Genomic DNA, 140,563 nt, shown 5'->3' with positions numbered 1-140,563 from the left:
AGGACAGGTAAGAAGAAGAAGTAGAGCTTATTGAGGAAGTTACTTTTCTAAAAGAAAAAAAAAACTCAACATCTTTCAACACTGATTTAACTGATTTTTTTATTCTATTCTATTCATTGAATGACAGAGAAGAAGAGGAGTGGAGCACGGACCGAAAGTAATCAGAGATGCGGGGCTCATCGAGAGGCTCTCCGGGTTTGGTAGGTAACGGAAGACGGGCTGATAAATGGGGCAGCCGGTGCTGCTGGTGCTGTGTTATGTAACAGTGGCGGGGTGTGAACTGAAGGCTCTGTTCGAGACTGATTTAATTCCCAGTCTTCAGCAGCCAGCCTGTTACATCACCAGGAAGACAGTAAATATAAACACCGGACACGTCGTCTTCGGAGAGGTTTTCTTTTTTTCTCTCTCCGGCGCGCAGTCTGTAGGAACAAAGTGATCTTACAGTCAGCCTCCAAACATCCTTTCAGACATTTTCTTTAAAACAGCTATAAAATATATATATATATATATATATATATATATATATATATATATATATATATATATATATATATATATATATATCCAGTAAGGGAGTAAAATCAAAAAACAGTTTAATTATGTGAGTGAGATGCGTGGAAATAATGGCGACTGGCGGAGACAGCTATCTAATCCGTGCAAGGGCGAGATCAGCCGCCCTTTACGCGCCACGGGGCAACAATGCGGGGCGACACATTTGTGGACACTGTGTAACTCTGCACCCAGGCAAGGTGCTTTTCTTTTCTTCTCCACTCGGGTTACAGAGACCACATGTCTGGGTTAGTCATCCTCGTCCTCCAGCAGCACATGCTCGGAAGGGCGCAGGAAGGAAACGGATGGCTCATTTTTTATTTCCACTGTGTCGTCACTGCAGCAGACTGACTCAGCCCACTGTAAAAACTCTGTCTCCCTCTCTCTCTCTTTTTTATGCGCTTTGTTCGCCTTCCTGTGGCGCAGGAGGGGTGTGTGGGAGGCTGGATGAAAAGGGACACCTCAGGCGGAAGGAATCCTGTCTTTATTTCAGAGCTCAGGTCAATGGGGGTGGCACTGAGATTGAGATCCACGCCTGCATGACAAAGGAGTCTTACCCAAGTGGTTACATAATAGAGGGATTGATCCACTGCTACAGTGACGACAGGGGTGTAAAGATAGACTCAAGTAGCAGATTAAAAGTGTGATGAGGTGGTTCTGAATCCAGTAAGTGGTCCAAACATAGAGCAGTCTGTACTGAGTAACATGGAGCCGCAGCAGACAGCCTCTAAAATACCCTTTGGTACAATGAAGTCGGCTTAGAATGATTATTTTGGTTACAATTTACTGTAATCAGTAACTAAGTACAAAGCCTACCTTTACATAAGAACTGTATTTAAAGGGGCAATACAGAGCCAAAGCCATGGGACCTTATATCAAAAAAAAACTTTGTATGCGAGTGAATCATAAAGAAGTTTAATTTCAGTTTAAAAGAGAAAGCGAAGAAAGTCACAGTTTGTCATAAACTAATAAAAAATATGTGACTACGCCACCAACAGTTGCGTTAGTGACATCATCTCCCCGAACGCTCGTAAAAACGCTCATAAAAAACGGCTCCTTTGTGTTAGCAGCTCGCAGAAGTGACAAACTCTTCTTTGACATGACCGCTGTTGCAATATGAGAAGATTTATTGTGATTGTCGTCTTTTTCTGGGCCGAGTTGGCGGCCATGTTGGTGCGACGTGGTGACGAATGTGGCTTCGAATAAAAACCGATGATATTTCTCTTTATTCACAACAAGTTGCGACTTCGCTGACTTTTTTTCGTCCTGTGTGTGATTCGCGGCACAACTCAGATGAGATAAAAAAATATATATTTCTCTCCGGATTGAAACAAGATCCCACGAGGGGAAACCAGAGGGGCGTGGCTTCAGCTCTCTGGATCACTGTGACGTTGCGCTAACACAGTTAGCTTTCAGGTAGAAACATGGCCGTTGCTTTTCACCAGGCAGATATGTGAAAGTGGGAACCATTTACAGATGTATAGTAAAACACAGTGTTCGGGTCTCTGACGTCCACTCAGCAGCACATGTCAGTCTAACTGCTAGTTTGGGTTTCGCCTAAGCTGTCATTTGCTGCAGTCTGCCGCCTCAGCTCCAGCCTAACATTAGTGAGAGTTTTGGTTATTAATAATCCATGACAGCATCGAAAAAATGCATTGGATGTTAAGTTGATGTATACACATTGAAACAGCATCATTAAAAAAAGACACATACATTGTATGTAAGCTAATGGGTGATGCAGGGGGCTAAAAATGATCAACAGATTGTGAATAAATAACAGTTTTGACATCATGATGTATAGTATGTGTAAGTACTTGCCATTGGTAGTTGAGTATGTTTATTTTCTGCTACTTTATATTTCAGCTCAACTTCATTTTTGTAATAAGTTAAGTTACTAGTTACTTTGTGGATCATGTCCTGCATCAGCGCATTTTTAAATTAATTAATTGGTTCACAGAATCATAAAAATGCTAAATATTGGACCTGACAATCGGTTGACACATAGTATACAGGATCTACATACATGTAAATATATGTATAGTTTACTTTAACTTGTACTTTTGGGGTTTAATTTGACTCAAGTATAACTTTTGGGTGCAAAATTCATAATAATCTTTTAATAAATAATCTGTAATATTTGATTGCGATAGCCCAAAGTGATGTCAGAGCAAAATAAACTGTCATTTTACAACCAGTCCTCTAATGTAATATGGATTATCCTAGAAAATCGGTGTAATTACATAATAAACAAATAAAATAAACCATAATCTATGCAGAGGTCTGGATGACTCAGCTTTAGTCTGTTGACTCCACAGATAATTAAACTTTGCCGATTTCTGATAAGATTACTATGAATACACTCACTGGAGTATACCACAGAGACTAAATATAAATCTACTAATAATATACCACAGTTGACAGCAATACAAGGTGACTATAAACTTCCTGCTGAGTACCGTGCTTACATAACAGTATGACTGTGGTTGACGGTGTGTGTTTGACAGTTAAGGGTGATAAAACCTGTCCTTGTGTCCTCACCAATCCAACTGATCCAGACAGTTCCTGCATTTGCAAGGTTAAGTCGTCCCTTCAGTGTCTAATAATACGTTCTAATAAAAAAAGGACCTTCATGTTAAAAATCCCAAGTATGAGTAATGTCCTACGTCCGTTGAAGTTGAGGGCGGTGACTTGGCGAGGACTTGTCTTGCTGGTTGCCTGATGTCAACTTGGCAGCTGTGAAAGAGATAAAGCTGCCGTGTCACCAGCCGAGCCAGACGCATGAAACCAAACCCCGAGCTGAACTACATGCCGTGTCATCTTCAAATCGTTGACGTTCTCAGTGTCGGTGTCACTTTGTATAATCTGTCTCACAAAAGAAAGATCAAACGTATAATCAAAGCAGTTATCTTTAGGTTTTAAACCACAGCAAACTGTGCAATTAAAGTAGCAGCTATAATCTTGCACTTCGCAGTAAACAGAAGCAGAACTCGCAGCTTGCTGCCGCTAAAACAGAGCTTTTCAATTCTCTTGCAATAGATGTTCACGATTGCACCAAGACAAGGGCTATTCCTGTCTTGTCTACGAATGGTAATGAGCCCCATTGGTCCCCCTCGGATCAGCAGAGTAACACTACACTGCCATCAAGGCTCACATTGCCAGATGAACCCCTTATATGGGCGATCGCATCGCTTGTTTACTTCGCAGTTGACGTTCCTAAACTAGACGGAAATTTTTCGGTCTTTACATCTGCAGCCACCTAGCACCGGGTGAACTGCAGCGGCTGAAACCGGAGCTGATGGGGCAAACAGGGCAAGTGGAAAGTGCTCCGTCACCACTTTTCCACTGGCAATGGATGACTCAGTCTCCTCAGACTGCAAGGTAGACAGGTGCACATTAGACGGTCGCCGCTACAGATTATAAAGGCTTTTCAAGCTGAGTGCCGCACCTGGAGTCTCCAAAGCACAAATGTTCCTTTAAAACCAGACAACAGAACGATTAGAGAGATCGTCCGCGTCTCTCTCAGTCTGTCCACCCAAAAGTGTGACTCGGCTAAACGCCTTTAAAGCATCAAGCGCTTTTATTCATGGCGGCTTTTTGTCCTTTTTGTCCTCCAGACTACTCTGTGCACGACTTTGGTGACCTCGACTTCCACCACTTTGAGAAGGATGAACCCTACATGGATGTAAAGTCCCCCCGCAATGTGGGTGCAGCCAATAAGATGCTGAGTGGCGCAGTGAGCAGAGCTGTCGGCGCTGGGCACACACTCGTCATGCTGGGAGGCGATCACAGGTAACTAGCACCGCATACTGAGGCTCCTGTACATCAATTTACCAGTGTGTTAAAGTTAATGCTTGGACTCCTGTGCGAGGACGCGTCCCAGCCCATGAATTTGGCTGATATAATCACCAGATATTAATAAGGCTGACCTCCTTACACAGCCTTGCCATTGGATCGGTTGGAGGCCACGCTCAGCAGAGTCCTGACTTATGTCTCATCTGGGTCGATGCTCATGCAGACATAAATACGCCCATGACCTCTCCATCAGGGAACCTCCACGGCCTGCCTGTGGCGTTCATGCTCAAAGAGCTGCAAGACAAGGTGAGGAGAAACATCAGGCTTCGCTAAGTGTCTTTGAAAAGATCATTGAACTTGCAGTTACTTGTGGATGCGCCTGCATTGCTTGATCGCAGCGTGGTGTTAGTACCCTCTGTTTCCCTGCCACTGCCCTCAAATTAGAAGCCGGATAAATGTGTTTGCCATCTAGGATGAGATGTGGATCACAGACAAAAAAACACACACTAGGTTTGTCAATAACTCCAGTGGCTGGAGCCAAAGACGGGTCGAACAGGTTGTTGGTCAGAACGCACTGATCTGTTTGCAAGCAGCAACCACATTTTATCATTTAACAAACGCGTGTTAATTCATATTTAACTAAGTCAAATGAGAGGTTCAGGAACATCCTGTCTGTCAGTTTAGAAGCACATTTAAGTCATCTTTTCGTAGCTCCGCCAAGTAGGTTACGTTTACTGTTGGGCTGTTTGGTTTTATTTGTTGGTTGTGCGTTTGTCAGCCGGTTTACTGGCTAACTACCGGCCCATGATACTCGGTGGATAGGGCAGATACACAAATTATTTTTCACCCATGTAAATATTGCGAGACAAGACATTCAGCCCCCACGAAAACAATGCCATACATATAATAAAACCCAGTTGGTGGTAGTAATGTTCAGTAGGGACAAAACAACTATATCACAGTTCACAATCACAGGTAATAGTAATCCTCTCACATAGCTTCTCGAACCAAACAGCAGTCGTTATGACCTCGGGGTGCATGCAACTACTGATAGCTTTGTGTAACCTGTGTAAATGGTCAGATATGACCCCAGTGGTGGATGTTTTTCCTGTCCAGGCATACAGGAAGGTATATGTTCCATATTACATTATCCTTATCTATCCACCACAGATGCCAGATATCCCAGGGTTCTCCTGGATGAAGCCATTCCTGTCCTCAAGGGACCTGGTGTACATTGGACTGCGGGATGTCGACCCCGGAGAGTAGTAAGTACATACTGTCTGTGAAAAGGCCTTTATGATACGCGGCTGATGTGGACTTATGAAACAGTCGCAGATTGGCTGTTGCTGTGTGGTTATTGAAGTTACATTTAAGTTGCATTACCGCTATACAATGAAGTGATAAAACGGGAAATTAGTCTTAAAACTGTGTTGTCATTCTTTCAAAACAAAGTCAGGCGCTGTGAGGCAGTACCACTTCTGTCCACAGGGGCCGCCAGAATCAATAAAGAATGAAAGTTCCTTGTAGCAGCTTAAATTTCCCAGCATGTGAGAACTATTAAAAAAAAAGGTTTTGATTTTCTTTACAACAGCCACATCCTGAAGAACTTGGGCATCCAGTACTTCACCATGAGGGATATCGACAGACTAGGCATCCAAAGGGTCATGGAGGTCACTTTCGACCACCTTCTGGCGAGGTATCTTTAACAGATTTGACTCAATATAAATATTGTAACATGGCTTTAATGTTATTTTAAGGTTCAACTACATTTTGGTTTAGTACTCGATCAAACCAAATGACTGCCAATGTCCCTCACACTTTCTCATCTTCTCAAACAGAAAACAGCGACCAATTCACTTGAGCTTTGACATCGACGCATTCGACCCGTCTCTGGCTCCGGCCACTGGAACGCCAGTCAACGGAGGTCTGACCTACAGGGAGGGAATCTACATCACAGAGGAAATCCATAACACAGGTACCAATGACTACAAATATGGTCACAAAATCCTTTATCCACCCATTTTGTCTGTTCTTCTGTCCTTTTAAAGAGCTTTTACTGTCAGGTGTTTGCGTCTAACTTGTGAATATGTTGATGTGCAGGTCTGCTGTCGGCCATGGACCTGGTAGAGGTAAACCCCATGCTGGGGGCCAGCCGTGAAGCCGTGGAGGCCACCGCCTCTCTAGCGGTGGACGTCATCGCGTCGTCTCTTGGACAGACGAGAGAAGGAGCTCACCCGTCCATTGATGTAAATTCTGCTGTGAAGGACGACACAGAGCAGCTCCGCCTCTAGGCCCGAAGCAAACCTGTGAACTTTATCAACATCAACCCTAAGCATTCCACAAAGACTCAATATCATAGCTACAATTTTGAAGATTTTTGCTCCCATCTGTCTGCTGTTAAGTGTTTTGTTGAATGATGAAAACAAAATTACATCCGGAATCTTAAAGCTATAAAAAAAGGGCTTTACAGATCTGATGTTCACATTGATAATGCTGAGACGAGAGGCCTTTGCCACATTTGAGAAACCACTACACCTGATGGGAATACTCGTCTTTTCAGTAATCATAACTTATTTTTGCTCCCGTATGTAATAAGTTAAGTGTTAGAGGACACAATCGCCACATATTTATTGTGTGTTTGGTTTACAAGAGAATGACCTGCCTCAGAGGTATGATAAACCAAGTTTGACTTAGTTTGAAGTCCACAGTGTAACGTGGACTGTAAAGTGTTATGTGGCTGTGCCAGTTTTACTAACAATTAGTAAAAAGATGTGTTTGCACTTTTGGACCAGCTGTGGTTACTGTATCTTCTTTAGAGTTGACTTTTATTTTTTCACAAGGAACCTACCAGTAGGTGTACTAGAATTACAGTGTGTATACTAACAATGTCAGTATAAATTGGCTTGAAATCTAATATCCAGCCCTGATCCAAATGCTGGCGATTTTATTTCTTTGTTTTTTTAGCTTGAACTGATCTAATGCTTGGTCCATGTTTGACTTGATGTGGAAACTAAATGACGGATGTCCTTGTCACAAAGAGTTTATATTTTGGTCTTCCATAAATGTGATTACATTTTTCGCTCACGTGTAAAGGTGTCTTATTTCCTCCTCAGTGTGCTGCATGTCATCCTAAATGTACATAACTGAACTGTTCCAGTTTCACATGAGATTTCTACCATTTTAACAAGAAATCAGGGGTTACAGCACTGCGAGTGGCTCCAGGTGGCTGTATAGTTTACAACATAAGCAACCTGTAATGGTAACCATGTTAATTTAGAGTGTTAGCGTGCTAACATTTGCTCACAGGCACTAAACACAAAGTACCATCAACTGGACTAAAAGTTAATGGAGCCTATTCTGGGCAGGGACCCATACTCCATCCAAGTTTTGTTGAAATCCGTTCTGTAGTTTTTGTGCAACTCTGCTGATAAACCAACCAACCAGCAAACAAATGGACACAGCCGAAAACACAATTAATAATGATAATGAATCTATAAGGTTCAACATTGTCCAACATTTTTTTTAAATCATATTCTTCAATAGCCCAAATTGTTTTAGAAAATGCAGCCAAAATGTGTGGCCCTTTCCTCTGTGAACATTGTGAACATTACACATTATTATTACATAAGAGTGGTTGGCAGCTGCTTAACATCTTACACTCAACAGTTAACAGAGACTCATCTTTATATAGCAACATTTGACAAGGAAGACATGCTATTTCAATGAAAATGATATATATATTTGATAAATGATATCCTTAGTACCATTAATTGTACCTTTGGATACAAGGAAACAGAATATAGAAACAGAAATAATGATGAACTGTTGCAACAGACGCAATATTTCAGATAAAGGCAAAACAGTCAAATATTTTCTTCTGGCCCAACTCCCCACCTGATCCACACAGGTAGGTCAAGAAACATGTTTTTGTACATCACACCAGGAAGGCATGATATCTATGTGGAAGGAAAATACTGTGGCAGATGTGCCACTTCAAGAACACACCATTAAAAGCAACCTTATCACCCATCATTTGAGAATTTATTCCATAGTAACAGATGCTGTTTGCACAGCACTAACCTGGCCTGGTCATGGGCTTCAGCCAAGAACAAATCCTGGCGACGTCATCGCAGCAGCGGATGTTTTTCGTTTTTTAACTCCTGGCCTGTTTGGCTGCCGTCCTCGGAAATATCAGATAGAATCCAAACTGAGGTTAAAGATTAACTTTAATGATGTGTTGACTGTCGATAAAGGAATATGGAACCTATTTCTGACAGTGATTTTGTATTATACAGTGATTAGACATTAATAACTGTTAAGAACATTGCATGTTTGAAGAGTTTTCACCCATTTTTTCACATTTACACTTCGGACTAATACATTTAAACTCAGGTTTTAGTACTCTCCTTTCCAGTCTTTTCAGAGAATGTTCTCTGGGTCGGTAGCAGCCCACACAAGTCCAAAAAAATCATCCTGCAGGGCATCATTGGCATTAACAGTCTGATAAAACTGTGCAAATCTCCGCAAGTTTGTCCAAGGAGCCTCTGTAGGTTTGGTCCATTCACGGGTTCAAAATCAAATCACCTTCACATGGACAGAATCCCCTCTTGGTGAAGGTTCATATTAAGACCGAGTCTTATCGTTCGTATGTGCACTTACAGAAACAGTTGGCTGAAAACAGCAAAAAAAAATTATTGCTACTGGATTGTCAGTGGAGACAGATGCTGAGAGTCTGAGTTTGTCCTGGATCCAGAGCGTTGACTCCGCTCAGACAGGTATAGTTTCATTTTGTGAAGAACTTCACGTAAATCACCCCACCCAGAATGGCCAACTCCATTAAAATGATGACACCTAACAGCAACTTGTTCGTCACCAGCCTACAGGACAAAAAAAAGAAAGAAAGAGTCCACAATAAGAGGAAGCTCTGGTCTTTGTTCCCAACAAGCATTTACAACCATTTTATTTTACTGTTTATTTTCTGTTTTTTTCTTTACATCTACATTTAGCATGCAATTGATAAAAAACACACTTACCGCCGTGACATGGCACGAAGTATTTTCCTACTTCGACTGAGGTTTTCTCCAGTATTCACCAACTACAGAGTGAACAAGACAATACAGATTTAACAAAATCATGATCTGACAACTATAAGATGAGTTTTTGCTTCTCCAAATGATGAAGTCATAGAAAAATCTAATTACTTTGAATTATAGTGACCCAAACCTGAGTACTAGATGTTTATCCTACACACTAGTGTCACTGCTGATGACTCATTTTTACAAAATTTGGTAACAAACTATATAAAGGGACTAAAACATAATATAAAATACAATATCCACTCTAAATGGATTCGATCTATGGCAGCATCACAATCTTCTCCCATACGTTAACAAAATAACAATTCACAGCTCACTCTGTTTCTGGTGCGGTCCAGCTGTTCCCTCTGCTCTCCCAGCTCCTCGATGATATCTGTGCCGATCTGCTCTGTCTCGTTGGCGATGCGCTGGCTTCGTTCAATACTCTGGCTGGCGCTGTTCAGAGAATCTGTGCCCTGGAGCAGCAATGCCCTCTGGGACTGCGCGTGTGTCTGCAAAGAAAACCACAGTAAATGACAGGAGGTGTGGCAGAACAGGAAGAAAGAAGAGGAAATGAAATGAGACGCCACCGCGAACAGCACTTTTAAGATATCAAAGTCCTCAGTCCGACACTCACACTCTGTTGGTTTTGTGATGAATAAATGCCATGATGGCTTCCCTCCACTGACAGGCCAGAGGAACCAAAGGCAGGAGCAGAGTTCTTCATGTCCCTCTGCAGCTTTCCCAGATCCCGGCGGTACATGCGCAACTTTGTACTCATAACGTTGCGGTGGGTGGAAGGCGCATCACGCAGCTCTGCTTCCATTCCTTCTAACTAGAGACATCAGAAAATTGTAACATATAATTCCAGAAACGCATAACCATGCTGAGTACAGTTAGGGGACTGGAAGAGGTAAAATGTCATTCAAAAGGTTTTTATGCTTCTCTACACTTCTACTCCACCACATTTCAAGGGAAACGTGACGTGTATTTAACTTTACGACAAGTGTTATGGCTATTGTTTTCTATTTACTTTGCTGAATGATATTTAACACAAAACATATATTATAAGACAAGATAAGGTGTTCCTTTATTGATCCCCCATGGCAGAAATTCACAGGTAACACAGCAGTACAGAGGGGGAATGAGTAGCAAAGAATAAATTAACAATTTAATAAAAATATAATAAAAAAAACTCTTGGAATGAAAACAGGCATAATGTATACTGTATAAAATAACTGTCCTTGTGTGTACATGATGTGTGCTATATATAATAAATGTGAAAACAGATGTGACTATGCAAATGTGCAATGTGCAGAGTTATCTAGTTTATAAACACTGTTATAAATGTGACTACAAGGTGCCTAAAATTACCAGATTACCACAATTTAGCTTTTGACTGTTACAAACATGTGTATTAAGCTGAATCAATGATTTATTATGTCTTTGACTGCATTAGGTATTCAGGTATCAGGTAGTGCTACTTCTCCCACTGTTATAACAAAGATGTTTATTTAAAAGACAATATTGGAAAGAAATATACAGAGGGATTTTAGTGAGCTCAAAATAAGAGGAAGCAGGCGTCAACATCTTGAACCAGTGATGTTTTACTGTTTATAAGATGGACAAAGGTAGTCCACCTTCTGTTTAAAAGGTGTTTGTCTTATTAATGGTTGTACAAATAGCTTTAAATGAGCTGTTGTGACTTCCAAAGCTCATAACCAAGAGAGCAGCTCACCACTTCCTCAGCCTCCCCCTGCCTTTCATCGAAGGTCCTCACCAGCCTCTTCCTCTCCTCTGTGAATACAACACAGAGTTCACGTTCAACAGCACAGAAAACATCTCCTGGAGTGATTGTTGGTTTGGTTACACAGTCAGCTAACGTCGACATTAGCCGTTAAACTACAGGTAAAGCGACAATATGGATTGTTTACCTCCGTGGCAACTCAGAGCTCTGTCTGGCATTAGCTTGAGCTCGTCATACAGCGATCTGTAGATCTCGTGTAACTTCTCAAATTCCTCCGACGACATTATGTTTTAACTGTAGCTTGTGCTGCCTCTTCTTGACAAACCTCTTCTTTGTGTTTCAGTGGTAAAATAAAACACTATTTACACTCACTCACAACTATAAGTTAGCCAGTTTTGTTTAGACGATAATCAGATCCCCGGGACTTTTCCGCATGATGGTCCTCGTGATCGACTGCCTAAAAGTCCAGACCAAAAATCAAAAACAATCACGTAGGTATTCATTTTTTAATCAATATATAAATAAGGCGAAACTTCATAATCCTTTTATGAATACAACGCACGAAAATAACGCTAAATCCTCGTGAAAACAGATAAAAAGGCACCCGGATGCTAATTTTATTCAGGCCCTACGCAGACAGCTGTCCCAGCGCCTTCTGGGAAATGAAGTTTTGAGCTCTTTTATCATTACCGGTACTTTAAAACAATCAAGGCAACAGAAATAGATTCCAGTTTTTTTTTTTTTTATCAATTTATTTTTTTATATATTTTAAGTATATACACATATAACACTTGATTTTTTAAAACTTCCGTGTAAACTTATATTGTTAATTTGTTTTTACCCGTTTATTAATTAATTTATGTATTATATTTTAGATTTTGTTCACAGTTATTGTAGCCTAGCCTTTTCTTCTTTTTACTCTTGCATGTTGGTGTGAGTATGGAGGGTTTTGTTAGTTCTAATATCAGCAATAATATTAAGATGGTAAAAAAAAATTGTGAAAGGTTATTGGAGAAAGAAATATGTTATTAGAAACATGAAATTTGATTGTGCTAATCATCTTAAAACAACTAAAATTGTTTCTATCCGGTTTGCCTGAAATAACTGTTTTTTTCTTACCCTATTAAATATATTATAAATATAAATAGATTAAAATTGAAGGCTCATCATTTTGATAAATAATAAAGATGTCAGTTCCTGTCTGGCTTGGCTGTAAAAAACTACAATCCCATGATTCCCTTCGCGCTGGCTCTTTTCCCCTCACTACGCTCTGCACCCCTTTATGCTTTGACATCAGCTGTTCTGCCTACAGAGCAGAGGCATCCGGCTGGAAGACACAGGCGCCTGAATCCGCTTTATTATGCTGCTTTTATTAATAGTCGCGGGCCTCGGAGTGGTGTCGCTACTGGTGATCCTATTTGCACCGCATATAAGGTAAGCAGCAATTAAAACACACCCGTTCATCCCCACAGAAAAGGAAAAGCAGGGTCGGGATAGGTGGTTACTTGCTTGACAGGACATTAATTACACTGCTCTGATGCAGTTATCGCGATCAGGCTCGTTTGCAGTGACACTCTCTGCACATTGGACCCAGCTGATCGTCTTTTTAGGGGTTTTATTCTCAGAGAGGTCATGATTTCACTCGACGCTGGCTTGGTGTTTTTTTTTTTTTTTTTTTTATCTGAGCAGGGAAATCAATGGAACAGAATGATGGAGCTGTGGGAGTTTTAGCACAGTGATGAACCGGGAGCGCTCATCACAGCCGCGCGGGCCTATCAGGAGGCTGCGCGTGGGAGGAGTTATATATGTACGCATTACTCCAGCAGAGCCATTGGTTGCGCGGAGGCTCTGCACGGTGGTGTGGCTCGTATGACTGAGGGAAAACTGTTCATGCTCCAAGTTTTCTCTATGAATAATTAAGCCCAGGCTGTCCATGTGGTCCAACCCCCCACCCCCCCTTCTAATGAGGACACAACTTCTGTCACAGTCCTCCAAACAGATCTCAGGTCAGTGTCTTCCAAGTTATTCACCAAGTGGCTGTTGTGTTTTTTGATAGGAAATACGCAGCAGGAGGAGTGTGTCAGTCCTCAGCTGATCTGCATGGGAAGACAGTCCTCATCACTGGAGCCAACACAGGGATCGGGAAGGAGACGGCCATGGACCTGGCGATAAGAGGTGACTCCCTGGTGTTATGTTGGAATACACCGTGCTCCTGTTCACCCACAACCTGCCCTAGCTGTAGTGTCCTCTATAGGGCTGTAACAGTGAAAATCACAAAGTTTTATAACCCAAATAAGACTATATATTTATATATGTAGCACCCACAACAGCACCCAGTAGTTGTCCCACACAGCATGTATATAACAGGACATATGTTGCGCACAGATTGCTATAAAATCCCTATTAATCTTATTTATTTGAGTATATTTATATCTATTGTAGTGTCCTACCTCACGCTGCTACTTTGTGTGATTGTTTACACCCTAGTCGTCCCCTTGTGCTGCTGTGTTTCTCCCACTATTACAAATTAAGATGTCTGCTGTCCTTGCTGTCGGTGACCTACTGTAGGACCTCATCCTGGTTTAGACCACTCGCTAATATAAAGTGTAATTTCAGTTTTTCAGCTTTTATGACATGTTAGGTTTAAAGCATATTCAAAACAGCTCCAGTGCGTTTCCCAGAGGCTGTGGTCACGTCACTACATGTACAACTATCTTCTTTTTTTTAAATGTGGTGTTTGCTCAGTGTCAATCAAGACAGCGGCATACATGGAATTTCAATCCCAAATGCAAACCAACTATCCTAACTCTCAGTATAATCTTTGTATTCTATGATCCTTGGTTGACCTTGATATGTTGTAATAACAGTAGTGCTTTACTTTAAGAACAAAATAAGATGTGGGTCAGTTTTACAAACACTATCCAACATCACTGAGCAACAAACCTGTACCAGAGACTGCCTTTATGCACAGAAAGCCAGCAGCAGCCTCCTCCATCCTCTCTTCTGTGCATTAATATGGTTTCTGTTTTGTTCATAGTTTAGCCGCTGCTTATCTTTCACGACAGGGGCTCGGGTGATCATGGCATGCCGAGACATCGACAAAGGAGAGGAGGCAGCGGACAGTATACGAGCTGCGAATCCCAAAGCACAAGTGGAGGTTCGGGAGCTGGACCTCGCAGACACCTGCTCGATACGAGCCTTCGCACAGAAATTCCTCAGAGGTGAGCGCGCATCTGTTTGATCCCATCATCTGCCTACAGAGTACAGCTGCCATGTTTGATGTGTTCCATGTGTTTCTTTCTGCAGAGGTCAACCACCTTCATATCCTCATCAACAACGCTGGCGTGATGATGTGCCCCTACACAAAAACAATCGACGGCTTTGAGATGCACATCGGAGTCAATCACTTGGGTAAGACTGCGCTCGGATCCATTAACAAATCAGAGCTTAAAAGGTCCAATGTGGAGGATTTGAGGGGATTTAGGGTCAGAAATGGGACAAATATTCATTATTATTTTCTCGGCTGAAACTAAGAATGTTTGTCCTTCACGTTGCACTTTATTTTCCTACAGTGGCCCAGATAGGACAAACTAAACGCTGACTCTGGGGGGGACTTTGCTCAGTTTCTCCACTGTCAAAGTGTTTCCCAAAGGTTACGCCCTCAAATGTCTTGTTCTGTCCACAACATAATCAGTTGTGTTGCAACATTTAACTGATTAATTGTCAACTATGAAATGAACTGTTGTGAAAGAATGTCAGTTTTGAACCGTCTCAGGTCGCGGTGGTTAGAGGAACCACTTATCAGCAAGGGAACAGACTTTGACACAACACCGCCGCTCTCCACCGAGTGAATGCCCGCCTGTTCACTCTTGTCTCACTTCAGTTTCTACAAACCAGTAACAACCAGACAGGAAGTCATCACTATTTACATATACCTAATATTCATGTAATAGCTTCTACATGTTGTTTTCAGTCACATTTGTCTCAACCTTCTTTCTGTAACCAAGCATTTATACAGAGTCTGCAAAATTACGATTTAACTATTAAATTAGAACTAAAATAAATTGACGTGCACTTAATTCACCTGAAAAATATTATAGTGAATGAATGCAAATGGTCAACAGACTTGTTTTACAGTCAGGTTAACAGAACCACAGGCTGAACTGACTGTCTGCGTGTCTCACTTCTGGCAGGCCACTTCCTGTTGACGTCCCTCCTGATCGGGCAGCTGAAGCGCAGTGCGCCGGCCCGGATCGTGGTCGTCTCATCCCTGGCACACAACTTCGGCTGGATCCGTTTCCACGACCTTCACAGCCAGGGGAGCTACAACAGTGGATTAGCATACTGCCAGAGCAAACTGGCAAACGTGCTGTTTGCCAGAGAGCTGGCACGCAGACTCAAAGGTACAGGAAACACACACAGAACCTGGGAGAACGGACAGATGAGCTGCTCTGAATACTAACAGAGAGAGGGATTAGGGATGCTTTGTCTCGAGGGTGGACCGACAACGACTTCATAAACAGACTTCTGTTGAAAATATTGGTGTTTCAAGACCATGTAGTGCACGTCTAACGTTTATATTCATATAAAGTAAAGTGTGACACCCATTCTGTGCTCAGTATTTTACAGAAACACAGATAATTAATCGTCTACTCTCAGCATTTTCGAAGTGAAAGACTTTAAAGACAGGAGGGAGGAAATAGTAAATTCCACAGAATGATAAATATTTTACCTAAAATGCCAGGTAATTAAATATTAATATAAAATTCTCATCTAGAAATGTAAAAGGGAGGATAAAGGGACCTAAAAATTAAGTTAAATTCTAGGCGGTTTGATGATAATGCTGATTGGATGGAGGGTAAATGTCTCCCATAGTGACGACAGTACTTTGCCCTCACAGGTACCAATGTGACAGTGAACTCAGTCCACCCGGGGACGGTGAACTCTGACCTGACCAGACACTCGACTCTCATGACGATATTCTTCACCGTCTTCTCCGTGTTCCTAAAAACGCCACGGGAAGGAGCACAGACCAGCATCTACTGTGCCGTGGCAGACGAGCTGCACTCAATCTCTGGGAAACACTTTAGGTAGGTGACAGCGACGGCGTGCGGAATTGTTTTTTTCTTTCGATGCCCCATCTGCTTGAGGAACTTTCATTATTTATCATTAATTATTATTTTAACAGCTTGAAGGGAAAATGTGCCGCGAGGTAACAAACACGATGCTGTTGAGGCCATTTGGCAACTTGGTCTCCACTTTTTTTTAAATTAAATATTACAATCCCAGTTTCTGGGAAACTAGGCTGCCGGCTTTAAAACTTTGGACGCGACAAAGGGAGGCACATTTGTCTACATCAATGACTCGAACATGGTTTTTCCATTAGAGGGTTTTTTTATTAGTATTTTATTGTGTGTGAATGCTATTAGTCTTGAGGGGAAGGCAGAGGGATGTCAGTCTCACTGCTGAGATGAGACAGACTGATGTGTCTACAGACAGCAGTTCAGACGTCTGGAGTCGAGGTACAGAGCAGATACTTCTCCTAAATATTCCTTTAATTCCTAATTAGTTGCTTGTGATATAATCTATCCAGGAGATTAAGATGGATTGGAATTTGTTACCTACATACTGGAAATGAAAATGTACGGCTAACAAGAGTAAGAGTCTGAAGTTTAGCTAAATGCTAACTCTAGCATTGCAACATGCTCGCAATCACATGCTATTTTTCGGCAACTGTAATGTTTACCAAATTAGCTGTTAGCAAGCTAATGGAAGTAAACACAAAGTCAAGCTGAGGCTGACGGGAACGCCATTAGAATTGCAGGTATTTATACATTTTGATCTGTTTCGGCCTGATAAAAAAAACATGGGATCGCCAAAGTTTTTACAATTCAACGAGAGGAAAACACAAATGTTTCTACAAAATTTCGTGGCAGTTAATCGTGTTCAGACGGTTCGGTCTCAATCGTGCATGTCTACTTTGTGGTGACACTAGAGGAAAAGTCCTGGGATCACCGCCTTAGCCACCAGGTTTATCTATGTATCAATTGTCCTGCAATCCCTAAAGAATTCTATATTTATGGATTAATCTGTAGTGACACACCACCTGCATGATAAGATGTTTATATCTCTCTGAATGATTTCATGAAATTACCTGCTGGATTTCAGAATCGTTGAAAACAGGCCGCCATGTTTCAAATCTTTTTTTGTGTCGTGCTATTGCCTTCTTCCATTCCTTATACTTAGTTTCATGTAATTGTATCTAGAATGTACATATTGTTGCATGTTGGGCTGCAACAAACAAATTCATAATTTCCCAGAGCTCACAGTGACGTCTTCAAATTGCTCCCTCTGTCCAACTGACAGTCCAAAACCCAAACGCAGCTGGAACCAGCAAATATGTGACATTTATCCTTGAAAAATTAGGGAAACAATTAATCAATTTACTAAAATAGGTGGCAATTAATTCTCTTTTGATCAACTGATTAATAAACTGATCGTTGAAGCTCCAACTGCAAGCCGCCGCGGATGAAGGTCATGATTCAGTACGTCTAACGTCTAATTCACCGGAAACGTAACCACGTAGAAGCAGCTCCTCTGTTTCTGCCTGTTCTGTCCACGCTTCCCAAACTGACAACAGACAAAATAGATCACGATACTAACATTATTATCAAGCACAAGGTCAAACAGAAACAAGATCACTGCAGGCGGAGGGGGGGGATGACTCACACCATTATTAGCTCTTATATAACAATCATTCTCCCTCCTTTCATTTCAGTGACTGCGCCCCTGCCTTTGTAGCCCCTCAGGGAAGAAGCGAGGAGACAGCGAGGAGACTGTGGGACGTCAGCTGCGAGCTTCTTGGCATCGAGTGGGACTGATTCAACTTTTAACCCCCTCCTCCTCCTCCCCTCTCCTCCTCCTCCTCCTCCTCCTCCTCCCATCTATCTCAGTTCTCAAAGGAATCCTTCTTCTTTAAGTTACCATTCATTTCATTATGGTTTTGATGTTATGTACTTTGAACATCTATCTCTTACCTATTAAGCAGTCAGGTTATACTCTAAGAGGTAACTATAATGTGAAGTTGCTTTTTTGTGAAATAATGCAGTATTACATTATAATAACTTGAGTGCTTTTGGTGTCCCTCAACAGCTCTTTAAAACCAAAGCCACTCAATTGTATTATCATGTAACCACAAGTAACTTTTTTGACTCTATATGTTTGTGACACAGTGTGAATACAGTGTAGGCAAAAAAGCAACTTGATGTATCGTAACGCTGTAGGATACTGTGAAGGGTCAAGCCAGGGTAAACGACCAGCATCTTTATCAAGGGTTTTTTCTTCATCCCTCCAGAATTTGCAGCTAAACTGCTTGACTTTTTGTGCCAGCGTTTCTAAACAACTGCAGGGGTTCTTACAGTGTTTCCAGGTTGAATTAAAAATTAGTAAAACTATCGAAGATCAGCGCCTGTCTGAGCCATGATTACCGCTTGAATTGCATAGATGTATTTTGTGATAACTGTACTCAACGTAGATTATAAGAGGGTTCTTTTCTATTATAACCAAATCAGAGCTAGAATTACGTCATTGCAATATTTGCAAAGATTTTTTTCCATCTGCATTTCCAAATCTGCACATTCCTGCGACAAATACAGTTTTACATTAATACAGATCTCCCTACTCACTTTTCCATCTCAGCATTTACATGCAAGGTTGCCAAGAGTTTACATTTCTGTGTTTTATACAAGTTAAACATGCCTTTTACTAAACTTACATTCATGTTACGAGTTGAATGTTTACAACTGATGTAAATAAACAGGAATATTACTATAAGGGTGCTTGTTTTCTTTGTTATATGGCAAAAGAACAAACAGAAATTGCTCATCTGAAGACATGAAATGTATCATTGCACAGAAAAAAATCTGACATTACAACAGTGTACGAATATTGATACCACTATCAGGTCTGTATGCTAATATGAAGCTAAGGCTAGCAACTGGCTATCTGCACTTCACAGGCTAGCAAGCTAAGATGGCAGCAACGTCATATTTCAGTGTAAAGACATGCAAGTGATGACTGCAGATGTTGTTACCTTTGGACAGCATCAGGCTAACTGTCCCTGTTTCCAGTCTTTATGCTAAGCTAAGTTAGCCAATTGGTGACAGTTGCTACATATTTCGAAGACAGTGTCAAGTTATATCAGTTTTTCTCAACTGGCAAGGTGACTGAAACGTCTGTTTCATGTTTTCATTTTCATTTGAAGAAACTAGGCAGAAATAACCTCAATATACTCCGTATTTTGTATATTACATCTTCTTTTATTATGTTATTTTCATTTTATTTTACACAGGATGGAGAAATCACAGTTCAAAAGCATCAGTCCCTGCGTCGTCAATGCAGTATCTATTTCATATTTTACAATTTTCACCAAAAGAAGTGTAATTTTTTTGTTAAACTTACTTAAAGTATAAAGTGCGGCAGTGATGAGACAACAGTCGAAGTTAAGGAGGATTAGAGTGCAAGAATGTCGTGTGTGTGCCTCTCGAAAGTCTTCTTCTCATCTCATCGGCAGATCAACACTTTTTTGCCGTCAGTCCCGGTTTTCAGAACAGTTCAGCAGACGTAAGCACGACAAAGGATAAACACAGTATCTCTAAATAAAGATTTTAGCAATGTAATCAGAGCTGCTCTGAAATACACATTCTAATATCCTTGAAAAGGCAGCTTCAGCAACACAGGTGATTGTCAGGTGAGTGAACGAAAAACATGTTTTATGGTGACAATACAATTATGTTGTTATTTTGTTTTGGCGAAGGTTCGTGTCAAAAATCGGCAAAAACAAAACTACACATAAAAAAAAAACTATATGGCAGTCCCTTTTTTAAAAAAAAAACAACAACATTTGAATGGTTATCTGTGTGAATTAATTTGTACAGATTTATATTTTTCAAACAGAAACAGGTCAAGTATTCTATGAGAACTAAGTGAAAAGCATAATTTAAAATTAGCAACAGTCTGAGTGATTATTACAGAAGAGGAGACTAAAAGTGGCCACCCAGCGACCAAATTGATGACTTAGAGAGTTATTTTTTTTCCAGATAATAGATTTAAGTTCATCTGTAACAGGATTTGTCAGTGGGTCCCTTTCTGTATCCAACCTAAAACTTTTAGATTTCTTGTACAATTCTCAACATCTTCAATGCCCTTAAATACTTCAGATTCTGCATGATATTCATTTCCCTTACCTAAAGGGAACATTCCCTGAAAGCTGGCGGTAAAATGTGCTGTACAGCTTCAGGTAAAACAGGTTAAACGGCTTCATCAGGATTACAAAAACAAGATTCACTTTCATGAACATGTACCGTCTTCCCGCAGAACACTTCATTACATCTAAATAAAACGAGAAAAGAGGACTTTGAAGCAACACGTCTGCAGAGGCCTTCCAGTCAGTTGTTGTTTTCCCTTTTGGCTGAGGTAGGATATTAATCTTAGTCCAATACTGAGTAACAGAATCTGTTTGCAATTTTTCTTCTGTAATAGTTGTCACTCCGGTGACATTGTTCCCTCTCAGCTACAGATGGGCGATAACAGCTATTTGTTTCGGGTTATGGATATAAAGCACGGTGGTGATTCATTAGTGTAAAACGGGAAGGCTGCACAAACACAAAGAGGAAGTGATCAACAGGGTTTCTAGCCTCTACCGAACTGGTAAGTTATATAACTTATCTGTAACTAATCTGCAGCCGGGGAGCACACGACATGTAATGTGTGCAACAACTGCTAATCTAATCATTCATCTCCCCACACAGTCTCCAGAAACCCTGGATCCTCTGATTTGCGCTTCATTTACGGCTCGACTGTTTTTAAGCGCTGTAAGTGAAATCCCTTGTTAGGCCGACAGTGCCTTTACCTGGCGTTGGTTCGGCCCTGGCTCTGCTGAGAAGACTTGTTTTGGTGTTCGGCCAGCCACTGGTGACAGATGTTCTTCATCACCGAGTCATGTGCTCCCTCAGCGGCCTGAAGGACGTCCTGGACCAACGGGCTGGCCCGGCTCGGCTCCAGCTTCACCGCCTGCAGGTACGCCGGCCGCAGTTTACTGCACAGCAGGTAGGCTTTGATCTGCAGACAGAGGGGTCACTGAGTTTGCTTTTCTATACCTTTCTGAGGATGTAAATATTGATTTCAGATGTGAAGAGGATGATCCTTTTTGGTCAGAAAGAATACCTAACAGGGTCATTTCAATTTCTGTATTTTTTTTCTAAAAGGCCTCAGGTATGAACAGATGTTATAGAGACATATAGAGAACAATATGATGGTAAGCAGTCAGTTTACAGTACCTTGCTCTCTGTGTGCTTGGTCTCCAAAATGAGACTTTCCAGCTCTTTGGCCTAAATCAGATAAAGGACAACAAGGAAGAACAACCCAATGAAGCCAAGACATAATCAAGATTTGTTAGATTAGTACACTCCAAAGGTTTCTGTCACTCACATCAGCTGGTCCCTTATCTGCGATGGAGACGCAGCTCAGGATGAGGGCGTCGCAGTCGTTTTTGGTGGCGGTGCCCGATTCACCCACACATTTAAGCAGCTGCCGTACGGCTCCGTACTGCCTCTGACGGACAAGCCGCTGTCCTGCCCGCACGTAGACCGCCTGGGCCTCCAGCTGGAAGTCCTGAGGCAGAAGGAGAGCGAGGAAACAACATTTTTAACCTTTAACCCAAAACCAGTAAACAGTAAACTAACATTGTTAGGCCACTGAGACAAAGCAAATCAAATTAATTCTACCGCGCATATTCAGTGTGTCGGCTTGCTGTTGTTGCTGTATTGCATGTTTCTGTATAAGGAGTTACTCAGTTAATGACAGCTTTATCTTACTGTGTTTGCTTGTCTAAATCAAGATCACAAAATTGACTAAATTATTTCAGGAGGACACGTTTAGATATAAGGTCACACATGTAATATCACAACATACCTGTATGACTCTATATGCAATGCCAAAACCTTCTTCTATGTTTTTTCCTCCGAGCATCACCTGTAAAAAAAAACGGGAGCAAGACGAGTAAGATCAGCAGTAAGGTAGACGGCCATCTTAACAAACTGTATCTATGTTAAGCGGATCATAGGGAGTACTGGGATGATTCCAACTAGAACCTCACCTTGCAGGCAACCTCAACTTTCATGGGGCTTCCTCCGAACAGTGTAGGTGGTGAGTTGGATCCAGAGGACTTGAGGGAAGGTGTGCTGGTCTGAGGAGCCTTGGAGGAGGCTGTGGTCTCACAGCGGTGGAGGAAACGGGTCACCTCGAGCTGAAGCTCAATTGTGTTCATGTGCCTAATGAAAATAAAAAGAGGTCAAATAGATAAATAGGCCAAAGTGTAGATTGATTTCCATCCCGCTTCAATGAAATAAGGATATATCAAATAACCTGGACACGTCACTTGATGACATCATCTTCCTGAATGAGTTGACCTGAGACTTTCTCTTCCCACCACCCCGACCCTGTTGCTCCTGCAGGTACGTCCTCAGGTGCTCTTTGGCTCTGACCAACCAGCGCTGGACAAGGTCAATGACATGGTCAAAATCCTCAAATGAGCAAGGAAACTTTTCTTTTTTGTTTTGAAAAGCAAAGAGATATACCTGCTGTTCTCCCAGCTGTAGGTACGAACTGGCTCCGTGTGTGAAGAATCGGATACAGGTCATGGCCGCGCGCACATGATCCTGTCCAGGAAAACACAAGTTAACATATTACTTACATGAATTATTTTTATTTGACTGTGTTACAAAATCAGAAAATCATCAAGATGTTCCTTCATCCTTGCCTTTTCTCAAAGGATCAGTTGGCTAAGGCACAGACCATGTTCCTTTGATTTCCAGTATTTCAACCAAGCTCACATCTTATTTGTTTTATTTTGAAAAATTATTATCAAAATCTAAAATAAGTTTAAAGACTCTGACCATCATGAACTGCTGGATCTGGTACAGAGTGTGGAAGTATCCTCGCCGCTGCAGGAACTGGCAGGAGGCGATGAGGTAGCGGCTGCATGATTCCAGGCCGGGGTCAAGTTTTTCCATTATCCCCTGCAGCGAGCCAAGACGCCCCCGCTCGAGACTGGGCTGCAACACACCCTCGAGAAACACCTCATCTGGGCACTCCTGAGTCACGTAGACAATAAAAAAAAACTCGTGTCATACAAAACATGTCGTGGCACGTGCGGCAGTGGCTCGATTTCTGTACTTGTGATACCCTGGATTCACTGCTGCTCGTTCAGCCTTTTTAAGGGACTGATCAAGCTACAGCTGGTAGCGCTAGATCTTTGGTGTGCTTTGTTGTCACATTGAAAAGGGGACCAAGTCTAAACCAAAGTCGCACAGACCTTGTGTATTGGATAGCGTTTTGTAGCATGAACGATCTTGGCAACAGAGGGGTGATAAATCACATTGTTGGGTCAGATGATCCTCTGACTCCTGACAAACTACACCACAAAAGAAGCTTGAAATTTCTATTTTCAGACAGACATCCGATGCCAGTTGATGTCCAATTAAATGAAACTAAATGATTAAAACATACTGGGAAACTGAAGTAATGCTTCCAAACATGCCTGAAACTGAATGTCTTTATTTTGATTCTAAAAAAATCACCTTGTTAAGCAGGTATGTCAGAGCTTCTGTCATGCAGTCGCGTCGCATGTAGAAACTGATCAGAGCCAGGTGAGTGCCGTATGTGTTCAGGTAGTACAGACACTCCTGGTGGAAGCTGCTGTTTGGAGTCTGACCCTCTGGTCGATCCACAGGACCGGCCTCGTTCAGGGCGTCCTCCAGCTCCCGTAAGGACGCCAAGATGTCCTCCCCAGAAGACTGACACAGGCACAGAAACACAAGGACAACACAAACATCACACAGAGAATGTGTATGTGCACATTATGTAATACATTCCAATTGACTTAATATAACATATCTTATTGCAGTGGTGCTTTTATCCCAAGTTAGATAAGGTCAAGTTGCGCAAGAATACAGGCCAACACAGACATAACAACGCCTCCTCACTGGCAACTCCCATGTAATCCTGTCCAATAGAAACCACAAGCTGGTGCAAGTGCCACACATTCCTCTCCAAGTGACAGAGCGTACACCCGGTGGCATCAAACAATACGTGGGACATTCCCAAGGTGTCGTGTACCAGAGCAGGGGGGCGAAGCAGTCCTGCACATACTGTACAGTTTGAATGTGACAGTGTGTACAAAACATACCGTTTTCTGCAGAAAGATTTAAAAATGGTCGGTTAAATAATTTCTATTGTGTTTGGCAAGTTTCCAAGTGCTGTCTGCACAGAATTCCAGTCAGAACAGGTTCATGGCTGCACAAAGACATCAGACTTTTGTTAAAATGCTAATTTGGTTATGTAAAAGCATTCAGGAATGATGGTGAGGCTGATGCAGGTTGAGAAATGTCTAACTTGTTTACATGCAAGATATATTACAGAAATAACAAAGCCCAGCACGTATTATCTGCTTCAATATAGGCTATAATCGATGTCTCAGCAAGTAAGGGCAAGCTGCCACTATACAGTGTCTTCCTACCGTGGCCAGAGTGGGATGTACGTCGGTCTCCAGGTGCTGGATGACCTCCTGCAGCAGTAAGGGTCCCAGGTTGAGCTGGTTGCGGTCCACTGGAGCCTTCAGGCAGCGGGTAAACTTCTCCCTCGCTACTGAAAGGTTCCCTGCCTTGAGGGATGCCATCCCCCACGCCTGCCACACGCCGCCAGGGTCCAGACCACTCTTGGTGGACACCTAAATTACCAGTGACAGAAAAACAAAAGAAAGTCCCCCGAAAAATTTGGAGTCAGCATTCAACTTCAAGTAAAACGAGTAGTACTTGCCTTCAGAGTTTCTTATCACATAACATTGGATGTACATCAGGAACCAGACTGCATTCATTAACAGTATTTTTAATATGCTACTGCTAATACTTAAATGCAAATAATGAAATAAAAAAAGAATAATAAACCACAAAATGCTTCACCTCCACTGCTAGCTGGTAGTGCTCCGCTTCCAACAGCTGGTTACGGAGACGCGCGACAGCTGAAGTCTCCAAAATGTCGTCCAGAGAGGGGACATATTTGTAATTGGCCGACACGAGGATTTTTAGCACGTCTACTTTGCTGATGTAACTGCAGAAACAAAAAAAAGTTAAAGAAAAGTGTGAAATATCAAGTAAAAAGGAATGTTACAAGCTGTCGACATCTCACCGACCGAGGGTTACATCTTACCTGTCACATAAGGCAAGATCCTGACTGCGGCCCACCTTGACGAACATCAGTTTGGCACTGAACAGCAGCCGCCGCATGATATCAGTGAGGAGGCAGGCGTCCACCTCTGGATTGGTCAGCTTACGTGACAGAGAGCGGCAGTGGCTGATGAGCTGGTGGCCACAGGCGGTCTGGTCACTGTGCAGAGACAAGACCGCCACGCAGAGATACGCACTGGGAGCCTTGGGGTTTTAGCAAAAGTGTGTGATTAGTCTTACGAGCTCCAATGCAATGACCTGGTAATGACTGATCCTGTGTGATCATAAAAGTCAGACCTGTTCGTAGTAGAACTCGCTCCTCAGCAGCTGGTTCTCTGCAGGGTTTGTGCTGAGATGGATCTGTTGTTGGACCACTTCAGGCAGATGCAACATCCCATCTAGAGCTTCTTCTGTGATAACCGGGCTTCCAGCCACTGAGAGAGAGAGTGAGAGCTCAACATCACAGCCGATCTAAGACTGTCTGCATTTTAGACGCTCCAGGTGGCAAGTTTGCTCATTCAGAATGCATCAATGTCACTGTGATATATCAAAGAGGAAAGAGTTTAAGATTTACCTTCAGCTGGTTCCAGCTCGTCGTCAGAACTGCGAATGTAAAAAAGCAGCAAAATTAATTGCTGTGAATATTGTGAGTGCAGCGCCTGTGTTGTTAAAAAAATAAGGCTTTCTTTGACAAGTGAGGTCTTACTCTGGGTGGAAGTAGGCGTAACACTGGTCACAGACTCTGACTTCCTCTCCTGGGCAGCCCTCTACAGGCATCTTGTGCTCTGAACACGCGTGACAAACCAGACGGCCGCATCTCCGACAGTGATGTCGTCTGTTGAACTAAAAGCAGAGAAAAAAGCACAACGACCATTTGTAACTGAGGGAACATAAATATTGTTAAACTGTCATGTTATTCTCACATTAGTTTCCTTCCTCATTGTCCTGACATAATAAAATTCATTTTAATTTAAGGAGATTTAAGGTCAGATCAGGAAGGACCTTCTTTATTTGTCTCAGTTGGGAAACTGCTACAGAATTTTACATAGAGAACATATTTCATACATCAGCAAGAACTTCTTATTAGTTCAACGCAGGTGAGTCTCACCATAGTGAATCTCTCCCGCTGGCAGACCATGCACACGAGCTGTTTGGTGTCAGGGACCCAGTCTTTGCGGGCTGGGGGCTGGTCCGGAGGCTGGAATTTGGCAGAAGAGCGGCGTTTCCTCCCCGCTGAAGTTCGATCTTTCTCCCGGTCTGTGTTGTTTGAGGCAGGTGTGTGCGTAGGGGTGCTGCCTGTATGTCAAACACAATAAAGAAAAACAAATCAAAGATGTTTCAAAGCAGGAACTTCATCTTAAATTTACAACAGAGACACCGACCAAAAAATAACTTCATTCACATTTCTTTAAATCAAATATCGTAGAAAGGGGGATTTCCATTTCTTCTTTTATGATTTAGGCGCTGTTTAAATACCAACCAAGGAAGGAATGTACACCTCATATCCTTACTGTGAAACATGCTCACCTGTGGAGGATGTTGGAGATTCAATTCTGGATGACTGGGAGCAGTTGTCTTGAGCAGGACACTGCATCAGCCCATCCTGGAGGCTGATTACAGAGTCTGGAAAAAAAGCATGGTGTTATCTACGGTCACTGGCTGCGCTAAAACACGACCTTGATTTTGCTACAACACAGTATATCTGGGTGCACAAGAACATTTTGTTTGCTTCACTTTGATCCCACGAATCTATTAAAGAAAAGTGGGTATTTTGAAGTTGGTATAAATTTGTGTCAGTTATTTGAGAGCATATGTTCAAGACCAAGCTTTCAGTGCCAGCTTTCAGTGCTTATACTGATACTTATAATCTTTTACATGCGTCTGTGACTGTCGCCATACAATGTGCACTGAACACTGACCAGATCGAGACCGCTCTCTGGGAGCGCAGGAGAAGTCAAGGGCCTTGCCGGCGTAGTCTGCCAGAAGCTTATCGATGTCCTCGGGGCCGAAGCCAGCCTCCTGACCAATTAGGAGGCTCCGCAGGGTTCGCACCGCCACATCTGCCCAGTCCACCTTCAGGTTCATCAACAGTTGCTCGAGCATCAGCAGGGGCTCCGACAGCAGGGGGAAATAGTCCTGCCTGGCAGCAGGAGGCAGAGTGAGCAACACCTGGAGGAGAAAACAAATCCACTGAACAACCTGGATACAGTAGATGGAGCAACTCATGCAGAATTGTGCTTTAATAGTGTTAAACCAACATCTTTGACCACCAGATGATCACTTGATTATATTACAGATCATGTCTCTATCTCAATGTATCTCCAAGTAAAATAAAGTCTGACTGAACATAAATGTCTACACCACTTTATTAATACATGTGTTTAAACTTGACCACATCACTGCTGCAGAAGATAATACACCCAAAACAAAACATTTCCCAGCATGTGAAATAGAAAAGGCACAATTTCCTGTACAAAGATAAACATTTTAAGAATTACGAAATTGCAAAACCTTTTTCGATAATCCAGGGTTTCTAGAATGATGCAAAATTGGGGGTGGGACTGAGTTGCAAGACATGACTTAGGTAACCGTGAAAGGAAAACACACAAGGTGTTGAGAAATAACAATTCCAGGAAGGGAATAAACTGTGCGTGAACTTCTGCTGATAAAGTGCTACTTGGAGTTAAACAAAAAGAAAAATCCCCTCAACAAATTAATCAGATAATTATCTCTAAAATATGAACAGTGGTAGACTCAGATCCTTTACTTAAGAAAAATTACAAGTACTACACACATACAGTACCCACAATGTTGGAGTTACTCAACATGGAGCCTATTTTGTAAATAGCTGTTTCATAAGTTTGTCGACATTCACAAACCTTTGAGCCCAGATGGAGGGCGTGGATGTGTCGTCGACGCGCCGGAGACACCTGCCTCTGGAAATGCAGGGTGAGGTAGTCAGCCAGGAAATGACAGGCAGCCAACCCAGGGCGACAGTCCAGAGCGCGCTCACAAACGTCCAGGCCAACCACGAAATCTGAGAGGCCCTCGAGTAACTAAAATGTAATAAATAAATAAGTAAGTGACTAAGGAAATTCACACAAAGAGAGAGAAACTGAAAAGGTTCAACACTTGTTTTTTCCCCCCCATGGCAAAAAAATAGAGTGTATTATGTGCATCTGCCTGTTACGTTAATTAGAATCAGTTAATAATAGTTAATAAATCTCATTTGAGTTTTCTGGAACATAAATGCACAGAAATCCAGTAGTTTTGCACAGAGGAATGCCAGTAGTATCAATGTCATCTCAGGAATCGACTGAGTCATCCCTGACAAATTACTGACACATTAACCCACGTTTTAATAAACTGATTTCAGCCTAAAGTCAACCAGAAGTTTAGTGGTTTGGACCTGGAAAGCCTCGTCTGTCTGTCCCTGCTCCAGCAGGTGAAGCAGATGCTCAGTCTTCAGCTGCAGTCTCAGCTGGTCAGACACGGGATAGAGCTCAACCCACTGTGTACAAAGAGCAAACTCCTGCAGAGAATGAAGAGATTGTGAATATTATGTCATGTAGATAAACAAAGATTTGAGATTACTGGGTGGCAAAATGTACTTTTTATTTGACATCTGATTTACAATGTGCGACTGTTTGCTCAGTAAACTGTTGCAGGTGTGTTGTACGCACTTTGGCCTCCAGCATCATTGATATCATGGACTCGGAGTTTGTTTTAGACTCAGTCCTCAGCTCCTGCCAAGTAGCCCAGGGCAGCGGGGGATGCAAATTCAACATCTTTGAGAAGAAACGAAACACACTTGTCAGCATGGAAAGTCAAATGATGTTAACATAGTTTAAAATGATGCCAACCAAACAGGTGTGAGAAGACCTAAGAATTACCCAGTGATAGATGTCCAGTTCTTTCTTCTTGAGCTCCAAGTCCGTTCTCAGTGACGTCTCTGTGCTCGGGTCATTGAGGCAGAACTCCAGCAGCTCCAGGCACGCTGACAGAGGCCAGCGCTCCAGAGCCTGGAGGGCCACACGGGCTCGCAGGTTAGCATCCTGCACGCGGAACAGCTCACCTATGGCTTCAACTCCATCTGGACAAAGAAAATCAGATAAACAGCAAAACACTTTGGTTGGCTGATAGTCTTGTTTGCTTAATGTATGTAGGTCATGTAGAGGGATCAGTATTTAATTGAGAATGTTTTATGACCAAGTAAAAGCTCTTTGTAGTACATTTAAGAAAGCTTCAACGCATAGTAACCTCAGTATGTACTAGGTTGGATCGAATAATAGAGCCACATGAGAGCCTCCACGGATTGTCTTTGTTTAAATGCATTTACCTTCCAGTGCGGCACAGGCAAGCAGACGGTCTCTCAGCGCCCCCTCCTGGCTGCAGCCCTGCCCATACAGCTCCAGCAGACTGAGGGCTCGGCCGAGGTTCCTGGAGGAAAGGGCCTTCTGGAAGGCCTCAGCAGCCACAGCCTGGGCAACTTCTTCTTGAGGCCCGGACAGCAGGAGGCTGACCAAGGGTTTCCCACAGACAACAGCCCCCAGTCCAGCAGAACCTTCCTCGCTATCGTCCAGTAGAGTACCCAGCACTGGTTCGGCCATGCTGTGCAGGTAAGCCCGGAGAATGGGGAATTCCTTCAGGAGGTTGTCTGCTTCACGAGAAATTTGCTCTCCATCTAACACGACTTCTTTACGGCCGCTGCGGAAATAGCCAGACCATCCAGAGGGTTGTGTCCTGGTGGTTTCTCCTTTGCAGGCGCTTAAACATGCCATTGTGGCAAGCAAAGGTGAGCGAGACTTAAGGAAGGACAAGGCCGACGGTGTGAGGAGGAAAGAGGTCGATGTAGGGGATGAATGAGATGATGACGACGTGGGTGAGGTGGAGAGGGTGCTGGTTGTAGCTGATATGTCTTCCACTGAGGCCTCAGACTCAGAGCTCACATCAGACTGGGGCTCTGTGAGGCCCAGAGTTGACAGGTGCTCCTGAGCGTGCTGTTGGAGCAGGACAGACAAGCTGGCAACACCGAATACGTCATCTTTCTTGGCCTGGCTGGAGTCTCTTTCATCAGCTGGACAGGTGATCCAGACAGGCAGAGTGTCGCAGCATCGCTGGACGATCACCTGCTGGACGCTCAGTCGCAGACCTTCCTGCTGCAGCAAGGAGAGCACTCTGCGGACAAAAGTTAGGTAAGCCGTTTAAAGTTTATTATCTAAATTTCTCATACATTTACGCTTTCACACTAAAATGAATAGAAGATTTAATATCTATAGCCTGACATGCCCAATACGTATTTTGATTTCAGTGTTTTATTGCACACTGTAAGACTATTTCTATATTGACGCACACACCTGCAACAGGGTGATAACATAGCACGCAACCTACAGGTTTACTTGTTGACACTGATGGGGCTTAACCAGTGTACCTACCTGTCAGGGGACACCTGTCTGTCAAACAGCAGGTGGGAGAGAAGCTGAAATGGGGCTTGAAGCAAAACCAGCAGTGGATTCCCGAGCTTGACTTCACTGTTCTGGTCTAAAAGAAACAGCGAGAGAAGGAAATGAGAACAAAAACGGGCTTAAGAAGAAGAAAAGTCACTGAAGAAGCAGAATTTGTAATCAAAGAGGACAATGCACTTAAAGAGAAGTTCTGAAAGAAGTGCCAAATACAGAAGGCGACACTTTCTCAAAAGGAACCCAAAGAGCTCATCATCCCTCCTCAACAACAAACGATTTTACCTTCAGAACCAAGGCTGCGCACTAACACAGATGCCAGTGTGTTGACGTAGTCAAGGAAACTGCGCACATAATCTGGTCTGGCAAGATCTCCGTCTGGCTCGAAAGGGCAAAGCTCGTCCAGAGAGCGAAGCAGCTGCTTCATGCTGGACCGCACGGGATGAGCGTCCAGCTCCGACTGCTTCAGATTGGCCTGTTCAACCAATTCTGCCAGAAGAGCACTGCCCACACTGCCATCTGTTAAATGAGAGGAAACTTAAATAATGTTCAGACTTTCTCACTGAATGCTTAAAACATTCAACGTGGTTGGAAACTTCAGAAATATTCGCCATGTAACCCTCTGAAAAGCCACGGTTACTGTGCCGACCTGTGCCGTCTGTAGCACTGCTCAGAATGTGCAGGGTTGTCTCCAGACGTTGAGCCCGACTGAGCGAAGCAGCGATCCTCTCTTCTCTCAGTGATGGGTGGCAACACAGCAGCACTTCCTGAATGCAGCATCCAAATGGGCTGGAATACACCGGGTCGTCCCCGACAGCTTCTATGAACAAGAGTGGATCAGTAACAGAGAAACTACTCCGTCCATCCAGCTCATTATTTATGTTCAGTCCCTTATTTCGCATCTATTTGTGAAATGTTTGAGCTCTTTTACTCACCAGTTTTGACAGAGCCCTTATTTGTGGCAGAATGATTCAGGATCTTGCTGATCTGTTGTAACACCATGGGTAATCCACAGATACCCTCAGAATGGGGAACTTTAAGGTCAACTCTGACTCCTGGGGAGACAGAAAGGGATTTAAAATGAAAACCAAAATGATTACCTGTGTAAAGCTGCTAATAAACACATTCAATTGCAGTTGGTCTTGTTCCAGTCTCCACTATAGAATACATTTGTTTTATAGCCCTTAAATTCAGGTTATATACCTCGAGCCTCCAGGCTGCTGTTGAGCCTTCGCTCCGCCGTGTCCAGCAGCTGTCGGGACGTCTTCCAGAGCTGACAGTGGCAGCAGGCCAGGTCAAAGGCAGCCATGGCTGCTGGGCTGAGCTCCTCCAAGAGTGTATAAAGGAGGCCAGAGGGGTCTGAAGAGCAGCGGCTCAGCCAGTAGCCTTCCTCCAGTGTGGGCATCGGGTGAGCAGGGGTGCTGAGGAGCCGATCTGCAATGTCTGAGATGGAGTAGAAAGCTACACCTGCCGGGAAAACACACACAGAAGTCAGATCCTGAGTAATACATGATACAGGGTGTATCACAACTTCAACAAATGGTTCAACATGTTCTTTTCATTTTGCAAAACAAGGCTAAAAATGAAGAAAAAAAAATATCAGACCTGCAGCAGCAGCACTTCCGATGGCCTGCAGGGTCATTCTGCCACTGCTGCCCAGCCGACTCCTCCCGGTGCCTGACGCAGCTGCTGTCCCCAAACCCTCTGAAGAGGATGAGGATGAAGACATCGACTGGCTCTCCATCTTCTGCTCCACCCGTCCCAACTCTACCAGGACTTCTTTGTAGTGCTCCATGAACACCAGCTCACCGCAACAGGCAGACGCCTCCAGATCAAACACCAGGGACACCTGCAGAGAGGCAGAGAAACACACAAGACTGAGCTAATAAATGTACGTCTAAGACATTAACATAATTATTGTAAGAGTGCTGCTGGATCAGATGGTAAGACATATGTTTACATTAACATGACATTTTAGGCTGGTAAAAACGTTTTTTTTTGTGTCCAGCTTGCCACACAGACCTGATGTGCCTCCATAAAGTTCCCTCGGCGGATGCAGGACATGAGCAGAGACTCAGGAGGGGACAACATGGCGGGGACCAGCCAGCTGTGAGAACCTCCGCATGGACAAACCTCCAGTTCCACACAACCTCCCACTGTCCCGCCTCCACCATCTGACAAAGAACAAAGAAACTTAATCGTTTCTCAAGGAGGATGAAAGAAAACAAAAACACAGAAACAATGCACGTACATATCTAAACGACAGGCTGTAATTTTTGTTTTACCTGATGCACTCGTGCTAACTTCTCCATTGTGTTTCTCCACGGAGGTTTGTCTCCCTGGTCTCTTCCTTCTCCTCAGGCTCGAGCTCTTGCTGCGACCCAGAGGAGTGATGGGAGAGGTGACCGCTGACATCTGGAGAGGACTCTCTGAACCTGTAAGAGAATTTACCATCAAGACTCAAAGAATGAACGCCAAATTTCTAAGTCTCTCGTCACGTGTCAGTGAATTTTAGTTGTACTTGATTGTCATTTGCGTTGTCTTGCACGCAAAGGTCAACCAATAAACTAAAAGTAAAAGCTAAGCCTTCGCCCATCTCACCGTTTCCACTGCCCTGATTGCTGCTGATGATCTGCAGCCTCCACTGAGCCTCTGCAGTGCGTTTGGATAACCTCTGCAGGCGCGTCCCGAATGTGTCAGCCGTCACCGAGCAGCCGAGGCTCTCCACTGCTTCAGCCTCTCTAGGCAGCGCTCTTCCTGCCTCTTGTCCCTCCTGCTGGCCCACCACACACATGCCCTCCAACCCTTCTTTCAGCAGCTTCATAAAACCCTCCATGGCTGCCACATCAACCAGAAAACCCCTGCAGCCCTGGATGAGGTGCCCCAGGTCCAGGTGAGTACGGTGGGCTGCTGTTGGTGAACTTGAACGCTGCTGTTGATTCTCCGTCTTGCTGTATTCAGTCTCATCTGTCTTTGCTTTGTTTCCCAAGCCTACATTTGTGTTTCTTGCGTCAGATGAACAGTCTGACTGAGCGGCGTTGCCTGTGTTCAGACTTGAGTTTGTGTCTTTTTGGATCTGCTGGGAAAAGTCCGCCTTGGACAGAAAAAGAAGGGAGAAGATGTTCTCTAGGAGCTCCAGGCGGAACATGGCAGGTACGGCCTCCAGATAGAGCTGACACTCCGACAGGTAGTGCTGGAACGACAAATGGCAACCTGGAAAGCCCAACAAACAGAGCAGAACAAGGACAGTCAGCGCTACATCCCTGATTCCAAAAAAAGCTGGGACGCTGTGGTTCTTTTCATGTTGTCGGCATCAAATTCATAATGAGTGTACATTTAAAAAAATAAAGTTTAATGTAGAGATGCCTTTAAGTCACTGTGAAACACTACAAATTCTAACTACGCACACACTGACATGTATGTATATTTAATCCATTTTACCCATGACACTTCTACACTTCTTTTTGCAAGTGAGATGATAACCAGCCAAAATTAGCAGACAGGAAGCTTCATCTGTCATCTGTCATCAAATTAAAGCTTCAGTGCAGCAGGGGAGGACGTACAAGAAGAGAACTGAAAAAGACTACAGTCTGGATTTGTGATGTTTGTATTACTAATATTATACGGCTATGCAGGCAGCGAAAACATTTGCAAACATTTGAGTTCACATAGAGAGAGTTTGAATCTTTTTATTTGTGCTCTGTACAGTAACATTTTTCTTGACTAACACACCAGAGAAGAAGACAAGTAAACGGACAGGTCAAGGCACAACTCAACCTACGTGAGCCATCAAAATAAAGCTTTGCTGCAGTAAAGAAAAACAGCCTTCCTACCTTGTGAGGAAGTTGAGGTTCGGTTTTTGTCAGTTTCTGTTTCAGTGGGCTGGTGATGTTGCGGCTGCTGCGTGGACTCACACTCGGTGCAATTTGAGTATTTATGTGCGTTTGCACAGAGAGCGCAGATGGCGTACTTCATGGCACAGAAACCCTGGAACAAAACAATGTTCCTCTGCACACCAGGACTGAGAGAACCGACTGTGTCTTCTGCAGGGGGAAAAAAAAATGTCATTTTTGTTTTTGCAATATACCCCAAAATGAATTTCAGACTCTAATTGACAAACAACAAGAGAGACGATGAAGATGCTGACCTGGTCCTGGGGAGTTTGGCAGCTGCTGCAGCAGATCTAGTATCTTGCGCTCTTCAAACTGAGCCAAAGGAGTCAGGGAGTGCAGAATATAGAGAGCAGAGTGATTGTCCAGAGTGTGAAGCTGTGCCAGCAATGCCTCCATAGAAATCCCTCTGATTAAACAAAATACAAAAGTAGTAAAGATCAGAAATAAACAAAGATTAAACGCCAGTCTAACTCCAAAAAAGGAAAACCAAACAATACTTACGGATTGTTGTTTTTACACCATTCAAGTATTCTAAGCTGAGAGGACAAAAGACTGGCAAACTCCTGCAGAACAGAGTCATTGGCTGGTGCCTGAAAAGAAGATAAATATATCAACATAACACTTAAAAGTGTTGAATGGCTATGGAGGAGGACATTCACATAGATGTGTTTTCAGTTCTGACTTGCTCTCGGTGAAGGATGCTGAGCAGCGTTTGAGCCGAGCTCAGGCTGCGACACTGAGTCCATCCCAGGAGCAACAGCAGACGGGACAAAGGCTGAAACTCCAACTTCAGTAAGTCTCTGAGCTGAGAGAACTCCTCGTGTTTAATCAGGTCCAGCGCAGTGACCTGCAGGAAGTAATCAATCTTATTACATTACTGAATTTCCTCACATGAGGTCGCAAATGAGCTTTACTTAGTACAAATTACACAAAAATGCTGCATTACAAAGCTATTGAATTAGATTGTCTACAAAGATTCAAATCTGGTTGAAAAACATTTAAATCAGATTAACATGTTTCCATTCCTCCCGGAGCACTTACCAGGACCTGCTCCAGGAAGTGCTTTCCACGACTAAGGCACTCGAAATAAATAGTCTTCCAAATGGATGGACGATCGTTGTGGAAACATAAACTGAGGGCCAGCTTCTCGGCTTCAGGAAGGTCCGCTGGGAGGAAAGTAGTGAAAGCAAGAAGTACAACAATGTAACAAAGGTAAATGTCATCTAAAAGGTTATGCAAGTGTATTGATTTGTTTATCATCTATATAACCAGAAAGGTCTAACTGAGATACAATTTGTCTTCTGCGCGGGAGTCCTGGACAAGATAGCAGCAGAAAAATTAAGAATAAAATAACTTAAGTAAAATTTTGAGAGGGAATGCAAAAGATTTTTTTTTAAATATTCCCATTTTTGCTGATGATGATTTTCTTTTCAGGACCATATTACACAAACTGCCTCCTTATTCCTGTTCTCTACTGACTCATCAGCAGCCTTCGATCACGTGGATAAATTATGTTTCGGTGTGAGAAGAGTCTTAAACTATATAGGAAATAGGATAAAGCACTATTTGACCACTGGGCGCACATTTCCTGTTACTGAGCGCTGGTAAATTCCTTCTCTTTGTGTAATTTGCTGCTTGTTTTTAAGTCTGTCGCTTGTTTCGTTAATGTGAAATCATTTGTTTTAAGCTCGTCACTTGTTCTTTAATGTGTGTTTAAAGCTGCTGTCTCGGCAAAAGATTTGATTTTAAATCTCTATGTGAACGTTCCTGGTAAAATTAAGTAAAAAAAAGAAAATAGGGATAAACTATTGTTGGACACTGCATTGCATGCGTTTAGACACACACTTACACGAATGCAGACAAGACCAGCTGCTTGTCACATGTAACTGTTTTGCAGCCACAGAAGCAGAAGTGTGATTGAAAGGGTGATTAATAGAGGAAAAGGGGTGTTGCCAACTGAACGTGGAGAAAGCCAAATCTCTGGCTATAAATATATAACCAGCATCAGAACCATGAAACAAATCTGGAAACTAAAACAGCTCACAGGAGGAACTGATTTACAGGAACTGATTTCAGAAGCTGTTTTACAAAGCATACCGATCAACATGAATACTGCTTAAAGGGCCATAACACCAATTTGTAATTAAATTCGTGTTTTAGTTTAAGAATGGGGCAAAGCCTGATGAACCAAAATAATCATATTTGTTGATGACTTTTAGATCTGAACACACTCAGACCACCTTGTGTTTCAGGCGCGTTCCTCAGTAGATGATCCCTCTGAAGCCTCAAAGAGGCGGAACAGTACGCAGAGACAAGAGCGTCGCACCGCGGGCGAAGCAACGAGCTGAGGATCCTCTCCTCCTTCAGGGGCCCGTCTCTGGCTGCCCACAGCGCCTCGCACAGCGCCTCGAGCTGCCCGTCGCCTTTACGAGGGCTCCACGGCATCACAGACAGCACGGTGTATATCTCCTCCACCCACTCCTCCACCTTCTCCAGACTTCTCTCTGGTTTTCCCAGTTTCTTCATCAGGTGTTGGATGAACGTGTGCTGCAGAGTTTGGTCCTCCGTGCATGACTGGTCCTGGTGAAGATGGGCAAAATGCACACATACTAAAAGAGGCACATTCCTAAATTTACATCGTTTGTATAGTTCATATTTCTGTCATAATTTTGTGCCGTTCTATTGTTCTAGTATTTTTTACTCTACCTGTAAGAAATGTGATAAAGAATGGGCCAGCCTGGGCTTCTTTTTCTCCAATAAGGTTCGTAGGCAAGACTCGACAGCAGCTTCTGTTGTTCTTGAGCCATCTGGAGCGTTTTGTTCAGACTGTGCGTCCAAAAAGGCCCGATGCAACTCCTGCAGAAAGATCATTATCTCAGGCCTGAATTATGTCTCGACATGTACAACAGTGGAACAATCTGTCTCAATCAAAGAAGCCAAGAAACTCTCTTATCACGTTTTTACTACTTGGTCAACAACAGACAAAAGTCAGAATAATATTAACCTTGAGAACAGTCTCTGGTATGCCCTCTGACCCCAGCTCCTCCAGGAGCAGCAGGAACTCCAGCTCTCTTCTGATGTGAGGAGGAACCTGAGAGGAAGCACAGAGATATTGTTTCACTCTGTTGTCATCCAAAGACACAATATTGTCATTGTGGTTCCAAGAAAGATTTGTGTTTTGTACTTAACACAAACAAAAGTGGTCTCAAACACTAACATGCAGGTTGAGGCATCTCGACTAAAGCCTGTGGCTTTGTCGTAAGTCAAATAAGCACAACAGAGAAAGAAGTAAGAGCATTACCTGCTCTTTTCTCCATTTCTCCAAAACCTGAAGCCAAAACCAAGCCAGTTTGTGTGGACTGCCCACAGACTCCCATCTACAAAATAAACACACAATAAATCCACAGCACAAATAACACATAGATATAAGAGTTCAATTTTAGAATGAGAATTTTCATAATACTGCATTACATTTGATTCTCTAACACTTCACAATTTAAATGCAAGTAAAACCCTGATGTCTTGTGAACATGCTGCTGCATGACTCACTTTAAACTGTAGGGATGGCAGACGATAGCTTTGATTATATGTTGCAGCTTTTCTGAAAGTCCTCCCGTTGAGTCAACCAGCTGTGGCACACAGGCGCCGGCCAGCTCCCACTCTCCATGCTGCAGGCACCTCTTAAAGTACTCAAACAGCTCCTGAAGGGAGGTTTCTGACTCACAGCCGAAGGGATGCATCTTCACTTCCAACTGTGACATTTCTCTGCTCAGTGGTCACAACCGGAGAGGCACTTTTTCTGCCATACAGCCGAGGGGGATGCTTGAGCTTTCTTCACCTGCAACAGAAAGAAAAAAATGGAGATACACTTTGAAACGTGTGTCGGAAATCTTCTGTTTTAAAGTTCCATTTAAAGGTACATGTGTAGTTTTGGAAAACAAATTCTTACTCAGAAAGGTTGTGCTTCATACTCAACACTATATTGATATGGTAGTAATACAAATTCTAAATATTTCTTCATCTTCATAATTAATTAAACTGTCTCAGAGAGGAATTAGGTCCTAACCAACAATGTTTAAAGCTAGAGAGGAAGCTACTAAGGAAAACAATATGAAATTGTGTTTGAGCGTTTGTTTAGTCGGTCGTCAAAATCAATCACAAATTTTCTTTCTCATTAAAACTTCTTCCCCAAAGCTACATTGTGCACCTTTCACAGAAATGCAATGATTTCCTTTTTTCTTTAATTCAGTCCTAACCCTTTGTTTCCTAAACATGCATACACTCAAATCATATCAATTTTCTCTCGGTTCAAATTTTGGATACTTTCTATTCATATTTCCTTGTTTAATTTGTTGCAAACAATTCTTGTTCTCCAGATGTAAGACAACAAATGTCATGTCATGTATAACTGGTTTTGTATTTATTTCATATGTATTTCTTCATTATCGTTTAAACGAACAACATGATATGATAATGTTGACTGCAATATATGTATTTGCATTATATTGTTTGCAGCATAATTTCTTTTGCAATTTCAAGCACTCTTGTCAATTTTATCACCACTTATCTTAAGTTTGCTTCGTAAATGTGTCATACGATAACCAGAAATTGTGAATTTAGCATTGTTGGCTTGTTAATAATTCATTATCTGTGCATGTTTTCGTTTATCACACTCGGTGTCACTCAGAGGCAACATCTGTACCACAGATGTGAGACTTCATACACAGTTTAATCGCATCATCTGTACCTTTAATTGTCTGTGCAAACACACCGGGCATGTTGTGAAACAAACATGGATCAGCTGCTGCTGTGTTCAGACGGAGAGACGAGACATGTCTTTAACTATGCTTTTTAAAAATGTCCCCATCTTCCCAGTTCGTCTCCTCTCAGATTTGACAGCCACCCAAATGTCACCATTAGCGGTAGCATTAGCTTAAAAATATTGCTGACTGGCTATAGCTGAAACATTAAGTTAGCTAACTTCCGTAACAGCTAACATTCATACGTGCTAAAGCGCTTAGAAGTTAGCGAACATTCAGTGAATTTACTTACTCATTCTTTGTGCTGTTTCCCCCAAAACTAGGGTTTATATTCACTCCTAGCTGCTGCTTTCCTCTGAGCTGTTATGCTAGTAGGCTACTTGCATGTTAACGATGGTCATGTGACAAAATCAGCTGATTCTCCACCGCTGATTGGTCAAAGGTTGGTACGAAGGGGGCGTTCCGGAAGTCGAGCCGGGTTCCTTTTGTTCACTGCTGCTTTCAGGTGCTGTCGGAAATCCAACGATTCAAAGATTATCTAAGGAGAAAACAACTGTGAAAGTATTTTTAAACTTCGAAATTTGTTGTGAGACAAACTGCCATTCTTATATAACTGTAGGCAGGAGTATTAAGAAATAGGGTGATTGTATAGGTTTATCATATGAGATCTTAAAAACAGAAGTGCAAAACTATTTCAACTGCAGGCTCCCAACAACCTTCAAGAGCATAATGAGTATGAATTAATGTTGAATGAATAAATGAATGATAAACCCAGTGACTGGGATTGATCACACTCAGTCAGCTGATGATGATCCTCCTGACAGAACTCTTCTTCCCACACTGAACTTTATCAAACACAAGTCTCTCTTCTGATGGAAACATGACCACATCAGGAATTTGTAAGTATGATTAAAATGATGGGCGGGGACACGGGGGAGTGAAGTTATCCTGTTTTGACTAGTGGAAATAAGGTTGCAGTAAAGGCTGAGGTAATGGTAGATACTTTTGTTACAGTGCACAGCTTCAGTAATCTATTTGAGGATGGAAGAAGTGGTAGAGGGAAAACTAAAGTTGAAAACGTGGAGGCATTAAGAAGAAAGGAAAGGATTAACAAAATGTCCCACTCACAATGGGATAAATAAGTAAAGTGCTGGCTAAAACTGGGAAGATGCAACCAGGGAAAGATTAAATATGCTACATCATGTTGAAAAATGCAAGTATAGTGGGACTTATGAAGTTGTTGATCTTATTTAATAAAGTGTGGGAGGAAGGAAGAATCTCAGAGAGATGGAAGGAAGCAAGTATTATTCTGATAAGGAAACCTGGGAAGGATGCTAGTACACCAGAAAACTACAGGCCTATTGTCTTGAACCCAGCTGGCACCAGGCATCAGTTTAACGTCAGAGAGACGTTGGACTTGACATCAATCTCCATCATTAGATAGATATTGAATTGTGGCTGGAAATCAAAATCGAATATCCATAAAAAACCCAACGTTTGTTTGACCTCAAACTACAACGTTAAGCAAACATTGAATTTTGTGTCTCCAAAGCTCAAGCAATTTCATCATATCATAAGTGAATTATTTGAATGATTGAATCCTTCATCCAAAAAAGCAAGTTATATCCAGATATAACATAAAGCATATAGGAAATGCACAAACCCACCATATCTCCAGAGCCTCTATAACACAAAACAGGATGTTTATCTCAGTTATGCTGAAAAATCAGCTACTGTTAGTTTATCATCTTTTATTCTTACAGTCTTCTACTGCATTTTATCTGATAATTATCAATGTTCAGGCACAGTTCAGGCCTCACTGTCTGGAACCAGTTTAACCCGGTCATAATCAGGATTCCGCTGCCACTGACGCCTGAACTGGCATTTGCCTATTCTGCAAAACCGAGCTGGACTTTAGTAATTACCAGTGCTTCCGCCAAACCGGTGCATTCCCTGGCACGGCCCGGGACACCGAGCTGTCACTCAAACAACCATCAGACAAATCTGGACACACGCCTGATAAACCCCACCCACAATGAGAGGTTATGCAAATAATTTGTAGATTTTCTTTTTTGCTTTCATGAGAGTTATTTTCTCCCAAATTATTGTTTTCATTTCATACTGAATAAGTTTTGTTTGTTCTTTTTGGCACACATCGAATTCCATATAATATCATCATCTGCCGATAACCGATAGTGTAAATGTTCCATTATTGGGCCAATAAGTGATCTGTCCATTGATGCATCCCCAATTAATTACATTAAAAGAAACACAGTGAAATATAGTTTAAAGAGGAAGAAAGTAAATATTAGTATCGTACAAATAGACAACTGTTGCATACTACTGTCTCCACAGCTGAGATTATTGTGTTGTGTGAAACCTCATGTTTGATAAAGACCAAGAGGATTTAATTTACAGAGAAATTAATAAATTCCATGAAGAGATTACTTAAAACAGACATTTCACTTCAACGTTTGGGAGCTGAGAGCTCATGGTGACTGCTGCAGGCCGAATTAAAAAACTGTTGTCACAGTTGTTATTTTTGTTAGACTTTTACATAACTTGTTCTAGTTCCTTTGTGTGTGTTTGTGTGTGTGTACTTGTGTGTGTACTTGTGTGTGCGCGCCCACCCTTCAGGGAATACGTCATCACCGGAGCGCCCCTCCCATCCCAGAGTTGTAGTTGTGAGAGAGCAGCTCAACGTTAGCTTGTAGTTCTCTACCTCGGCAGGCTAAATTAGCTGGCTAACTGGCTCCCACAGCTGGATAAATCACCACTTTTTACCCACTATCGTTCGAGAGGAGTCCATCTTCTGGCGAGGTAGCACGAAATACAAGTTTGTAGTACTCACAGTGTTTTGACACCGAGGAGATAAGATGAACAGGCGAGCTAACAAGCTGAATGTTAAGTAACAGTTAGCTGCTGTTAGCTAGCTCGTTAGCCAACTAGTTAACTAGATATTTTTAAGACTATATCTCTCTGTATATGTGGCTAAAGTCAGTGTAGCAACTGTTTAGGTTGTCGTCATAATATTTAAGTTTGGTGAAGCTAATTTGACTCAGCCTGGATGGATTTTGTTGGTCACCAGCCGGGATGGAAACATTTACTCTGCTATTACTCAGAGCCTCTGTGTGACAAACCCTCCAGTGTTTGACAGCTTGTTGTTATAACTTCATCATAGAATTAATCAATTGTTGTCTTCTCTTGGTTTGTTTTCAGATCATGTCGGATTTCTCGGTGAGTTTAAATTATTTCCACAGTTAGACATCATATTGATGTTTTCTTGTGATATGTGGAGACTGACTTTCCCTTTCTCTTCCAGCTGGCAGATGCCTTAGGAGATGACAGCGCAAGCAAGGCAAAGAACATAGGCAACACTAACCCTTCTGCCCCTGCCGGCAACCCTCCACCTCCTGCAAACCCAGGATGGCCTGGCTCAGCCCCAGGAGCTCCCACCCAGCCCTCCGCCCCCGGTGACTACGCTGGTGGATCATCTGGCCCAGGGGCTCCAGGGCAGTTCCCATTTCAGTCCGGTCCTGGAGCACCAGGGCAATACCCAGGACCTCCTTCAGCACCTGGAGGGTTCCCCCCTGGTCCTGGGATACCAGGACAGTATCCTGCGCCAGGAGCTCCAGGGCAGTTCCCTTCCAGTCCTGGAGCTCCTGGGCAGTTCCCTGGCCATTACCCACCTGAAGGAGCTCCTGGACAGCTACCAGGAGGCCCTGTCTCCTACCCAACCGGACCATTTGCTTCTGGCCCTGGAGCTCCACCCGGGCCTTATCCAAATGTGCCTTACCCAGGAGGTCAGCCAGGAGGAGGCAATGGGATGTACGGACCGGGTGGTCCAGGTGCATACCCCCCTCCAGCTGGTCCTGGCTCTTTCCCTGCTTTCCCTGCTGGAGGCTTTCCTCCAATACCCCCTGGGTCATGGGGGCCACATGCAGGTGGAGGCTTCCCTCCTGCTCCTAGCCCCTTTGCTCCAGGGCCCATGGGTCCATACGGCGGGCCTGCTGCTCCCGGAGGCATGCTGGTGAGTACGAGCACTGTCAACAAAATACATCATACGCTTGCTTGCTGCATGTCTTTGCTGATGTGTTGCTTTGGTTTGCCGTGGAGCATCTCTCTTGGGCCTTTTGGTTTCAGGATGGGAAATAATACAACCAGCTACCTGCTAAATGTACTTCTACACAGGTTACCTGCTGTCATATAAGTATTCAGCTCTACTGATACAGTGGTTTTTCTAAATATTTAATGTGACTGATTTGGTGTCTCTGATATTACTGCTGGTGGAAAAATAAAGTTTCCTGCCTTGCGGGGATTTGCTGCAGGACGTGAAGGCTGCTGTTTTTCTGTATCTGTGGCTCTGCGGGTGTGCACAGTGTAACACAAAGCAGATTCAACAAATATTCAAAAGGAGTTATCAAAAATGTATTCTTGTCTTTCAGCCCAGATATAATCCACCATATAATTGAAAGCAATGAACTCAACTTTTCAGTCGGACAAGGACATCGCTTCCAGAATCAACATGGTTTGATTAGGCTACATGAGACGTGTCAAAGACTGAATATATACTGTTCACAGTATGAAGTTAGGGTTTGTTCCCATCTGCTTGGGGGGGATGTGTTGTTTTTAATTATGTGCAATATGATTTAAAATTACACGTTTACACAATACAATGTTTTTCTGTATTAAGACATATATTCTCTGATAAAATCAGTTTGTATGTTCATCACTATTTCCACTTGTCACATGGGTATAATTCAATGTTTTTTTCTGTCTTCTGTCATTTTGCTCAGAGGTCAGTTTGTATATTTGATGACTTGTTGTATTAAAATGTGGAAACTGAAGCTCTTCTTTTTATTTGGTTTTACTTTACATTGTCCTGACTAATCACGGTGAACTTTGTAAGCGTGCTGAACTAAATGAAGGAGATGATGACTCATCGAGGTGTTGCATTAGGAATGTGGGCACGGTCAAACTTTTGACTAATGTTTAACTAAAAATCCCTCCTAATGACGTCAAGTGCTTTGCTGTTTATTACCAAGTGTGGTGTATTAATGACAATTCTACTTCTGCCCTGGAGAGGTCATAAATAGGGTAAACATGTTACCATTTGTGTATTTTTGCCTAATAAACACAGTAAATTATAATCTGTTATGATTTTTTTTTTTAACTTCATTTCACAATAGAGGACGATAGACGTATTTTTGTGATTTTTGAAATACACATTTTTCTTGCAGATGATGCCGTATGATCTCCCACTTCATGCTGGAATTATGCCACGACTTGTTATCACAATAGTCGGGGAGCCCGTTCCTGGTGCAGACAGGTATGATCGACGCTCATCTTCTGATTCTGCTGTCGGTAATGCTTTTCTGTTGGAGGAGTATTACTGAATGCCTCAGCTGTCAGGAGAACTCAGTCCTGATCTTTTTTCTTGCAGATTCCATGTTGACTTCATTAAAGGCCATGAAGTCGTCTTTCACTTCAATCCTCGATTTCATGAGCAGACTATTGTCAGAAACTCCCAACTAGGTGGATGTTGGGGGCCAGAGGAGCGAGATGGAGGCTTCCCATTTTGTCAGGGACGCCGTTTTGAGGTAACAGTAACACCCTGTGCCTAAGATTAGGAAACGTTTGGCATATTTGATTCATAATTGAGCTTTTCAATATCTGTAGCTGCATTTACATGGATCCTAATATTGTGTTAAAAAGCCGAAAAAGGCGCCATATAAACACCTCAATCAGAATGTTCAGCCATTTTCTCTGGTTTCTCTGCTCATATAGCACGAGGTTCAAAAGTATTTGTGTCTTTGTGTACTGCACAGACAGCCCAGGTTTATGCAGGATCCATCTTCCAGCAGTTATTAATTAGCAGATTACTTCCTGGATTATTCTTTGATCTAAAGAGTTAATGTTAAAAATATTTTATTAATTTTTGTAGAGGGCGAAGAAAACCTGCAGGTCTGGTGGAACCATTGATTTTTTGTTTTTTTGTTTTGGCTTTTGTGCTCAAAAAAAAAATGTCATAATCACGACAATTATTGCAGATTGTTTTTCTATCAATTGACTGAATAATTCCAGTTATTCTTCCATTCCTCGTTATCACTTGGCGCGTTGTGGATTAAGTCTTTCGCTCTCCTCCCTGCAGCTGAAGATCCTCGTGGAGGAGGACTCGTTTAAAGTGGCGGTGGACGGCTCCCACCTGCTGGAGTACGAGCACAGAGTCGGCGGGCTGGAGGACGTGACCCTGCTGCGGGTGGTCGGAGACGTCGTCCTCCACAGCGTAAACCCGAACATGATCTGAGTCTCAGAGCTTCTAAAGCACACGTGTACAGACAGACAGGAGACCTAGGTGAAACTTTACCACTGTAATCGAAATCCCTTCAAGCACCTTGATGGAGTTTTTGAGGCCCGAAAGTCAGGAAGTGAAATCTTTGCCCACATGGAGCTTCTTCATTAATCACAGAACAGATGGCAGACTATAATCCTTCTCTTTATTTTTACTGGCTGACTGCTCATTTTATAGCAACTCACAATCGAGAATATTTTATGACGTAACAGAAGTAGAGTAGTGAATGAGATAAAGTGCATCTAAAACTAAGAAAATACTAATTTATACCTAATGAAACGATTGTAGACCACATGGAAAAGTGTGACAGTTTTCCTCTAGTATGCTGTATTTTGTTTACAGTACATACAGTACATGTTTATTATTCTCTCCTTTCTATCAGAATCTTGATAAGCCTTTGTAATGCATGAGAGTGTGCTGCTGAAAGTCAACTTGATCGCCTTTTCACTGTCTTAATTTAGTGCTGCCCCCCCCCCCCCCCCCCCCCAAGATTCACCGAGCTGATAACATACGATAGGATGAGGATGAAGTTTCTTTGAAAAAATGTATTTATATACTGACTTTGAGCTCCTCCGTTCTTCAGTATTAATTCTCCTGACTGAGCTCTAAGACTGAACTATGATTTCATGTTGAAGTCTAATCATAAAAAGCGAGGCTCAAGTAAAATGTCGATAAGCGGGAGGGGATGGGGTTTCTGATTTTGTTGCCAAAGATAACAGTGGTACAGTGTTTTGAGATGATAAGCTCACAAATAAAGGGCAACAAACGAATAATGACTGATAAAGCTGTTTGTTTCAGAGTGATGTACACTTTCCATGAGCTGCCTGCCTGTAAACAAAATAAATGCTAGTTTCCCTGTTCACATTTGTTGTTTTACACACAGGTGGAGAAATCTAATGTTTTCTATGGTGTACCTCTGTGCATCTGGTGTAATAGAGTGGTAGAATGTGTCATATTATCATTTTATTTATATGGCACAGTTTATTCACTCACTATAGCTCCAAGTAAGTACAAGTACAATATATTTCAAACAGACTTTAAGTGGAACTGTGGAGATGCATGTATTAGGGATGCATAACAAAAGGACAAGTACATTTTACTACATTTTAGTTGAGTTTTTTTATATTGTGGTTTTGCGAGTCTGAATACTTCTTCCACTTCTTGTGATGAAGAAATAGTAGTTTTAATATTAAAGTACAGCACTTAACAGTCATATTAATAACAGAATTTTCTGAAAAGGGTTGGTGCAAAACATATCCCAAAACCAAGATGAGTTAAAATATAAAAGTACACATTTTCCACTTGTAATGGAGTATTTTTACACTGGGAGAAAGTGAAAACATTTGATTACTTATTCCACCACTTGTGCAAGTAGAAGTATTACATCACATTACATCACATCATCATGGGATCAACTTATGATACAAAAGTATCAGTATTACATTTTATTTTATTTTTTATTTTTGAAAAGGGACAATGTACATGAATCAACATTCACACAAGTGTAAACGCAGTTAGCTGAATGGCTATTTTTTCATCAGCAGTCCCTTCGCCAGATGATAATGGGCACCCTAGAATGAATAAGTCATACAATAATTCAATAATACAAAAGCCATTTCTTGGCATTAAACTTGAAATAAAGTAGAACCCATGTAATTTAAGGTACTATTTACAACACTAAATAAATGTTGTGGAGTAAAAAAATACAGCTTTGGCTTCTTAAACATGGTGGAGGAAGAAATTGATTTTTTTTAGTATTTATTATGAATTAATAAAAAAAAATACACAACTTTGGCTGTGATGTTGAATGTAAACTGCAAAATAATTAACAATTGACGTTTTCTAATAAATGTAGTGGGGTAAAAACTACATCATTTGCCTGCAAAATCTAGTGGAGTGGAAGTATAGCACCAGTACCTAACATGTGTATTTAACTACAGTACTTGAGTAAATGTACTTAGTTACCTTCCTCCACCACAGGTAGTTTTTCTCCTGCTGCTGTGTCATTCAAAGGTCGGCCTGCAGTTCCGTTTCCTCCCAGCAGGGGGCAGCACGACCACAATCCACCCGCAGCGCTGAAGGAAGCAAATCGAAACTCCTCAATGAGTTCACCTTCAGATAAATAGTTTGTCCCTCTGTTCGCTCTCCTCGTATTTTTTAATCCTGCGGCGTGTGGACAAAATGAATGGCTCCGTGCACTCCTCGACCAGCGTGGTGGACATTAAACTGAAGCGCGGACCGGCAGGTAAGAAGATTGAATACGTTGACGTGCGGCTAGCAGATGGCGGTGACGCTGCTAGCTGGGAAGCTAGCTAGCTAGCTACGTAGCAGCAAAAATCAACGGCTGTCAAGCTAGTGAGTTGCCTCGAGCTAGTGGCTAATTATCGGCTTTAAAGTTAGGCAAACATCATCCCAACATGTGCTATCGTGGACTACAAGCAGTGTAGAGAGACTTGACTGAGACTTAACAACTCGTGAATTAAAAAATAATCTGTGATTTATGCTCTTTGTGTTAAAACCTCTCGAAGTTTAGTCACTTCTTGGCCTGTCAGATTGGAATCAAGGAGGCTGGAAAGTTTAGAGACCTTTATTCAGCTGAATGTGGATTAATGTCAGGTTTACTCTTGTTATGTAACGTTTAATGACCTGCTTGTTTCTGTGAGTAGCAGTATGTTGGGATGGTTCCTCTTGCCCTTTGATCCAGTGACATCAACGTTGTGTTTGCACAAGTGAAACATTTGATTATTGCCTATTGGATTTCACTTAAAATCCTCTATCTAATGCCACTGTCTGTTCTTTTTTTCCACTAGGATTGGGATTCAATATAGTTGGGGGCGTGGATCAGCAGTATGTGGCGAATGACAATGGCATATATGTGGCCAAAATTAAAGAAGATGGAGCTGCAGCCCTGGATGGGAGACTTGAAGAGGGGGACAAGATCCTGGCGGTAATAAATGACTTTAAATGAAGTTTAGATTGTACAGAAGCGACAGAACTGCTCGATAATAATTTGTAGGATCTGGATCTGAAACCGACAGATAATCTTTTCATCTTGCAAGTCATCTTTTAAGAGTTGCAGCGTTAAGAGTTAAAGTGAAAACCTGAACATCTGAAAGTAAAAGTTCACCTGAAAAAGGAAAAATCAGTCATCTTATACTCTTGCAGATAGAAAGTCAGGTGTAGTTTCAAAGTCCACAAAACATTTCTGGAGATCCACTGTAAGATCCATTGTCCATTTCCCTAAACAACTGAAGACAATGGGGACTTGTTTTAAAACGTAAAAAAGCTAAATTGCTCCATGCACATCTTCCAGCATAATCCAAGTCTGTAAGTGTTTGCAGTGATTCGATTGGCGACTGTAATCAAGAAAGTACTCGGCTAATTATTCAAAGGTGAAACTACTGATTAACCGCAACCATAGCTGATGTTTGATTAAATGTGTCTGCGGATGAAAAAGCACGTCATCGCTGTTTTTGTTCCTTGTTGGTTTTAGATCAACGGAGTAAAGCTCGAGGATCGGACGCACAAACATGCGGTGGACCTGTTCAGGACGGCGGGAGAGAACGTGGAGCTACGTGTTCTGAAAAAGGTGGGACGCTTGGTACTTAAAGAATGACCTCGTCCTAGTATTCAAATCTTCCAATGCTTTGTTGATTTTCATGCTTTGTATTTATTTCATAAGCAGTTGGATTTACCCTGTAATGCCTCTCTGTGTTCTTAAGTGTCAGGCGGAAACTATAGGATGTGAACCACCGTTAGTGTGACTCATTTCCCAGTTGATACCGTTCCGTAAAGCAAGCTCAGCAAAGTTCAAGCTCAGCTATTCTGGAAACTTGTGCTGGGAAACTAACCTGATCCGGCTCAGGCCAACTGTCAGATTAACTTTGTTGTTGCTTAACCAGTTTCTGCTTAAAACACAGTGAGAAATCATGAAGTGTAACACGAGTCAACTTTGTCCTCAGGAATAGACGCGATAATGAGGTCAAACATCCAACTACACTTTCGATATCACATTGGTTTTTACAACTTATAATCTTTGGACAATTGCAAACAGTTGCATGTTGTGTGTCCAAATGCATTAAACACTAAATTGTGTTGATTTACAACTAAAACTGGCAGAAATGTGGAAACACGTTCTTTTATGCAGATTTATAAAACTGTGCATATGCCAGATTATGTTTTATAACTCAAATTATTGTAGAAATATCATCACAATATCAATAATTCACTTTTAATTTCCAGAATCATCATAATAAGTACACTGTGACGCCCCTACTGTAAACATTGCGATCACTATACAATTTTGTTTTTCCACCTGTCACCCTAAAAAAAGGGATTTCCATTTCTGTTGCAGACTAAAATATTTAATAAACTCATGATCTATTCTGTCTTTCATACTCTGAAGAAAACAAACTATCCAGTTGTTTTTGAAACAGCGGCACAGACAACAACACCCTTTGGAAATGCTGATATTTACTCCTGTTTTTGAATCTGTCTTGCAGACGCCTCATCACATGAACGGACCCACGGGCTCACAACCCGAGCACGAATCCTCTGCGTCTTCTCTGGGAATACTGGTGGCTTTAGCCGGAGTTGCGGCCGTCTGTGCATTCATTTACATGCGGAACCTTAGGAAGCCGTTTTAACTGAGCTGTCATCTGTGTATTATTTTTAAGATCAAAAAAACTTTGATAAAGGCCAAAGAAGTGAAAGAGGGAACAAACTCGAAAACCGTAGACATTATTTTTCTTGATTAGTCGGTGTCGGTGTCACTGATGAGTTCCTCCATGCGCGTGTGTTATTATGTGATTAATGGTAGCTTCTTGACACCCTTCCTATGCAAAAAGGATGTTGTCTTACTACAAAGATTAACTCTGAGATGGTGAGAAAGAAGAATGTAAACATGACATTCCTGCTGCCGAGCTGAGCTGGGCTGAGCTCAGGCACGAAACAGGTTGAATACGCAGAAAAACATGAAATCCTTTGGGTCAAATCGGACGGACTCGAGCTTCAGGGTCATTTTTTTTTTTCTTCTTACAAACTGAAAGACAGCGTTGTGTTCAGTTACTCGTGGGCCTCCCTGCACCTCCGTCAGTGAATGGCAGATCTGTACGAGGGGCGACATGAGAGGAACCCGCTGTACTTTCAGTTTCGTCGGTTTGATTTTCATTTTGCGCCGTTGCACATAATCATGGGAGGTGCGGCAGCCGGCAGCGAATGTGATTAAGTGTGTAATGGACTTTAGAGTGCCTTTTCTGTCTGCTCCAAGTGGTGGTGGTGTTTGGCTGCTGTTGCTCCTCATCGTGATCAAAATGAAAATCAACCCACTACGTCCGTTAATGCGTTAGATTAAAGGATGTGGCTGCTGATGATATGTATTTCTCTCATCGTCAACAAAAAGCCCCCAAACCAGTAATGAGTTAGTCCGTCTTTCAATACTTTCCTTGTCCACAAGTCCTTTCATTCAGCATGTAACTCTGCACGTTCAAAAGTGCCTCTATGGGTTCCTCAGTCTGGTGCGCACTATAGGTTTTTAGCATACATCACCCACACAGGAGGAAGTGATGTATTTGTCGGGGACTATTTTCAGCTGCGGATTAACACACTCTTAATCAGGAGCAGGAACACGGCTCACCCAGCATGACGCTCCTTGATGTGTTTTTAATGGTTCTGGGACAAAAATGGAGGAACAAGATGTATCAAACAGTACTTGATAGTAAAAACAATTCATTGCTGGTTTTGGTCTTTTAATGGCTCCACTGTTTTGTTGATTGATCAATGAGTTGTCAGCTTCGTAATTAATCTGCCAGTACTTTTTTTTTTTATCATCCATTAATCAATTGGAGTCATTTTAAAAGGAAAGAAAGTCAGAATTTTCTGGTTCCAGCTTCTTAAATGTGAATATTTTGTGATGTCTTTACTCCTCTAGGACAGGAAACTGAATATATTTATTGGGTTGTTGATAAAAAAAAAAAGACATTTGTGGTCGTCATCGTCATCCTATATTATTATAAGTGTGTATTTCCTTTTCAAAACAAAAGCCTGAAGATGTCGTAACAGCTGTTCCATACTCGATATTGTGAAAAGAATATTGTGAAAGACAGCAAATAAAGCGATGTTTGATAGTATCTAATACTACACTGATTTGACAATTTGCGACCTCTTTTTGACCAAACAAGTAGTTTTAATTGTAGTTAAATCTGTCTGTAGTTAAAATAAGTTTCAGTCTAAAGATGTCAAAAATTAGGGAAAGGTATTCCCAAAGATATTCAGTTTACTGTCGCAGAGGAGTAAAAAGAAAAAAAGAGATAATATTTAAGAAAGGGGAACAGAGAATCTTGATTTTATCTTCTTAAAAAAACGACTCAAAACGATGAATTGATTATGGAAACAGTTGACAACTCATCGATGAATCTTTGCAGCTCTGTTGTTGACTGTAAGAAAAATACAGATTACCAGCAGACTTTTAAAGTTTAACACACTTCACCAGAGTTTCAGTTCAGAGTTTCACCAAGTAGTTCCACTTTGAAGGGTTTATTCTGAAGAGTCACGCGGTCACTGAGGGTGAACCAGCAAATCTGTATCAAACAAATCATTCCTTGGACGTTTATCATGTGTTGGGCAGCTCGTTACTTAAAACTCGATCGCAGCTGCCGTGTTTATGTTTTGTTTGGACCATTTCAAACATGATTCAGCATCGAGGCCAGTGCTTTAAATATCACGTCGCACTTTCTGCTTGTTGTGGGGTGAAGATGAAATAAGAAGCGTGTTCCAACGGAGTCGTTTCATTTATGTGAAGGGTCAACAGCTTAATACTGACGAGCAGCTCGAGTCGGTTCACTTAAAAGGTGACTTTTCTTTAGCTGTCAACAACTATAAATGTTTTTGTTTTTTTTGCACTAGCCACAATCATGGAACTCCTCCAGTAACGGCCATAGAGCAGAAGAATAAGTGAATTGTGTGTGCTGGGTGTGTTTGTCCACATATTTCAGTCTGCAGAGCGTCTGTCACTCGATTGTCTCCGACCGTGTGCGGCTGTCGTTGTCTGTAAATACATGTCATGTCGCTCTGCTGAGTGGGATTGTGAATATGTGCAGTTATGCCAGAAAAAAAAGTCGATCGAAGCACTAATAAATTATGCAAATGCTGTGTGTTTTACATCAAAGCACCTACTGTATTAAAATTCATGTTGAATTCACCTGGTTTTGTCTCCTGTTTTTATTTTTTTTATCACTTTTTACAAAACGTTTGGCATTAGCATCTGGTATTTGTTTCTCTCTTGTCACTACCACACATTTTTCAGTTCTCTATTCTTGCATATTACACCTCTAACAGTCAATTATTTATTAAAGTTTCATTAAATATTAATTTGCCATTTATTAATGATGATTATTATAAAATATTACCAAAGTGGGATTTACTAGGCAAAAAAGTGTACGAAAATTAAGAGTTGGCAAATCAACACAAGAACTATAATGTCCAAAGTACAACATAGAAAATTAAAATATGTATTGTGTCAAAAAAGAGGAAAAGCTTAGTTAAATTACTCATTTTGTATGTCAAATAATTCGCTTACATAATCAAAATAGGGGAAGTTTTGTTAAAATCTTAATTTTGTACTTAAAAAATAAGATTTACTAATCCAAAATGAAGATATATTGATAGTAAGTAGGCTATTTAATCTCATAATATTGTCAATAAGTCAAAACTTTAACTGAATGTGTCAAATTTTGTTTTAAAAACTCAGTTTTATTTGGTAAATCTCAGTTTTGGACAGTCTATCATAAAGTTAGGGACGATTGCGCAATACCGGATGTTATCAGAGTACCTTCAAATTAAAAGTGGACGCTTGAATTTGACAAAAACTGGGTTCTTTCTGAATACATTAATAAATCAGCGGCATACTTTTATTAGTATGATCATAATACAATGTGGGGAAACTAATTATAGATGTGTTCGCGACTAAAATGAATCATGGTGAGGAGTCGCGTTTGCGACCCTTTGTTTTATTTTATTTGTTAGAATAAACAAATAACAACCTGTTGTCGCCTATTGTTGCATTGAATATGAAGTAAAGTCTAAATCTATTTGAGTGGGAGTCGCAATTTTGCATTTTGGCGAATAAAACAATCCTCTTTTGACTCTATAAAAAAATAAAGTGCATTGTCCAACCTACTCAGCTTTGTCTTGTCGAGTAGTCGTGATGGCTGTTTTAGACAAAGCACAGAGGTGAAAAATGAATCTCAACATGGCCCCTGTGCTGGCAGAAACGGTGAAAGTGGTGTGTTTTGTAACAAAATGTGCTCCTGTACACCCACCAGCAGCCCTGTTGTCTCATCAGCTGTTGGAGGATGCTGCCTCGGAGGCAGATATGATGTAATCCACCGCTCCAGTCCCGACCACAGGGAGACAGACGGAGAGCAGCCGCAGCGCACGGAGGAGAATCTCACTGCTTCACTACTTTCATCAAACACATCTGGAAAGGAAAAAAAAACAAAAAAACAACCTCCATCGAGCGGGTTCGGATCAGCGGAGTCATGTCGGGGAGGTTTGTGTCAACCAGCCCGACGAGGAGGATGCTGGATGCGGGCCAGCTGTAGAGGCAGCACCGGCCGGGGATGCTGCTGGTGAACCTGACTCTCTCTCTCTCTCTCTCCTCCCCCCACCACCACCACCACCACTTCCTCCTCCCCATCACTACTCCTCCATCAGCTGTAATTAACCACCGTGGCTCTGGAGTCGTCTCTCCCACAGCTGCTCCGACATCCTCGGTGTGAAGATGGCCCGCTCTCCGCCTCCGTCGCTGACATCCGTCCGCCCGAGCCGTCGCCTTTTCGCCCACGATGAGAGCAGCGCGCCCGCTTCGGATCTCAACACTTGTAGGCCCTCCTCTGCCCGCTCCGGACCACGTTATCACCTCTGAAGCGTCTCGGGTGAATTTGTGTGTTGTGCTGCTCTGATTTATTTTATTTTTTTTTTACACATACATCTGCAGACAAACTGATTTTTGGAGGGTTTTTCTGGGGGGAGATGGGCCGCGTCCACTGACTGACCTGCTGGGATCTGAGTTTCCAGGCTTCCCTCACTCTCTGTAATGGCTCTGTGACATCTCTCTGAGCCTCACCTGACCTGTTTCTTTAGGGACATTTTTGTTTTCCTCCCCTGGCTTTACTGTTGTTGCCCTGCGAAGGGGGGAATGAGCAGCCTCCATCCCTCCAGCAGACGCCCGCCCGCCGCTGCTGGTGTCCGCCGTGTGGCCCTGTGACTTCTGAGGGTGTGGAGGTCCCGACGAGCGTACAGCGTTGGAGGGTGGGGACGTTTGCCTTTCCAGCTCAGGTTTAAATCATGGCCAATGAACCTGTCATCCTCAACGTGTATGATATGGTAAGAGTCCACCTCGACCACGCCGCACTCTCACTTTTCACTCAGCTTTTAGTCTTTTTCTTTTTCCTGCTCGTGGCAGAAGGTTTGTAATCCGACACCAGCTGAGGAAGTGAATGCACCACCAGAGACAACAGGCCCACTGCACACCTGTTCACTGACATGAGCACTTCACTGACGTTAGACTGTGGGAAAGAGTCTAGGTGATGTTAAATATTACATCAGCACAGGTAGTGCTGTGTCTGCAGGAAAGGTCTGCTTAGATTTATACACATCAGCATTTTACAGATCTTAATAACTCTGGAAAATATGGAAGATAATGTCTGCCTGAAAAGTATGAAAAAGCTCAATTAGGCTATGTGACAAAAAGTCACAATTATGTGATAAAAGTTATAAGTATGGGACAGAAAAGCTAAATTAATAGATAAACAGTAGAAAGTATGAGATTAAAAGTCATGTTTAAGAGATAGAAAGTCTCATAAAACCTAAGAAATATGAGTTCAAAAGTCAGAATCGTGAGATTAAAGATGAAAATTCCTAATTATGTGATAAAAGACCAGAATTACGAGATAAATTGTCATAATTGTATCTATAGAGTTATAATTATGGGACAACAAGCTAAATTATGGGATAAACAGTCAAAAGTACGAGATAAAAAGTCATGTTTATGGATAGAAAGTTGCTGTTATGAGATAAAAGTCATAATTATTGTAGAAATTAAAAAGTATGGGATAAAAAGTCAGATTTGTGAGATAACAGATGAGAATTATGAGGTAAAAAGTCCTAATTTAAGATAGAAAGCTATAATTATGGAACAGAAAAGCCAATTTATGAGCCAAAAAGTCCAGAGTAAGAGATAAAAGTCAGATTTATTAGATAGAAAGTCGATGTTATGTGATAAAAGACCAAAATTATGAGATAAAAGTCATAATTGTATGATAGAAAGTTATAATTATGGGACAGAAAAGCTAAATTATGGGATAAACAGTAAAAAGTATGAGATGGAAAGTTGATGTTACGAGATAAAAGTCACAATTATTGTAGAAATTAAAAAGTATGGGATAAAAAGTCAGATTTGTAATAAAAGAGATAAAAGTAATAATTTTAGGATAGAAAGTTATAATCATGGGACAGAAAAGCTCATTTATGAGATAAACCGTCAAAAATATGAGATAAAATCAATAATTAAGGAAATAGTGGCTTTAATTTGACTCAAATTAAATGGTCTCCATATAAACTAATTGAATAAATGTTAAATGAACAGATTATTCAGAGACTGGAGCAAAGCGTTAGTGTATGTGGCCTTATCTGCTCTGCTGCAGAGATGCTTTGTGTTATGAAGACAAATTCTGCTCCTTCTACCAACACAGACATTATTTAGACGCAACGTTGTATTTTGCTGGTGGAAAGTTGAAGCCCTCAGTGGAATTTGAATAACAAAAGACAAGAAGAGAGAAAGCAGATAAGAAAATCCAGCGTGTGAAACAAGAGCTCAACACACTGCTCCTGCAGCTCACGTGACGCTCGCACATACAAAACACACACATGCTGTATTTACACGCTCACATAAACCCACACACACACACCAGTAAAGGACAAGGCTGTGCATTCATTCATTCATTCTTGTGCCCACCGCCTGGTCTCCACTGTACTGCTGAACAGCCTCCTGTGTGGATATTACGCAACATGTTGCTGTAAATCCACAGAATTACTCCATTTTACAGCAGAACATTTGTGATACTGAGGAGTGAGTAAAGATCATTACTTCACCTCCCCCCATTCAGAATTTATAATCAGTACATATACGCTCAATGAATTATTAATAACACAGTATATTGTTGTTGAAGGCAGACAGACAGACGGTATAATGTATTTCTCAACAGTTGCAACTTCTGTTTATCCTTAAGAAACGGTTACTTTAATCACATTTTTCATGATATATGTTTACACACAAACATTTATGAAACAGTTTATTTACACAGTTTTATACACAACTTACTTTCAACTTAAAAAATATGAGATAAAAAGTAATGTTCGTGGGATAGAAAGTCGATGTTATGAGATAAAAGTCAAAATGAACATAGAAATTAAAATATGGGATAAAGAGTCGTGAGGTAAAAGGTGTAAAATTACGTCAGAAAAAGTCAGAATTATGTGATTAAAATAATGAGATAAGAGTCAGAACTTAAAGGTTAAGTTCACACAAAAATGCAATGGATTGAAAAGGACGGAAAGTTTTATAGTTTACAAAACATTTCTGGCACTTCGTAGCTAAAACAATAAAGTGTCTTGGTGGAAAAAAAGATCAGAAAACGGCTCCTAACAGCTCGTCCAGCTTCATCCAAGTCTCTGGAAAAGCTGAAAGCTCCAATGTAGCTGCTGAGCTAAAAGGGCTAACGCACACCTTGTCTGAAGTGGTTGTTCAAGCTGGACTGCATGTCAAGAGTGTGAATGACATCTGTTTGAATCTATTTGGGATCTTGGGGCTGCAGGAGACTTAGATTCGGCCAGACAAGCTGCATGGAGCCATTTCAGTGTCTTCTTTTAGCTTCAGCTGTTGAGGAGAATGCAGCAACACTGTTTTGCTGTGACGCTCCAGAAATGTTTTGTGGACTACGAAACTTTATAAGTGTCCTGATCTTTCAGCTTTTCCAGGCTTGATTCAGCTCAGTTTTGGACTCTCGGCTCTCTTTTGGTGTCTTCAAGCCGTCTCACACATGAGGGCCTCGGTGGGGCCAGAAGTGACAGCTGCTCAGACAGCTGACTTAATTCCAGCGTGGCTCTGCTGTGCCGGGACTTAGCAGGTCATGCAGGGGGCTTTTGAAAAGGGAGAAAGTGATCATGACGGCGTCAGAGAGTCAGAGCCAGCCTTAAATACTTCTGCCGAGAATTAAACACAAAAGCGCGAGTAGGCAACAGGATCCGCCTGAGAGAGTGAATCATGCGAGGAGGGATGATGATGAATCGATCATCGTCAATGTGAAATCAATGTGACTGGTGGATGTGTGTGGCGGTGCATGCTGTATCTGCATCGGCAGGATGCTGTGCTGCATGGATCGCTGCAGCACTGTTGGCATGCAAGTTGACTCGTGAGTGTGATTTGTATCAGCAACATAGTGACGGAGAAACGTTGCCAGGACTCACTTGTTCATGCACTGAGGAGAAAGTCATATCATTTGACGGTCTGCTTGTCACAATCTTATTTCACTGATGTGTTAGAATTTGTCCTCGGAACTAGTAAAAAAGATTTCCGTTTGCTTCCTTGTGTGAAATGACAAAAACTGACGAGCCAGAAGGAATCGAAGTGGCTGCAGAAACGTGAGAAGACTCAGTTGACCCGAAGTAAAATGGAGGATATGCTTTTATTGTATCAGTCTGAGCCCGGAAACCTGTTCTATTATTAATAGGGGACATCTGGGGCAGCGTGGATAGCTCTTAGCATGTTTCCTCAGGGGTATCAAAGGGTGTGGGAGTGTCAGTGGGTGTGGGAGGAGGGGAGCTGTGGTCCTGGAATAAATTATCTCAAGATTGTCTGCAGGGGAGGGCGGCAGGGTGGCATCAGGATCTTCTCTTATGCGTAAATATTGGTTTACCAATCTAAAATCTTGCTCGTGACGGATCAGATACTACTTTTGCGATTGACTGTGTCTTTGAGATGGATCAGTCCTGAGTGGTTTCCCTGTTCTCTGTTTAATACATGTATGGATGAAATCACTGCTGTTTGAAATCTTGATTAAGAATAACTTGATAAAGACATGAATAACAAACAAGAAAAAGCAGTCCTGCAAGTGACAACAAATTTTTTTATGTTACTTACTTTTGCCAGGAGAAATTCTTCTTTCCACCTGTAGGACTGCCGCTCTTTACTATAACATTTTAGGAGCTCCATGTCGAGAAACTCAACACATTTTATATTTTTACCATGCAAACCCTATTACTTATTTATCTGTTGGTGATACATAGACAATTCCCAGAAATAACAATGTTCTGTTTTGTTTTAAAACTGAAGTAAAGCTTGAAGAGACAGTCATTTTTCATGACTTTTTAAAGGGAGGCTGCAGCACCTCCTCAAACCAGGCAATACAATAAAAAACAATCAATTGATCAATAGTTGAACTGTGTTCACAATCATCATTTTAAAAACACAAAATCGCTGGAGGCATATTGGCCCGGCGTACAGGTGCTCCTGGTTATAAAAATAGATAGTTGCAGTCTGCAGCCCTGTCATATCCTGTTTGTAAAAGCAGAGTAAATACAATAATCCTTTGACAAAGCCGGCCTAGCTGTCTTCCCCTGTTTCTAGTCTTCATGCTAAGATAAGCTAAGCTAACTGGCTGCTGGCTGTGCAAACACGAGCGTGTTATTAACCTCTAAAAGAAACCGAATAAGGGTATATTTCCCAAAATGTACCCAAAACTACTCCTTTAAATGCACACTAAAGATATTTTCCAGAAGGGCAGTAAAAAACATTGTGATCCTCAAATTCAGAATACTAATATATTCAGGTAATAATCATGAACTTTCAAAAAATCATGAAGCTACCAGCATCTCTTCTGTGAAAAATAATCTGTTTAGCAGTCCAGTGTTTTTAATGTGCATTATGTTTTACTGAAGCGTTTCCTGTGAGCTGCTGTATTGTCTCTTTCCGACACAATAACTGTTGATATTGATCCTAAATGACCTCTCCTTCCTCTCCTTCTTCCTCTTTTCTTCCGCAGTACTGGATCAACGAATACACTTCCAATCTGGGGATTGGAGTCTTCCACTCAGGCATCGAGATTTATGGCAGAGGTAAGATCTTCCCCTCCGTCCCTTTATCTTTTCTTTCTGTCAAATCTCATTACAGCCGGACAGGGGGCAATCACAGCAGGCCACAGTCGGGCCTGCGCACCACCGTCTGATGCTGAGGTTTGTGCGAGGCTGCCATCACAGACACAGATGAAGTCTGGTTTTAAAAATGGAATACGGAATTGTGTTTCCAAATAACATGACCCCGTTTCTCTGGGTTGAGTCACCACTGACTCACTCTGCATCGTGTGTGTCTGTGTGTGTGTGTGTGTGTGTGTGTGAGGTTTGAATAAAGAGAGGCAGAAACCAGCGTGAAACTAGATCACCAGGAATTCCATTATGTGCGACCACAGTTATTGGCTCTGTGCACTGTGAAATAAGAAGAGAGTAAAAACACAGACTTCACCGCTGCAGGCAATCACTTTCAGGATATTATTTAGTGCGTGCTGCATTTTGTTTTTTTTGCATAATGACCTCATGATTCTTCACCATATTGCGTTAACCTCACAATTTAAAAGTTTTGATGGCTAAAATACAGATGAAATAAGTCTTATTGAATCCTTTCTGCACATGGTCCATCATTTGGACTGAACTTGTGAGTTATTTTTTAGCTTTAGTTGTCCTGTTTTGGAGTAAAGATCATGTGTCTTTGTGCAAAATGCTTATGCTGTCAAAAGACTACGCAGAAAAAACAGATCTGACATTATGTTATGGCTCCATTCCCCGCTGGGTCTCTTCCATCCCGGGCCTGAAACCCTGTAAAGTAACTGGCAACCAAAGCTATCAGATAAATGTTGAGCTTTAATATTTTGTTGTAGTGGAGAAAGTGCATAAAAATACTTTATATTGCAACAGTGAAATATAACTATGAGGGAAGAATAACTGCTTTAAATTCATGTGTCTGTTCATCCACAACAGTATATTTGTGGCTTTCACATACACCTTAACACAGCTAATTTAATCATACGCTACAGGGCTTACAATGTAATTCTCTATTTGATAAGCGGTGACTCTGGTGCTGATCACTGTTTTCATTGTACTGCAGTAAATACAGGGCAGAGAGGACTGTAATTAGCCCGGCATAATGATTTTAGCACAGCACGTCATTGATTAATCGCTTGCTTCTGTGTAATTACAGTTGTTTAGCACTCCCATTAACCTTTGTTTTGCATGTTTTTTTTCCACACAGAATTTGCCTACGGGGGTCACCCGTACCCTTTCAGCGGGATCTTCGAGATCAACCCCGGCAACGCTGCTGAACTGGGAGAGACGTTCAAATTCAAGTGAGTGTTCTCCTCTTTAGCACACAATACAATGTGATGTCGTTAAAGCAAACTCAGAGATAAGCGTGGTGATATTTCTTCCCATGCTTTCCGACAGGGAGGCCATTGTTTTGGGCACCACGGACTTCACAGAGGAGGACATAGATAAAATCATGGAGGAGCTTGGTAAAGAGTTCAGAGGCAACGCCTACCATCTAATGCACAAGAACTGCAACCACTTCTCCTCCTCGCTGTCTGAGGTCAGTCTCACGCTGCGTTCACTGCCAAACGTTTGTTTTTCTGTTCCTGCCTGTATGTGTAGTTCAGAAACTATAAGATACAGAACAGGGCTGAGTAACAACTATAAATAAGTCACACAAAAAAGATCCTGCTGCATCAAAGTTTGCTCACAGAAGTTAACTTAAAGGGAGAACTATTCAGTAAAACGGTTATATAATGTCTTCTACGGATCTGAAGGGAACTTTCTAAAGTCTGTAAATATAACTCGGTTGATGTCACCGGGATTATATCAGCTCGGGCTGCATCACTACAACATTTTAGGCTGTATTAGCTGGCTGGCTCTCACTTCCTCTCAATCAAGACAATGACAAAAGACGTTGTGAAGTTGTGTGGGACCGCTGGAATTGATGTCTCGATACGTCAACAACATATCAAGACATCAATTCCAGCGGTCCCACACAACTTCACAACATCTTTTGTCGCTGTCTTGATTGAGAGAACCCTATGTGCTGAAATTACATGCTGTGCGTTTCAAGAAAATTATGCATCCATAGACAATAAAATCATTTGATAAGTCGCAAAACTGTCATTTGGACTGGTTTAACTTGCAGTTTCCTTCTAGTCGAACTCTAGTTTTTACGTGTCCCAAACACTGATAGAAGTAAAACACAGACAACAATGTTTCACGTCACATATTGTGAATTTTCTCAGTTGCTGTGCGGACGGGAGATCCCTCGCTGGGTCAACAGACTGGCGTACTTCAGCTCGTGCATCCCCTTCCTGCAGAGCTGCCTACCCAAGGAGTGGTTGACCCCGGCCGCCCTGCAGAGCCACATCAGCCTCGGCCTCCACAAAGAGGAGCAGAACGAGTCGAGCGACGAGGACCCTTCGTCTCCGTCCGGAGCGGCCGCGACCGGCTCGTCCCACAGCTGTCGCCACACGAGGGTGTGAACGGCGCCGCATTCACACGCTGACCTCGGGACCTTCCTGCCACCTCTGCTCGTGGCTCACATGGCATTAGTAGGCTTGAACAACCACCTGACCTCATACCGTTTGTCCTCTGAGTGAAGAGGCAGGAAAAAGAAGAGTTCCCTCTTCATGAACAGAGACTTCAGACCTACAGAGGCCCTGCCTGTCCTTTACACAGATGACAGGATGACGAAGGCAGACTGTGACCTGAGCCCCGGGCGCTGAGGCGTCGCTCAGACCTGACAACAACTATTGTAGATCTGAAGTTTGTAGTATGTTATTGTTAGTCTTTTCCATGAACTTTTAAACCTTTGTCAGCCTTGTTCCCTGCCCTGCCTTCAGAGCTGCTTTTGTAGAATAACTAGATAGACACCCCGAGGCTACTTATAGTGACCGAGAACGGCTAATCTGCTCAGTCTCAACAAGTTCTCATTCAGTAACCTCTATGTGGCCTTCAGTTGATATTGTTGACTCTGCTTTCTCTGTGTGGAACCTAAATATTTAACTTTTTGGCCATTTTAGAAGGTGAACTGGTTTTAAAGAGGATCTGATTGTTGCCCTCGAGTTCTGCGAGCTCATAAAAAACGTTGCATGTTGAAAGGATTTGACGACCCATAAGCTGAGACGCCACACTTCTGATCATATCATCAAGTATTTCCTCTCCTTTTCCTCTTTGTAAATCAAAATGATAAAACCTGGGACCCGTTTTAAACACTAAACCGGCTGTTGTAAACAATCAAGGGCAAATGCTGTTCAGTCTAAACGGCCTCGGGCAGCCCCGTCACCATCTGTCAACATCTCAGAGACACAAACACAAAGAAAGTCAAGCTGCTAAACTGACAATTATTGACTTTGTGACCCAGTACAAGTTTTGTCTACGCTTTTATATCCAAATGGTCTTTATATTATTAACGGTGCGATAACTTCCAGGCCAGGAAATGTACATTAACACCTAGAGAGAGGTTCCTGGGGGATTCTGGTTTTATCACTTTTTTTTTTTTTTCACCAAGACACGAGCTGCCATGAGAAAAGAAAGCAAGACAATAAGTATTCTCCTTTAGATCACAGCCGTCGTTAGAGCAATAGTTTCTTTATTTTTGGGGAAAACATGTATTCGCTTTCTTGCCGAGACTTAGATGAGAAGACTGATACCACTCTCATGATTCTCAGCCGCAGTTCAGGTCGCCAATGACAACAGCAGACAGAAAACTTGAACACCAACAAGCTATAGCTCAAAGCAGCCCCAGCGACTACGGTCAGAAATAGCAAGAAGATGAAAAGGGAGAGATATTCCCCAGCCTCCCTTAAAAAATCACTAAATTTTGTTGTTGTCGCGTCAGGAGAAACTTTTTAAACTTTATGAAACGCTGTCTATGACAAATTCTTAATTAGTTTGACCTTGTTGATATTTCTGCAATGGTAAACATTAGGTTTTTTGTTTTTTTTTGTCTGTAAAAACGGGGACTTGTGTTGGTTTTTCCAAGGCCTCAGCACCCCTCCTTCCCCCGTTTCCAGTGTTTATGCTAAGCTAAGCTAACCAGGTGCTGCCTTAAGCTAGGTATTTGTCCCAGAGGCACAAGAGTGGAGTCAATCAAAACAGTGTACGTCTCAAAATGTCAAACTATTCCTTTAAGACCACTTTTTTTTTTTTTTTTTTAATGTTTTTATGATTTATGTGAACTGTGAACTGTGGATACAAAGCATTTTGTCGATCGTAAACAAACCTTTTTTAAAAGTTACATCCGAAGATGTGTTCGTTGCAATGAGCAGATCAGTTTCTCATCCAGGTAAAACATGATGTCATGAGGTTATTTGTGGTCATTGCGGTTTTAGCATTCATGCAGGTGAACAGCCCCGTGAACGTCAACCCCCCTCCGATCTTAACGACGGCGGTAATTATAATGGTGATGACAAACATTGTGATTTTAATCTCGTCCCATCCCTCCTGCTGTAGTGTGCTGAACAACAGCTGCCCTCTCTCAGGAAGGAAATCACGTGACTCCTCATGGTGGCATTCGTCTCATTCCCGCTGAACACCTTCAAAAATGGGGTTGAAAGTGCAAATTGATCATTTGACTTCTTCTTCATGTTTCTTAAATAAGCTATATTCTTCTTTATTTTGGACGTAGTCTTACATTTCACCAAGTGTATTGTGTTCAGATCCTTTGGTTTACGTTTTGAGTTGAAGGGAGCTGTACAGTGATCAGTATTCCAGTATTCCAGTCTTTGGCACTTTCTACAGAGCAAACCAGACAGGTATTTTTTTCTATCGTACTGTGTCAACCTTAACCTTGTATTTCCTTTTCCTAACCCAAGACAATTTCAAGAATGATGATATAGTACTAGAATAAAGAGACAGAATAACAAAGAGATGTTGTGCCTCTTCTGTTGTAACCTAAAGGATGGATAGGGGTGGGCAGTTAAACGATACATACTGGATGATGACATATGTTTTTCGATAACTAAAATTATCGACAGGATGTGAAAGAAATAATATGTTGTGACTTCTATATACTGTGTTGCAGAGCTATCGACTGGAGTTTGCATCCTAACTGGCTAGCCCTGGCCTGTTTCGGTCCAAAGCTCCTGTAGTAGCGGTGTAAACACAGACAGTCCTGTGGTTTCCCAGCTCCCACACCACTAGCTGAACTGCTAACTCAGTGAAATAGCTAATGGCAGCCTCACATAGCAGCAGCTGTATTTTCAACAGGTGGCCTTTTACCTTTAACATGTGTGGTTACATCAGGCTGTGACTTTTTTATACTGGATTGTTTTGTAAATTTAAGCAGCAATACGACGCAATTCATTTGATCTGTCAGATGTTTAACTTTAAATAGTTTTACTTTCACTAGATACAAACTACAAACCAGATATTTCATTTTATACATTAACAATTTCTAGATGCCACTACTCAAACATATGGGCTAATATCAGGTAATCATAGATGTATCATGTTTAGTGAATATATTTGCCAATAACTGATTTTTTTTATCCATAAAACATCTCACTTTGTACTTATTTGGTCTTTGGAAAACGAATTTATAGGAGCCTGATGAAGGATTTTGTTTGAGTTATGTATCTTATGTATCATTATCTGTATTCTTTTTAACATAACTCCAATATCAGTATTGGTGTCACCCTCAAAAAGTGAGAAAAGGTTCATTTGGGCTGTGTGCCTAAATATACAGTGGGTGATGACAAAATTATTTTAGCAAAGAAAAGGATACTAACGTTTTTCAGATTTAAAATAAGGAGCAATATGTAGAAATGATTATAATGAGGACATGAAGGAAGATCACATTGGGCTGACAAAGCAGCCAGCAACACTGTCATCAGCCTCAATTAGCAGCAATATATCAATATCAAAATAAACATAAAACATAACCACATATCAAAATATAAATAATTACATGGAACTGTGCGCAGGTAGTTTAAAAAACTGTAAAAACATCAGATGTTTTCCAGCTCTCCTGCTTGCTTACATAGACTGTGAAGTGGGTTGCCAAATACGTGTTGCATCCCTCTTTATGGAGAGCTAAAAAGCTCCGCCAATTTTCTTAACAAGAAAAAAGATTCACGTTTGTTTCTGTTTATTTAACCATGATAAGTTAATATAACCTCTGCAGTATGTGTGTGCACGGAAATGGAGCCAAGTCGCCAACTCAAAACAAGTTACGTATTAACTGCGGAAGTTAATGAGCAACCCCAAACTGGCAACGTGAGTGTAGCAGCATTTCCTGTTCCCCGCTCTTTCGACTCGCTCGCCATTTTAATACCGAGCAGAGCTCAGACGAGGCAGTCAGAGTTGCAGGAAGCCAGCGACGTAAACAACAAAAACGGAGACGTTCCGAGGAAACCAGATACGGTGAGGATTGTACTTGTTTAATGTTAAATGTTTGAATTAAGTCTACGGTTTCAAGTTAGCTAACCGCGGTGCTCGTATTTTCTGAACAGTAACGTCTTTGTAGCTAAAGCTAGGTGGCTAGCTCGCGTTGCTAACGTGAACTAGCTAATGTCGACCTCAAGGCGAGCTGCGGCCGGCATGGATCGACCACGCCACAAAAAAACGTTTTCAGGCCGTTTAAAGATCACCCAAATTTCAGTAAATATCGGCCATCTAAACTAGGATGGCATTTGGTACATTTTTAGATTTCATTGCAGATATTTTCACACGGAATTGACGTATAATTGAGTGAGTTTAGACTTAAACGATTAGCCTACTTACCGCAGCGTGTCCCTCGTAGCTAACGTTAGCTAGCTGGTTAAAGTTGGGCCTTTACTAATGCTTTCTAATCGAGATCACTACGGTCCCATCGATTGTAAATCGGCTATTGTTTGGCGTATTTTTAAATATGACTTAATCAACCTTTGCTTTTGTAGATTTTGGTGCTTTGGTAACATTTGCAATTTTGCAAAGTGCCTTTAAAATGATGTCCAGCATAATAAAATCGAGAAGGGACGACAAAATATGAAAAAACGTCATGTAACACCATCTCTGAAATGTACATGTGTGGGGAAAAACGTATCGCGATAGACACCTCCCGCAAAACATTTTGAAAACCATTTTAGTTAGGTTAGAGTCTTTGTATCTGGATGCAAGATGTAGGCCTACCTGGTAAGCTAGGAACTGAATGAATGAGTGTTTGGGGGGGGGGGGCGTTAGTTTCGGGCTTTTGTTTCGGGCTTTTGGTGAAAACAGAGTGATGTTAAACGACTCTACTGAAACTGGCTTGACCAAACCTAGATTATCATGTGGCTTTGATGCTAATCATGTTTGTCACTCTCAGGCTAGACTTAATGTGACCCTTCTCTGACCTCTAAGTAGTGTTGCACAACCCAAAAATCAATGTTAGTTATGTGTTTATGAGCTTATAAAATCAGATAAAATAAGTATTTGATCCTGAAGCTATGTTGGGGGTTGGTGCTGCACAACGTTTGCCATGTAACTGCTTTGCTCATCAGTAACAGATCTGTTACTAATTAAGCTTGGAAGCCCCTCTGGCTGAAATTTACTGTTGGCTATGTGAGGTCAACATACTGACCTTCATGCATCACATTTTAAGCCATCTTTACTCCACCTTCTGGTTTAATGTTTACCAAGTCCCGTGTTTTCCCATTTCCGCAGATTACAATGAGTGGTTGTCGCGTCTTCATCGGCCGCTTGAGCCCACATGCCAGAGAGAGGGACGTGGAGAAATTTTTCAAGGGATATGGACGGATTCGGGAAATCAACCTCAAGAATGGATTCGGCTTTGTGGTGAGTGTGACTGACCAATTTGTGTGAATTACGAGTTCTAACCTGTCCTATTTTTCGTTTTTACAACAAACAATCCGTGGTTTCGTCTCTCCTCAGGAGTTTGATGACCACAGAGATGCAGATGACGCTGTGTACGAGTTGAATGGAAAGGAACTGTGCAGTGAAAGGTAATGATCTAATCTTGGATGGCTCCTTTTGTTCTAAGTCCCTTACTCCGACACGTTCCCTCTGACTGAATGGTGGGTGCAACTGACGACCACCCCAGCAGGTTACTTTGATGCAAAACTGTTTTGTTTTCGGTGACACCTCAAACACTTAAACTAGCTTTGGTATAGCTCTTGTAACATCTTGAATTGAGGAGCTTGCAAGCCATGTTACTCCCACCAAGCTGTGAGGACATAAATAAGTCACAGTGCTGAAATCACTCATGATGTCCCTGCAGTGTGTTCTGTTTAGTCCAATAAATATTTTGAGTCAGCCCACACAGATATCTAAATAACAACAAGACTTCTCACCGACCATTTTCTCACAATCAACTACCGACATTTTCTATTTCATAGATATGTGTAACATTTAATTTGTAGGTCATCCAAGGATTGAAACTAAGTATGTCTTGCTTCTCTTTTCAGAGTCACAATCGAGCACGCTCGCTCCAGAAGAGGAAGAGGTGGCGGCCCTGGAATGGGACGTTTTGGCGGCGGTGGTGGTGGCGGCGGCGGCGGCGGTGGAGGCTATCGCCCATCTCGCGGCAGTGGATCCAGGTACCTTTGCTTAATAATATCTTTGAGTAACCTGTTTTCACCAAATTGGTTAAAGCTAAGAGTTAGAAAAAAACGGTTGTCAACAGGAGTAATTGCAAACGTGACAGAAAATGTAGATCAAAAAGATTCCTGACATTACTTGTAGTCATTAATGTGAACTCGATTTTCCACTACTCCATCAAACGCAAATATTGACACAGCTTTTAGGCTCGCAAAGTAGGTAAACATAACAGCCATGAACATGGAGCTACACTGTCTGTTATATCAACCTGAATACTTTCTCACAGTCTATATTTAACACTTATGACTTTCCAGTTTGATTTGGACGCATTTAAAACCACAAGAGTCAAACATTTGTCATTCCCTCATTCAAGAAAATGTTATTTAAAAATTCTCTCTACTTTTTTTCCCTGTTGACCGGACAGGTATGGCCCTCCTGTGCGGACCGACCATAGACTCATCGTTGAGAACCTCTCCTCACGGATTAGCTGGCAGGTAAGAGATCACTAGTCTTTCTTGCGTATCTTACAACACAAGCTTTAAAAAGTAATCCTGTCACACTGTTATTATATTTCTTTTTTTTTTTTCTTTTTTTTTTTAAATGAAGCAGCATTCGGGTCAATTTGTCTCTACTCAGATTACACAAAACATACATAGTTAATTGGCAGATCACAACAGAAAGCCCCTAGTGTTTTTTTATTTTTATTTTTTTAATTTTGCTTCATCTACATTTTTTTTTTCCAGACAAAAACACATTACAGATGCTGATGGGCATTCTAACCAAAAACATTTAGTTGTTTTTTAACAGCTGCTCTGATATGGTTTCCTTTATATCAGAGGTGAATGCACACCTTCCACGTAGGTGTCAGAAGTGTGTAGCGCCCTCTCCTGGTTGTTTTTTTTTCTGAATAGTGTCCATTTGGTGCCTCTCCTTACACGCAGTTGCCGCCGGTCTAAAGTCTTGGCTGGGCCCCGTAGCGGGTGAAAGTGGTCTAGCGCAGGATACGGTAGCCTTAGGAGGTCCGTAGCCACAGTCTGGAGGTTCTGTGGGCTGGCATCCCCGACTGCTGTAACCCCCCTCAAATCCACGGTCCCTACACTCTCCCGTTTGGGTCTTTTTCTGTTGCTGATGGAGCTGGGGGGGGTGTTGAGTCGGGCACACACCCCTCCCCTACTTGCTCTCTGGTGGTTCCTTACTTGTGGAGGCCGGATGCTGAGTCAAGGCCGGGGTCGTTTCTCAAGGGCTTAACACTGCATTGGTTCCCATTTGCTATTTGGACAAGTGGCTCTATGCTAATATCTTCCTGGGTATGGAGCGGTAAGTAGCATAAAACTCATGTGATTGGGTTTGTTTAGGGTCGGGTGGTAAAGTGGGTCTAGAGTTACAGTCTCAAATGGGAAGGGGGTAGTTTTACCAAGTAAACTGAGTCTTGAGCCAAATAATTTTCATAGTTCATATAAAAGAAAAAACAGAAACTCTAGATCAATTTTCCTGTCCACTTATTCACAGAATATTTGACATCCAACCACCAATACCTGTACAGATTTATTACATATACGTAGTCACAAAATCCAACACTGTTACGTAAAAATGCACCAAATCTTTAACCTAAAAACACAAATTCTCACCACTCAGGCGCCTCATTATGGGAGTGAATTCATGGAGCCAATAAATGGGAAATTATAGCTGTTAGAGTTAAGGCAACACTTGTCCACAAAAAGCATTTTCAGTGGCTCTTTTGTTTACATGCCCTCCACTGAAATGGGAGCTTATCACAGAGTGACAAAAGTCAGCATTAGATAACCGAAGTTTCAGTGTGTGCTGGTGTCTTGCTGCTTGCTCACTTCTCTCCCTCCAGGTCTGAAAAGGCTCTCACTGGCATGTCGTGTTGTGTTCTTTGTAACTAAGCCTGCTTTATGCTTTAAAACAGGACCTGAAAGACCTGATGAGAAAAGCAGGTGAAGTTACCTTTGTGGACGCTCACAGACCCAACAAAAATGAAGGGTGAGTTTCTCTTCTGTTGTCAAACGTCTCAAACGGCCATTTCGTCCACTGGGTTTGGTCCTAAATCATGTTTCTGCTTTAATACAGAGTGGTTGAGTTTGCATCTCGCAGTGACATGAAGAATGCCATCTCCAAGCTGGATGGGACCGAACTGAATGGACGCAAGCTGAAAATCTTTGAGGACAGCAGAAGGTGGGTTGTTTTTACTATTTTACATACACCAAAAGCACCAACAGAGTCTGATCAGATCTGTTCTTCTGTTGTGCCATATGTGATGAAACTGAATAACACTAACAGGATTAAATGACCTCTTTTCTTTCAGGAGTCACAGCAAGAGTCGCTCTCGTTCCCGAAGCTACTCCCGCTCAAAGAGCCGCTCCAGGAGCCGCAACCGTTCCAGGAGCCGCTCCAGGTCCGTCAGTCGCACCCCAGAGAGGAAGTCATCAGGAGGGGGCAAGGCCGCTGCCAGATCTCCCTCAAGGTCCAAGTCTCGCTCAAAGTCCCGCTCAAAGTCTCGCTCCAGGTCTCGCTCACGTTCACCTGCTCCCGCTGAGAACAAACAGTCCCGTTCCCGCTCTCGTTCTCGCTCCCGCTCTCGGTCCCGTTCACGTTCCCGCTCCGCCTCAGCAGACAGCAAACACTGAGATTGGTACACCTGTAGGCCGTAAAATAGACTGATAGTAGCTCACCATGGGCCTGAATGGTGGCTGGTGATTTTCTTTTCTTTTTTTTTAACGAAGGGGAGATTATTGCCTTTTTACATGGTTTCCTTTTGAAATTAAAAAAATTGGCTTTGTTTTTTTTAGTTTGGATGTGCTTCCACTGGAAAAAGATTTTTTTCTTTCTTTCAAGATTAATACACTTCCCTCTTTTAAACCCCCCTTCATATTTTGATGAAATACCGCGTGACAAACCATTTTTGATCAGCGATCGTTGTCACAACCCTGCAGCCTCTCCCAGCTGTCTACCATGTCATGACTCCATCCACTCCTCTATGCTTCGCCTGAGTGTTGAGAGCAGTTCAAGGTTAGGTGGGAATGAGTTTCATTCCCACAAATGTTCAGTGTGTTTTTGTTTGTAATGCGAGCTCCTGGCATTGCCGTGAAACTGTGATTCTGCTTCTGATGTGGCACCGTAAAAGGTGAAACTACACGTGTTGCATTCGCTGCCCTGATATGTGAACATACAAATGCAAGCATCTCAGTCGGTGGTTTATATCAGCTTTCTTGTGTAATGATGTTGGAATCTGGCATTAATTCGACTGGCTCTTTATTTTAAACACTGCTGTAGGACCTTGTCTCGTGTTAGTGATTTATTTTTTCTTCGTGTTTATGTACTTGATCTCCAGCCATGGCCTGTGGTGTTGAGTGTCTGAACACAAGTGGAAGAAATGTCTCTAAATAAGTTTATTGATTTGATACTAATAAAACACTCACTGCATATTGTCATTTAATTTTTTTGTAATGTCAGGAAAGAATGGTGACTTCTTTTTTTTTTAAAAATATGTTGTGAATGTGGGTTGAGACTCTACATATTTGATTAAAGTCTCTGCCGTTTAACCGAATAAAGCTTTCACAAACTGTTCAATCTGTTTATGTGCAATTAATTCTGTCCTGCAGTCATTACAGCACTGACATTATAAACTCCTAAGAACAAACGCAAATAATTACAGTTGTGACAAATACTTTTATTTACCAGAATTGTGTTTTTACCTTAGCTCTCAAAATGGTGTTAAATTTCATAAAACATAAAATGGTTTCTGTGGCTTTGGTTTACAGGATTATTCCCACATATATTTAAAGCTAGATGATTGATTATAATATTGAGCGGATATGACAGGCAGGCAACTATACAGCACAAAGAAAACTATCCCATCATAACTGAAAGGAGACTAGAATATGAAACACAGCACGGCAGGATATGAAAATAGTAAATTATATATGATGTGAAGAGATAATACAGTTTGATATTTGCATTCATATGACTGGTGAGAGCTTTTTGATATTTTGACAAGTCTCCATTCATCACCATCCACCTCTGCCTTTACCATGTAAGCAGTAGATGATACTGTATGTCTGTAAAAACGGTCACAGTGCTGTAAAGTAAAACTTCAAGTTATTAACTGCTCAATTTGGTCAAGAGGTTACCACTTTAAATAGTACAAGAGGAGTGGCCATTGATAAAACGGCACTCACAGATAAGCTGCCTTGTGGATTACTATGATTACAGTTTATCTATTAGCACATACTAATCCTTAAAGTGACCAAGTCCTCTCCACACAGCCTGTGAACACTGTGCTGTGGAATATCTCCTCTTACATGAAGCCAACGGTGAACGTGATTGTTTGCAGGCTCCTTTAAAAAGATGGTTAATCATATAAAGGTTGAGATCTGGAGAACAGAGGGGTCATTGAGGTCTTCCAGCATGCTCAGCTTCGACCACGTGGTGGCAGCACCTGCGTGCAGTTAAATAACATCACACTAGATTAAGGAGATTAAAGAGAAGACATTCAATATTCAGAATGATGCAGTTATTATGATATATTATAAGAGATATTAAAAAATGGCGTATGTGATGATGTCTGTGACGTGCTCACGTGTGTAGTACAGGTGTGCAAGTAAAAATATAAAATAATGGGCGATTAAAAATGCTTCAATCTGCAGAACAACGCGTGAGAAAGTCCTCCTCTGACTCTCTCTGAGGATTTTTTACCTTTCACGGCACCGTGGCACGTAAAGCTGGTTCAGTTTGTGTCTCTGCAGGGACGATTTGGGAATCGATCTGGCGACGCGGATCCGCCCAGACCTGCACCAGCTGCACCTGCAGCCTGAACGCAGCGCGGAGAGACCTTCAATGACGTTTTTCCTGGGAGAAATATACGGAGGGTGATTAATGCCACAAGACGAGGCAGCAGAAGACGGCTGAGAGCAAATGAAACTTTAGTGCCACGGTCAGGAAAAACTGAATTCTGTTCTAGTTCCTCGTTATAATCGGTTCTTTTTCTGACGTGTTTATTCCGATAAATGGGCTCCTCATCATCTAGAACTCAAAATAACATTGAGGGTGAATCCGGGGCAGAGCACAGAGTACCTGGAGGAATAAACAACCAGAGTCGAGGAGAGCGGAGGGGAAGTATACTTTATTTTATGGATGTACGGAGACGAGATGGGAAAAAGAAAAGACGCTGCTGGCTTTGGTCGAAGGCTGAGTTAATGTTAAACCGCTCGCCATGTCACGGCTGATGTATAACAAGGTATTCGGTCTGTTTTGGGCAAGTGACACAAATGATCCAGCGCTCAAACTCGTGCCGATAACACACGGTGAATGGACGCCACCTTCCCATCTGATAACTAGGACGTCTAAATAAATCTGTGGGTAATTCTGCCAGGTGAAAAAACAGCTGGAGAGGAGACGGACAGAAGAACGACAATTAAAAAAAAGGGGGGGCTATGATGAAGGCGAGGGCGAAGACAGGTGTCAACATCAGCGGCCAGGTGTCCTTGTCCGCGAATTTGGGGGTCTCTGACAGGACGGCTGTGATAATGATGACGATAATATTGTCTTGCCTCTCCTCTCCTCTCCTCTCCTCCTCCCCCGCCCTCTCCTCTTGTGTGGCACTAATCCCTCCTCATACCCTCTGAGCAGCGTGGTATGCACAACAAGCTCAGCGGTCGCTCCGTTCACTCCTGCGCGGCTCTCCCACTGCAGTTCCTCCGCGGCGCGCACGAACCCGCACCGACCTGCCCGGCCCCGACAAGGACGGAGAAATGAGCTCGTCCTGCGCCGTCCACATCGCACTGACGTGAGCGTGTCACGGCTCAACTACTCCGCGGACACACACACACGCACACACACAATCACACACACACATAGAAGACCTTCACTGGTTTTACAAACCTCCTCCAGCTCGGTGTCGGACAGTCCCACCCGCAGCCCGGACCATGGCGGAGAGAAGTGGCCGGTTGAGCTTCCCCGGGAGCGGGGCTCTCAACAGACCCGTGCCCATGAACCTGTTCGCGACGTGGGAGATAGATGGATCCTCCCCGAACTGCATCCCGAGGTAAGGCTTGAGCGTGCATGTCACCCGGGTGTCCTTTAAACTTTAAATCCGGCGGCTCCCAATGCGCCACTCATCGTCCATCAGGCTGATGCGGCTGCACCACCGGCTCTCTAGTGGCATCATTATGCCAACTGGATGCCCATGCAGGCCCTGCGAGGCTCATCCGGCCATCTGCATCGAACAGTCTGGGTGAACTATTCCATGGCACCATTTGGCAACAGACAAACCCTCCCAGCTCCAGCCTCAGCCTGGGCTCGAATGAGGCTGTCAAGGTGTTTCTCCTGCAGGTGTGGGGAGCCTCTAATGCTCATAATCATCCCCTCAGCCGACAGGACAGATAACCAGCTTTGTGCCAGATCTCTAGATCTCTGTGCCAGGCTGCACCATGGAGACCATTTGGCTCCAGTGACCCCCGGAGACTCAGGGGCCGTGTTAAAAAGCCCCCCCGGATGCCAAATTCTCATTCACTGCTCAGGACAGGTTTCTATTATTAGACTCTTTGGGTTCATTTGATGAGACAGTCCCAAACACAAGGTCTGCTCTGTCGCTGCTTTTTTCTGGTTTGTGCATTTATATGTCACACCGTGTTCGTCAATGTCACGGAGATCTGGCTGCAAGGATGTCCATGTACAGATTGTTTACAAATATATTGATCGTTTAGTCTTGAAAAAGAAGAGCTCAAGGTGACATCTATCTATCTATCTATCTATCTATCTATCTATCTATCTATCTATCTACAAGTGTAGGGAGGTGGAGAGAGATTCTGTGACCATAACTTTTGGATAAATGTGCTGAAAAGAACAATTCAGCGATCAATAACTAGTGAAAAGGCAACGAGATGAGCTCGTAAACAAACGACGCACATCTCATTTCACACGCTGTAATCACATGTGTATTATTAACATGATATGAATATGTGACAGCAGCTTCCTGTCAATCGACTCGCCGTTCAGCTCATCAGTCGACTCAGCAAACCTCCAAACTGACGTGCGCGTCAAAGCGATCAGCGTCAGAGACACCCGGGCCGTTCAATCAGGAGATGAAGACCTCGTTAGTTAATTAAATGATCACTTATGACGACCTCACAGATCTCCGGTGGCTCGTACTGAAGCTGTAATCAATTAGATTGTCAGTTAATCAGCAAGTATTTAGATAAGTGATTATAAAGTATCAGATATTTTCAGGTTACAGATTCTAAATTGTGATGATTCCCAGATTCCTTGTTCTTTTATGGAGATATATTGAATATTTTTGGGGGGTTTTGGACTGTTGAACAGACAGAACAGGCTTTCTGAATGCGTCGTGTTGAGCTCCAGGAACAAAAGTCCTCATGATTAATGGTGCAAACACTTGATGATTTAATTGAGAAGGGTTACGTCACTTTAAATCTTGCTTGCACTGCGATGAATGAATGAATGAGGCTTCTTCACCATGTGGAGTTATGGCAGAAGTTGATATGAGACATTAGATTGCCATAAATCAGACATTACTGTGTTTTTACTGGACAGATTTGATCTTTTGGAGTGAAAACTAAACTCTGGTGACTATTTTTGAACACCAGTGTGCAGGCGTCACTGTCTTCATCTCAGCTGATGGAATGTATATATGTAAGCGTGTGTTTTTATTTGATTGTTTTTCTTAATTTCAAGCTGATGACCGTCTCTCCTCAGCCCCTCTTGATCCTCTTAAGTTAATACCTTCAGTGCGTATTACATCGTGTGGCTTTTAGCTGAAATAAGACTAATTCATTTCCAGGAATAGGCAAAGCTGTGATGCTGCTCAGCTGAGCGGACAAGCAGATAAAAAAAAAGGGTTCCCGTAACTAAAAAAACTAAAAAAAACAATCGCGGGGTCAATCCCCTCGCGACCCCTGAACAGTGCGGGTCGTCACATGAAGCCGCTCGGCTGAGAACATCTACTTTGTTTAATGTGCCAGATTCCCCTCGTTTGCTGCCAGTCAAGATCTCTGCAGCTCTGTATTGACCCGCGTCCGTCAGAGTGCAGACAGGAGGAACTCGGCTTGTTAACCAGATGTCAAATCAACCGCCCCCTTCGGTAACATCAACCCCCTGGAGGTGGCTGAACAAAACGGACGGCCGTCGATCCACAGAGGTCAATTTGTACGTTTCTGTTTACATCTTCTCTTAAAGCGAGCAACACCAGGACCGAAAGAGCTTTGCAAAATGTTTCATGAGAAAGGAAATGCTGTCACCACGATCGCCAGACCTCAGTGATGAAAACAACCACAAGGGCAAAACCTCTGTGCGTGTCGGTGAGAATGTAAACGTGTTTGTTTACAAGAAAAGTCCACAGCTCCTCTTCTTTTACATATTTAACTTATTCTTCAATCGGAACAGCAAGAAAACTGGGAGAGACTCTGGGAGTAGAGAGGAGACGCGCAGGAGGATCCTTTTTCCTTTTCTTGCAGATTTCAGCAAAAAAACCCTTGAAGATTGTGCACGGTCAGGATTTTTTGCACATTTAATTTACTCTAAAATCTGTTTAAAGTCAATGATTCACACACCAGCTCCCACAGCCAAATGGATACTCACCAAAAGCAGGTCACCCTCAACATGCTGATTCTTTAGTTTGTGAGGGAACATGTTAGAAAATGATGTGTTTTTGGTGCCAGCTGCAGGCCTGATGGATAAGTGCTGCTGTGTTAGAGGAACAGTTTGGGAAATAGTTTTTCCTTTTCTTGCCAAGAAATACATGAGAAGATCAATACCACCGTTTGTTTTTTAATTAGGAAGCTGGAACCGGGAGCTTTTAATCTTAACTCAAGGTGAAGAATTTGTTCGGCTCACGAGGCCTCGCAAAACTCGAGTTAAGTGCATTTAAGGGTGTTTTTGTCATTTAGTTTAGTGTACAAGTAAACACAAGACTGCAAAGGGCTGCGTTCGAGGACAAGCAAGACCTAAGGCAGACATATTCTGCTCATTATCAGTTTCATCATTTAATTAAGGCTTTTAAAAACCATCAGTTTTCTCGGATGTCCAGTGCTGCAGCAGTGTATCCCCTCTGTCTGAAACGCTCCTGTCTCTTTAAGTCCCGCCCTCCCAAATACCCGGCCTGCTCTGATTGGTCAGCTCACACACGCCTGTGCCTGCTCTGCTTACAACTGAGCAGTAGATTATGTGACACGGTGATGTCACAAAGTCACTGAAATACAGACAAGACTACTGATGAGGCGTTTAAGATGCAGTGTTCTCTGTGGGAGAGAGGAGCTCCTGTTGGTGCGGACTTTATAATACGCAAGACCTTTTACTTGCACAGGAACATTTAAACACATTGAGGGAAAGGAACATGATAGGTCTCCTTTAATGAGCTGGATAGTGGAAGCGAAAATGAGTCTGATATGATAAAAGGGGAAGAAATGAAGCGATATATACCAGGTTGAAAGTGTAACGGCTACATAACATATTCCCATCCCTGTGGAGATCTGTGTTTTGACCTAAACACGACTCTAAGAGCATTTTGATTTGTTGCCAAAACACGGGTTTATGTGATCCATGCTGTATACAGGATAAACGGTTTGTGTCTTAATCCCTTCGCCCTGCAGGGGTTCATCACTGTTTTAACGCTCAGGCATGGCTACTGCACACCACGACGAGCCAAGTAGTAGTAAATTTGCGCCGGTCGACTTTGTTCTTACCCTGATTTTATCAATTTATCCCGTAATTTCTTCATGCCTCCGTAAATCCCTCTCGCCGTGGTTTGGAGGTCTCTGAAGCCCAAGGCTATTAGGCTGGGAGGCTTATAGAAGTGCTGCCTCGGCACGGATCTCACGTTTCCCAGATTTCACTTCAGGACACGTGCTGCTCCACACTGAGATGCTTAATGATCACCTATCATACTTAAGGGAGGGGCCTCAATCACCTATCTTAGAGGGTGGTGGAAGGATAATTGCCTGTGGTCTGGACACCCAGATGTGCGAGTGGACTGGCTGTGAATGTAAATGTTGCCATGTTCACCGTTTTATGAGGCAGAACAGAGAGTTTATGAGGAACTGGTCTGCTGCTGCTCGTAATCTGATGTCAGGATATGAAGCAGGTGAAGGGTACGCCGAGGGTTGTCTTTATTAAACTCCGCGGCAGCCCGCGAAAGTGCCTGTGTGACATCCTGAATGTGAAATGCACTTTCATGTTCTGCCACCTCATCGTGAGAGGCATTTGAATGAGCGCAGAGTGCGGCTTTTCATCACTCTGAATGCGTTCCAGTAATTGCGTGCTTATTCCTGAAGATGGACGTGTCTGAGAGCCACTTCAGCCGCTCTATCCGCTGGCGACGTCGCCACCGAAGCCTCTCTGCTCTTAAGAGCCAAGGTCAAGACGCTGTGTCTCATCTTGGTATTTCTGAAGTGGGCATCAGTTGCATTTTTCTGCGCATCAACCCACAGGCGTGAGGCTAAGTGCTGCGAGAGACGGGGCCAATCTCCGAGACAGAGCCGGGATTGAACCGGGCCCTCGAGTGGCAGCTGGACCCAGTAGGCTGTCATATTTGGGCCTGTTGGAGGCGAGAGTGCTGAGATGTCGCTTTGAGCGGCAGCGAGACACTCGCTCTTTTGTCCCCCGGCTGCCTGGGATGCTCACACTGCGGGAATTTAGAGTAGGATGAATGAGAGGCAGTTGAAGCCTCTCATTGTTTTATGTTCCCCTTCTTGTTCTTGTTGTCCTGCACTCAGTGTCTGTTCTGTACCAATGTTTGGGAGTTTAGATAAGACGGAGACTCTACAACCACGTCAGCAGCTCTGTGAGGCTGCACTTGGTGGCGCTTTGGGCTAAATGCTAACAACCAGCGTGCTAATGTGCAGATGTTTAGCGGGTATGAAATTTACCACCTTCAACAGTTTATTTTAGTCTGCCAATATGCCAGCGTTTGCTAATTAGTACTCCTGAGGCTGAATGTCTTTCGTCTTGAAGTTAAACAGTCAAACAACAAATAATTGGACAAATTAAAGCACGAGGGAGGAGTTGAGGGATCAAAAAAGTTATTTACATCTCATCCTGAGGGCAAAGTGAACGGCTACACCAAACTGAACGGCTATGTGTTTAACAGTGGCTGAGACGTCTTTGTCAACACCACAAATATCAAACTCTGTGGCGCTGGAGGAAAACTCAGGGAATCACCAAAGTCGTCTTCTGCGAACCGTGAACTTTTAATGCCAATCCATCTTGCAAGTTTCAAGATATTTCACTGGATAACTGAGAGGTCTGACATGCTAGTAGTGCAAAATGATAAGGTTCAAAGATCACCAGAGTTCTTTGATTCATCCTCTGGGTAGGAAGGTCTCTCAGACCATTTTTTCTTCCAGACTGAAACCAACTTCATTAAAATACAAAGGTTGTGAGTTATGAAAAGAGGGACGTGTGGCAGAAAGTGAGGGTGGAATGGACACATTTGGAATACAAATATATTGATTAATGCACATTTGATTGAAGAAAAACTGCATTTTGAATGCTCCTGACACAGTCCAGCCAGGACTTGCTGCAATTCTAAGGATGAAACAACAATGAAAATATGAATCAGTCCCTCCAGGAGCACACGTTACATTTTACTGAGCTATTCCCTGCTTGATATCTTCTTATCGTGTCTCAGGTTCAGCCGGACGCCATTTAGTCTGTCCTCTGTCACCCCAAGGTCTATTTAGACTAAAAGACCCACTGAAGAGGATGTCGTGCCCCCAGACTGAACGTTCACAGTGACACATGAATCGGCCGCGGTCGGTTCGGCTCGGCTGCATCAGAGCTGACATTTCCTTTCCAAGAAGTGAACGTTGCTGAAATGTCATTCTCCACTCAGTATCTCAAGTGGCACATGCGCTCGTCCCATTTTCCAATTAGCGTGAATTTAATTAGGGGAAGGTATGCCAATGAAATGACAGCGCCGTGGATCCATGTAGAATATGGCGCGATAATGTAGTTTGGGCTCAGGAGCCCGAAGGTATTTAACGCCTGTCTTTTAATTTTCAGTCCGTTTTCATAACTCTCACTCACCCAAACAAGATAAAGTCGTCTCTACGCCGCCGTGCTGTTTCTTAATAACCAACCGAATGCATGAACAGACCGAGTTAAACCAGGCTATTTATGGTAATCTGGTGTTTATGCCTAGACATTATCTGCTTGATAATATCTGTCAGACTGCTTCAGGCCGTGACTTTTGAATGGAGTCGCTGTCATGGCCTTGTCCCTTCCTGCAGCTCGTGTCGACTGGCTATATTCAATGTAAATATTTTTTTCAGGTTCTTCTGGTTTTTGCGGACGTGTAACATGTCCCTAAACTCATTGTTTACGTCACTGCAAGAGGAAGTGCATTCAAACAGGCAGCTGAGCAGATATTATCAACGCCGGTTCCCTAAAATCAAATGCATTCTGCGGGGAACACAGAAAAAGCAGGCAGCCAGGCGTGACGCCGGGGCGAGCACTGAGGCATGAGGGAAAAGTCAGCTGGAGGCAAAATTGATCCGCCTGCAGAGTCACGGGGCATCTCAAATGTGTGTTTAATGTGTGTGTGAGGAGGCGACCGCCCTTTCCTGTCCTGCCCCGTCCGTCCTCCAGGACGTGCTGCATCAGCGAGATGGAGGAGGCTGGATATCTTACATAAGGCCCACTGACTTAACGCTTCAAAGAAGATGGCAGTGAGATATCTGCATGAGAAACGAGTGAAAAAGTCAATAAGTGGTGACGAAGTTTTCTTGATGGCAGTGTCGATCGAGCGCTCCACAACTTAACCCCGGGCTGAAGCATCTCAACTCCTGGACGGAGCGCTGGGAAATTTGGTGCAGATATTTGAGATTGCTTTTGACTTTTCCTCCTGCTGCACCACCAGCAGTTCAGAGTTTCACTCACCCACTGAAAATGTCTTAACATTTGCAAGATGTGTCGACGCAAACCTTCATGCAGCCATTCAATAATTCACTTTGAGTGTTTTCATTTCCATTTGAGCACAGTTTTATAGTTTTCTGGTATTTCCATTTTCTTTTCTTTTCAACCTTTTCATTCATCAAATAAACAAACTGAAATTGATTCCTAATAAAAGTCCTTCTTAGTCGCACTTACAAGCTTTTTCCATTGATTTCCCATGCGTCTCATTGTCCTCATTAGTGAATGTGTTTGCTCAGATGTCGTAGAATTGACTTTTATGCACCGTCAACAATAACTGCTGACGTAACCGCAGGTGTGCTGTGTAGTTATCATGATGTCCTCCTCTTTGAATATAACACAAATCTCATTTCTGCTAATCCATTTCTAAAGACATCTCATGTGAATCTGGGTTTTTCTGTGATCGTCGGCTGCGAGAGGCGTCCTTATTTTTCACAAAATGTCGCTCAAAAATTATCTAAATAGCTCCGTGATTACGCGGGCCATCCGGGGACCTGTTTACCAACTCACATGTTCCAGCACTTTTCGGAGTGGGGGTAATGCAGGAAAGAATGAGGTTAACGGGCTGAAAAGGCAGAGCGATTTGTCAAAACTTCATGCCAGATGTAGATGAGATTATAAAACAGTTGAGGCTTAGTGTAGTCAAAAGGAAAAGTGACAGTTCTGGAGCTGGCTGAATCGTCTGCCTCTGAATAAAATGCTCCAAAAGTGTCTTTGTACTTTAGCGAGATTTGTGAGGTGTCGCTTATTCCGTTCCCTCTGAACTCTTTTTATAGCCTCGGTCCGTGTTGTTATTTTGTCTTTTCAGTTCAGAGCGGCCCCTTTAATCTTAAACGTCACGTCCATGCACATAAAATTAATAACGTGGGCTCTTTTCTGAATGATTCTCTCTGCTTGAAATTACATTTAATGCCCTGGCTGGTGATGCAGCCACTATATCAGCAGCCTCAACAGGCTGCACTTAATCTGACATTTTTTCTCATATTTACATTATGTACTCGCTGCATTGGGCCGTCATTATTATTCATCACGCTGTGTTCTGATTTATTCCTTGACGTCTTGATTTGCACCTTTATTCTCACATTCCTTGCACTGTGTGGAGTTATTCTTTCTCTGCGCGGCCACACTGCCTGTGTGGTTTTTGATTTGTGTGGCCAAACAGTGACTTCCAGGGAAATCATTGTCATACATTAGTCACTGATTTCCATAGCAACAGTGTTTGTATTGCTCTGGCAAAAAGCATCCGGTGCATCAAGCATCAGTTGTTGATTATTGATGTGCACATTCTGTCTGACATTGACGCCTGTTTTCGTGGCACGAGATTGACGGCTTCTTCCTCTGTGCTTTTTGTGCGCAATCCCCGCTGAATAAAACTCTTCGTTCTCGTAGTTTTGGTTAATTGCAGGAAGGCCCTGGAGGCTGGATTGCGGGCTCGCCTCTTGCAGCAGGCAGTGTGAGAAAAAAAAAAGGGGAGTTGTTATTTCAGTGCTCCCCTCACTGAGGCTTAGAGAACTTTTCCTTCAATTCAGGGCATGGAGGAGAAATGTAGGTCAGCCTCTTTTTAGAAAAACTTGCAGCTGGGAGAAAAGCTTAGGAGGTTTAACATATTGTAGTCATTAGGAACGCTGCGCTGCCACGTCTGGCATCCCGCTCTTTGGGTGGCTGAGTCATATGACCTCATCCGCGCGTCCACCGGACTCCTCCCTGATGTATTGGCCGGACAGATGGATGTAGCGAAAATCCCGAGGTTGGCATCGGCGACTAAAAACCTTTCATCTCTGCGCCTGGATGACTGCAGAAATGAGCATTCATTATCGCTGCCAGTCAGAAATAAGCGTCCCTTTACAAGCCTGTAAACATAACCTTTCTGGCCCCCCAGATGCAGAGCGAGCTACGGCAGTGTGGTCCAGCTAATCTGCTGTAATACAGACGTCGAGTGAAGTCGCGGAGAATTTGAGGTCCCACTCTATTACACTGATAAGATGTATTAAGCCGGACCATTTGTCAAATTAGACAGAAAACAGAAATGATATGGTCTTTATTAGATAGCAAACACACACAGTTATACCCTCAGTAATCTAATAATGACATAATACACAATAATTTGTGCCAAATTAGGCAAGAACTAGAACGTGCTCTTTATCAGAAAATACAAAAATAGTGTAGTTTCCACCACGACCGGGGGAAAAAAAGTTATTTAGTCAGCACAGCTGCCTTGGACGGGCTGGTTAGCTTTTTTTTAATGTACAAATGCTGAATGAAACTGGAGCAACCCGGTGTAAACCCGTTCGAGCCCAGGGAGTCAAGAAACTCCGCACAGCAAAGACGGAGGCTGGTGATCCAACCTTGACCATCGCTGAGGCCACAGGCCGCCGAGCTTCCATCTGGCCTCGATGTTTCCCACAGCAGCAATTTTGACTCGTTGTGTCAAAATACTCACCGTGAGAAGGCTCCATTAATGGCATTCATCTCACGGAAAGAAGTTCTCTAGTTCGTGACCTCAGCCACCCTCCACTTCATCTGACCTTCAGCACGTCAGGTGAAATGGAAGGCGTGATGGTTTGTGAACCTGTTGCCTTCGAGATGAATGCTGCATGCTTTGGGATGCCAAAATTTAGGGGGAAACCGGAGCAACCCGGAGTAAACCCGTTCAAACCCAGTGAGAACAGCCAAACTGCACTCTCCTGATCTTCAAGCAGCAACCTGTCGTCTGGTTGGATGTTAACGCTGTCTTCATCCTTCGGTTGAGTGGCAGGAGGCTCACATTCAAAGTCCTCAACTGAAGAAGTGACGCCTGAGCTTCTTGATGTCGTGCACACACACACACCGTACCAAATGACACACTCACTGTCATGTTGATGCCTCGGAAACACGACACTGATTAAATTGTAAACCGTCATAGAAAAGCACACACGCACACACACACACACACTTCAGGTAGTCTATGGCGATGAATAGATGAGCGAGGACTTCACGGGGAGTGATCCTCCCATTCGGATCAATTTTCAGCGCGGCCCTCATCAGCTCGATACACTGCTCTCTCTCTACAGCCTCAGCTTCATTGTTTTCCTCCTCGCGCATCTAGTGGAGGAAACATCCACCGTCAGTCGAGTCATCAAAAGACACTCCATCACAGCGACGATGAAAGTTACCGCACACTCACTCCTTTCAGATCGTCCAGAGATATTGGAACTCCACCAGATTCCACAGGTGTCTGAAAGAAGTGTTTGTATTAATGTTCCTCTGAATCAATCTGAATGAGTATCTGTTAAATGTTGGGGAAAGTAAAAACACGTTATCCAAACCGGAAACTACTCTAAATAAAAGATTAAATGACTTTTCTGTCGTACCTTGAGCTGAGCTGAACTACTAACTCGCTCTTGTATAATGACAGAAATAATCCGGCTCATCAAATATAGAGTGCCTGCAAAAGCTCTCCCTGCTTGACTTCTGATCTGGAAAATGGCCACACCCCAAAATCTATCAGCTCGACTTTGAAAGGTCGCGTTCGGTGATTCACTGTCATTATGTCGCTGAGGTGGAGCTCAGCGTGCATCACCTCCATCACCCATCAAGTGCCGTGACCAACTGAACGTACATGGTCAGTAAGAATGTATGTTTACTGTCTAATAACTACAATATTTCTATATTTTTGTCTAAATTGACAAAGAAGTAAGGCTTATTAAATTATATTATTGTAGTATAAGTGCAGCCGAACATTATCATATTTGTTTTAGCAGATATTAAAGCTCTGGTTACGGCTTACAGAATACAAAGCTTCATTTGAATATGCAAAAATCAACTAGATTCCTCATATTCAAATATTTAATAACAACATCCATGAGACTAGATGGTCATATTGTGATATGTATATCTGCAGGAGCCACTTTCTGGCCTGAGCTGGTGAGGATTTGATATCCAAATAGAGAAAAAAAGCATTTTAAAGCGTTCAGCAGCACATCCACTCCAGCCACAAAATTCAGACTCACATCGAGACCTTTAACAGACCGTCATATTAAAACAGTTATAAGTCTAGCTGACTGAAATGTGACCCTTTCAGCCACTTCAGTCAATAAACACTTTTATAAATGGACAGAGTGCTCCGCGTGGCCATTTTTAGCCGCCCTATAATGCAAAAACCCGTCAGAGCAGCGACGAGAGCTCCCGCCCGAGGGCCCTTCAACCGAGCAACACAGAGGTATTTGCACATGTGGTTTTCACTGTTGTGACTGCACAGTTGTTTTTTGCAGACCACTCTATAATTACTCAGACAAAAAAAGAGCCAGAGCCTTTTAACAAAAACTCAACTCGCATGAATAATAATTATTTAGGACACTTCAGATCTGGCTGTAATGGGAACTGAAGTGCCGGATGTTGTTTTTTTTTAATCCACCTTTAGTCTAAATTCTTTATCTCGGCCGCCGCGGCTCAAATTGAAAGATGGTCAGATATCACGTTGTGGGGCCTGATGGGGAGGGAACATGAAATTGACAGCTGCGACGACGCTGTCTGGTAATGTTCGGTCCTGGTGACACTTACTGTAGCGGCAACTACCACAGAAGGAGTTTTGAGTAATTTGTTTTGAGTGATTTTCCCTCAAACTTCAAGACTTTTGTGGCGCGGACTGCGCTGCCTCGATTCTTACGAGGATCGATTTAACTTCAGTGCCTTAAGAAGTTAATCTCGTCTGCGTCAGTGAGCCAATAAGAATGCCGCATGCTTGTTTTGCCGGGATCTGACAGCGCTGGCGATTGGCTGTCTCGAGGCACGCAGGGGAAACACTGGGTTATGCCCACATACAGGGCTCACCTTGTGGATGTAAGAAGCAGTCACGAAACTGAAGGAAAGGCCTAGTTAGAAGCTGTGACGCTTTGGTGAACACTCAGGCTGAAGCACAAAGTGTTTCACTTTTCACTTTGATTTTGAGGACCTCAGCCGGCCCGAGTCGCAGCCCTGACCTCAACCCCATCAAACATATTTTCGACGAGCAGCGAGCCAGGCTTTATCTCGGCGCAGTGTTGGACCTCACTTATGCTTTTTGTGGCTGGATGGGAGCAAATCCCTGCAGCCAGATTACAAAATCCTCTGCAAAAAGCTTCCCAGAAGAGGGGAGGCTGTGGCATATTAACACCCATGGAATCACATTTCAATTACCAGCTGAAAATGCCGCGCTGTTTGTGTCGAGAAATGATTAAAGTGGGTGTCCAGCTGGCATCATGGGTGGAGCAGAGTGGAGCGGCGTGCTGCAGATCGCTGCGTACAAAGGTCTCATTTGTATTCCGGTTTGTGCTCCTGCCCCCCCCCCCTGGTGCTCTCCGAGGGCACGGATCATCTTGTGTTCTTCAGTGGATTTTTTTTTTTCGATTCTCCTCACTTTGGCGGCGAAACATAAAATAACGGCTCGGCTATTGGCTTGGCTGCTTGCTGCGTCTTCGCCCGCCTCTCTTCTGCGTCAGCTGGTTTAACCACAGACCTCAGTGCCGACCCATAACCTACTTACGCACCTCGCTTTTCTTTCGTGACATTCGCCTTTCCCCTTTTTTTCCTCTCTAATAAAAACACACACACACACACAAAACACTCTTCTGTAACCACCGATGAAGAGATACAAATCGCTCTCAGCATCCTTTGTGGTTGTAATTGTTTCTGGGTCAGTCTTACTCTGGGCTGATGGAGAAAATGGAGTTCATATCTGCCTGTCCTGCATTTTTAATGGCTTTCATTCATTATACATACAAAAAAAAAAAGATTTCTTCCTCTGGTTTGGTGGACGCAGGCTTACATCAGATCTACGCCACTGCTTTCTCTCTCTCTGTGCCTCTCCTCCCCTCACTGTGCCTTCAGATAACACGGCCAAGGATATCTGGCACAGGGCAGAGGAGGGGAGATCTGATTGTTAAGCTCTTTCTCTGCGGATAGCTCCTCCGTATTCGACAGCTCGTTGTCTGTGCGGAGGACACGTTTCTGTCTTTGGTGAACTTCAAAATCAACCCAGCTGCGTGTGAAATAAAGGAAAGTCTAATCATCAGAAGAGATCACTGGGGATATTTTTGGGCAAAACAGATCACATTCACCAATTACGTAAAGAAAACAAAGGCTCCGGAGCGACCTATTTCTAATTTTGTTGCAGGCTAAAAACAAAGTTTTACATAATTGGTTCCCTTTTTTGCTCTGAACATGAACGAAACCACGTTGCGCTCTGATGAAGGCTCTCAGGCATGCAGGTCACGGTGATCTCAGTGCCGTATCGCAGATAACTGGACATGTTTCAGTTTCTCTCACCTCTCATCTGTAAGGCCTCTGTGTGGGAGTGCCCTTACAGGCTCGTTAAGGACACGTGTGAGCTCCGGTGGTCGAGGTACAGTAAGCAGGACGTGTCAGTCTGCAGAGCGGTTGTGATGAAATTGCTGTTTTTGTGGAGGGTTCGTACGAGTTGGCCTTGAGAGACAGAGCGCTCCAGATGAGCTGATGTACGTCACAGAGCCGGCTGACAGGTCCTTTGTCGTGCAGAGGTGTGTGTGCGTCGCCGGCGAGGTGGCAACCATGAACCACAACATCCCAGGTTTGAATGCATCTGTGTCCCTCATTTCCTGTCAAATCTCCACGCTCGCTCTCCAGTAAAGACATAAAAGGCCTCAAATGTATCATTCGTGGGCGTGTTTTGGGGTGTATAGAACCCTGACACACCATCTTAGATGTCAGTTAACATCTGCGGCCCTAGTTGTCCCACACACTGGCACTAATTGGCGGCTTTTTGCCTGATTGAGCAGGTAGTCCGAGCTCGTCGCTGAAGAGAGACCCCTCTGATTGGCTATTCACCATCTTCCTTTAGCCTGTCAGCATGTGAATATCTATGAAACCCGTAGCTCTGATTCTAGCCTGGCAAAAAAAAAAATAATAAACCACCTGGACAATATATTATAAAACAAAAGTCAACAGTTAATATAACATAGCAATAAATCCATACCGTATATTAAACTTTAAGATTAAACCCTTTTTATTTATAGCGCGGTGAATCTCATCCCCGCTGAAAGCTGTCGGCTTCATCTGATCAGCTTGAGAAAGTCTCAGTTGGACACGCGACTGGAGGCCGAGGGTCTGCGTCTGCTTCAGTGCCCCTTCAATAACTCTTATCTCCCCTGCCGGGCTGTTTATAGGAAGGATGAGCCTCCCTCCACTGCTTTACAGGGAAGTCACTCTGCAGCGCCGGTGTCTGCAGGTCGTAAAGGCCCTGAACCCCCATCATCAGCCGCAGATCCAGTTTATACAGATGGTGCAGACTGCTGTAGATCTGTGTGTGTTCCACTGCAGACTTCAGAGAAAGTTTGCTGCTCAGTACTCTGGTTTAGTCCAACCAATAGCTAATAATAATAGTTTGTTGACTTTTGCTTTTGCTTATGCTGCTATAACATATCTATAGTTTAAGTTATGGTTTTAACAAGACATATGCTGTGTCTCAATTCAGGGTCTGCATCCTTCGAAGGACCCGGCCTTTGTGGTCTTCAAAGGCGAGTCCTTCGGAGAGACCTTGTTAACCACGTCAGTCTAGTCTTTGGAGCACTTCCTGGTTGCATCAACAGATGTTTTACCCTTATGTCACGATTTCTGCCGCCCAGGCCAGCGAAAGTGACGATCTACGTCATGCGATGTCGCCATTTTCTCTATTTCTTTCTTCTTTTTCGGGCGCGCAAAGAATCTTGTGATATGTGAGGCCACGAATGATAGCAGCGGTGCATCCTCCAAAAAGAGGTAAAAGAGGGCTGCATTTGGAGGAGCCCTCGAATTGGGACAGCCAAATGCCAATTACGTCACAATGCTCCAGGATGCAGACCCTTAATTGAGACACAGCAACTGTCTTGTTTCCATAAAGTCAGAGAGGATAAAACTGTCATGCCACGGCCTAAGAAAACTTAATTAAATGTTGCATTAAGAAGTTGATATAATAATTCCCCAGCTTCCTTAAAAGATTTTCTAACAGATTAATCGTGTAATTATTTCTCCATGTTGTGTTACGCTCTGGTGCAGTCGTCTTCTGTCCTTCCGCACTCTATCAGCAGCAGTGACCTCGCTGAGTTTCGCCTTTCAGCCTGGAAATATGAAAATATGATGTGATGATCAATCAAGCTCTCCATCTGCTCTTCATCTCTCTGACTAAAACTGAGGCAACGCGAGTGATGCAATCAAGTTTGGACCCTGGCAAAAAGATTGAAGAAGTTGTGACCTCGAGGTGACGTGATGCGTGACCGTCATGTCTCTTTGAAGACGACGCTTTCTCTCGTTCTCTGTAGTTTTCGAAAAACTTTGAATAAAACACCCTTTTTCCCTTAAATTAGACATTTCGGGAGGGCGATTTGAAAAGAGCCCATTCTTATTCTCCTTGGAGATGATGCCGTTGCCGTTGCGCTGAGGGTAACATGGTAACACCGCAGCAACACCGAGGACACCTCTGTAGTGTGTGAGGCTAATTAGGAAGCCACGGGACAGTGAGGCGCTGAGCAGACGCCAAAACGTGAGACAAAAAGGAAAAAGCAGAGGGGCCGGCGGTGCTTTGTCTCAGAGTGCACGCCGACCAAACCCCAGACACGTCTCCAAGCCCTAATGGCTGCCTCTATTAATAAAAGATAAGCAGTCAATTATTGAGCTGTCAAAGTGACGTTAGGGACGACACGGGCCGGGGCAGCAGGGCGGAGGAGGCGTGCGAGAGGAGGTTCAGTGGAAGAGTGACAGTCTGTGTGTTCTCAGGGGAACGTGTCCTTCCTCCATCTTTATCCGTCCGTCTTTAACTTTCTTCTCACCTTCTCTCCCTGTTTTATCTTTTTCTGTCTCTTTCTGTCCCTCCCCTCGGCCTCTTTTCGCTGCAGAAACACCAAACTGACTGCAAGGTATCAACTCGCAGAACACTGCCCGTAAACGTCACCTTTTATTTTGAAAAATGCGTATCTACTCTTTTGCTGTTGTTTATTTCTACTGTTGTTTTCTTGTAGTTTCATTTTCTAGTTTTCTTTTATGTTTCAGGGCCCCTGGGTTTTTTTTTTTTTTTCTCTCTTTTGAAGCCTGCACGATTTCTTTTTGCGCTCATTATTCTCCCGCTGTGCAAATTAAAAATTAAAATTCCCTCTCACACGAACACGCGCGCCCGGGCTGTTTACACCGACACAATTACAGGAATACCGCGTTGAAATGCAGCTGATGCTTTTTCTTCTTCTCCCCCAGTTAATTGTGCATGCACATCAGGGAAATACCAAGTGTGTTTCATGCATTTTGCCCTTTTGCAAAGTAGATTTCTTCCCCTTCTTTATGAATTAATACGAGCATTATTATTCATATCGGGGTTCTATCAATCGTGGGGATGTTCCTTTGCTAGTTTCTCTTCTTCCTCCATCTTTCATGCGCTCACATTTGCTTCCTTTCTTGGAGTCTCTCTCCCCCCGAAGAGCTAATTAGGAAATGCCTTTTCCCCTCTGTGCTTTTAAAGATAAACAAATGGAAGTATTTTTATTTCCTCGACATAACGGGAAATTTCACATAAAGCTTGTTCTTGTGGAAGTCGAGGGAGGATGAGGTGTGAGGAGGCAGAGTCAGACTCCTGCCACTCAGTCGGCCTTCGCAGTTTAATGATCTACTGACACAGATTCACCGAGCAAATATGAGCGTGGTTTATAGGAGGCGAGGGCGCCGCTCTGGACCGGAGTTTAGACTTTGCCTCCAGTTGTCTGTTTATTATTCATAAGCAACCTCTGAGGGAGACGGCTTATGTATGAGCCTCCGACACTTCAAAGAGGGGATGAGTGTGTGAGAGTGTAAATACATGTATGTATGCTTTTCTCTTGCACTGTATGGGCGGGTCTGCAGCGCCGGCGTCCTACGTCTTCTGTTGACCTTGACACCCCGAGTTCTTAATGTTTTAACTCTAAATGAAGAATTGTCTTTTATCTGGAGAGATTCCATGAAAAAACTGGAAGAATTTTAGAGGTGCAATGTGTAAGAATTGTCCTTTAAAACATCAAAAAATGAAGTAACATTCAAAGATGTATTGTGTTGCAGAGACGTCAGCGATCTGCTCTTGGTCTGAGCTCACAGTCCAGCATTCTCGAGACAGCTGATAGGACCGCTAGCTACACGGCTAACTGAGCTATCTGGCTAACAGTAGCTACAATTAGCAGCAGTTAGCACTTACTCTGGTGATAGGCTGCCCCTGTTTGCTGAAGACTCAGCTGCTTCCTGATAGAAGCTCTTTCACTTTATTTTGCAGCCCAGATGCCAGAATACATGTCGGCAAAGTGTGTTGCAACAAACCTCGATTATGCCAAAGCTTGTTGCAATGCTGTGCTGATGCTCTGGTTTAGTTAAGACACAAAACCCACTCGGTCAGGGTAATGAAAACACATTTTGTTTTGGCTGCCACAAAGATTACAGGAGATGCTTCGACTTTGCATCAGAAATATACATTTTGTCAACATTAATACATCTGGAAAATGTCCTGAGGTCTCCTTGAAAATGTCTAATGGTTTCACACTTATAAATGTTGAAACACAGTGTTGAACCGTGGTCGGTGGCTCGGCAGCCTCCTCGCCACCATCACCACTTCCTACTGATATGACAGTCAGGTCCCAGACATGTAATGTGAATGAGATATGACTGGGCTGAAGTTTCAAGACTTGGATGTTTAGGCTAATTTAACATCTTTCAACCCCTGATCCCCTGATTTGTTAGCTTTAGTGTTAGATGTGCTAGCTGTTTGCCCCTGATTCAAGTCTTTATGCTAAGCTAAGCTAAGCTAAGCTAAGTTAACTGGCTGCTGGCTGTGTGTGTGTGTGTGTGTGTGGACTTCAGCGCACATTCATTCACAGACTTATACTCTTCCACTCAGAGCTGTCTTCTCTTGTTAGACAGGTTAAATTCAAATCTATTTTAGGCTTGGTGGGTCCTGAGTTTCGTGACCAGCAGACACACTCACAAACACACACACACACACACACACACACACACACACACACACACACACACACACACACACACATCAACATGCCTACCAGGCTCTGCTCTGTCACTTCACTACACTGTCTCCCCAGCCAGCCGGTAAATCCCACAGCTGAATATTGCATGAGCAGCTGAGCGCTGGAGAGCCCCCGGCACACGTCTGAATAATGGGAAGGAACCACAGCAGATTGATTATCTCGTGTGTGTGTGTGTGTGTGTGTGTGTGTGGTGCGACTGCTCATTCTGCCTCCCACAGCAAAGCTCGGCTTGGACCTGTTTCTCCTGCTTACACCTAGCATATGTGTGTCTCTGTCACGTTGTTATCGAGGGTGTTAGCAGGGCTGTCCTGTTCCGCTCAGTGTGTGAATCAGGGCCCTGACACTGCAGCAGATGAGGGTCACCTCCCACAGGGGCCGCAGACACTCAGATCCATGCTAATATGCTTATTTTAGGTCTCAATATTCAGACAGGAATATGCAGCAACAAAGGCCTGAAAGGGAAAGTTCAGTTTGGGAATCATGCTTATTTTTCTCGTCTGTTTGCACCAACCACTGGTTAGCTTAGCTTAGCATAAGACTGGAAGCAGCTAGCCGTCTATCTCTAAAGGCTATGAGCCTGTTTCCAGACTTTACACAGGGATGACAGTGATGAGTTTGGCAGCTATTTGTTGATACTTTTAAATCACTGCACTTGTCAAGGACGACATATTATTCTGTCACCAGCCGGGAGGAGGTCGCACTCCGCTCCGATTCTGACGAAGATGAACAGTTTCATTTCTAATTACGTGTATTTGTGTTTGTAATAAACAGATACAGATGTCATGTTTGCTGTTTTTCCCCAGTTGACAGTTGATGTCTGGATTAGTCTTGATGATGGCTTTGAGTCAGCGCCGAGGTTGTTACGTCCGATCAGAGTCTCGTTAACGTGTCAGCCAGACGTCGGCTCTTCCTTCCGTGCGTTCGTGTGCTTGCTCACTTTCCCCCACCCCAATATGTCTATTTGATAGATACGGATGCTGCTTCACATGAGGATTTTACATCAGAAAACATATGACACACTGGTTTGTCGATCTGAATCTTTACAGAAACATCTAGCTGGAGCCCTGTTTTACATTTTCATCTCACAGATTCCACCACAGAGAGGCTTCCCCCTCTAAAGCTCTCATGATGGTTTCATTTAAATATCAAACAAGTAAAAAACGTTTCAATATTTCACAAAAAGCAAAGATTAAAGAAAAAAAGACTGAATACATGAATGCGGATTTATCCCGTAGAACTTTGTTTTTCCTCTTTTTGCTCCGTTGATCATCTCAGATTTATCTTTGTGGGAGAAAACACTGAAGTAAAATAGTTGACCGTGTGCAAAGTCCAGCTCCTGAGCAGCCACAACAGCGATATGCTGCCTACTGATTGTAATATCAGTGTTCTCGATCTAATAATACAGCACATAATAACACATCAGTCACAGGAGACCTTTTGCTGCAGGAAAAGCACTTTTACATTTGACACTGTGAGTATATTTCTGTACATCACTACTTCAGTGACGTCCATATTTGAAGCGTTTTTCTACTGTCATGGCTACGACGACTGTTAGCTTCCCTGATCGATTCACTGCCCAGGAATCGTCTGAGGTTTTCAGATTTAACGGTTGTGTTATGCTCCGTTGTCGGATCCTTGGCTCCTCAGCATTAGAACCGCGGCGATAATCAGAGCAGTGGCGGTAAATAATGAAGCCAGTGAGTTAAATCAAACTTTACTGTCACAGATTCATTCTGGCGTTCCAGCTGTGAGTTTGCTTCTCCAGGACGGGGCAGTAATTGGAAGTTACAGGCTGGCAGATGTCAGCGCTTGAAACCAAAACCCTGACGGAGACTCTCGGGCTGTCAAGCTGAAATAAATCGCTGCACCGGGTTGCTGCTGCTGCTGCGGCGGCGTGAGTGCTGCTCTCTTTCTCTTTCTGTTTGTGGTTCGCCGTCCTATTATATAGCTTTCACTTTCTCCTGCCTCCCTTCATCGCTTTCTGTTTTGCTTCTTTCATTTCTCACCTCTCAGCGCGCCTCGACGTATAAACTGTCTCGTGGATGTTTGCTGAGTCGGGAGCTGCAGGGGGGGGGGGGGGGGGCAGTCTGGGCGCTGATCCAGTACATGGACTTCCCCCCCTCCTCTTCCCTGCCCTCCATCCCAAGGCTTCCTGGCATCTCGCCTTGTGCCTCACTCCACCGGAATAATAGCGACCCACAGGAGGGAAGACAAACAAAAAAAGCGTCTAATCATCACCCTGAAATGTTCTCCACTGCAACAAATCAAGAACAGATGCTTATTTTAGGAACACAATAAACCCCTAATGACAAAATTAAAGATTTAACAATGGCTACATTATAATGTACTGATGTGTACTGTGAGCTGAGGGCCACTAATGTAGAATCACAGTGGAACTTCATCTCAGCCCTTTAAGTTTCATGTTTTGATGCGCTGTGCCTCAGGTTTGGATAAGTTTAGGCCCAAATACCACTTGGGGTTGGGGTTAGGAAAACATTATGTTTTGGCTCAAAATACCTGGTTCTGTCTCCACAAACACAGCTGGAAATATACAATATAAACACACTATACAAACACCCCGTCCACCTAAAAAATATGATGACATGTCAGAGTTGTGTTCACGTGTTCTGAAATACACAGTTTTGTCCCAGCAAAACCGAGCTGTCCGAGCTGGAAAATGTCCCACTGTTTCCCGAGAAGACTTGGCTGCAAATGTCCTGACACCTTGTGAAAAATATGCACTTCTGTTGCCTCAAACACAGCTTGAAAATGTCCCGATGTTGATTTGAAAACACCCAGTTTTGGCAGCACACACACACAGCTGGAAATGTCCTGACGCCTCGTCAAAAATATGCAGTTTATCGGAACATTTCCAGACGCTTTGTTATAAAGACCAAGTCCCGTCACAACAAACACAGCTGGAAACGTCTCAGTATGAATAAGCAACTATTTATCAACAAGTTTGCCATTTTCCCTTAAAAAAAATGATGATATATCAAAGTTCATAACTTTGATTGTCTGCCACCCCCCAAGTTTTCTTCAGTATTTATGTATTTTTAGGGTTAATTCCCCTTTAAGTAGGATTATCAATGCAGGTGCTTTAATCAGAGTGTGCCCCATATTGCAGATCCGTGCCTCTGCTTACACTAGTTCACAGTGAATACTATATGGTACTGTATCTTCTGGGATCCAGCCGATGTGTGTGCAGTCATGTGTGGCCTGTAACCTCTGTCAGATCTCCTCTCGCTCACCTCCCCTGCCTCTCTCCACTCCGTGAAGCTCAACAAAGCAGAAACGTCTCGAGAGAGCGGCTCAGTCAAATGTTGTTTCAAATGTGGGCTTCACCTTCTGTCCGCGGCAGGTCTGGCTGCCGTGTCACGGGAGGCGCTGGTATGGCGTGTCGCTCATTCCTGTGAGTGTGTGAGGCATGTTTGGAGTAGGATGCTTCCAGATCTAAATCAGTGACAGACTTCAGACTGCTGCGTGTGTGTTGACGTCGCTGAGGATTCATCTGTAACGTTTGAGTCTCAGGTTTCAGTCTGGGGCTCGACGGACAGGCAGGACACAGTGTCCCGTGTGTCAGCTGCTTCTTCTTCTTCTTCTTCACTCTTTGATGTTGAAACATGCGAAAAAGCTCTCCTTTCAGTGTTCACACGCACGCTTGCATGTGCAAAGGGAGCTGCGGCATGTGTAGTCCCAGTTGCCATAGCGACGGAGCCCCACCAGTCATCCGCCTCAGGTGTGAGATGTTTCCTCACCGAATCTCCCTCCCAAGTTTTGTGAAAGGATGTGATGAAGAGGCCACGACGGCTCCTCGGAGAGCAAAACACAGACGTGTGAACCGGCGTCACACCTCGATGGAAACATCCACACAGCAGCAATTACAGTCACATCTCAAACATTCAGCCCTTACAAGGACTGACGAATCACATCAGTGCTTTATCAAGGCCTTAATTCGCCAGCAGATGTGTGAGGAACAGAAAATAACACATGATTGATTTTCTTTTTTGAGAATCACTGGGAGTAACTTATGTGTGCGTACGCGTATACTAAAGGCATTCCGCCGACTCATTCAGAGCAATTAAGTGAGCAGCTGGCCGTTGATGGACATTATAAGCTGCTACGTGGTCTGAACCTGTTACCTTAACGAGACTCGACCATGTGATTAAAGCTAAATTAAGTGCACTGATGGAGTCTGTCAGAGAAAAGAACAGGCTGCACTTAGGCTGCAGCAGGTTTCCTGTCACAAGTCCTTCTATTCAGTCAAAAAAACTGAGGCACAAACCAGGACTGATTGTCCTCTACAAGATGGATGAGCACCTTTCTGTCCAAAGCTCTTTCCCTCGCCTGATGCGTTGTTAATGGCGGAGTTAGAAAGAGGGAGCGTGGGAGTAAATACAATCTTTGTTTGATCATGAAGCCTAAAATTTCTCTATAATTCGGTGGTTCATCAATCAATTTTCTGAGCTATACAGCAGACTCTGTTATCAGCGACCAACAGGTGGATTTCTGTGCTACATGCTTGTCTTATATGAAACATCTGTATTCTCATTGTGCTGCATTATTATATACCAGAGAAGGCAAGTTCTGAAGAATGGTTTTATATGTGAACATATAAAGGACTGGAAAGAGTTTGAAAATGAGTGGGTGTGAAGGGATTTTCTAATTGACTTCCATTATAACCATTATACCACCAAGCTTCAAAGAAACTCTAATAATTTAAAAAGTTTTTATGCGATTTGACAGATGAATAATACCTCGACTGTAGACCGAATGTGGAATATCTCAAAGTTTGACGCTGAAAGCTCGAGCGATTAAGTTGCGTGAAAAAGTGCGAAACTGAGATGAATATCTTGCCGTCCGGCTCTGCAGGGAGAGGTGATCGTAGTTTAATTAAAAGCAGGTAACAGGAAATATTGCAAACGTCATAAAAACTCTGCATATGGTGATTTTATTTCTAACGAATTCATTCACAGACAGCTAATGTTTAAGTTTAATCTTAAAATCACAGCAGTTTCCGCCTCCAGTCATGAATTAATGTATAGAGAAGTCAATTCCACCCCTCAGCTCTGTGTGACAAAGACATCCCATAGAAAGTTTTGGGAGAAAGTGAGACTTCTTTCCTTTTTTTTTTGTTCCTTGAAACCTCTTTGGTGCGTCGGTGCCAGCGCCACACCTCCCATGTGACAGTCTCCACTCACCGACAGGTGAAGGATCTGCAGTCTGACGGGGGAAAATAACCCGTGTTCCAGCAGAGCAGTTCCAAGTTTCCTCTTAGCCTAATGCTATTTCTCAAACACACTCAACTTTCTGCAGCCGAGCAGCTGTTTCGGGGAGTCTCTGAAGGCGTGTTTGCACGTTTTTTCTCGGTGAGTCATAAAATGAGAGCTACCAACAGAATGAGGGAGGGAAAAAAAAGAGAAGGAAGGATTGCCAGGCTGAAAGAAAGACGGATGGAGAGAGAGAAGGAAGTCGGTTTTCCAGAACCCCAAGAGATGTGAGAATTTAGGTCACTTCAGCTGCCTGACACACAACAACAAACGCACACTGAGAGGAGTGCGAGCTGCGTGAGAGGCGGGTCCAGAGAGGGCGAGGATGCCGACTACTATGATGATAATCAGATGCCAGAGTAGAGAATGGCAACCACACACAGAGGATTTTTCTTGTTACATTTTGACTGATAGACCCCAAATAACCTGATAAACACACTCTGGTTCCAGTCAAACACAAACACATTTATGCATCACACGCTGTCAGGATGGAGCCTACCTTAGATTAGGACAGAAGGAGCGACATCAGCCTTGAAAAAGTCTCTAAAGTCAGCTTGACATGCAGGCAGATGTAGGAATCATGTTCGTCATAGTCCTGAGCTCCTGGGAACGCATTTATACAGCGCAGTAGTCGAGCTCCCTTGTGACAATGGTTTTTTCCACTCACGGATTCTGGTCTTTCATGCATGCACCTGTATTTTATGTGCGCAGGTTTTGAGAGGCAAAGAAAAGAACATCTTGTGGTTCAAAATTAAAGCTTTTATGACGGCCAAATTTTAACCCCATGCAGCAAAAACTACAGGCAGGATTCAAACCCTAAAGCCTCGACCACAGCATCCTGCATGAGGCGTGCACTTCACCAGGCGAGTCGTATTATAAACCCTGTTTTGGTCATCCAACCTTCATCAAGTAGCCGTTTCCTGTGGTTTGCTCCTCACGCAACAGCTGCCACTATTAAAATGTGGTTTGTAAGGGAGTCTGGGGACATTGCGGTCACTTGTTTAATGCTTAGTTGAAACAGGAAGTTTGTGCTGGTGACTTGGGTCCACTTGGGTCTGAACAGGGACTCCTCGACTGCTTTGTGACTGCAGCATCCACGATGCATCCATCCATCCATCCATCAACTTTGGGCAGTGATGAAAAACACTTTGCATTCTCGGCTTCAAGAGGTCAGCGAGTTCAGTGTTTGCTGGGTCACCATCAGCTCCTCCGATGCAAAACAGAGCCGCTTTTTCCATATTTTGACACTTTAATTTGTTTTTAATCAGAGAGCTGTTGGATCGCAGCCGTCTCTTCTGTGTAACACGGACTGAATACAAATTCTGTTTCCAAATAGATGCGTTTCTTAACGACTTTGGAGCCGAGGCAATTTGTGTCGGCTCGCTGCTCGGATGCGACACGAATCCACGCTGAAAAAGACATTAAGAAACTGATAAATGAGTATAAGAGACAGATAAAACGTGGCGGTGGCGGTGTTGACATGCTTCGCTCTGTTGATGCTCCGGCTCTCCCGACTGTGGTGCCCTCATGGAAATGTCAGAACAGAAGGAGTGCATCAGCATGACGCGCATCAGTTCGGCTCCTAATGCATCCCAGCAATAAAAGAGACGGGCACTCAGATTCATTCAGACACACACGCACACACACACTGACTGTGCTCCACTTTGTTCATAACTGATGGCTGCCTGTTAACCTACATCAGAGGGGGAGTAAAAGTATTTCCATGGCAACGCTGGAAATTCATGCAGCGTACGAGCAGCGAACTGATATGTCCGATTGAACCGACGTTATCAGAGGCTGTGCAGACTGTAACGGTCAGTTTGGACTCATTCATTTGTTTGTTTCACATTAACAAATCCCAAAGCAGCTCGAGCCCTTTTCCCATCAGCCCCGTGTTCATGTATGTGTAGCTATGTGTGTGTGTGTGTGTGTGTGTGCATCTGTCGATGGACTGCGAGTCTTGTGTTTCAGATATTAGAGGCAGGTAATCAGATCCTTCTGCTTTTCTTGGTTCGAGCTTGACTCAGCCTGCCCAGAGCGGTCAATGTGGTAACATCAAAGTGACCCAAAGGTCGCTCGAGGGAGTCCATGAAGAGGTTGAAACGAGAGAAGCCAAAAGTCCAAAGACGAGCCAATCGCTCAGTGTGGCAGTAATGGCTGCTAAATGCCAGGAAACGAATGTGGGTGATGGGACAAAAAAAGTGGAGAAGTTCCTCAAGGAAAGGACATAAGAAGTTACATTTCAATCTTGAAAAATGTGCTCAAGTAGCTTAGCAGAAAGACTGGAGACAAGGGGAAACAGCTAGCCTGGTTTGATCTGATTTCCCCATCAGCGCCTGCTTGAACCATTTGGGGTGTTAGTTGTGTTCTTCTTCACAAACATCGTCAGTCTAAACGGCACTTTAAGCTAACCTAAGCTGAATACTAATGTTTAGCCTTTAAACTTGTTAGCTTGCTCACATTAGCATAACAATATACTGATGTCTGGGACAGCTTCTCCTGTAGCCACTTGCCTGTTTCAGACACGTAAACTCTATTTTATGTCTTAGAACGAAACGTGAAAATATCTTAACCAACCACAGAGCTTATTTCAGGCATCTCATGGAAAACGCACTCAAATATCCCAGCGACTTCGAGATGAGGAAACTGAAAGTGCTAAATTATTGCTGGATTTTCTGTCTCATTCTCGCAGCACCCATTGGCAGGTTGCATGTTATCATTGTAAAAATCCTTGCTGCTACGGGAAACAACAACAGCAACCTCCGACATGCTGAAAATAGCAAGTTATCCTAAACCTAACCTGGCCACTACACATACAAACAAGCTAGCAGCCTTACATTTAGCATTATTTTAATGCCACCTCCTTACATGCAGATATCCCCGTCACTGTCTTTCACCGTGCTGCATGCCGGGCTTTGCACCGCACACGATGGTCGTGACTGGTTTAAAGAGATACAAACAGGCCGGAGCGAACAGCAGAATGATAACGGCTCCAGCCAGACCTTACTCCAGCGCTGACACAGCGGCAGAGATAAGTCCGGCTACGCAAGACTAGTTTAACACCGGAAGAAGAGAGTCTTTTGGACCTGTGCCCAAACAGCTGCAGAAAGATAATGAAAAAGTTGCATAAAAACGTAAATCAGACATTACTTTACATTTCAGGTGTTGTGATAATTGGCAAGCTCAGGAACACATCAACCATAAAAGAGTACAGTTTTCATTCTGCAGAGGCAAATCGTTCCCTTGTGGCTTCCGGCTGTGGGGAAAACATTCATTTTCTAGCAGGAATACAATCCCGACATGGATTAAAGCCATGTGAGTAGAGTAGTGTAGGAAAGAGCAGCTGACATGTGTGGCTTTTTCTCCACAGTCAGCAGACCACTGAATATATATATATAAAAAGCTGTACTGTCACAAGGCAGCTGGTGGAGGAGAGCTGGAAGAATGTTGATTCTTAACGATTGATACCAGATGAATATTGAGAAACAGGAAACACAAGACATGTCCGGATCAGATTTCAGATCCAGGACGGAGGAACAACAGTGAACTTGGTGGTCCAGGAAAGATTTGACGCAGCCCGCTGTGCCACCCCGGGGTTTATGTAAGAAGCGGGAGTGCTGCAGGTCAGGAGAGTCGGGGCACTCTGAAAATGATTTTTTTTTCTTTTTCTTTTGCTCGGCCCTGAACTGTGTTGCGGCGAACATCACAAGGCTGGCCCAAATCCAATTTCAACTCAGCAGATTCAGAAATTGGATTTTCTTTCGCAGATTGAATGTCTCAGAAAGCATGACGCGTCTTGCCTCTTGTGATGACTCGAGTGCGTTGTTATTGTAGTTTTCAACAATCGACTGGCGTGAAGCGAAGCAGCGCCGAGAGACGGAGCTGTAAAAAATTAGATCACACCTTTGAACCCTGTCGGAGCTCGGCCGTGACATGTAATCAGAGGAATGCAGAGATATAAAAGGGTAAATCCCCTGCAGTAGTTTATCCTTTGCCCTATAGTCTAAGCTTCAATCTGTACATACAGTAGAGCCGCTGTGGCTGGATTAAAGTCATGTACAGTACCGTCAGTCGGCCTGAATGAAGGACAGCGGACTTATTTTTTCCTCCTCTGTCTTTCTTACTCACTTTTTTTAGCTCAAAGGTCTGAAAATCTTCACTCCAGATGCACAGATTCGTTCGATAATTCAGTCTGTTTCAGGGAGGAACACCCAGAATCAAATTGAAGTCATGAGATGGCTCGCGTCTTGATATCCGATACACTATTAACTCAATTCTTACATCGTGTTCAAGCGTCTATTTTAAGTGCCTGTGTGTGTGTGTGTAAGTGTGTGTGCGGGTGAGTTCCAGGGGCCGATGAGCAGGAAGTGGCGGTGTGAAGTATGAAAATATCATTATCGATGCTGCTCGCTGCAGAAGTGTACAGTTGCCCGACTCTCACTGTAAACACGAGGAGCTGAAACCGAACCTCAGATGTTTCTGTCATCCGACCTCATCACGGTCGACGTCCTCTTTCACTTGCCTAGTTTTATTGCTTCCCGTTTTATTCTGTAAGGTTCATCCTCAGGTAGCAGGTTGTGCTACTTCCTGTCTTTGTCTTGTGTTCCCGCCCTCGTGATTATCCCGATTGTTAGTAGATCTGTCCCTGATTAGGATCCTGTGTTTGGTTGTCGAATTGTCAGAGTTTCTGCCTGCCTTTCCTGCACTTTGTTCAATTTTGTTCTTGGTTTAGTTCTTGAATGTTTTGTATTTCCTCTTGTTCTTTTATTTTCTTCACTTTTTGTTTCCCCGTTTGCCTGCCTGGAGTCTGCATTTGGGTCCCTTCTTGCTACAGTCATAACAGTGTTCTGGTTGGATACTCCTTGTGTTTGTGTTTGTGTTAAAGGGGCACTTTGTTAGATATGGCCAGAATTTGTCCCATGCAGTTAGCATGCTAACCAGTTAGCCCTGGCCTGAACTATCTTGTTCTTAAGGTCGGGTACCAAACTCTGTTCTTTGAAGGGTAATACATAAATCAAGCGGTGCCAAATTGCGGTACCTCACAGCACATCTTCAGAGAGGAAGAGGAAGGAAGTCACAGTGAGTCAGGACAACACCTGCTACAATATTCATAACGTGAAAAACAAAGCTGACCAACAGACAAAACACATGGACAGAAACAAAATATAAAAGTTGAAGCGTATCCAGTGTTTGACAGCCGAGTTCCTGCAGCGCCAACAGCTGATGTTAGCACACCTACAGTCGGCCCCGTGCTCAGTAATGGAGAGTTCATGAAGGGCGAAACCTTAAGAGAGGCATCGATGACATCATCGACATCTTAATGTAATGAATTAGCTCGTCGTGTAAGCTGTTGCTGGAGATAACTGGGCTTTTTGCACCGCTGATTGATGTGTTTACTAGCGTTAGCTCAAATTCAGCTACTAACAAACAGTGTCTAAGATTTGTAACCATGTCCAAACGTTAGTATGAAACCAACAGGCTGTGAATAAAATGGTATCTACCTGCAAATACTTACCATCACTGCAATAGTGACGACCACAACAGTATAAAGGACCATAATGGTGCTGCTGCTTCTTCTTCCTGCCTTTGGATAAGGCTGACACGATGCTGCAGGGGCGTGTTGCTGCCCTCTACTGATAAACTAATGTTCCTTTTGACAGTCATGTATATTTTTTATCTTTAGTTTTATGTATTCCGGCAGTTTCTAAGAACAGTTTCTCCAGGTGCTTCCAGCTCTCTGAACAGTGTCTGCTTTTGAACAAATGCTGCTGTTACAACCAAATTATCATATTATATGTTTCAGCTGATATTAAATGTTTGTTATTACAGAGACCAAAAAAATTTAGTATAGTACTTCCACTTTGCACGTCAACAGGCGATAGTCCAAAGTTTCAACTTCACAAAAACATCCTGGCCTCACAATGTCTTTCCTATCTGACTCTTACTCTTGTTGTAAAGCATGTTTGGTGAAGAACAAATGGAAAGATTAACACATTTACATGCGTTAACATAATTTAGTCAGCTAGATATGATTTGGACGCAGGTGTCATCGTCTCTGCCCGTGTTTTTACAGCCCCGTGTTGATCCGTCTTTGCATCAGTGACAACAAAACATCCTCCTGTTGGTTTGTTGCTCTTGGCACTTGAAGCGATTGTGATTTTTTGCTATCACTGCACCGCACAGGGCCCGTCGGTCCTCCATGCCCTCGGCGTTCGCCCAGAGCATCTGTGCTGAGCTGGCCACTGGATGAGGGTTTGGCAGCGCCGGGCTGCAGGCGGCGGGCCGTGTGTTTCAGCAGACTGAAGTCCCTCTGGGGACGCGTCGAGGGGACAGAACAGGGAACAGGTTTCTCTGCTGCAGAGCCAAAACAGCAGCTGTGCGTTGAACACAGACTGGAGCTCAGAGCACATTAGCTGGTGGAAGTGAGTGAGTCCTCAACTTCGGTTCAGAGTGAAACAGACAGCAGTCGTCGGGTGAAACCTCAGCACTCGGCTGCTTTGTCCTGATTTGTCGCTCTTCGTGTATCAAAGCAGGAACAGACAACGTCCAGGCTTAACTTCAGGGGGAAGCTGATACTCCTCACTGCTTCTCAGACTTTCTGATGAAATAAAGTTGTGGTGAAAGAGTGATGTCACATCGAGAAACCTTTCAGGGTTTGAATATGTTCTATATACTGCTAGATGTTGTCTATGCATTTATCCAATCACATGTTTTAAAGGGTAACTCCACCAATTTTACACATTAAAGTGTGTTAATAGGTCTTGGGGAGTTCTATATGTGAGAAAAGTAGTATAAAGACTGTTGTGTCTCCAGAAGAAGCTGCATGTTATCTGATTAATTGCCTGATTAGTTGCTATGTGGGTAATTTAGACATTAGGATTTGAAAAGCAGAAAAAAAGATATCCTCTTTTTTATTCCACACATTGGTCTGTGTACAAGTTACACAACTTACGTCTTTCAAAATGTAGTTGTCTTTTCGTTGAGGAGATGCATTTACTTCCGTGCAGAGCAGATCAATAGTCAGATGACCTTATTGGCATTAACAACAAATGTGAAAAGGTCGCAGTTCGGTTAAGTTTAGACAACAAAACTACTTGGTTGAGTCAAAGATGACATTCGGTACATTTGCATTTGCTTGACCCGTCCACCAACCTCAACCTTTGCTTGTTTCAGAGCTGCACAACAAACTTATTGTGAGCGATGAAAAAAAACTTCACTTCTAAGCATCCGAAAGCTAAATGTGACATTCTAGCAGAGCAGATATCACGTGGCCGCGTCTCTGCCCACTCAAACCGACAACCATCCACCTAGCATAGCTGAAATAGATGGAGTTGTGGGCTTGGAACCAATGAGAACAGGGTAGAATACAAAACAGGACCAAGAATGCTGCATATTGTGCGTCCGCGAGCAGGCCGGAGACAATGCGAGCCTTCATTGGCTTGTGTCCATTGTGCCTGGGACTTCTTGGGCCGCGTCTCGGCGGAAGAAGAGAAAGGTCCTCATTCAGTCTGTCGAGGCTTCTTCAAACCTGCCATTGTCATCGCTTCTTCACTCCCCGTCCCGATGTTTTCCTTTCTCTCGGGGCTGATTGATACCCCGCAGCGTTGTGTCACTCAGCACGCTGTGTGGTTCTGAAAGCTCTCGACTGTTTGCACTGCTGTTTTCTTTTGTTTGGTGCCTCACCTATCTGTCAGTGTCTAACTTCCAGTGCTCAAAATAGGAGAATCAGAGAGGAGTTATATTACAACCAAGGTCAGCTGCTCAGTCATGGATATCGGTGTATTAATGTTTCCTCTCGGGGTTGTTCCCACTTCGATCTCTCCTCCGTCACTCATGGCAGTTTTGACCCACATCTTTTGCTCCGTGTGACAATTAAAACCTGCCCCGGTGTTGAATAGCCATTCCTGCCGCTGAACGTCACTCAATGCTGCGTTGTTGTGCCCCACCGGAATAATGTAGAAGTGATGTCATCGCAGCTTTAACGCTGGTTAATTTTGCAGTGAAAAGGAGAGCCGGATGATAAATGGCTGGTGAGAACCGGCCTCCAGATTGTGAGCAGCCGGCCCGTTCAGAGCTGCTCTCCTGAATGATTCACTCAAAGGAACCAAAGAGTGAAAAGAAAAAGCTTTTCTTTTTCACTTTCGTCTTGTGAGGAAGTGTCTCAAAAAATCGTGACGGGCTTGTTAAAGCACCACACACACACACACACACACACACACACACACACACACATATGGTCCTCACAATGACACCCAGCTGCCCCGCCACCATCCTGCCTCAGTGTTGCCATTCTGCTCCGCTGGCAGATACCCGTCTGCGAGTGAAAGAGGATTTAGCTCAGCCTGCTGTTAACTAACAAGTGCTGGAATTTGGGAAAAGTTTCTGTGATCTGTAGCCAGGTCCACCCTCTTTGCTCCAGTGACCAGTTTTTTAGTTTCAGTCATGAGAAAACGTTTTACAGATGAGCAGCGAGGGGGCCCACCGGCTGCCTCGTAACCTGAAGGTCACATTTGATTGTGTCGTGGTCCTCGGCTTTTGTCTGGTTATATCCTGTTTAATCTTGAAAGAGACTCTCCTGCCTTGTCTCTTCGCTGCCTCTCTTCCCATGTTCATTAGTTAATTAGTCCCTTCGTATTTAGCCGCTCACTTGAATGAGAATAAAATGACTTTTTCAGTTTTATCGGACTGAACAGCCGAAATGTTGACAGTGAAACAAGTCATTTCTCAATGTGAGTCTTTTTGGGCCCCTGTGCGTCACGTGACGTTGTATAATTACACGGTCTGACCACGAGGGAAAACATGGTTGACGTGAGCTGGTTGCTTGTTTGAATACAAGGATTTTCTTTTGTATATAAAGAGAAATAACAGAACAATTGAAGACAGGGACACAAGTTATTGCTATTTGGAAAGTGTCTTTTAATCTTACTGTGTCTTTAAAGGTGAAATTTGCAAGAAACGTATTCGAAAACATTTGAAAATTAACAAAGTTAGCATGCTAACCAGCTAACCCCCGCCCAACCTGTCATTATGGTTGTGTACTGAACTCTGACCCAATTACTATAATTAATCGGAATTACCAAATACTGATTCACAATAAATCAAACTGTACTAGCGCTTTAAACACCAACAGTCCTCTGGTCCATGAGCTGCCAGTCCACACCGCTAGCTGCATGGCTAACTGAGCTAAGTAGCTGACAGCATGCTAATTGTAGCAGTTTTTTTGATGATAAACTGTCGCCTGTTTGTTTTGAGTATGAATTTGACACGTGGTTTTAAGTATTGCACCTTTATTATGAAGCTAGAACCAGGACATAATAAGCTTAGCTAGTAGCCTAGCATATTAAGACTGGAAACAGAGGGAAACACGTCTGGCTCTGTTCAAAGTGTAAAACAAAACATTTAAATTACACCAATTTAATACTTTATATCTAGAAAGAGAAACTTGTGTTAAAACAGGAGTTTTACAGGAAGTATTTGTATTTGGGTTTCTGATTTTTAAATGACATTTTACAGTTGCAGTGGGCGTTTCTTTTCCACATTTGAGTAAATCTGTGTTAAGTGCAAATCTTGCAGTGATGCTAATGTGTTGCTCGGTTCGTGTAAATCGCTGGCCTTGCAGGTTTTTACCCGCTCTGCGTACGATCATCAAATTAACACCTCGTGTAAAGTGTGAAGCACCAGCAGAGTCCTCACACCTGCTGACTGGCGGATGCCGTGTCTTCCTGACAGACTGAGCGCGTTCTGCTTAATTGTAAACTGTTTACTTGTTGTGTCTGTTTAATGAATACACAGTCTGCTTTCTGGTGTGAATGATTCATCTGTGTGTGCATATTAAAAAAGACACCGGCGGCGGCGGCAGCGAACTAATTCCCACCTCTCTCTGCGTCTCTCTCCGTGTGCAGGTTGTGCAGCCTGACTCTGAAGAAGCTGGTGGTGATGAGAGAACTGGACAAAGAGCTGATCTCTGTGGTCATAGCCGTTAAAATCCAGGTACATATTTTATTGTTCCTGATTTTGTCAGCAATGGGTTTTTGTTTGGGAGAAGATAACAATAGCAGAGATGCAGAGTTAATCCAGGGAAAAAAGCTGCACCTAAATTAAACACCAGCCATTTTTTTTCTCCCTACAGGGCTCCAAACGGATTTTAAGGTCCCATGAGATTGTGCTGCCACCCAGTGGGTCTGTGGAGACTGATCTGGCGCTCACCTTTTCACTGCAGGTGAATAAATAAATATATAAATAAATAAATCACCATGCCGCTGTTCGGTTAAGGAATATTGTATTCTAGTTTGCCAAATAAGCCATTTATGAGTAGTTTCCTGCAAGGAGTTTTATTAAACTTGCAACTCGTGTTGGACACAAATAACATATAAAGGTCTCTTTTGTTGTTGTGGTCGAGAAATCCCAACAATAAGATACCAACAAAAGCTTTCTGACTTCTCCAGTTTCCCAACGTTCATACAGAAGATGAAAAGTTTTTAAATCGAGTCACAAAAGTCATTTTTAAAGAAAGTTAGATAAAGTTCTGACACAGCTTGGCACTGTGGTTTTATTTAAGACCTTCCTTTTTAATCATCTTCTTCTTACTTTGAGTTATGACATCCTACAATCCAGATTCCGAAAAAGTTGGGACGCTGTTAAACTGAATCAGAATAAAAAAAGATTACATTTCTCTCAGGGGCTAAAGTATTTCTTCTTCTTTGTCTCCTTCTTCTTCGTCTTCTTCTTCTTCTTTGTCTTCTTCTTCATCATCATCATCATCTTCTTCTTCTTCTTCTTCTCTTCTTCAATTAAAGGTAGCTTAGGAAAACAAAATAATATGTAATATAAATATGGGTATTTTAGCAGCCATTAGGCAGAAATAGCTATGAATCATACCTAAATGATAAATATAGATGTATGTATTTATTTTATGCCCCCTATAACTGCAGATCAGTTATACGTATACTGACGAGGGCTTTTATTATGAAATTTACAAAAACAGAAAGAGTCTGTTGTCTTGTATAAGAATATTGAGCCTGATATTATTATTTTATTATGTTCACAAGTAGCTGCAACTTAAAAGCTCAAATTATTATAAACGTGAAAAGTAGTTGTTGGTGTCGTCTGTTCCCAGATCAGCCTTCAAACCCTCCACAAACCATATTTGGAAGTTCAACTTTCTTTAGCTTCCTTCGTGTTCGTGCTGTGACTGCAGCTGGATAAACTCGGCCTTACTGCCTCAGTGATATAAAAAGCTCATTATTAGATAACAAACACAAGTAGATTCTTAGGCTCAGGTGATAATTATAAATATTATATCACATTTCAGACCCCAAATCCCACTAAATCTGCCTAAATCCTACATCCTGGACCTTTAATATTTTAAAACCAAGCTCTCAGGGGCTTAAAACTCAAGTAAAAGTAAATAATGTGTTTGATGGGGACGACTTCAGCTGCCAGTTTTGTGCTCTGGGGAGTATGTACGGCAGCGGGATGTAATGAATGATATAATAAAGACATATGTTGTGTAAGGGGAGCTCTACGGCTCAGAGAAACCACTTATATACAGTAAATATCACTTTAAAAGGTCAATGCATTACTGGTGTTCACAATAATTACTACAGAACATCATCAACCCGACTTCTAAAGGCTTCCGGTTAAATTCTAGCTGAGTAATGTGTATTTTTTCCTTGTCATCTTGTTTTTTCCCCCCTTCAGTACCCTCACTTCTTAAAACGGGAAGGCAACAAGCTGCAGATCATGCTGCAGAGACGGAAGAGATACAAGAACCGAACCATCCTGGGCTACAAGACCCTCGCTGTGGGATCTATTGACATGGCCGAGGTAGAGCCTGATTGTGTGTGTGTGTGTGTGTGTGCAGTGTGTAGACGATAACAAGGATATATCTTGCACTGTATTATTGTGTCTGGAGGTCATGCAGGAGATATGTATCACCTCTAATAGGCTGACCGGTGTGAAAATATAATGAGGGAATGGTGGCTGTTTGAGCTGCTGGTTGTCCTCTTCATCTTCACTGAGGGTTTGGCTCTTAAATAAGTCGCCTTTCTATGTAATTAGTCTGAAAATATTCGTTTTATATCTAAAAGATTTAAGATAATTACACTTTTTCGCAGTAAATACCTCCTTTTTTTCCGATAATCCTCGCAGAAGTGATGAGAACTTTCTCCAAAGTTATCTCGCTCGATGGACAAATTACGCCTTGTGTTTTAGAGAAAACCTAGAATACATGAATAAGCCGATTTCTTGAGATGAATATGTTTCAGGGCAGACGACGCTGTTACACTAAGGAGCTCCCACATGGCTCACAAAGCTCAGTGGAGCTTATTAAGGTCACGTCTCAGCAGCTGAGTGGAGACAAAAAAAAACATATTGGCGCCTGGGAGGAGAAAAAAAAAAAAAGCAGCAGAGTTGTACCACAAGTGAGAAATGCTTCTTGGCTTTTTTCAGCTTAAGGATACAAAAGCACTGCGAGACAACATACCACACGAGATACAGTGTAAACTGCTGAAGGCTGACGGGTCTCCGGACTGAGCTGGAACAAAGAGACTGGTACAGAGTCGGGGCGGTGCTGTCCTGACGTGACCTGAGTTTGTGATGGTCTGAATCCCTGTAGCTGCTTGTTACAGTGCGTCCAGAATAAATACAACTCTGGTCTGAATGTGTGGGTCTGTGGGCGGCGGATGACAAAAACAGGTCATTAAGATAATCAAACGCACAACGTGTAATTTCTCGGGGTCTCTGTCAAAACAAAACAAAAGACATTTGCGAGGGTTTTATGCGGAGAGCCTGGAGTTCATTCTGGAGGAGTAAACACCCAGAGTCGCCTCGGATTACAACCACTGCTGTTGATAGATAATCTTAGCTAACTATCGTGGTGACATTCATGGACGAGGTGATCGTTTTAAGTTTCATTCTGACCTCCTTCGTAACTTTGACTCGCTCCTGGAAGTTTATAGCGACAGGCAACCAAACACACCGGTACCTTAAATACCACGTGGATTTCTCTGGTTCGAAGATTGTTGGAAACATTTTGGGAAGTCGTTTTGAAACATTCTCATGTGCAAATGTTAAATATATACATATATACATACATCTTTGAGCAGCAAATGGTTTTAAAACAGAATTCATCACGGTTTTCAAGTGTTTAATTGTGTGCACGCCTGTTTTTCTGCCTCGATGGCCACATTCAAGTAAAACTGAACACTACAAATCTTCACAGCATCTCTGAGCCTGCAATGCTTTATGCTAAATAAAGTTTGTTGCAGGTGGAGAGCTCGATACCTCTGCCAAAATGTAGTGTTAAATCAACTGAATGCAGTGGATCATCCTTGCAGTGGACGATTTTGAGAATAGGAAGAACTGAGGAGTGAGCTCAGATCCTCTGTCTCACTGAGGTGAAACATTCCTCCGCCGTCTCATCTCCTGCCGCCGCTCTCTTGTCTCCCAGGTGATGCAGCACCCGACGGAGGGAGGCCAGGTCCTGCCTCTCTGCAGCAACCAGAAGGACATGCTGGGGAAGGTGGCGGAGATCTGGATCTTTTCCCTGTCCAGTCAGCCAATAGACCACGAGGAGGCGGCCCTGCAGGGAGGACAGAAGATCAAATGCTCCGGTACACTTTGCCTCACATTACCCCCCCGGCGCTCCGAGGTTAAAACAGCACGAGGCCATCATAATCACCTAATATGCTCGATGGGGCTAAACAGGGCCGGGATCGCAGGGTTCAGGGTGTTTTTCCTCTTTAATCGAGCCGAAAGTGATTAAATTCAGGTAGCAAACAGCTCACTGCGTACTGTACATGGTGTATATTTAGAGGCTGGCAGCATGTCAGATTTAAAAGGGTCATTGAAATATGTATGAGGCATCTGCTTCACTCCACAGCCTTTAATCTGCCCACTTGTCTTCTGCTTCAGATAACTACTCAGAAGACGAGTATGAGAGCTTCTCCTCGGAGCAGGAGGCCAGCGACGACGCCGTGCAGGTACAGGTGAGTCGGCCCAGAAGCCCATTCAGGCAAATCTATAGGGTCAGGAGGCAAAACACGTTGGAAGACATCTGTACGTGCACGGCATTATTTTCTTAAGGAACGCTTCAAGAGATCCAAGTGTCAATAAAGCATTTGGCCATCGATTGTTTTCAGGATCTGGAGGACGACGAGTACGACGTGAGAAAGCCAAAGAAACAACGGCGGTCGATTGTGAGGACGCCGTCCATCACCAGAGTAAGAGACGGGAACCGGAGATTAGAGGAGGTCTGGCCGAAATGTAAAGAAACACCACGCTACGGTTTAGTTTGAGGATCCACAACTACAGGAAAAAAAGGGTCTTCTCTTGTCATCTGGCAACCTCGCTGGTTAACCTCTGTTAGAGTAGGACTTTATGATATGATTATTATTCATATAGATTTATTTTTTGTGACAATTCAAAGCAGGACAAACCCAGATGATCTCACTCTTAAGTCGTAAAGCTGACTGAAAGCCTGGAACCCAGTGTTTGCTCTGGCCCTGTAACTGAATGCGCTCCTAAAATAAAAACCATGAAACTCCAATCAACACCCCATGTGTTTCAGATTGATCACTGAATAACAGTGAGCTTTTAACGAGACGGTATAAATCTGTCTTTTTCCTCGTGGTTGATATGTTTTTATAGAGCGAGGAGATAAAAGCCCCAGAAAGCAGTTGAGGCATGATGCTGCTTGATTATTGATTTACATGGGCACGCGCAGCAGAAATCGATGCTCAGCCGCCACTGCAAATGTATCTACTGCCGGTAAAATGACTAGAAAGGAGGAGCCGGTGCTCAGCGTGGCTGTTTTCTCTGTATTGGATTGCTGAGAGTCGCTGTAGTAAATCAAAACTAGGTCACTGACTTGTGGCTGTGTGTCCGCTCTCTTGTGTTTTAGCAGCAGAACTTTAAGCAGCGAGTGGTGGCTCTGCTGAAGCGCTTCAGAGTCTCAGACGAGGTGGGTGTTTCCGTCTTAAAGATTAACGCCGTCTTCTTCTTCTTCTGCTGTTGAGCCACCGTGAAATGTATGTGCGTGTGTGTGTGAAGGTGCTGGACTCAGAGCAGGACCCTGCAGAACCGCCCCCAGAGGTGGAGGAGGAGGACCTGGACCTGGACAGCGTGGAGTTCGAGAACCCGAGCGACAGCGGCCCGGAGCTCGATGATGACGACAGCGTCCTCAGCACACCAAAACCCAAACTCAAGTGAGTGATTCCCAGCAGCAATATTTATATATGTTTATATGGTCAACTCTTTGCTCGTATTATCTGTTACAGTCCAGTTCAAGATAGTATACGAAAGTATCACGATACAGCAATTCTGCGATAATCGGAAATTCCTCCACAGCCAGAGAGGACATTGAACACATCTTCATTAATATACAATGCATGGGTAACAGCAACAAACAAAGTGTTGGTATCAAGTCCACATAAAATAGACCCAGATGAGGCTCCTCTTGTGTTTGTGTTCCTAACTTCAGTCCTGATTGTTTCTTGTGTTTCAGGCCATATTTCGAGGGTCTCTCACTCTCCAGCTCCCAAACTGAGATCGGCAGCATCCACAGCAGCCGGAGCCACAGGGAGCCTCCCAGCCCGGTGAGACTACAGTAACAGCGACTCTCATCCTGAGTTGCCTTTACGTGACTTTAGTGACACGTCGTGACACATATAAAACAGTCCTACAGAAACTAGACTGTGACCGTGTGAAGTATGGACCGAGCTTCTGTGTCTGAAGAGTGAAGCCAAGACAGAAGTGGCTTAAACCTGCATTTCTACCTTTCTAATGGCCACTGGTTGCAAAAAGAAGATTTTTATGTAAGCTTATGAGAAAATGACCCTACTTCTAACTTGATTTATCACACCAGTAATCAGTTTTCCAATGAGTTTATGGTCTTAGTCACTAGTTTCATGTCTTCTTCAACAAAGCATGATGTTTATTTTGTAAATTATGAACCCGTTCAGAGTCAAATAGACGACAGAACAGGGGAAGATTTAGGGAGTTATCTTGAGACTTTTTCTGCATCTTTGTGTTGCTGATCACGTGCCCAATTCCTCTACCAGATCCCTACTTCCTCTACATTCACTTAAACAAACTGGCTCCCAGTACCACAGTGAAACAGCTGGAGGCCCACCAGTGTAACCAGTGAGCTGCACTGACGGCTGCACTGGAGCAGAAAGACGTTAACTGTCCGGCCGAATCTTTCACTGAAATTTCACTCCGCTAGCTTCGATTCTTTCCCACCAGTCCGCAGGTTCAAACCAGTTATAATGTGTTTATGAAACTGTCGGGGTTCCGTTGACTGCAACAGTGAAACTTCCTGGGATTCCATCAGAACCAGGTAATGTTTATTATTCCTCTCACCGTCTCGTTTCAGATTGACCCAGATAAAACCAAGTGCGGCGGGGCCAAATATCCGGATGACAATGTGTCCGATAACGTCTCCTTTGTGAGTATCAACTCTTGAAGCTGCTTGAGATCAATAACTGAAATCAGCTTTTATTAATATGAGTCAGTATTTGGAGGAAAAACATGAGGCAGTGAGCCTTTTGCAGCTTTAAAAATGCAGATGCACACTTTAAATTATGTGCGTCTCCAATTTATGTGTCTTGTTTTATATTGTTTCTTTTTCTTAATGTCACTTCACATACAGGAACAAGAGTAACATTTCAGCTGTTAACAGTCAAGTTTGCATCCATAAACATGCAGACTAAATTAAAATGCTTCATGATGGATAACAACCAAAATCCTCAAGCACAGTCAGAACCCTTGAGGTCTGGAAAATGTTTGTTTTGAGGAGAGAAATGCATAAACACGTGTGTCAACGCCTCACTGGTGCTGTTTTTCTCTCTTTCTGTTTTCCCTCAGGAGCAGCCGGAGGCGGTGACTCCCACCACAGAGCTGGAGATGGACAACATGGACACGTTTTTAGAGAGACTGCCACCAAGTGGCAAAATGACCAAGACAGAGTCGCTAATCATTTCATCCAACAGGTAAGGGGTGACTCAGTATTTTTTTTGGCCTACAAGTCAGGGTTCAGGCTTCCTGCTGTCGTTTGTGCTTCTCACACTCCAGTCGCCCATCTCTCTTCTTCTGCTGTTTGTAGGCAGGAACCAAAGTTGGCAGGAAGGCGAGGGAGGAGCACGTCGCTGAAGGAGCGCCAGCCCAGCAGGCCGCAGAGCGAGAGGGCCAACAGCCTGGACAACGAGCGGTCCCTGGACACACGCTGCCACCTACAGGTAGGGGAAGAGAACTGCAGGACAACCCTTATTCCAGCATAACCTTATCTTGAGGGCAATTTTATCAAACATATTTTCTGGTTTCTAAAATCCAAAGCATTGGTGTTTATTTTAAATCAAAAGGTTTCCAATGTTTCCCTCCTAGATCCCAAGAAAGACTGTGTATGACCAGCTAAACCACATCCTGGTGTCTGATAACCACCTCCCGGACAGCATCATCCTCATCAACACGTCAGACTGGCAGGGCCAGGTGAGGAGCACCTGCACTGCCAGCTTTAAATGGCTCAGAAACTGTAGTCATTATCAACTCGCACTCATGCCGATGTAAAGTGGGAGGAAGTTTTGTAATCTGAACAAAACATTTCTGTGGCTTCTCAGTAAAACAGTGTTGAAATAAATGCGGTCTTGTTTTAAAATCTGTTTCTCCTTCTTGTCTTCTTTCAGTATCTTTCAGATATGCTGCAAAACCACCATCTACCGGTGGTCTGCACGTGCACCACGGCCGACATCCAGGCTGCGTTCAACACCATCGTCTCCCGCATACAGAGATTGTAAGTCAGCCTGCCGTCATCACCATCACCATCACCATCATCACCATCACCATCATCACCATCATCATCACCATCACCATCATCACCATCACCATCACCATCATCATCATCACCATCATCATCTCAGCCATCATATACTGTGGAGCTTTAACCCATCGATTTATTCTCTTTCCTAGTTGCAACTGTAACTCCCAGACGCCCGTCCCCATAAAGATCGCAGTGGCCGGAGCGCAGCACTACTTCAGCGCCGTCCTGAGGCTATTCGTGGACCACCTCTCCCATAAGACCCCTGACTGGCTCGGCTACATGAGGTTCCTCATCATCCCTTTAGGTAAGATGTAGCCTAAGCTGAATGCTACTGATTAATACAGGACTGTCAGATTGAAATCCTGCAAAATTAAAATGCTCTAATTACTGAAAATGGATGCAAGTCTGATAGTGGGATTGTTTTACCCCCTTGAACCACCTGACAGTGCCAGAAACTCTTAAAGCTGTCGATCATTTTGCACTGAATGAACAGGAGCCCTTCCTGTCCTCCCAGTATTCGTCTGATTTGTTCACAGTAGTTAAAATAACTCACCTTTGAAGCTGCTTTTTTGTTTGAATGTTTGTCTCCGATTGGTTCAGGTGCACATCCCGTCTCCAAATATCTCGGCACTATTGACTATCGATACAACAGTTTGTTCCAAGACACTGCTTGGAGGGACCTCTTCCACAAGCCTGAGGCTCCTGTCGTTGGTGGGCTCTTAAATACTACAGACTTTAGATTTGTTTCTGACAACGTGTTTGGGTAGTTGTGAATTAACTGACCGGTGCGTCTCTTGCAGCCCAGGAGAGCCCAGACGTGGTGTCGAGGGTCACTCAGTACATGGTGGGAGCTAACGGTGCTCACCAGCTCCCCATCGCAGAGGCCATGCTCACCTACAAACAGAAGAGGTAGGTTCTCTTCACTCCTCAGGATTAATACCTGACGATATTTCACACCGAGCTGTACAGAAGTGGGACTTTAAATGTGTTTTTGTGAGCTATCCTCATGTTTTTTTTGTCTAACTAATGCTTGTAATGCAGAGTTTTCAGCAGTTTATTTTTCGAAAGGGGGTTGAACTGATGTGTAAAAGAGAGACGAGATGAACAATCCGACAGACGTTAGCTGACTTTCTGCAGCAAACTAAACACAATTATAGTGATTTAAAAACGGCACAAAGGTGATTTAAAATATCAGCAGTGAGGATTAAGACTGAAAAAACTTTTTATTTTGAATTATTGAGACAGTTAACATGTGAACTAATTGAACACACATGATAAATGTTTCAACCCCCTTTTGAAAATGAAAACTGTCAATAAGTTATACTAATGTGGAGTTTGTGTGGGAGCTGCGGTGTCTGACACGCTGTCTTCTAAAACGTCACTGTCTCTCCATCTCTGTGTGTGTGTGTGTGAATAACATGTTTTTATCTTTTTGTTGTATTTTTTCTTTTCTTTCTTTGAAGGAAAAAGAGCTTTCATTTTGATTTTGCAGTAAGGTATTGTGGTCGATTGAGTTTGTTTCTCACGTAGCTTGGTGATTCATGCGCTTTTTGTGTGTTGGAGCCATTTTTCCCCTCTTTGAAACCTTCTCGGCCTTCAAACCGGAGCTCGCCACTTTAACAGCTGCCAAGGTTTTTCTTCTATTAACGGCTTGAGACATAAACACCTCAGATACAGTAAGGTCTAACTCTGCTATTCAGACACAGTTTGGTTTGATGAAATTAAAGCTGCACCACACCAAGTTTTTATTTATGTTCTGCGTAAAGTTCTTTTATCAGCCTATAGACACAGGATGCAATCAAGAAAGGAGGTTAAACCCTCACTTTATACCCAAAGACATAACAGTTACTCATTGATAAGACAATCAGTGGACTGGCTAAAGGATAAACAGCGCTGATAAAGTGGCAAGAGACCGAATAATGTCAGCTCCGTCTTCCCCTCCTCTGTTCCTTTATCCCTCCTCCATGTTCTCCATGTGCTTCAGGCCATCCATGTCTGTCTGTTATCTGTCCCGTTAGAAGTAGAAAAACCTGCACATTGTCAGTAGAATGACTGTCAGAGTTCAATTACCTCTTCATTGTTTGAAATTCAATCATTAACCTCAACCACCAGGATAAAACCTTTAGGTTACATGTTTTACGTCAATGTTACCATCAAACGTGTCAGGATCAACTCAAGTGTCTTAAGTGCTACTGGGCCTGTTTTAAAATGATATTAATATAGTTAAAAAACGTGTATGTCACATGTATAAATAGTATAATTAGAATACGGAAACAAACCTTGATGGAATTTCTTACAATCTGGCATCATCAGCATAATTTCACACAAATGTCTGACAGGCTGAAATGACAAAGTTCTGATGTTTAATATCGAATATATATCGACTGAAACCTGATAATCTTCAATAATAATAAAATGTTCAGGCCATTACTCAACTTGACTGGTGCACGGAGGCGTACAACCGCGAGGCGTTAATTCTGGTAATACAATAAGGCCCTTTGTGACTTTTTGTTTTCAATGCTATGTAAATAAAGTTATGCACCTCATTCAAATCCTCCATGATACCTTGTGTGAGTTATGGCGTCCTGCCACTGAACCATAACCCGCTTTCTCTGCGGCGACAGGACGCTCATCCTCCTTCTTAGAGCGGTTGGTACGACATATCAGTCAACATGACGATCTAGTGCAGTGACTTTATCTAGTGAATTCTGCTAACACTGTTATTATGCTTAGCTTACTTAGCTTCTAAAACCAGGAGGGTTCTACCAGTGCACCGGTTATTATGATACTTTCATTATGCTAGTTCTGACAAATACCGGAAGTATCACTCATTATCTTCCCCCAGTGACTTCCCCAGGAAACTCAAGGATAATCTAATAACCTAAATGCCTAAATGCACAATATAATGGTTACGTTATCACACATTCTGTATTGTACAATAATACAAATCCCCCTTATTCCAACCTGGAAACTAGTTTTGACAGAGATGAACTAGATTTGAGTTTTATCTGAAGACTGCATGTGTTATTTCCATACAGCAGCCCCACGTCCATTCTACATGGATTGACGTGCATGTGCATCTTCTTTTAACCGACTGATCACACATTCGAGCCAACACACGGCTCCGACACATCAGACAGAAGTCATGTGCTCTGTCATAATCCATCCCTGCAAGGCGAGACGAACGTAAATCACTCACATACCAGGCAGACATCTGGCTCCCTCTCTCTCTCTCGCTCTCCCTCCCTCCCTCCCTCCCTCTCTGGCTGCTCTGAGACTGATTACAGCAGAGATGTGTTGTGTTGGGATAAAAAAAAAAAAAAACAACAAAAAAAAAAAAAAGACGTGGCCTTGATATGCAAACTGTGACCTACTGCAGACTGTCTTCTCTCCTTCTCTCCCCTCCTCTGTAGTCTCTCTGTTTCCTCCCTCGGGGGGCGATGGCAGGTTTCTTCAAGGCAAGAGCAACAACCTTTCACATCATCAAACGTCTTTACATGTAGAAAAAAGAGCAACGTAGAGCTAGAACCACATTTCAGGCTATTTTTCTGGTCATGGCCCAGGAAAATAGTTCATGGAAGGCTTGTGTAAGTGTAGCGATGCACTACCGCTCAGAGGTAGTGCATGGACCCAGAGGTGTTTAGGATGTAGGTTGGTGCTCTTCCTTCTCATCCACCTCTTTGTGACTCAGTAGTCGAGCTGCTCCCCTGATTGGACTTGCTGCCTCCCGAATGCCCCTCCCGACTTTGGTTTGGTAGATCCAGTCTGTCCCCTGCAAAATAACTGGATGGCTTTGTCGGAGGAATCGGCCCGCTAGCTTGCATGTTTTGCCCTTTTTTGCTTCTCCGGCTACAATGAGGGGGCCCGCGGTGGGGAGCCGAGTCTGTTTTAGCGGAGGCTTGAAGCCAAGAAGCAAGTGCAGCATGCTCTGTTGATTCTGTCTGGGTTGTGATAGCTTTGCATACCTTCTATGCAAATGAAACGATTACAGCATTTCCAGATGTGAAACATTGGAAATCAAATGTCAACATTTACGAGACCTGATCATTACTAACTGTAGACGCCAGTAGATTCAAGTAGATTTTCCATCTGCACATAGTTTCTTTCCCTTTCATCATGACATCTCGAGTCTTTGCTCTTTTGTACCTGAACTTTCCTTTTCCCCTGTGTTGTTTCTCCACAGCCCTGATGAGGACTCGTGTCAGAAGTTCATCCCTTTCATTGGGGTGAGTAGCCTCCTTAATTCCGGATTTGCCCGAAATATTCAGTGTCTGTCGATTTTGTTTCGAATGCAGCTCTTTGAAGCGTTTTTACTATAAAAGCAATAATCCCTCCTCATCTGTTTTTCATTCTAGATGGTGAAAGTCGGCATCGTGGAGCAAGCATCTGCGGCGTTAGGCAAGCAATGACTGTTTACAGATGTTTGACATTTAAGAAAAAGATACAAAATGTGCACAATTTGCATTCCAGACTGCGGCGATGCTTCTCACAGTTGTACCAGCTCCGAGCATCGTTCCACCACCAGTGTGTTTGTTTTGGAGACATAGATGACTGACTGTTTCCTCCCTCAGTAGACTCCGATGATGCGGCACCTCTGGGCTCGTCTCTGCTCTCCTCCACCCCTCCACAAGTGTCCCCCGCGCTCAAAGAAGCGTCGCCCACCCCGCCCTCCTCGCCCTCCGTCCACACCAGCTTCTGTGCTTACAGGTATAATGTGATCAGCTACTTCAGCAAAACAGAGATACTTTTATTTGCATGATTCTTACGCGAAGATTTCTAATATAAATGGGAAATTAGAAAGCATATGAAAACATTTTTTACCTTTTTAAAGGAGCAGTTTGTAAGATATAGCCGGAATTTTGGTTTAAAACATGAAAAAAATGTACTAACATTAGCAACAGTTATTCTAAAAGAAAGATATTTCCTTCACATCCACCTTACCGACTGTTTCCTGTAGTTCTGTAGGTCAGACGGAACTGATGGGGCTCCAGGTTGACTACTGGGTGGCGCCGACAGAAAGGAAGAAAGACGTGGAGAAGCGGGACTCCTCCTCCAAAAACACTCTGAAGTGCAATTTCCGCTCGCTGCAGGTCAGCCGGCTGCCACTGGGGGGCGCCGAGCCGAGCACCCAGCCCACCATGTCGATGACGGTGGTGACCAAGGAGAAGAATAAGAAGGGTAAGCCGTCCAAGTGGACTGACGCATGCATCTTTCTTTGGATCCTTTTGGATTTGTGCACTGTACTTGTCATTAAAGGAATAGTTCGCCGCAAAATAACCCTTTAAACCTATTTAAAAGCCACACATTTTTGAGACAGAGGAGAAAAGGGAGTATTATGGAATGAGACGATATTCACAGGACTGGATGTTGTCTGATAGAATTCAGTCTTTGACATTCCGTCCTCAGACGATGCGCCAAAAGGCCAAATGTCATTTAATCCTCAGAGAGCAGAGAGATTCTGAACCCTTCATTTACTCCCAGCGTGCGTCTCTCTGTTGTGCCCTTCTGCCAGTCATGTTCCTGCCAAAAAAGAGCAAAGACAAGGAGGTGGAGTCGAAGAGTCAAGTGATCGAAGGCATCAGCCGGCTCATCTGCACTGCCAAGCAACAGCAGACCATGCTGAGAGGTACTTTTCACACTGCTGCACTGACATTTCCTCCCCCATCAGCTGCACAGACATCCATCAGGGGGATCCCCGGTGTTTCTGTTCAGTTTTGTCTGCAGCTTTGACATAAATAGTTGATTCTCACACAGTGAAACGGTAGGAAAATTGCTCGACTGGTTGTATTTTGACCAAATGTAAAAGGAGAGTTTTGTTATTCATAGTCATTATCATAATATTAACTGTGTTCTGTGTTCGCTGCTGTACCTCCTGATGTTAACAGGAGTTGATATAAGCCAAGCTCAGTTAAGTCCAGCAGCAACTTGAGAACAATAATTTACCATTACGTCCAGATATAATCAATATTATTTTTTATTGGACACATATGATATCGTTAGCAAAAGGTTTTTAGAAATGTTTTGTTTTCATTGAATGCTCTGCACACTCAGAATGCAGAACTAGGGATAAATCTATTGGCTGAATTATGCAGTGGACATAAAAGAATAAAAATGTATTATTTAAATAACATTTAAGTCTTGTATCAAGATCTAAGTCTAAGTCTTTTTTATGTAACAATATCGCAATTTTATTTATTATCGATTATATTTTGTGTGATTAATTGAATTGGGAAAGAAACTTTATTTATAAAAACGGTTCTTTAGTAATTATCCATAATGAATGTATCAGTTAGGAATGGTGAAGTAAAAAGTACAATATTCGCCTTGGAATTGTAATGGAGTCGAAGTATAAAGTACAAGAAAGTGGAAATACTCACCTCAGGACTCAAGCAGAATACTCGAGTAAATATACTTATACTTATTTACACCAGTAATTGTGAGTTTAACTGTTTAGTAATGTTCGTGTTCCTTCTCTGCAGTACTGATCGACGGCGTCGAATGGAACGATGTCAAGTTTTTCCAGCTGGCGGCTCAGTGGTCGTCGCACGTCAAACACTTCCCCATCGGGATCTTTGGACACTCGAAAGGCCCTTACTAGCAGCACCTAAGAGACTGAATCACTGAGGACAGCTCCCCTCTCTCCTCCCCCTCCCTCGTGCCAACAGCTTTTAACTCCCTCCTCTCCTCCCTCCCTCCTCTCCTCCCTCCCTCCCCTCCCGCACACTTCCTCTATTCTGCCGTCTTAATTTAAACTCCTGCATTCACCTGTTGCATTTGTCCGATTATTTAATCTTTATTGTGTTTTTTTTTTTAATTTTCTATTTATGTAAAAACATCTTGAGGCAAAGCTGCCGATGGGAATATTTCTTTACTCAGCTTTTTTAAAACAGAAAATCCTGCTGATGTTTTATAGACTTTTGAGAAACAAAACAAAAACTAATTAAATAATGAATTAGAAATTACTTCTAACCTTTAACATACAGTATGAGTGCCCAGGTTTCACCCTCTGCCATGTTTTTTTCTTTTTTTTTCTTAATTTGGTGAGGCACAGCACATTTAATCAAGAATATATTTAAAAAATCAAGAGCAGCTGCCTTGTAATGAAGTGGAAGACGTGAGGGTCGTCTCAACCGTGACAACCACGATGAAGACATTTTGGATTCTCAGCTTCAGACTGTTGTCACTTTATCGACTTAACCCCCGAAGAAGAAAAACACGAACGGCCCCAGACCCTTTTTGGTTCTCTGCACTCAATGAAGAAGTCTGATGTGCAATAGACTGGATACTGTGTGAATGCGACTCTGAATAATAACCTGGCACTGTTTAGGGATGACATGCTGCTCTTAGTTGTGACTTTTCACTCTGTGTGACCCCCTTCTCTTCTTTACCTTCTCCTCCTGGTAAACTGGCTCAAGGTTTGAAGGGTTTTTTCTCAAAATTGAGACATGAAATTAGAAAAAAGTCAAAATCAGAACATGATTAATAGCACAAAATACTAATACTTTGTAGGCAAGACAGACTTAACGGAGTACTTGGACATTTTGTGAATAAAGGACGGAGATATATTTGCTTTTAGCGACTTATTTAAGTAAGAAAGATAGTTTATACATTCGGAGAGAGCTATGCTAGCTGTTTCCCTTTGTTTCCAGTCTTCATGCTATGCTAAGCTAACCGGCTACTTGCAAACAACTAGCCTGGCTCTGTTCAAAAGTAACAAAATCTGCCGACCAGCATCTCTTAAATTCACTACAGTAATAATTATCACAATATCTCCTGTGTTTCGTTTTACAAAATCTGAGCCAGGCTAGCTGCTTCCCTGTTTATCGCTGTTGTGCTAAGCTAAGCTAAGCTAAGCTAAGCTAGGCAGAGATGTGGACTCTAGTCATTGTGACTTGGACTCAAATCGTCTTCAGTCGCTGTTTCGATGAATTGACTGAAAATAGGAACGAGACACAATGAATCGTATTACTTGTGTTCATTTTATGTTTTCAGTTTCATTGACCCGGTTGGATAAATTGGCCAGTTATATAATTATCAGAAAGTTACTAATACCTTGACTTTTCTCAGATTCTGCAGGTAAGGCTGTGGATGACTTGACCTACCTTAAAGGTCCCATATTATATAAGTGTGATGTGTGTTTATTACAAAGCAGGTCCGGTGCTATAAAGATACTGTAACGGTATCAAAACACCCAATCAAGAGAGAAACTGTGCCTTCACACGTAAGGTTGTGATGTCACAACTTTACAGTTACCCCCAGCAGAGCCCCAGCAGTTGCAAAAACACAGTGGGTGGTGCCTGCTCAGGCCTGTGTGAGCCGACCAATCAGAGCAGACTTGACTTTACAGGATGGGGGGCGCTTAAAGAGACAGGCACTAAAAAGGGGTGAACAGACGTGCTGCAGTAATGGATAGTATGAGAACAACAATGTTTTTTTTGACAACATGCAAACCTGGACATGAACATAATATGGGACCTTTAACTAGAGACACGACTTAACTAACACTCGACTTAGTTCGAGGAAAATGACTTGAGTCACATACTGCTTTCTCCTCATCTAATCCTGATCTAAAATATTCCCGAAAATGTCAAACTATTCCTTTAAATTCAGTTTATCATAAATATAAACTAAACCTAAAGGAGACAAACTTTACACGGTGGCTCCTCTGTATCAAACAATTAGCTTTTTTAATGTTTATTTGAGAAAACAACCCTTCGTCCTCGAGCCCCACACTCCTCAGACACACTCCGTATCTTTTGCTAAAAGCAAAAACGTTACTTTTGCCAAAGGAATACTCGTCAACTGCAGCTCACTCCGCTATTACCTGTGTGGTATTATAGAAGACTTCATAATGTAGAGGTGAATGTATTGAAGGTACCTTAATGTAAAGCACTTTTAAATGTTTGTCCATTATAGATTAGCGTGTTATAGAAAACTTCCCGGGGGGAACTGCAGGGACGACTGACAGAGTTCACAGAGGCACACGGGACAGACGGACATCTGGCTTCACATCTGAGCTGAACAACAGCACAAGCAGCAAACAGTGTTCACGGCATAGTTTTTTTTTATGCAAAAGCAAACCGAGCACCTGTTTTGTCTCTGTGCAGGACCACTCAGAGTGAGGCCGCGTTGAACTGTTTGGAAATATAGTTTAATAGTCTGTAAGTTTAGCCTAGAACGTGTCCGTGACGTTAACAGTTCTGTCCGTAGATTTTGTTTTGCTCAATCTTTTGTTGACTGTTAAGCATAAAAACTAAAAAAAAGGTATTTTTGCTTATAAAAATTTCTTTCTGTAGCAGTTTCATTATAACGTTTTTGCCAATTTCTTGATAAGTGCCTAAATTGCATAATTTTGACAAATCAACATAAAATAATTTTTGCCCCCCCCCGGCTGAGATTGGTGCTGATTCTGGTTCTGACAACAGAATATCTCGATACAGTGTGTTGATTTTTCGCAGCTTGTTCATTGGAGGGAGAGAAAATCGCACTGCTGGCTCTCAAACATGGGTTTGAATTAACTAAAAAAAAAAGAAAAACTACAGCCCGTCCGTGTTGAGCATATATTTGTTTCTCGATATATAAGATGTTTTAGATGTTTTGGTTTTTATGTTGTCTCAGAGAAAAAGGCTTGTTGAAACTGAACGTTCCCTAAAGACTACCACTGTAATCCCAAAACTTGGAGTAATAAAACTACTATACACACTAAAATGCACTTTCCTTTCCATGTCTGAGTTACTACGCAGTTTCCTGCTCAAGGATTTAGATAGTAAGATGGAGGTGATTCAGCCACCGGTCAGTGAAGGCACCGCAAGCATTAACAAACAATACAAAAAGCTGTTTTCATCAGCGTCACTTCCTGTGGTCCAATGTCCGTACTCGACTCTGGAAGCAGCAGCAGTAGAGAAAACGAGACAACCAGGTTTTTATCTCACAATCGGAGCACTGATTCTAAGATCAAGACTGAACTTGGAACCTTTTCACCAACAACACTGAGAGGTCATTACATGGTCTACAGTTCGGAGGTACTTGTAGCTACAGATTCCATGGTACACTGGAGTCAAATTAGTGCATTGTTAAATTAATTTATTTTATCAGCAATCACGTAGAAAAATTTAATAAAAACAAAAAACACTGATTCCAATACTCTGATTATTGTATCGGCTAATGTGTCAATCTATAGTACATAGTACATAAATGCATGTAAATGTATGTATAATTAATTTTTGTAAATGTAACTTGATACTTACTGTAAGTACATTTATTTATCTTTTGGTTACTTTTTACAAAATTGATGATAAATAAAAAGATATGATAAAAAAAAAATATTTGCCTCCTAAATGTAGCAGAGTGGAAGTGAAAGCAGCAGAAAATGTAAATACTCAAGTAAAGAACAATTCCTCAAAATTGTACTTAAAGGTGCACTATGTAGTTTTGGGGAGGACTTTTTAATCAGAAGAGAAAGAATCAGGCGAACACGCTAAATTCTGCTGCGTGAAGTGATGATGTGTTATTAACATCCAGTGTTGGTGTGTAAACAAGGAAGGAATTTGGGATGTTGTCTATTCAAGGAGGTTTTATTTCTGCACACAGCGTTGGAGGCAGAGTCTCGCTCATTCATATAAAAGCTGCTCAGTAGTGTTTTGAAGCCAAAAATGCTCGCTGTTGCACCTGTGAAAATACCTGGATCGCTGAATGGGGCGGCTAATTTCTGGTTTAGTACCCGGCTAACATGACGGGGGATAAAATCATTTAATTGTGCAGCTCTTCAAGGTTTTCTAAATGTTAATTGAACGAATGGCTCATATTAAGACAGTGAAACGAGTTGTTTCGCAGGGGTTGTGACACTCATAGAAGTGTATCCACTGTTTTACAGCCCCGTCTTTCACAACGTAAGGTAATCGGAAAAAGTATTTTCTTAAAATTGGCTTCAAGTCCAGACACACTTCCTGGGGGCGTGTTTCTGGTACATTAGTGAAGTGAAACGTATGTTTCAGATAAAAAAGATGGGCTGCCTTGCCTGTCGGAAGTGTGAACGGGGTCAATATGGATTATTAGTGGGTGTACCTGTCTGTGTACATTAATCTAGGTGGTTTTTACTTTGTTTATATGTGGCGGACCCTGCCACCTTTCTAGCTTCAAACTCGGTCTTCCTCTGGGAACAGCCTGTTTATTCAAGCACACACTTACATTTACAGCACTGTAAATATAAAATGTCTTCTCCAAAAACTACATAGTGCTCCTTTAAATACAGTACAGCTGGATTTACACCACAGGTTTGTTCCAACATGTGAGTGGTGGAGAGATTAAACCACCACTAAAACTACTTAAGTGGGAGGTAAGACATTAAATTAGCAGACTTTTGTTCTGAACGTGGCTGTAAATAATAAAGCGAGCGGATTCCCCGCCGGTGATGCTGAGTGACAGGCAGGGGGAGAGAGAGAGGTCCTCCACCGGAGCAGGAAGCTGCTGCTGGGACTGCCGAGAAGACAGAGGAGGTACAAAACAACGTCGACATCAGCAGGCAGGCGGGCAGCGGGGTATCCACCATAATGTAGACCCGACGGAGCAGGAACAACCACGTACGTCCACCGAGCGACACCTTAACACATGTCCAGGCTGCAGTGGTGAACACAAAAGGGGCCGTGTGTGTGTGTGTTTTCCGCCTGGTGAAAAATGAAGGAGCTGAAGGGCTGCGGTATGCGCTCCTCAGTGGGCTTTCTGTCCCGCAGAGAGCTGACTGGGCAGCCGCTCATGAAGGAGGAATTCCAGAGACGCAGGCTGTCAGGCTGCACCAGCCTCTTCAAGAAGGATATGCTCGGACACTTCGGCTGTGTCAACGCCATTGAGTTCTCCAACAACGGCGGGGAATGGCTGGTGTCTGGTAAGTTGACAAATCCCCCTCTTCCCCTGTGTCAGACTGTTTTAAGGTGTTAGCATGCTAACGCTAACTAGCCAGGCAGTCAGCTGAAACCTCCTGGGCTAGCCGTTGCTAAGTAAGCCTTAGCATGTCTTGCTAACGTTAGCTAGCTAGCTAACGTCAAACCAAACAGCTCCGCAGCTTCAGCAGGCAGCAGCCCCGGGCCGGTCACACATGTCAGCCGTGAGATCAGCACTGTGGCCGCTGTGGTGCACATTTTTTACTCTCGGATGGGTTTATTCATGGCTACCTCCTGAAATCACAACGCTATTTATGTCCCGAGAGGATTAAAAAACCATCATCTGGCCTAGTGTAACAGCCTGGGGCTTGCCATTTTTGGTCAGCTGTGGATGTTTACTTTGTTCATAAATGACAGAAAATCAGCTCGACTGCTCTTGATCGTGTTTGTCAAACTATACAGATGCAACAGCAGCATTTATTTAACCGATTTGCTGTCAACTGTTGTGTTAAATTCTCACAATTTTAAGCAACTTTTAAGGAGAAAGGTACAAATGTAATCACAGCTTCTTAAATGTGAATGTTTTCTAATATCTTTACTCCTCTGTGACAGTAAACTGGGTGTTATGTGCTTAAAATAATAACCCAATGTTCTCAGACTATATCAGATTATACAAGAAATATCTTGATGTTTCTCATAAAAACAAGGACTAGACCTGGCTTCACTTTTAAGGGTCTAAAGTCAAACAGTTATGAATCCACCGCTCTGAATGGTTTTATACATTTCTGTAAGGTGTTGGTGTTAATCCATGTGTTCCTGTCCGCAGGCGGAGATGACCGCCGGGTGCTCCTGTGGCACATGGAGCAAGCCATCCACTCGCGGTCCAAGCCCGTGAAACTGAAGGGAGAGCACCTGTCCAACATCTTCTGCCTGGCCTTCGACAGCACCAACAAAAAGGTCTTCTCTGGTGGTAAGAGAAAGAAAAACTACATGTGATCTTCGCTGTGAGGCAATAAATTCATGTGTGAATGCAAATTTGACAGAAAGAACCTTTAACCTAAGTATTTTGCATCATCAGTAATTAAATGATTTTCTTCAATAAAATATTTAGTGGATAATTTTGATGAAATGGAATGGAATGGAATTTGCACATGAATGTTGTTGGGTTTAAATTATGGATTAAAAAAAATCTAAATTTAAGAAGCTGGATTTGCTGAATTATGTTCTTCTGGAGGGATTTGGTGAATGCTGTAGTTTTCCGGGTGCTCTGTCAAGCCACAGTGCAAATTAGTTGAGAGGATGAAATATTGATGATGCTGTAAAAAAAAAAAAAAGATTAAGTTGTTAGTTAATGGATGATTAACTTACCACACCATTGAAAGCACCTCTGGTTTCCAGGGTATTTCTGAATCTCAGCATTGCAGATTAGACCTGAGCACTGTCACGTTCTGATTTGCAGTTTTTGTGTTTGCTGTTTTTCAGGAAATGATGAACAGGTGATTCTTCATGATGTGGAGAGGTGGGTACAATAACACATTAATGCTCATTATTAAAGCATCAGAACAGCTTGATATCCTCACAGCCGTCATAAAAAAAGCATTTGGCTGTCCAGTTATTAAACTGTTATCTTGTGTACTTAAATTGACAGTTTGATGATTGTGCACACAGGAGAGAAACTCTGAACGTGTTCCTGCACATCGACGCCGTGTACAGTTTGTCCGTCAGTCCAGTCAACGACAACGTGTTCGCCAGCTCATCCGACGACGGACGCGTTCTGATCTGGGACACCCGAGAGCCGCCAAGCACAGGTAAGTGTTGGCAGTTTGTAGAGCTGCACAAGTAATCACAGTATCATCACACCGTGGTGCAGAGCTAAATCTAAACCGCAGAAGCTTCAATGTATTGATAAAGGTATAATGTGTGACTGAAGAGAAATGTGATGAAGGAATGTGGTGCTACAGAGACGTCCTGGTCCACAAGTCTTGTTCTCCAGATGTTTATATAGTACAGATCCCAACAAATGTCAGATCATCATGATTTTAACAGCTTTTTTTGGTGAAAATGAAAAACATAATGCAAAAATGATAATTCGAACTAATCATGAATAATACAGCAGTTACAATATCTGTTCTCTCAGTCCTTAGTGGCTTATATGCTCTGTAAAACATATGATTTGAGCAGCCAGGCATGTAGGATTAAAGCATTAAAAAGATTATTAAAGATAACATGCTTCCACCTTAAATTTTAGTTTCTCATAGCCTCACACAATCAGACTAACAAAGGGTTAAGAAGAGCAAATGAAAATCGTGTGGCCTCAGGATCCCAAATGTGCTGTACTGGAAGATGAATGCATAAGTTATTAGTTCAGTAAAACGGTTGCTGTCTAATTCGGCCCTTATTAGATGAAGGTAATGATGACAGAGTCTCTGTGGAACATATCCTCTCTTCTGTTATCTCTTTGTGGTCACAATCACAAAGCTGTCCTTAGGCGGTCATGCGGTGTATTTCAAAGTGTCTCTGTTGGACTGAAACTAGTGTAAAGTCCTTCATGAGTGAGACTTGTTGATAAAAAATGCAGTGGATCATCTTGCATGACGTTAACATCCTTCTATTTTGGATGCCTTCCTTGTGACCACGTCGACCTAATAATACATTTAGCAGTAATCGTTATTCAGCGCGAGCCAGCGTCGTCTGATCGAAGTTTGAGCTTATAAAAGTTGGACACAAATGCATTCTTTTGTTAGTCCAGCTGTCTCTCTGTTTAATACAAGTGGTGTTTTTATTATTAATTCCACTGTTTGAAGTACATGCAAGTATGTAAATACACCTGGGCCGGGGAATGTTTTGACTAGACTGTTGAATGAATGATGTGCGACAGTGATGTGAATATCAGACAGCCCTCTGCTGGGTTCGGGCGGATCGTGTCAAAATCTGCACTATAAAAACTTGACGCGTTAATGTAGGAAATTCAAAATGAGGTAATTCAACATGACACATTTTTTTGGCAATAGTCTGACCTAAATATATAGAAGCAGAATTAATACAGTAATAATGACTGGTGTTAAAAATAAATGACTAATACAAGAAAAAGCAATTTTGAAACAGAACAATGAATTCATTAGAATCTCGTCTCTTCCTTCAGAGCCGTTCTGCCTGGCCAGCTACCCGTCAGCCTTCCACAGCGTGATGTTTAACCCCGTGGAGCCCAGGCTCATCGCCACCGCCAACTCCAAGGAGGGAGTGGGATTATGGGACATCCGCAAGCCGCGCAGGTTAGACGTTTTTCTCCTGAAGCAATTTTCAAGATGGGATCAAACTTTATTGTTACAAGTATGCAAATAAGCCGTGGCAGAAGTAGGATTAAACATAAAAACACAACCCTTAATAACCATTTAAATTATAACAGTAAATTGATTTGCAGTTATTTCATTTTTCACATTATACTTTATATTTTGCACTCTCAGTCTGAGTTTTTTGTAGTGAGTGAGTCAGTTTCCAGTCTGCTCTTGTCCTCCAGGTGGCGCTGTGGTCTCACAGTTGAACTAAACACCGCTGCTGCTCAGCCAACTGCAGAGTCATCTCGCTGCGAAAACCAAATGTTTATACCATTTAAGTGACTCTGTGAAAACACTTAATTTCTCTGAGTGTGTGTTTACTCAGGTTAGATTAGGTTTTGGTTGTTGGTTGTTGCACAAATGATGATGCCTCCAACAGAAGTAAACACTGAGTGTTTCTCCTCCTCCGCTGTTGGCTCCGTCTCTCTTCACTGTGGGTGTGTTTACAGACACTTCTGAGAAATTCCTTCAATTCGCTGTCAAGTTCAAAAATAGCTTCTTGGTGAAGCTGATTCAATGAAATTGTTTTAGTATTTTTTCATTACGTGGTATGAAAGACTCATACTGCAGACATATTAAAGTATACTGTATCTTCTGATGACAACATGTAATTTGATTTAAACAGTGTTTATTTGGTATAACATTTTCTTGAACTATGAAATAATAAACATTAAGTCTTATAAACAAATTATTCTTTATACTGAAGTGCAGAAGATCAGTTAAGAAGTAATCGCAGCGTGAGGAAAGAAAAATATCCTCACTAACAAATAAATTATTCCCACTAAGAAAAGCAGACTCATTAGAATAATTGAATTCACAAACCGTGTTATATCCTTATTATAGGGTTATAATAACAAACTAATCTCTATTAATTGTAGTTGATTATGGCTCTAATGTTTACTTTTCTCGCGTGCTCTCAGCTCATTGCTGCGTTACGGAGGCAGCCTGTCCCTGCAGAGCGCCATGAGTGTCCGCTTCAACAGCACCGGCACCCAGCTGCTGGCGCTGCGACGCCGCCTGCCGCCCGTCCTCTACGAGCTGCACTCCCGTCTGCCCAGCTACCAGTTTGACAACCAGGGCTACTTCAACTCCTGCACCATGAAGAGCTGCTGTTTCGCTGGTGACAAAGATCAGGTTGGTCGTCACATCATACGAATACTGAACCGCAACTTCTGCAAATACGAAAAAAAAGGGCATGTTTGTAAATTACAGGGTTGTACGAAATCAAAGCAGGCCAGCAGAAAGAAAAATAAGGCAAGCAGAAGTTTAAGGCATCGATTTCAAACTCCAGTCAGAGGAGTCCAAATACGTCTTCCTCTTAAATCAATGAAATATGTATGTATGAAACGTTATACAGGAAACCTAAAAGTTTCCACTTCATGTGCAGCCATAAAAGAAATATCTTCCATATAATTTATTGCACTCACGTGTGTGATTTGGCTGCTGATAGAACAAGCAGATATACACGGAGGCGACGTCCAACAGTGGAGAAAGAGTTTTTTCTAACCTAGTGGTTCCTTAAAATTGAATGTTAGGAGAAAATTGAGAACATGTGGGATCAATAGGAAGAATAAAAATAGAAGAAGATATTCATTCCTTCTGTGACATTGGGACTTTTGGGTGTTGAGAAACACCAGAAGCTTCTGTACTCAGCCAATGGTCCTCCCGATGGTCCTTCTCAGACATGACATCACCCTGCAACCATGTTTATTATGTTAACATTATCCTCGGGTGTCAGCAGAGCTCACGGAGGCTTAAAAAATGAGCCCTCACTACATGAGTGATGGAGATAGTTTAAAGGTTACAGAATCGGGTCAGGACTGCACATGAAAGGTTGCTGGTTTGAATTGAATCTGCTCACCTGCTGCTGAGATGGACCGAAAAACTGTGGGGTTTTTTTTATTCTCTAAAATCTCTCAGTGTAATCCAATACAGTTTAATTCTATCCACTACAGTGTGTGATGACACAATAACATATGGATAACCTCTGTACCTCTTCCAGAACCCCACAGTCCTCGTTTATACCCTCACATAGATACCAGCCACTCAAATATGCCTGATTGTTTTAATCAACGTCCATGAATTATTACCTGAGAAATCGATGAAAATGTTGAAAAACCCTTGCAATGTTAAAGAAAGTGAGAAAACATTCCCGGATCCACACCAAACCTTAATGGGGTCTCCTGGGCAGAGACTCACCCACAAAGGATGAGATGGAGGTCTGACCAGATGATCTCCATCACTGCTGTGTCAGCTCTTATTTTCAGAAATGTCCTCATGTAGACACAGAACCACAGACAGGAGAGGATTTTCTCAGAGTGGTGTGAAAGCAGAGTTGCGGAGTGGCAGCTTACCACACAAAATTGATGGGAGAGGGAAGAGGGAGGGAGTTCTGGGTGTGACATTCCTACTTGACGTGTCTTCTGGGAACCTGAGGCGGAGCACACAGGTGTTCAGTTCAGAGTTTGTTCATGTGCCCTGGAGCTAAAGTGATATGAGTAACGATTGAGGTGTAATGATTTCTCATCACTGCAGAGAGATTTCACATTGGCTCCCTTTAGCTCAAACAAAAAAAAAAAAAGGCAATAAAGTGACGAGAAGGTTGAAAACGGATCGACCACCGTACATGATTGCAAGCTTTCATGGTCTAGAAACCGTCTTGAGAAAGTCCCTGAAACAGCAGAGTTAGAAGAGAAATGTACCCTCTGACACCAGCAGAATATTTACAGAAGGAAATTGAAGACATTTGTTTAAATCCCTGGCAGATAAAATGGCACAAAATAATTCAGAACTCGACAGGATGTCAGAAACCCAAGCAGCACAAAGCGATGCCTCAAACACAAATGTAAATGGCTTCAGAAAAATGTCCCTCCAGATGGTAAAATCAGGCTTGATGGACGTTCCACTTAAACAGAAATGTGCTCAAAGAAAGATGAAATGAAAGGGACATATTTTCAAGAAGGGAAAAAAATCTGTTCCTTTACATTATGCACCTAAATATTTATATGTGGGTGCTCGTGAAGCCAAACTCCGGCCAAATATGAGTGAATTATCAGTGACGGCCGACTTCCAACTGGAGCCACAGGCAATGTTGGTATCAATAAAGACATCCATCTTCCTGTTTTTATGCACATTTTTAATGTTCACATAAACAGAAAATGTGCCAAAGTGCCACGGACCCAGACTTAAACAGAGCATAAATCATGACGTTGATGAAGCGTATGACTTAAAGTGGAGCGATGAGGAGACTGATATGTTCCCTTAAGATGAATAAATAAGACAAAATGACATTTCCATCATATTGTACGACCATCTTGTTACATCTTCCTCTCCTCCAGTGTGGTATAATGGCCCCCAGCTGGAACATTAACAAACTCCCAATAGTCACACAAGAGAAGCTGGTACAAATGCACATTCATTCATATTTTCTTCTACCAGTTTCTGAAAATTTTGTTAAAATTTGCACCACATTCGGATGGAAACCTGGCTCCTGTCAGTGCATGAAGTCATACTCTCGCTCTTCTCTCTCTCATGTGGCTTTAAGACATATATAAGACCTGTGTGTGTATATATAAGAACAGAGCATAGGTCCAACTCTGGCTCTGTCAAAACTTACCTTAAGCGACAGGTCTAAGTGGAACCATCTGTTTACAAAGTCTAATAACAGTTCAGACGAGGAGCAGGAGCTGTGCTGGGGTCAGACTGTCATGTCATGTCAAGTTTGTGTTTGATCTGCGCTACGAGACGAAACACTGCGATAAGATCTGGTGGTTTTGTGCCACATTTTAACCCCCCAGGGTTTCTCTGTGTGTGTGTGTGTATATATAAAGATTTCCTCTCCCTTGTGGACGGATAGAAAGTTTTGTCATATTAAATGGAGAAGACTTAAACATCTAAACATCCCTTTGTCTTCTCTCTCCAGTACATCCTGTCTGGGTCAGATGACTTCAACCTCTACATGTGGAAAATCCCAAAGGACCCAGAATCAGGTGAGTAATTAAATCAGTCTACACTGTCTGCATATTTATGTGCATCTATGCTGATGTGTAGGCTATGATTTCACCTGTTTTTGCATCTCCACATGACAAAAAAAGTAGATCGATGTATTTATCTGGGGCTTCATTACAAAAAGAATTTCCCTCAACTCTTCAGGGTGAATGCCATCCTGATATAGGATTTCTAACTTAGGAAATCCTTCACTTAGGGCGGTTCTGACATAGCATAATTTATATGCTAAGATAAGATAAAACACTGTTTGGAAACATGTTTTCTTCATACCAAAAATCCTAAATGTCCTAAACTGCGTTAAGACAGGAAGTTCAAGCGAGGAGGTGAGACTGACTTGCTGCTTCTGCCAAATACTGTTGCTTTCTTTTGTCCTTTTTTGTTTTTTTAAGTTCATGTTGTTCATCGGGAAATCAGGGTTTGTGAACGAATAGTTTAGAGGACAGTGTTTTAGCGATGTGTCATCCTGCAAGGTTAAAGATTACAGTGGCGTCTGGGTAGGCAAAACAAAACCTGATTCCAGTCGCTGTCAGTTTTCAGCCCCAGAGAGAATGATGGACGTCTGTGAGCTTCAGCCCAGACTGTGGTTTGCCCTCAGCTCATTTGGTCACAATATACTTTCCAGGCAGGAGTAACTATCGGATATCAACATCTGTCTCATTATATAACCCTCCATTTTTCAGCCCGAGTTCAGGTTAAGTTCTTACTTGAATCAGACTGCTCCGGCTCTTTCTTGTCCTGCTCAGACTCACTAAAAAGCAAAGTTAATGTTGAAGTTGGAGTTTGAAATAAGTGCTCCACACAGGCTTTCTTGTGAACACGCCTCAAATCTTATTACTGTGGGAAGAAAATCCCAAGAATGTGGTCGTTTGTAGCTCTGTAGCACCACCTGACACATTTATGGATTTTATTTTCCCTGGAGTTACTCACACTTAAAATATGTGCACTGGGCCTATTTCATGTCGGGCTAATGGCACATTATGAGCATAACATTACAGCCATATTTCACACTCGTGGAATACTCAGAAGCAGGTCGAATAATCTTTGCTGTGTTTGCTGTAATGAGGTCATGTGCTTGTGCTGATGTCTCAGTTTCACATTAAACAAACCCGCAACATGTTCGTCCCTCCAGGAGGCCGTGTGGTGAATGGGGCATTCATGGTCCTGAAGGGTCACCGCTCCATCGTGAACCAGGTCCGCTTCAACCCTCACACCTACATGATCTGCTCCTCCGGCGTAGAGAAAGTCATCAAGGTTAGTAAACGAACATCATCGCCGTACTTTTATGAAGGAAGCCATGTAGCACCCGATGATATAGTACCTCCCTGAAAACGCAATAAAGCCTGAAATTGTAATAAGAATTTCACTTAACTTGATTGAAGATGTAATAAAGTGTCCTGACTGATACTGCAGTGACACTTCTACCTAAAATGTAATACTTTTAATACATTATGTGGAGTTTATTACATTTTCAGCTCATATTTTAAAAAAACGGATAACATGAGTAGAAACAGAGGGACATGCAGCAACATCCTGAGACCTGTACGACAAGGGGAGCTCAACATACCGAGGATCTGTTTTCCTTATCTGGCTTCACTAACCCTAACAATCACAATCACGCTAAGCAGTCACGCAAATGTGTTTATCAACTTGATAAATCAACCCTGGTTTTTTTTCTAGCCATCAGCCTGCGTTTACAGAAAAGTTTCAAACATGGACAAGTCTGCATGTAAAATAGAAAGTCAAAACACATGAACCAAGCTAAAAGTAATACAGTTACAGATTTCAAATGCAGGAAGGACAGCTTAAAGGGCAGACTGTGTTAATGCATGAATTGGGACATGGAAATTGATCTTAAGTTGGCTGTTATCTGTGAGTGAGCACAAAAAGCGACTCATGGGCCTTGGCATAGGTATGTTTTCTAATCAGTGTTATTCTGATTGGTTACTTTATTGGATTTTATTCCTTTTTTTAATCAAGTGAAGTGCAAATTTTATTACATTTTCAGGCAGTATTGCATTTTCCTTAAGAGTTTAAAGGAGTTACAAAGAGGTTACTCTTCTATCCACTGCAGCATCAGGATGATGAAGTGTCTGGAGAAAAATGTATGTAAGTGGACGGATTGAATTTGAGTCCGTGCTCTCAGATGTTCAGACAGTAGACGTGCCCCTAAGTGAGACATTGATCTCCACTGACACCAGGCAGTAAGCGACTGAGCTCCGACTCCCCTCTGTGGAGCGAGGAATGAAAAAAGACGGATTTCCCCCTATCATTAACTGTCGTCTGTAACGGATGATGCTGGGCAGCAAACTGGGTCATGGGAAGATGTGAATGGTTCCTCTGATACAGTATTTCTGAAACCCGACCATGACAATATGACTCACTGTCAGGCTTTCACAAGTCTGGAGCGAAGGCTTCCTGAGCAGATGAGGAAGTCAAGTAGTATTGCTAAAGCTGTAATCTTAACTGTGATATTTCAAAATAAAAACAAATGGTGTTAATAATACACAGCTAGCCTTTTTGTTCTCACTTTGTCATAGTGGGTAGCTCTTATGGACCTTCACGCTGATTGCTAGCCACAGACAGATAAATTAAGTGCATTCCTTCTTTGTATGTTTTTGTACAGACCTCCCTACACTTGTATTCTGTGTGATTCAGTTCCCGTAATAAAGACAAAACACACATTTAACAAAGCTAAAGATGAATTTGACCAAGCATTAGTATTATTTTGTTCCAATTTTCAAAATGACTTTATAAAGTACGTTAATTTCTGTGGGCATAAAGGATTTCTGTAAACTGTATTTTTTCTATTCTTTGTCACAATTTAGACGTGGTGATAAAAGCTTCAAGAGTCTGGAAATTGTTCGTTAAGGTGCCTTGAAAGTGTTTGAATTTTTACTCTTAAAAGGCTGAACAAAGCCTCCACGTGACGAACCATCTTGTTTTGATCTGTCGACTTCTCTTGTTGCATTCCTGTATCGAGTCTTATTCAGTCCAGGCCGTCTGAGTCAGTGTATTGTCCTTGTGCTGACCTCATGGATAAATCAGCCAGCATTTAAAGTTGGCTCAGTGTCTCTCCGATCTTTTAGTGACTCAGTCGAACATCATCACTAAGTTATTTTGTCTGTGGGCATCAACCGAGCACAAGTTGTTTTACTCACATTAGTGAGCAGTGCCTACTCTAAGCCATATTATTGTATAGTTGTCAGATGAGACTTAATCCTCGCGCTCAGAAATTTGGGTTTCTTACTGTCTGACTTTCCTTTTCTCAGGTGTGGAGTCCCTACCAGCAGCCCGACAGCCTCGGTGACCTGGATGGCCGAGTGGAAGACAAGTCGCGCAGCCTCTACACCCACGAGGAGTACATCAGCCTGGTTCTCAACAGCGGCAGTGGTCTGTCCCACGACTACGTCAGCCAGTCCATCCAGGAGGATCCACGCATGATGGCTTTTTTCGACTCTCTGGTGCGTCGAGAGATTGAGGGCTGGAGCTCCGACTCTGACAGTGATCTGAGCGAGGAGGCCATCATGCAGCTCCACGCCCGAGGACGCCGCACCACGCGGCCCACGCCGACAGCTCCCACCACTGTTGCAGCTGCTGCTGCTCAGCAGAGCGACTCTGACAACTCGTCATCCTCCTCTCTGGCTGGACCTGATGCCTCAGCAGGGGAAGAGCAAGCAGGAGCAGAGGTGGATGAGCGACCGAGGAGACGGGGCAGGCATCAACGACATCAGTCTGGCTTCCTTGTAAATGAGGGTTCGGACTCGAGTGAGTTTTGGCTCGACCCCATGCCCCGGCCTCGCTCTCCGAGCCCCAGGGACAACTCCACACTGTCCAGCCCCACCTCCTCCCCTTCCCTTCCTGTGGGAGCCTCCAGCTCCTCCACATCCACTTCCAGCTCCAGCAGTGACGACGAGGAGCGGCGTAGTGCAGTGAGGCGGCGCAACGTCATGAGGCGACGACGCATGCATGTGGTCTCCAGAGCTGGGGACCGACCCGAGTCTGCACAGGCGCTGTTTTCACAGGCTCTGTTTTCAGCCATCGACTCCTGCAGTTATCCATCGATATCAGTCGATGACCTGTCTTCCTCCTCGACAGGCGAGGATCCAAACTCTCTCCAAATCAAACCCTGCAGTGGCGGCACCGGAGATGAGGAGAAATGTCTGAGCCCTTCTGACTTTGTGTGTCTGAGTCCAGTAATGTCCCCTGAGAGCCAGGAGAATGAGGAAGGGAGAGAAAGGACTGAGCTGGGAAAACATCCGGCTGCATCTCCGCGGTCTCTACCTGGACACAGGACCGGAGAAGGAGCTGCTGCTGAGGCGGCTTCAGACAGCTCCGACAGCGGAGAGGCTTGTAGCAGCTCAGGGGCTTTGGACAGTAACTCCCAGAGCCGACGTAGCCGCGGGGTGAATGGGCAGCACCGGACTGTGGCGAGCGAGAACCTCCTCGTCTCCTCAGAATCAGAGGAAGAGACTGATGTCCCTCCTGAAGACACGAGGCCACAGAAAGAAAAAGGTCTGGCACAGAGCGCTCTGAAACGGACTCATGTTGGAACAGAGGAGGGCGAGTCAGGCTCCTCACCCTCAGAAAAGAAGTTAAAAACATAATGACGTCTCTTTCTCATCCTTGAAAGAAATCATTTGTTAACGGACTTAATTTAGGAATTGGGTTTTCTATGGGTTTTTACAACTCAGCTTTTTCATTTTGCGTCTTGTAGTCATGTGACATGACATGAACTGATTATGAGCTGAGCTAAAAAAAGAAAGTTTGATTGACTTTTGTTTCCGAACAAATAAATAGGAAAGTGTCATCATTGTTTAGGTCAAACCGCAGATGACACTCAAAAATGGAACACATAAAGCATAAGCTGAATATTGTTGATAGCAATGGAGTTTATAGTGAAACGCATTTATTTTCATGCAGCATCAGTGTTTCTTTCTCGTGTTCTGGTTGTTGCAGAAAGCTCCGACCGGGATTTGGAGCTCCTCCAAATTACAAAAAAACAAAAAACAAAAAAAAACAGGTCTTTTTATGGAGGACAAAAGCTTTGCAGCGCTATGATTTCTGCAGTTTCACACTGAGCGTTAATCTGATTGGTCTTATTTTCATTTTAAAGTGATTCTCTGCTGCTTCAGGGGCTGTCTGAGGATTGACTGTGTCACCATTTGTTGAAGCTGTGCATTGAAATGATGCTTTCAGTGTCTCTACCAATTGTTTTTTGTCTCATTATCCAGCCCCTGGGTACCATTACAGGCCAGCGCTCGCTTTTGTTTTCCTGCAATTAAAGAATGATTTGTTCTCCAGTGACAATGACACAACTTCTTCCTGACGCTTCTCTTATTCTTGCTTGAGGTTGATTGTTTGAAATATTCACCTCTTCTGACACACCTCTGTGTGAAATGAATCTAAAAACAAGTTATTTAACTGGAGATATTGGTTCCCCTGCTTACAACGGCGAACCGAGTTGCCGTGACAACGCAGCCTCAATGCTCCCCGTGAGAGCAATCTGGCCGTGACCCTGAGCAACCAATGTCGTTCAGAGTAGATCATTTCATTGACTGAACCAAAAGCTATCTTTGCCTTCATTAAAAAGAGTAGTTAAATCTGTTATTAGCAGTCTGCCACTCTGAATAAAACATGACTGTGTACATCACCGAGGACTGAAAGAGTGATTCAGACATCACAAAGAGTTTATGTCAAACAACAAGAACTGCATTTTGTGTGGATGGAT

General features: G+C 42.9%; 10 protein-coding genes and 1 long non-coding RNA gene across 20 annotated transcripts in view; 8 read left to right on the top strand and 3 right to left on the bottom strand.

Moving 5' to 3' along the window:
- Positions 1-7,420, top strand: part of arg2 (arginase 2) — a 7,772-nt gene extending 352 nt beyond the window's left edge. The window contains exons 1-8 of the mRNA XM_030443793.1: positions 1-7; positions 128-200; positions 4,164-4,338; positions 4,488-4,647; positions 5,512-5,606; positions 5,933-6,037; positions 6,180-6,316; positions 6,442-7,420. The exon at positions 1-7 is cut by the window's left edge and continues 352 nt beyond it. Coding sequence (XP_030299653.1) covers positions 1-7; positions 128-200; positions 4,164-4,338; positions 4,488-4,647; positions 5,512-5,606; positions 5,933-6,037; positions 6,180-6,316; positions 6,442-6,632 — 943 coding nt within the window. The 3' untranslated portion in view covers positions 6,633-7,420. The remainder of the gene's footprint in view (positions 8-127; positions 201-4,163; positions 4,339-4,487; positions 4,648-5,511; positions 5,607-5,932; positions 6,038-6,179; positions 6,317-6,441) is intronic.
- A 1,077-nt stretch (positions 7,421-8,497) lies between these two features.
- vti1b (vesicle transport through interaction with t-SNAREs 1B) lies at positions 8,498-11,724 on the bottom strand. The gene is made up of 6 exons (XM_030443799.1): positions 11,351-11,724; positions 11,155-11,213; positions 10,054-10,251; positions 9,755-9,928; positions 9,375-9,436; positions 8,498-9,218 (listed from the first exon to the last, which is right to left on the bottom strand). The coding sequence occupies exons 1-6, from the start codon at positions 11,445-11,447 to the stop codon at positions 9,125-9,127; spliced, it is 684 nt and encodes a 227-aa protein (XP_030299659.1). The 5' UTR covers positions 11,448-11,724; the 3' UTR covers positions 8,498-9,124.
- A 687-nt stretch (positions 11,725-12,411) lies between these two features.
- On the top strand, positions 12,412-18,996 carry rdh12 (retinol dehydrogenase 12). Its single transcript, XM_030443795.1, has 7 exons — positions 12,412-12,597; positions 13,220-13,338; positions 14,229-14,384; positions 14,470-14,574; positions 15,357-15,566; positions 16,064-16,253; positions 17,942-18,996. Exons 1-7 carry the CDS (start codon positions 12,524-12,526, stop codon positions 18,042-18,044), a joined length of 957 nt encoding a protein of 318 aa, XP_030299655.1. The 5' UTR covers positions 12,412-12,523; the 3' UTR covers positions 18,045-18,996.
- A 464-nt stretch (positions 18,997-19,460) lies between these two features.
- Positions 19,461-39,975, bottom strand: zfyve26 (zinc finger, FYVE domain containing 26). 3 transcript variants are annotated; one of them, XM_030443743.1, is made up of 43 exons: positions 39,850-39,975; positions 38,347-38,635; positions 38,099-38,174; positions 37,802-37,888; positions 37,504-37,653; positions 37,038-37,377; positions 35,839-35,963; positions 35,480-35,644; positions 35,299-35,387; positions 35,052-35,203; positions 34,738-34,947; positions 33,506-34,117; positions 33,190-33,339; positions 32,927-33,078; positions 32,510-32,753; positions 32,108-32,371; positions 31,840-31,959; positions 31,554-31,724; positions 31,190-31,423; positions 30,881-30,986; positions 29,785-30,623; positions 29,339-29,538; positions 29,129-29,233; positions 28,855-28,977; positions 28,325-28,501; positions 27,365-27,614; positions 26,973-27,068; positions 26,554-26,741; positions 26,152-26,288; positions 26,020-26,048; positions 25,743-25,879; positions 25,429-25,649; positions 25,182-25,329; positions 24,740-24,949; positions 23,802-24,017; positions 23,118-23,315; positions 22,800-22,880; positions 22,588-22,715; positions 22,319-22,493; positions 22,135-22,194; positions 21,652-21,834; positions 21,501-21,551; positions 19,461-21,282 (listed from the first exon to the last, which is right to left on the bottom strand). In XM_030443743.1, the coding sequence occupies exons 2-43, from the start codon at positions 38,556-38,558 to the stop codon at positions 21,070-21,072; spliced, it is 7,824 nt and encodes a 2,607-aa protein (XP_030299603.1). In that variant the 5' UTR covers positions 38,559-38,635; positions 39,850-39,975; the 3' UTR covers positions 19,461-21,069. The 3 variants fall into 3 exon arrangements, with proteins under 3 accessions (XP_030299603.1, XP_030299605.1, XP_030299604.1); XM_030443745.1 differs by having other exon boundaries at positions 29,339-29,535; XM_030443744.1 differs by having other exon boundaries at positions 31,554-31,721.
- A 2,231-nt stretch (positions 39,976-42,206) lies between these two features.
- On the top strand, positions 42,207-46,771 carry lgals3a (lectin, galactoside binding soluble 3a). The gene is made up of 6 exons (XM_030443792.1): positions 42,207-42,377; positions 42,777-42,794; positions 42,880-43,587; positions 44,798-44,886; positions 45,001-45,157; positions 45,709-46,771. The coding sequence occupies exons 2-6, from the start codon at positions 42,780-42,782 to the stop codon at positions 45,862-45,864; spliced, it is 1,125 nt and encodes a 374-aa protein (XP_030299652.1). The 5' UTR covers positions 42,207-42,377; positions 42,777-42,779; the 3' UTR covers positions 45,865-46,771.
- Positions 46,772-47,938: 1,167 nt separating this feature from the next.
- On the top strand, positions 47,939-53,107 carry synj2bp (synaptojanin 2 binding protein). The gene is made up of 4 exons (XM_030443801.1): positions 47,939-48,154; positions 48,720-48,856; positions 49,403-49,498; positions 50,412-53,107. Exons 1-4 carry the CDS (start codon positions 48,091-48,093, stop codon positions 50,553-50,555), a joined length of 441 nt encoding a protein of 146 aa, XP_030299661.1. The 5' UTR covers positions 47,939-48,090; the 3' UTR covers positions 50,556-53,107.
- Positions 53,108-54,116: 1,009 nt separating this feature from the next.
- LOC115597654 (deubiquitinase DESI2) lies at positions 54,117-64,919 on the top strand. The gene is made up of 5 exons (XM_030443800.1): positions 54,117-55,293; positions 60,009-60,081; positions 61,268-61,361; positions 61,459-61,600; positions 62,292-64,919. The coding sequence occupies exons 1-5, from the start codon at positions 55,255-55,257 to the stop codon at positions 62,529-62,531; spliced, it is 588 nt and encodes a 195-aa protein (XP_030299660.1). The 5' UTR covers positions 54,117-55,254; the 3' UTR covers positions 62,532-64,919.
- A 1,264-nt stretch (positions 64,920-66,183) lies between these two features.
- On the top strand, positions 66,184-72,156 carry srsf5a (serine and arginine rich splicing factor 5a). The gene is made up of 8 exons (XM_030443791.1): positions 66,184-66,414; positions 67,675-67,806; positions 67,903-67,973; positions 68,436-68,567; positions 68,984-69,062; positions 70,499-70,572; positions 70,660-70,764; positions 70,895-72,156. The coding sequence occupies exons 1-8, from the start codon at positions 66,193-66,195 to the stop codon at positions 71,214-71,216; spliced, it is 1,137 nt and encodes a 378-aa protein (XP_030299651.1). The 5' UTR covers positions 66,184-66,192; the 3' UTR covers positions 71,217-72,156.
- Positions 71,317-74,744, bottom strand: LOC115597658 (uncharacterized). Its single transcript, XR_003987132.1, has 3 exons — positions 74,470-74,744; positions 73,285-73,437; positions 71,317-73,027 (listed from the first exon to the last, which is right to left on the bottom strand). It is a non-coding gene; the product is annotated as an uncharacterized LOC115597658 (long non-coding RNA).
- On the top strand, positions 74,202-125,328 carry pacs2 (phosphofurin acidic cluster sorting protein 2). 8 transcript variants are annotated; one of them, XM_030443756.1, is made up of 26 exons: positions 74,202-74,632; positions 107,704-107,791; positions 107,931-108,020; positions 109,502-109,627; positions 111,252-111,414; positions 111,716-111,789; positions 111,943-112,023; positions 112,707-112,763; positions 112,853-113,007; positions 113,307-113,397; positions 114,177-114,248; positions 114,668-114,792; positions 114,906-115,038; positions 115,184-115,288; positions 115,483-115,589; positions 115,766-115,920; positions 116,217-116,327; positions 116,417-116,525; positions 117,080-117,112; positions 119,030-119,074; positions 119,800-119,842; positions 119,972-120,014; positions 120,188-120,323; positions 120,574-120,794; positions 121,129-121,242; positions 122,096-125,328. In XM_030443756.1, exons 1-26 carry the CDS (start codon positions 74,514-74,516, stop codon positions 122,212-122,214), a joined length of 2,715 nt encoding a protein of 904 aa, XP_030299616.1. In that variant the 5' UTR covers positions 74,202-74,513; the 3' UTR covers positions 122,215-125,328. The 8 variants fall into 8 exon arrangements, with proteins under 8 accessions (XP_030299616.1, XP_030299614.1, XP_030299617.1 ...); XM_030443754.1 differs by having other exon boundaries at positions 112,704-112,763; XM_030443755.1 differs by having other exon boundaries at positions 74,203-74,632; positions 112,704-112,763; positions 120,191-120,323.
- Positions 125,329-126,961: 1,633 nt separating this feature from the next.
- Positions 126,962-140,150, top strand: dcaf5 (ddb1 and cul4 associated factor 5). The gene is made up of 9 exons (XM_030443771.1): positions 126,962-127,497; positions 128,319-128,462; positions 128,975-129,011; positions 129,161-129,300; positions 130,635-130,764; positions 131,748-131,961; positions 134,750-134,816; positions 135,965-136,086; positions 138,105-140,150. The coding sequence occupies exons 1-9, from the start codon at positions 127,290-127,292 to the stop codon at positions 139,437-139,439; spliced, it is 2,397 nt and encodes a 798-aa protein (XP_030299631.1). The 5' UTR covers positions 126,962-127,289; the 3' UTR covers positions 139,440-140,150.
- The last annotated feature ends 413 nt before the right edge of the window (positions 140,151-140,563 follow it).

This window comes from Sparus aurata, chromosome 16 (genome assembly GCF_900880675.1).
Source record: "Sparus aurata chromosome 16, fSpaAur1.1, whole genome shotgun sequence".
NCBI lineage: Eukaryota > Metazoa > Chordata > Actinopteri > Spariformes > Sparidae > Sparus > Sparus aurata.
This window is presented reverse-complemented; position numbering and strand designations above follow the sequence as displayed.

Coding starts and splice junctions, on each gene's coding strand:
- pacs2 (XM_030443754.1), top strand. CDS start 74,514: ATGGCGGAGAGAAGTGGCCGGTTGAGCTTCCCCGGGAGCGGGGCTCTC. Junction 107,792..107,930: donor TCATAGCCGTTAAAATCCAG/GTACATATTTTA, acceptor TTCTCCCTACAG/GGCTCCAAACGGATTTTAAG. Junction 111,415..111,715: donor ACAGAAGATCAAATGCTCCG/GTACACTTTGCC, acceptor CTTCTGCTTCAG/ATAACTACTCAGAAGACGAG.
- dcaf5 (XM_030443771.1), top strand. CDS start 127,290: ATGAAGGAGCTGAAGGGCTGCGGTATGCGCTCCTCAGTGGGCTTTCTG. Junction 129,301..130,634: donor CCGAGAGCCGCCAAGCACAG/GTAAGTGTTGGC, acceptor CTCTTCCTTCAG/AGCCGTTCTGCCTGGCCAGC. Junction 134,817..135,964: donor CCCAAAGGACCCAGAATCAG/GTGAGTAATTAA, acceptor TCGTCCCTCCAG/GAGGCCGTGTGGTGAATGGG.
- synj2bp (XM_030443801.1), top strand. CDS start 48,091: ATGAATGGCTCCGTGCACTCCTCGACCAGCGTGGTGGACATTAAACTG. Junction 48,155..48,719: donor ACTGAAGCGCGGACCGGCAG/GTAAGAAGATTG, acceptor TTTTTCCACTAG/GATTGGGATTCAATATAGTT. Junction 49,499..50,411: donor AGCTACGTGTTCTGAAAAAG/GTGGGACGCTTG, acceptor TCTGTCTTGCAG/ACGCCTCATCACATGAACGG.
- zfyve26 (XM_030443743.1), bottom strand. CDS start 38,558: ATGTCACAGTTGGAAGTGAAGATGCATCCCTTCGGCTGTGAGTCAGAA. Junction 26,742..26,972: donor ATCTCCAACATCCTCCACAG/GTGAGCATGTTT, acceptor TTTGACATACAG/GCAGCACCCCTACGCACACA. Junction 25,650..25,742: donor GCGAGTTCTACTACGAACAG/GTCTGACTTTTA, acceptor TAAAACCCCAAG/GCTCCCAGTGCGTATCTCTG.
- rdh12 (XM_030443795.1), top strand. CDS start 12,524: ATGCTGCTTTTATTAATAGTCGCGGGCCTCGGAGTGGTGTCGCTACTG. Junction 13,339..14,228: donor CATGGACCTGGCGATAAGAG/GTGACTCCCTGG, acceptor CTTTCACGACAG/GGGCTCGGGTGATCATGGCA. Junction 15,567..16,063: donor GCTGGCACGCAGACTCAAAG/GTACAGGAAACA, acceptor TTGCCCTCACAG/GTACCAATGTGACAGTGAAC.
- lgals3a (XM_030443792.1), top strand. Junction 43,588..44,797: donor CTGCTCCCGGAGGCATGCTG/GTGAGTACGAGC, acceptor TTTTTCTTGCAG/ATGATGCCGTATGATCTCCC. Junction 44,887..45,000: donor CCCGTTCCTGGTGCAGACAG/GTATGATCGACG, acceptor TTTTTCTTGCAG/ATTCCATGTTGACTTCATTA.
- LOC115597654 (XM_030443800.1), top strand. CDS start 55,255: ATGGCCAATGAACCTGTCATCCTCAACGTGTATGATATG. Junction 55,294..60,008: donor TCCTCAACGTGTATGATATG/GTAAGAGTCCAC, acceptor TTTCTTCCGCAG/TACTGGATCAACGAATACAC. Junction 60,082..61,267: donor CATCGAGATTTATGGCAGAG/GTAAGATCTTCC, acceptor TTTTCCACACAG/AATTTGCCTACGGGGGTCAC.
- srsf5a (XM_030443791.1), top strand. CDS start 66,193: ATGGAGCCAAGTCGCCAACTCAAAACAAGTTACGTATTAACTGCGGAA. Junction 67,974..68,435: donor AAGGAACTGTGCAGTGAAAG/GTAATGATCTAA, acceptor TTCTCTTTTCAG/AGTCACAATCGAGCACGCTC. Junction 70,573..70,659: donor AGACCCAACAAAAATGAAGG/GTGAGTTTCTCT, acceptor GCTTTAATACAG/AGTGGTTGAGTTTGCATCTC.
- vti1b (XM_030443799.1), bottom strand. CDS start 11,447: ATGTCGTCGGAGGAATTTGAGAAGTTACACGAGATCTACAGATCGCTG. Junction 9,929..10,053: donor CATCACAAAACCAACAGAGT/GTGAGTGTCGGA, acceptor TTTTCTTTGCAG/ACACACGCGCAGTCCCAGAG. Junction 9,219..9,374: donor CTTCGTGCCATGTCACGGCG/GTAAGTGTGTTT, acceptor TTTGTCCTGTAG/GCTGGTGACGAACAAGTTGC.